Below are 125,557 nucleotides of genomic sequence, written 5' to 3'. Positions count from 1 at the left end.
GACAGCATCCAAGTAGGCATGTCAGACAGTCCTTACATGTACTGGCAGGAAAAAGAGGCAATTTGGAGGCCCCTGTACAAACTGGCTCTATTTTACCTGAGTTGCCCCCCCTCCAGTGTGTACTCCAAAAGAGTGTTTAGTGCAGCCGGGAATCTTGTCAGCAAAAGGCATAGGAGGTTGCTTCCACAAAATGTGGAGAAGATGATGTTCATAAAAATGAATTATCAACTCTTCCAGGGAGACCAGCCTCCAGAACGTACAGAGGGACCTGTGGGTGTGGAATCCAGCAGGGACGAATTAATACTCTGTGAGGATGAGGATGTACACAACACTGAAGAGGGTGAGGAATCGGTGGATGAGGAGGATGAGGATGACATCTTGCCTCCGTAGAGCCAGTTTGTGCAGGGACAGATTAATTGCCAGCTTGTTTTGTGGGGGCCCAAACGAACCAATCATTTCAGCCACAGTCGTGTGGCAGACCCTAGCGCTGAAATGATTGGTTTGTTAAAGTGTGCATGTCCTATTTATACAACATAAGGGTGGGTGGGAGGGCCCAAGGACAATTCCATCTTGCACCTCTTTTTTTTCTTTGCATTATGTACAGTTTGGGGCCTAGTTTTTCAAACTGCCATCCTGTCTGCCACTGCAGTATCACGCCTAGATGGGTCACGTGTTTGTGCCGCCCACTCGTGTCGCTTAGCATAGTCATCCAGCTACCTCGGTGCAACCTTTTGGACATAAAAACACTATTGTGAGGTGTGAGGTGTTCAGAATAGACTGGAAATGAGTAGAAATTAAGGTTATTGAGGTTAATAATAGCATAGGAGCAGAGAAACCAACACATTCTGTGATTTTAGCTGTTTTTATGCTTTTTTAAAAAAAATACAGATCCAAAACACAAAACCCAGAACCCAAAACACGGAAGGGTGGTTTTGGCAAAACCAATCCAGATCCAAAACATGAAGACAGATCCAGATCCAAAACCAAAACACAAAACACGAAAAGTGGCCGGTGCACACCCCTACTAGTAATTACTGTTAATGTTGGTTTTATTTAATGTAATGTATATGTTTCCTTGCTGGTGTCTCATTTGAATGCTAGATTCCTCTAAGCACTGTGTATTTTTACTGTTATACATTTTAAATGCTGGTTCTGTAATGCAATGTATATGAAGGTAATGCTTCTTTAACCCTGTGTAACCCCGGCTGGCAACTTCTGTGGTAATAGCGTGTGGCATATGCATGTGTGTATCCTCTCAGCAAAGGCTGAAGTGTTAGCAAACACTGTGTTTAAACGCTACAATCTGCCGGTGAACTACTGTTTCCAGCATAGCCTATGTGTTTCCTCTATTTTTCTAAGCAAAGGCTGAAGTGTTAGCAAACACTGTGTTTAAACGCTACAATCTGCCGGTGAACTACTGTTTCCAGCATAGCCTATGTGTTTCCTCTATTTTTCTAAGCAAAGGCTGAAGTGTTAGCAAACACTGTGTTTAAACGCTACAATTTGCCGGTGAACTACTGCTTCCAGCATAGCCTATGTGTTTCCTCTATTTTTCTTAGCAAAGGCTGAAGTGTTAGCAAACACTGTGTTTAAACGCTACAATCTGCCGGTGAACTACTGTTTCCAGCATAGCCTATGAGTTTCCTCGATTCCTCGCTTCTTTAGTAACAAAAAGCTTTATGACATCTGTGCTTCCTTTAGTTGACCTCTACTTGCCAGCTGGGGTCACCGGCAGAGGACAGGGAGGTGTAAAGTAAATGCGTTGCTATTACGTTGCTTTTAATATCTGTAATCTGTAAAATTCTATTCTGCCTATTATATACCTTCTATACTAATTGTTGTACCTATTATTAGCTATAATAAAATAGCATTGTACCTTCCTTCCTGAGTGGTCACCGTGTCTGCAAAAGGGGATATCACTTAGGCTTGCCCCTCCGTCCTATCTTAGCTACGGGGAGATCGGCCACAAAGGCACCTGAACCTGAGGATAATGGTGCATCACTATACTAACTCCAGAGCATCACACGTCCATACATCACTATACTAACTCCAGAGCATCACACGTCCATACATCACTATACTAACTCCAGAGCATCACACGTCCATACATCACTATACTAACTCCAGAGCATCACACGTCCATGTATCACTATACTAACTTCAGAGCATCACACGTCCATGTATCACTATACTAACTCCAGAGCATCACACGTCCATACATCACTATACTAACTCCAGAGCATCACACGTCCATACATCACTATACTAACTCCAGAGCATCACACGTCCATGCATCACACGTCCATGTATCACTATACTAACTCCAGAGCATCACACGTTCATGTATCACTATACTAACTCCAGAGCATCACACGTCCATACATCACTATACTAACTCCAGAGCATCACACGTCCATACATCACTATACTAACTCCAGAGCATCACACGTCCATACATCACTATACTAACTCCAGAGCATCACACGTCCATACATCACTATACTAACTCCAGAGCATCACACGTCCATACATCACTATACTAACTCCAGAGCATCACACGTCCATACATCACTATACTAACTCCAGGGCATCACACGTCCATGTATCACTATACTAACTCCAGGGTATCACACGTCCATGTATCACTATACTAACTCCAGGGCATCACACGTCCATGTATCACTATACTAACTCCAGAGCATCACACGTCCATGTATCACTATACTAACTCCAGAGCATCACACGTCCATACATCACTATACTAACTCCAGAGCATCACACGTCCATACATCACTATACTAACTCCAGGGCATCACACGTCCATACATCACTATACTAACTCCAGAGCATCACACGTCCATGTATCACTATACTAACTCCAGAGCATCACACGTCCATGTATCACTATACTAACTCCAGAGCATCACACGTCCATACATCACTATACTAACTCCAGAGCATCACACGTCCATACATCACTATACTAACTCCAGGGCATCACACGTCCATACATCACTATACTAACTCCAGAGCATCACACGTCCATACATCACTATACTAACTCCAGAGCATCACACGTCCATACATCACTATACTAACTCCAGAGCATCACACGTCCATGCATCACTATACTAACTCCAGGGCATCACACGTCCATGTATCTGTGTCTTATTCATTTGTTTTTGTTAGCTGCATGCCCAGCACCAGTGACTCCCTCTGTCGCCCGCTGATGCTTCTGTGAATGGCCCCGCTGCTGCCACTGCCCCACACACCTGTAGTCTGCCCCCCCAGCAGTCTCTCCCTCTGCACCCCAAAAACACCTCCTGTCTGCTGTCTGCTCCTCCGCCTGTGCTAGTGTTGTCCTTCTGCCCTGCAGGTGGCCCGGTTTGCTCGTCAAAACCCTGTATATAGTTTAAGGGCAGTATATAGTGTAAGGACAGTATATAATAAAACAGCAATATATAGTATAAGGACAGCATATAATAAAAGGGCAGTATATAGTGTAAGGACAGTATATAATAAAAGGGCAGTATATAGTGTAAGGGCAGTATATAATAAAAAGGCAGTATATAGTGTAAGGGCAGTATATAGTGTAAGGGCAGAATATAATAAAAGCACAGTATTTAATAAAAGGGCAGTATATAGTGTAAGGGCAGCATATAATAAAAAGGCAGTATATAGTGTAAGGGCAGTATATAATAAAGGGGCAGTATATAATAAAAGGGCAGTATATAGTGTAAGGACAGTATATAATAATAGGGCAGTATATAGTGTAAGGGCAGTATATAATAAAAAGGCAGTATATAGTGTAAGGGCAGTATATAGTGTAAGGGCAGAATATAATAAAAGCACAGTATATAATAAAAGGGCAGTATATAGTGTAAGGGCAGCATATAATAAAAAGGCAGTATATAGTGTAAGGGCAGTATATAATAAAGGGGCAGTATATAATAAAAGGGCAGTATATAGTGTAAGGGAAGTATATAATATAAGGGCAGTATATAGTGTAAAGACAGCATATAATAAAAGGGCAGTATATAGTGTAAGGGCAGTATATAATAAAAGGGCAGTATATAGTGTAAAGACAGCATATAATAAAAGGACAGTATATAATAAAAGGGCAGTATATAGTGTAAGTACAGTATATAATGAAAGAGCAGTATATAGTGTAAGGACAGCAAATTGTACAAGGACAGTATATAATAAAAGGGCAGTATATAGTGTAAGGACAGTATATAATAAAAGGGCAGTATAAAGTGTAAGGACAGTATATAATAAAAGAGCAGTATATAGTGTAAAGACAGCATATAATAAAAAGGCAGTATATAGTGTAAGGGCAGTATATAATAAAAGTGCAGTATATAGTGTAAGGACAGCAAATTGTACAAGGACAGTATATAATAAAAGGGCAGTATATAGTGTAAGGACAGTATATAATAAAAGTGCAGTATATAGTGTAAGGACAATACATAATAAAAGTGCAGTATATAGTGTAAAGACAGCATATAATAAAAAGGCAGTATATAGTGTAAGGGCAGTATATAATAAAGGGGCAGTATATAATAAAAGGGCAGTATATAGTGTAAGGGAAGTATATAATATAAGGGCAGTATATAGTGTAAAGACAGCATATAATAAAAGGGCAGTATATAGTGTAAGGGCAGTATATAATAAAAGGGCAGTATATAGTGTAAAGACAGCATATAATAAAAGGACAGTATATAATAAAAGGGCAGTATATAGTGTAAGGACAGTATATAATGAAAGAGCAGTATATAGTGTAAGGACAGCAAATTGTACAAGGACAGTATATAATAAAAGGGCAGTATATAGTGTAAGGACAGTATATAATAAAAGTGCAGTATATAGTGTAAGGACAATACATAATAAAAGTGCAGTATATAGTGTAAAGACAGCATATAATAAAAGTGCCGTTTATAGTGTAAGGGCAGTATATAATAAAAGGGCAATATATAGTGTAAAGACAGTATATAATAAAAGGGCAGTATATAGTGTAAAGACAGCATATAATAAAAGGACAGCATATAATAAAAAGGCAGTATATAGTGTAAGGGCAGTATATAATAAAAGGACAGTATATAATAAAAGTGCAGTATATAGTGTAAGGACAGTATATAGTGTAAAGACAGCATATAATAAAAGTGCAGTATATAGTGTAAAGACAGCATATAATAAAAGGGCAGTATATAGTGTAAGGACAGCATATAATAAAAGGGCAGTATATAGTGTAAGGACAGTTTATAATAAAAGTGCAGTATACAGTGTAAAGACAGTATATAATAAAAGGGCAGTATATAGTGTAAAGACAGCATATAATAAAAGGACAGCATATAATAAAAGGGCAGTATATAGTGTAAAGACAGCATATAATAAAAGGGCAGTATATAGTGTAAGGGCAGTATATAATAAAAGGGCAGTATATAGTGTAAAGACAGCATATAATAAAAGGGCAGTATATAGTGTAAGGGCAGTATATAATAAAAGGGCAGTATATAGTGTAAGGACAGTATATAATAAAAGGGAAGTATATAGTTTAAGGGCAGTATATAGTGTAAGGACAGTATATAATAAAACAGCAATATATAGTATAAGGACAGCATATAATAAAAGGGCAGTATATAGTGTAAGGACAGTATATAATAAAAGGGCAGTATATAGTGTAAGGGCAGAATATAATAAAAGCACAGTATATAATAAAAGGGCAGTATATAGTGTAAGGGCAGCATATAATAAAAAGGCAGTATATAGTGTAAGGGCAGTATATAATAAAGGGGCAGTATATAATAAAAGGGCAGTATATAGTGTAAGGGAAGTATATAATATAAGGGCAGTATATAGTGTAAAGACAGCATATAATAAAAGGGCAGTATATAGTGTAAGGGCAGTATATAATAAAAGGGCAGTATATAGTGTAAAGACAGCATATAATAAAAGGACAGTATATAATGAAAGAGCAGTATATAGTGTAAGGACAGCAAATTGTACAAGGACAGTATATAATAAAAGGGCAGTATATAGTGTAAGGACAGTATATAATAAAAGGGCAGTATAAAGTGTAAGGACAGTATATAATAAAAGAGCAGTATATAGTGTAAGGACAGCAAATTGTACAAGGACAGTATATAATAAAAGGGCAGTATATAGTGTAAGGACAGTATATAATAAAAGTGCAGTATATAGTGTAAGGACAATACATAATAAAAGTGCAGTATATAGTGTAAAGAGAGCATATAATAAAAGTGCCGTTTATAGTGTAAGGGCAGTATATAATAAAAGGGCAGTATATAGTGTAAAGACAGCATATAATAAAAGGACAGCATATAATAAAAAGGCAGTATATAGTGTAAGGGCAGTATATAATAAAAGGACAGTATATAATGAAAGTGCAGTATATAGTGTAAGGACAGTATATAGTGTAAAGACAGCATATAATAAAAGTGCAGTATATAGTGTAAAGACAGCATATAATAAAAGGGCAGTATATAGTGTAAGGACAGCATATAATAAAAGGGCAGTATATAGTGTAAGGACAGTTTATAATAAAAGTGCAGTATACAGTGTAAAGACAGTATATAATAAAAGGGCAGTATATAGTGTAAAGACAGCATATAATAAAAGGACAGCATATAATAAAAGGGCAGTATATAGTGTAAAGACAGCATATAATAAAAGGGCAGTATATAGTATAAGGGCAGTATATAATAAAAGGGCAGTATATAGTGTAAAGACAGCATATAATAAAAGGGCAGTATATAGTGTAAGGGCAGTATATAATAAAAGGGCAGTATATAGTGTAAGGACAGTATATAATAAAAGGGAAGTATATAGTGTAAGGGCAGTATATAATAAAAGGACAGTATATAATAAAAGGGGAGTATATAGTGTAAGGGCAGTATATAATCACAGGGCAGTATATAGTGTAAGGGCAGTATATAATAAAAGGGCAGTATATAGTGTAAAGACAGCATATAATAAAAGTGCAGTATATAGTGTAAAGACAGGATATAATAAAAGGGCAGTATATAGTGTAAGGGCAGTATATAATAATGGGGCAGTATATAGTGTAAGGGCAGTATATAATAAAAGGGCAGTATATAGTGTAATGGCAGTATATAATAAAAGGGCAGTATATATTGTAAAAACAGCATATAATAAAAGTGCAGAATATAGTGTAAAGACAGCATATAATAAAGGGGCAGGATATAGTGTAAGGGCAGTATATAATAAAAGGGCAGTATATAGTGTATGGGCAGTATATAATAAAAGTGCAGTATATAGTGTAAAGACAGCATATAATAAAAGTGCAGTATATAGTGTAAAGACAGCATATAATAAAAGGGCAGCATATAATAAAGGGGCAGTATATAGTGTAAAGACAGCATATAATAAAAGGGCAGCATATAATAAAGGGGCAGTATATAGTGTAAGGGCAGTATATAATAAAAGGGCAGTATATAGTGTAAAGACAGCATATAATAAAAGGGCATTATATAGTGTAAGGGCAGTATATAATAAGAGGACAGCATATAATAAAAGGACAATCTATAGTGTAAGGGCAGTATATAATAAAACGGCAGTATGTAGTGTAAGGGCAGTATATAATAAAAGGGCAGTATATAGTGTAAGGGCAGTATATAATAAAAGGGCAGTATATAGTGTAAGGACAGTATATAATAAAAGGGAAGTATATAGTGTAAGGGCAGTATATAATAAAAGGACAGTATATAATAAAAGGGGAGTATATAGTGTAAGGGCAGTATATAATCACAGGGCAGTATATAGTGTAAGGACAGTATATAATAAAAGGGCAGTATATAGTGTAAAGACAGCATATAATAAAAGTGCAGTATATAGTGTAAAGACAGGATATAATAAAAGGGCAGTATATAGTGTAAGGGCAGTATATAATAATGGGGCAGTATATAGTGTAAGGGCAGTATATAATAAAAGGGCAGTATATAGTGTAATGGCAGTATATAATAAAAGGGCAGTATATAGTGTAAAGACAGCATATAATAAAAGGACAGCATATAATAAAAGTGCAGTATATAGTGTAAAGACAGCATATAATAAAAGTGCAGTATATAGTGTAAGGGCAGTATATAATAAAAGGGCAGTATATAGTGTAATGGCAGTATATAATAAAAGGGCAGTATATAGTGTAAAGACAGCATATAATAAAAGGACAGCATATAATAAAAGTGCAGTATATAGTGTAAAGACAGCATATAATAAAAGGGCAGCATATATTGTAAAAACAGCATATAATAAAAGTGCAGAATATAGTGTAAAGACAGCATATAATAAAGGGGCAGTATATAGTGTAAGGGCAGTATATAATAAAAGGGCAGTATATAGTGTATGGGCAGTATATAATAAAAGGGCAGTATATAGTGTAAAGACAGCATATAATATAAGGACAGCATATAATAAAAGTGCAGTATATAGTGTAAAGACAGCATATAATAAAAGTGCAGTATATAGTGTAAAGACAGCATATAATAAAAGGGCAGCATATAATAAAGGGGCAGTATATAGTGTAAAGACAGCATATAATAAAAGGGCAGCATATAATAAAGGGGCAGTATATAGTGTAAGGGCAGTATATAATAAAAGGGCAGTATATAGTGTAAAGACAGCATATAATAAAAGGGCATTATATAGTGTAAGGGCAGTATATAATAAGAGGACAGCATATAATAAAACGACAATCTATAGTGTAAGGGCAGTATATAATAAAACGGCAGTATGTAGTGTAAGGGCAGTATATAGTGTAAGGGCAGTATATAATAAAAGGGCAGTATATAGTGTAAAGACAGCATGTAATAAAAGGACAGCATATAATAAAGGGGCAGTATATAGTGTAAGGGCAGTATATAATAAAAGGGCAGTATATAGTGTAAGGGCAGTATATAATAAAAGGGCAGTATGTAGTGTAAGTGCAGTATGTAATCAAAGGGCAGTATATAGTGTAAGGGCAGTATATAATAAAGGGGCAGTATATAGTGTAAAGACAGCATATAATAAAAGGGCAGCATATAATAAAGGGGCAGTATATAGTGTAAGGGCAGTATATAATAAAGGGCAGTATATAGTGTAAAGACAGCATATAATAAAAGGGCATTATATAGTGTAAGGGCAGTATATAATAAGAGGACAGCATATAATAAAAGGACAATCTATAGTGTAAGGGCAGTATATAATAAAACGGCAGTATGTAGTGTAAGGGCAGTATATAATAAAAGGGCAGTATATAGTGTAAGGGCAGTATATAATAAAAGGGCAGTATATAGTGTAAAGACAGCATATAATAAAAGGACAGCATATAATAAAGGGGCAGTATATAGTGTAAGGGCAGTATATAATAAAAGGGCAGTATATAGTGTAAGGGCAGTATATAATAAAAGGGCAGTATGTAGTGTAAGTGCAGTATGTAATCAAAGGGCAGTATATAGTGTAAGGGCAGTATATAATAAAAGGGCAGTATATAGTGTAAAGACAGCATATAATAAAAGGGCAGTATATAGTGTAAGGGCAGTATATAATAAAAGGGCAGTATATAGTGTAAGGGCAGTATATAATAAAAGGGCAGTATATAGTGTAAAGACAGCATATAATAAAAGGGCAGTATATAGTGTAAGGGCAGTATATAATAAAAGGGCAGTATATAGTGTAAGGGCAGTATATAATAAAAGGGCAGTATATAATAAAAGGGCAGTTTTTAGTGTAAGGCCAGTATATAATAAAAGGGCAGTATATAGTGTAAGCGCAGTATATAATAAAAGGGCACTGTATAGTGTAAGGGCAGTATATAATAAAAGGGCATTATATAGTGTAAGGGCAGTATATAATAAAAGGGCAGTATATAGTGTAAAGACAGCATATAATAAAAGGGCAGTATATAGTGTAAGGGCAGTATATAATAAAAGGGCAGTATATAGTGTAAAGACAGCATATAATAAAAGGGCAGTATATAGTGTAAGGGCAGTATATAATAAAAGGGCAGTTTATAGTGTAAGGGCAGTATATAATAAAAGGGCAGTATATAGTGTAAGGACAGTATATAATAAAAGGGCAGTATATAGTGTAAGGGCAGTATATAATAAAAGGGCAGTATATAGTGTAAAGACAGCATATAATAAAAGGGCAGTATATAGTGTAAGGGCAGTATATAATAAAAGGGCACTGTATAGTGTAAGGGCAGTATATAATAAAAGGGCAGTTTATAGTGTAAGGGCAGTATATAATAAAAGGGCACTGTATAGTGTAAGGGCAGTATATAATAAAAGGGCAGTATATAGTGTAAGGACAGTATATAATAAAAGGGCAGTATATAGTGTAAGGGCACTGTATAGTGTAAGGGCAGCACATAATAAAAGGGCAGTATATATAGTATAATGGCAGTATATAATAAAAGGGCAGTATATAGTGTAAGGACAGTATATAATAAAAGGGCAGTATATAGTGTAAGGGCACTGTATAGTGTAAGGGCAGCACATAATAAAAGGGCAGTATATATAGTATAATGGCAGTATATAATAAAAGGGCAGTATATAGTGTAAGGGCACTGTATAGTGTAAGGGCAGCACATAATAAAAGGGCAGTATATATAGTATAATGGCAGTATATAATAAAAGGGCAGTATATAGTGTAAGGGCACTGTATAGTGTAAATATAGTAGCTATCTAGTATGATGCTGTTGAAATGTCAATTCCCCCGGCAGCCGGCAGGTGGCAGCGTTATCACCAGTCTCTCCTGTCTGGCTGATGACACGATCACACCGCACAGGCCGCCGGGAGTTGTAGTTCTCAGACAGGCAGAGTCAGCAACGACGGAAGCCAATAAACTACAATTCCCGTCTTTCCTCTCGGTCATTCTGTAATTGCTCCTAGAACTACATTTCCCGGCATGCCACAGATTCCACGCATGCGCATATGGGAGTGGGTGGTCCGTGAGCCTGCACCTACAGATCAGATGAAGATGGTGGCCGGGAGCTGCTGAGGGACAGGTGAGACTCCGACTTTTTCTTATCGCCGTGAGCCTGAGCTGTGGGGTGGGGGCATGTTATTGGGGTGACTTACCTGTCATGTGGTCGCTGCCCTGTGTGGTGGCATGTTACTTGGGTGGGGGTCACCTATCAGTGTATGTATTATATGGGGGGGTCACCTATCAGTGTGTGTGTTATATGGGGGGGTCACCTATCAGTGTGTGTGTTATATGGGGGGGGGGTCACCTATCAGTTTGTGTATTATATGGGGGGTGTCACCTATCAGTTTGTGTATTATATGGGGGGGGGGGTCACCTATCAGTGTGTGTATTATATGGGGGGGGGGGGTCACCTATCAGTGTGTGTATTATATGGGGCGGTCACCTATCAGTGTGTGTATATCAGTGTATGTATTATATGGGGGGGGCGGTCACCTATCAGTGTGTGTATTATATGGGGCGGTCACCTATCAGTGTATGTATTATATGGGGGGGGTCACTTATCAGTGTATGTATTATATGGGGGGGTCACCTATCAGTGTGTGTATTATATGGGGAGGGTCACCTATCAGTGTATGTATTATATGGGGGGGTCACCTATCAGTGTGTGTATTATATGGGGGGGTCACCTATCAGTGTGTGTGTTATATGGGGGGGGGGGGCCACCTATCAGTGTGTGTATTATATGGGGGATTGTCACCTTTCAATGTGTGTATTATATGGGGGGGGTCACCTATCAGTGTATGTATTATATGGGGGGGTCACCTATCAGTGTGTGTATTATATGGGGGGGTCACCTTTCAATGTGTGTATTATATGGGGCGGTCACCTATCAGTGTATGTATTATATGGGGGGGTCACCTATCAGTGTGTGTATTATATGGGGGGGTCACCTTTCAATGTGTGTATTATATGGGGGGGGTCACCTATCAGTGTGTGTATTATATGGGTAGGGCTACCTATCAGTGTGTGTATTATATGGGGGGTGTCACCTATCAGTGTATGTATTATATGGGGGCGGTCACCTATCAGTTTGTGTATTATATGGGGGGGGTCACCTATCAGTGTGTGTATTATATGGGGAGGGTCACCTATCAGTGTGTGTATTATATGGGGGAGGGTCACCTATCAGTGTGTGTATTATATGGGGGGCGGTCACCTATCAGTGTGTGTATTATATGGGGGGTGTCACCTATCAGTGTATGTATTATATGGGGGGGTCACCTATCAGTGTGTGTATTATATGGAGGGGCGTCACCTATCAGTGTGTGTATATCAGTGTGTGTATTATATGGGGGGGTCACCTATCAGTGTGTGTATATCAGTGTGTGTATTATATGGGGGGGTCACCTATCAGTGTGTGTATTATATGGGGGGTGTCACCTATCAGTGTATGTATTATATGGGGGAGGGTCACCTATCAGTGTATGTTTTATATGGGGGGGGGTCACCTATCAGTGTGTGTATTATATGGGTAGGGCCACCTATCAGTGTGTGTATTATATGGGGGGTGTCACCTATCAGTGTATGTATTATATGGGGGCGGTCACCTATCAGTGTGTGTGTTATATGGGGGGGGGTCACCTATCAGTGTATGTTTTATATGGGGGGGTCACCTATCAGTGTGTGTATTATATGGGGGGGTCACCTATCAGTGTGTGTATTATATGGGGGGGTCACCTATCAGTGTGTGTATTATATGGAGGGGCGTCACCTATCAGTGTGTGTATATCAGTGTGTGTATTATATAGGGGAGGGTCACTTATCAGTGTGTGTATTATATGGGGGGGTCACCTATCAGTGTGTGTATATCAGTGTGTATATTATATGGGGGGTGTCACCTATCAGTGTGTGTATTATATGGGGGGGGTCACCTATCAGTGTGTGTATTATATGGGGGGGGTCACCTATCAGTGTATGTATTATATGGGGGGGTCACCTATCAGTGTGTGTATTATATTGGGGGGGGTCACCTATCAGTGTGTGTATTATATTGGGGGGGTCACCTATCAGTGTTTCAGGTGGTGGTAATTATTCCTGAGGATAGCTGGAAAACACGTACTGTTTGGGTTCCATGAGGAGCGAGCTGATCTAGGAGACATCCGAGGTGGCTGTCATGGAGCTGTGGTATTTCCAGACACGCGCTTAATGCCCCCATACACGGTACGATTCTATAAACGATATGGCAGTTTTCGTCCGATTGGAACAACATATCGTTTAAAAAGTGCCGTGTGCGGGCATGACGCGCTGTCGTTGTGCGCTGTCGTTGATCTCTTGAACATGCAGAAAGATCTCAACCTGTCGTTTACAATATGCCACACATTGTGCTGGTACTTCCAGTTCTCCAACTACCAGTAAGCGGGAGAGGCTTGCTGGGACCTGTAGTTCCACAGCAAAAGATAAAATATTAACTCTTTAATTTGCACTACACTATTACACTATCAACCCGGCACCCACCGCTCCAGGTGAAAGGGTTCCCCTGGCTGTGCCATTACCTCCTGCTAGTAAAAGTTTGGTGCTGGTTATGGAAATGACAGGGGAACCCTGCACTTTGTCCCCTGTATTTGCAGGACCGGATCAGAGCCCAGTGCTGGTTCCGCTTAGTACAGAGGAATCCTACGTTGTTTGTCCCCTGTATTTTGGCAACCAGGGCTGGTTCTGATTAGCCCAGTGGAGGTTGTGCTTAATACACAGAGCCCCTATGTCATTTGTCCCCTGTATTTCTCCTTCATCCACTCGGGGACACTGGAGTCTCAGTACAGTAGGGGTATAGATGTGGGATTACTGGGAGCTGGCACTTTAATAAATTTGAATAGTATCCAGCTACTCCCCCTCTATACCCCCCCTACAGGTCAGTCTTAATTTTGTGCCAAGGGAGTTGGTCACATACAAAGCTCTCTGCAAAAAATTCAGTGGGTCCTTGATCAGCATGAGGATCAGACAGCTCACTGCCCCTGCCTGTCTGCTTCATTGGAGCTGCCAAGAGACCTCACCGATGCTGCTTGCAGCGCGCGCTGGGGTCTTCAGCTACAGAGACGCTGCATGCTGCATTCGTCGCACTCCCCTATTAGCAAGCCCGCCGCGGGCAGCATTTGGCAGCAGAAGGTTAGTGACTCCTGGCAGTCTGAGTAGCAGGGTGACCAGGAGGAAATGACAGGCGGGCATTAAAAGCACTAAGCAGCAGCGCTGAAAGGTGCCAGAACAGAGGGGGCTGAGCCTAACACGCAGTTCTGCTCCTGCCTCCCAGCACCCCCAGCGATTCCAGAAGGAGGCTGGTGGCCATTTTACAAACACAAGGCTGCTGACACATGCAGATAGAGAGAGACCTGTCTGCCCAGATTGTGCCTGCACAGTGGGGATAGACTTGTGAAGACCAGGTCGGACTGTGTTTACAGCATTATATTGTGTTAATAGCGCTGGTCTCTGAAGCAGAGCTGGTTGGGGTTGATAGCATAATCTCCCTCTATGCCCTTATCTCTTCTTCAAACAGTCTCTGTGTGTGTGTTTGATTGTATCACTACTTTTCTCTGTGTGTCTGTGTACAGTGAAGTGGTAGAATGACATCTAAGGGATCTAAAGCTGCACAAAAAACTTTCTCCTGTAAGAATTGTGCAGAGAAGTTTACACAGGGACTATCATCCAGTTCCCTGTTGTGTGAGAAGTGTGTTTCAGAGACACAGACTGCAGCATCTACACAAAATTCATGGACTGATCAAATTACATAGTCATGTCTGAAATGTCTGCAGAGCTGGAAGCTTCTCGCAGGGCAAGAGAGGCTGAAAGATCTCAGAGGTCTGCCTTCTCTGTACCAGACTTGGCGCGGTCTTTAGCCAAGTCTGTAGAAGGGCTCACAAGGGTTATGTCAGCCCAGGTTCCTCCTGTGGCATCCTCTAGTGTCCCTACCAGGAGACTTATACTGAATCCTCTAATGTGGGATGATCCGGAAGAGGACGACATGCCTGATACGGAGGAAGGGGATGTACAGGACCCTATAGAGGATCAGGTGCCAGAGGAGGCAGAGCCTGTATATCAGGGGGTAGAGGCGTTGATTGCAGTGATACGCCAGGTGTTACATGTTGAGGACAGGGATCCTGTAGAGGTTAGGCCGTCTATTTTTAATAAACAGCAAAGACTGGCAGCCTTCTTTCCAGTGTCTGAGGAATTGGACAAGATCCTTACCTCACCGTGGAAACACCCTGATAAAAGGTTTCAGATTTCTAGAAAGCTTTTATCATACTATCCCTTTCCCGCAGTAAGCAGGCGTTTATGCAAAACACCTCCGTCAGTGGACCCTTCAGTGTCACGTCTTTCAAAAAAGACAGTGCTCCCTGTTCCAGGTGCAGTGTCTTTAAAGGAGCCTTCTGACGTGAAGTTAGAAACTACCTTGAAGTCAATGTACACTGTAGCAGGGGTGTCTCTTTTTCGACTCGCATTATTCAGCTGTTGGGTCAACAAGGCGGTGGAAGTATGGGCTACGCAGCTCGCTGAGAGCATTAAGACTGGGGCTCCAGCGGAGGATCTGGTTCCTCTAGCGGAACAAATTGCAGAGTCTGCTGCTTTTCTTGGAGAGGCTTCTAAGGATATTTGTAGTCTTTCCTCTAGATCCTCGGCCTTGGCTGTCTCAGCCCTCAGAGCCCTGTGGCTGCGACAGTGGCAGGCGGATGCGGAATCCAAGAGCGCTTCCATTCACAGGAGAAGCTCTGTTTGGAACGAAACTGGATAAGTGAATATCTCAAGCCACAGGTGGCAAGTCCACTTATCTACCATCTGCTGCTCCTCTCCCCAGGAAGCCCTTTGCCGGACCGTCCTTTCGTATTCCAGAGAGAGTCAGGGACTGTGGCAGAGGCGCTCCCACTGTCTCCCGTGGTTCCAGAGGCAGGGGTAGAGCCACTGCATCCTCCTCCCAGCAGGATAAGGCTTCAGTTAAGCCTCCAGCATGACGTGCTCCCTTCTCTCCTGGGGGACCCCAGGGTGGGAGCTCGCCTTTGCAATTTCAAAGAAGTTTGGATCAAGTCTTGCCTTGACGCGTGTGTCCGGAACATCATTATTCAGGGGTTGAAGCTGGATTTTCAGATCCAACATCCTCCTCGTTTTTTCACAACTGGTTTGCCGGCATCTGCGGACAAACGGCTTGTTATACAGGAGGCAATAGAAAAGCTACTGTCTCCTCGAGTAATAGTGTATGTCCCTATCCACCAGCAGGGTCAGGGTTTTTATTCCAGCTTGTTTGTGGTTCCCAAGCCAGACGGCTCGGTGAGACCCATTCTGAACTTGAAACATCTCAATCCTTATTTGCGGACTTTCAAGTTCAAGATGGAGTCCCTGCAATCTGTCATTTCAGGGCTAGAGAGGGGCGAGTTTCTTGTATCCTTGGACATAAAGGATGCTTATCTCCACATACCCATTTGGCCTCCTCAGGCATTCCTTTGGTTCACAGTGCGGGCCTCTGATTTTCAATTCCAGGCCTTATCTTTCGGTCTTTCATCAGCACCAAGAGTGTTCACGAAGGTCATGGCAGTAATGATGGCCCTTCAGATACAAGGGGTTACTATCGTCCCTTACTTGGATGACCTACTCCTCAAGGCTCCGTCAGTCTCGCAATTACTGCAGGACATCCAGGTAACACAGAGTCTACTGTTGCAACTCTGAATCCTGAATTACCAAAAATTTCATCTGCAGCCTACACATCGTCTGCCTTTCCTAGGGATGATTTTGGACACAGTAGAGCAGAAGGTATTTCTTCCGCAGGAAAAAGTCACCTCCATCCAACACATGGTGTGATTGATACTGCGACATCGCAGGGTGTCAGTGTACCTGTGTATTCGCCTTCTTGGAAAGATGGTTGCGTCCTTCGAGTCCATCCAATACGAGAGGTTCCATGCCCGTCCATTCCAACTGGACCTCCTCTCTCAGTGGTCAGGGTCCCACCTCTTCCTTCACCAGTGAATTTAACTGTCACCCAGGACTCGGACATCTCTCCTTTGGTGGCTGAATTCCTCTCACCTATTGGCAGGCAAGAGGTTTGCATTGTGGGAATGGATTCTCCTCAGCACAGATGCCAGTCTGAGAGGATGGGGGGCAGTGACTCAGGGAAGCCACTTTCAGGGCCGCTGGACTCGGCTGGAGGCAGTACTGCCCATAAACATTCTGCAGCTAAGGGCCGTGTCTACGCTCTTCAGGTGGCACATCCTCCTTTGACGGGCCAGGCCATCAGAGTGCAATCCGACAACACCACGGCTGTGGCGTACATCAACAAACAGGGCGGTACCAAGAGTCTGTCTGCCATGAGGGAGGTAAGCCGCATTCTTCTCTGGGCAGAGGAATATGCGGTAGCGATATCAGCAATTTTCATACCAGGGGTAGAAAATTGGGAGGCCGATTACCTCAGATAACAGGACATTCATCCGGGAGAGTGGATGCTCAATCCACAGGTCTTCCAACAACTGATTCAGCGTCGGCACTGTCATCGCATATGGAAGGCATATGTCTCTTGGTGTGAACACAAGGGTGCGCCACCCTCAGAATTCAACTTAGCCAGGCTGCTTCTTTTTCTACAGGCTGGTTTAGCAGCAGGTCTTCGTCTGGGATCTTTAAGAGTTCAAGTATCGGCTTTGTCAATTTTCTTTCAAAAGCGACTAGCATGATTACCGGATGTCCAGACTTTTCTACAGGGGGTTGTCAGATTACAACCTCCGTTTGTACCTCCTACGGCCCCATGGGATTTGGATTTGGTCCTCTCCTTTCTCCAATCTTCCCTATTTGAACCTTTACAGACAGTGGAATTAAAATTTTTATCATGGAAAGTGGTTCTCCTGTTGGCGCTCGCCTCTGCTAGGCGTGTGTCTGAGCTAGGGGCACTTTCTTGTCGGCCGCCTTACCTCATTTTTCATGAGGATAGGGCTGAGGTACGCACAAAGTTATCCTTTTTCGGTAAGGTAGTATCGGCGTTTCACATCAACCAACCGATCGTGGTTCCGGTGTTTAAAGTGGATTCTTCGGCTTCCAGATCCCTAGACGTTGTCCGGGCTCTTCAGATTTATGTTGATAGGACGGCATCCCTCCGGAAGTCTGATACGCTGTTTGTTCGATATGATATGGCGCGGCCAGGCTGGCGGGCTTCTAAGGCTACTATTTCTAGATAGGCTTGTCTGATTGTCAGACGAATCCATCTGGCTGCATCAAAGCATCACCTACTTCAATCACAGTGCATTCTACGCGCTCGGTGGGTCCTTCATGGACGGCTGCCCGCGGGGTTTCCCTGACCCAGCTTTGTTGGGCGGCCACGTGGTCAGGCCAGCATACTTTTGCAAAGTTTTACCGTTTTGACACGTTTGCGGCATCTGCTCCACAGTATGGCCGTGCTGTTTTGCAGGGTTCTCAGCGCTCTCCCACCCGGAACGGGAGCTCTGGGACGTCCCCACTGTACTGCGGCTCCAGCGTAACCTAGTGGATGAAGGCGAAAACAACAGGATTTTGGTACTTACCGATAAATCCCTTTCTCCGATTCCACAGGGGACACTGGACGCCCACCCGGCGCTGTTCCTCCTGCATTGGTTATTGTTCTGCCAGGTATGGACAGTCAGTTTTTTCTTCAAGGTCTCCTTGATTTGTTTGCATATTTGCTTGTTGTTTATGTATGTTCTAGCTTCTCTTCTCCTCTATTATTCTATTTCCAGCTCTCCTCGGGCACAGTTTATTTAGAGTGACCTTTAGGGGGGTATAGAGGGGGAGGAGCTAGCTTCTATTCAAATGTATTAAAGTGCCAGCTCCCGGTTATCCCACATCTATACCCCACTGTACTGAGACTCCAGTGTCCCCTGTGGAATCGGAGAGAGGGATTTAACGGTAAGTACCAAAATCCTGTTTTAGCACAACCAGTACTGGGGCTCCAAAGCCCGGGGCTGGTTATTCTTTTGGTGGGTGAAGGGGGGGGCACGCCTTTTTTTCTATTTTTAAACAGAGGTTTTCATTGTTTTTAAACACAGAAGCACAGACGGATCTCCTTGATCCGTCCGTGCATCTGTCTCTTTATTTTTATTACAGACAGATGCATATATCGCTGATCTCCCTGATCCGTCCGTGCGTCTCTCTGCTATCGCACACAATCTAATGAATATGTAAATCATTAGATCGTGCACGATAGGTCTGGTGCACAGGAGCTGCCGGGAGAGTTCAAGGGAGATCGCTAACGAGATTGGATCGTTCACTACATCGTACTGTGTGCACCCACCTTTAGGAACAGTGAGTGTTATGAGGTATTGTGTAAGGGGAGACCTCGCTCCTGCACTGTATATCCATTCATACCAATGTTACGCTGGGCTGGGTACCTGTAACCAGATTGAGGTTCAGATACTCCGTGTTTAAACTGCTGACTGGCATGGAATGGGTGCGTGTGTGTATATATAATATATATAATGTGTGTGTGTGTGTGTGTATATAAGTATATATATATATATATATATATATATGTGTGTGTGTGTGTCAAATATAATCCGCACTCAGGGCTGTAGAATTTATTTTAATCAACTTTCAGAAAAGACAAATACATTATTTTTCGACACAATCTTCCTTCAATACACTTTGTCAACAAGCTTTCGTATTCCCTCATTAAAAAATGTTTTACGCGGAGTTGCGAGCCACGAATGCTCCGCTGTCTTCACCTCTTCATCTGTCATGGATTATTGTGTAGGCAGAGCCACGGCCGATTTGCAACATAATCCACTGTCGCTCGTCTATCCAACAGAATCCGTACACGTGCACACTCAGTGTTCTCATCAGTTGTGGACGTGCGTCCGGCTCCTTCTTCGTGGCTGACTCTTGTGCGACTTCACTCTCCATTCATACACGCTTTTTTGCGACAAAACGCTTTCTCCATACTGTGCACAAAGTCTATGATAAATATCGTCACCAGACACCCTCAGACCACAAAACCGAATCCCTGCACGCTGCTCTTCTCTTGTGCAAATCACCAACGTAGCACGTTCACACCTGCGCAGCAATGATTGGGGAGACAGCGACCTAGTACGGAAAGCGTTAATAAAACCGTGCGGCCAGCAGAAGTTTTATATAACTAGTGTGCGGGCACTGCTCAGGGTAAGACCTATTCACATGGGCATATCGCCTTATGGGAGCCAGAGGAAAGGAGATGGCACATTTGGGGAAACGGCTAATACAGACACAGTATGTAAGCATCATGTTACCCTGTATTTGTCATTGCACAGCCTTAGAGACACTATTACGCCTGCTGAGATTTATTTTGTATACACAGAGATATAAACATGCCCTCAGAGTGACCTATAATTTATTAGATTATAATATGTCACCGTATTGCTAATAACTGTGGTGCTTACGTTCTGCTGTGGTGGTGTGTGCTGGTTACTGTGTGGTGTGTGCTGGTTACTGTGTGGTGTGTGCTGGGTTGCTGTGTGGTGTGTGCTGGGTTGCTGTGTGGTGTGTGCTGGGTTACTGTGTGGTGTGTGCTGGGTTGCTGTGTGGTGTGTGCTGGGTTACTGTGTGCTGGTTACTGTGTGGTGTGTGCTGGGTTGCTGTGTGCTGGTTACTGTGTGGTGTGTGCTGGGTTGCTGTGTGGTGTGTGCTGGGTTACTGTGTGCTGGTTACTGTGTGGTGTGTGCTGGGTTGCTGTGTGGTGTGTGCTGGGTTACTGTGTGCTGGGTTGCTGTGTGGTGTGTGCTGGGTTGCTGTGTGGTGTGTGCCGGGTTGCTGTGTGGTGTGTGCCGGGTTGCTGTGTGGTGTGTGCCGGGTTGCTGTGTGGTGTGTGCCGGGTTGCTGTGTGGTGTGTGCCGGGTTGCTGTGTGGTGTGTGCCGGGTTGCTGTGTGGTGTGTGCCGGGTTGCTGTGTGGTGTGTGCCGGGTTACTGTGTGCTGGTTGCTGTGTGGTGTGTGCCGGGTTACTGTGTGCTGGTTACTGTGTGGTGTGTGCCGGGTTACTGTGTGCTGGTTACTGTGTGGTGTGTGCCGGGTTACTGTGTGCTGGTTACTGTGTGGTGTGTGCCGGGTTACTGTGTGCTGTGTGCCGGGTTACTGTGTGCCGGGTTACTGTGTGGTGTGTGCCGGGTTACTGTGTGGTGTGTGCCGGGTTGCTGTGTGGTGTGTGCCGGGTTGCTGTGTGGTGTGTGCCGGGTTGCTGTGTGGTGTGTGCCGGGTTACTGTGTGCTGGTTAGTGTGTGGTGTGTGCCGGGTTACTGTGTGCTGGTTACTGTGTGGTGTGTGCCGGGTTACCGTGTGGTGTGTGCTGGCTTGCTGTGTGCTGGCTTGCTGCTTGCTGTGTGGTGTGTGCCGGGTTACTGTGTGGTGTGTGCCGGGTTACTGTGTGGTGTGTGCCGGGTTACTGTGTGGTGTGTGCCGGGTTACTGTGTGGTGTGTGCCGGGTTACTGTGTGCTGGTTACTGTGTGGTGTGTGCCGGGTTACTGTGTGGTGTGTGCCGGGTTACTGTGTGGTGTGTGCCGGGTTACTGTGTGGTGTGTGCCGGGTTACTGTGTGGTGTGTGCCGGGTTACTGTGTGGTGTGTGCCGGGTTACTGTGTGGTGTGTGCCGGGTTACTGTGTGGTGTGTGCCGGCTTGCTGTGTGGTGTGTGCCGGGTTACTGTGTGGTGTGCCGGGTTACTGTGTGGTGTGTGCCGGGTTACTGTGTGGTGTGTGCCGGGTTACTGTGTGGTGTGTGCCGGGTTACTGTGTGGTGTGTGCCGGGTTACTGTGTGGTGTGTGCCGCGTTACTTTGTGTTGTTAGTGGGACCTGATTTGTGACTATGGGTTATGTGGAGTTCTGTCATGTAACTCTAGCAGAATAGCCGGTGGTTGCAGCTGTCCTCGCCCAGGCCAGACGCTGACGTTCAGATATATAACGTAGGTTGCAACATTCCCGCCCGGTGGTGACAAGCAGCCACTCGCAGCTAGAAATGTCTGTCACACTGTACATCCAGCATACGTTACCATAGGCGGCATGTTCTGACACGCTGACCGTGCGCTTAGCACAATGTAATGTAAATGCCTTCTGTGCTGATATCTGAGCAGTAAGAGAGGATATTATGCCATTGTAACGCTCTACATGACCATAGTCTTCATTCAGGCACCCAGCACCTGTCACAACCCGTCCAGTTCCTCTTTCTCGCATGGGGCGTCACTCTCTGCTCTGGGGCTTCTAGCACACTCTGGTCTGCCTCCTAGGTGTTTGTTGCATCAGCTGAGTGTGCTAGAAGCACCAGAGCAGAGTGTGACGCCCCAGGCAGGAGAGAGGACCTGCGTGGGCTGTGATTGGTGCAGGGTGCTAGAATGAACACCAATCACACCTCTGTATACTTGGTCTCATCACACTTCCGCCCTGAACCAATCCAGTCAGAGAGGGAACAGTGTTATTCCCTGCAGCGCTGTGACAGTAATAACAAGTGATATTAGCCAGTCCCTATGAATGGGGGTCCTCACAGTCCAATAGAAGCACCAGCATTCAGCAATCACTAGGAAGTCAGTAAGTCTTAGCTGATGATTAATGGCAAAGCGCCTGATTCTCTACCGTATGCAACTGCGGTTATGCACGTGTTTTATCGATTGTTTTGCTCTGCGCATGCGTGAACCGTCCGCTGCGTTCTTAGTGACCACGCAGACCCATCACAGAGTGATTGACAGGAAGTGCTTTTTCTGGGTAGTAATGGGGGGGGGGGGGGTCGGCAGAGCGTAAGAGTGCCAGGGCCATGCATAAATTATCCAATGCAGTGCCATAGGCAGCCTGTGGTCTCATAGCGTGCGTGGTTGTTAGCAATTTCTGAGTAAGGTCAGAGCTTGTGCCAGTGTTCGAGGCTGCCATGGTACCGATGTTATCGATGGTTTTGCAGTCTTGCTAAATATTCCGTATGTGTGTTGAGTAAAGTGAGCGTCCTTGTGCAGTGCTGCGACGGAATAGCGCTCACAATGAATTGGCGTACTATCGCAGTTGAACTGTGGGCCTGATTCAGCAAGGATCGCAAAGAAGAGATAGCATGTACTTGGCCGCTGCGAGAATATTCTAATGAATGCATACGCACGGCAATCGCAACACAAGATGCATACCCCCCGCAATACATAAAGTCAGCCCACCTCCCTTTTCTCGTGTTCCCGCGGGGTGCTGAGCCCTGCCCTATTTCTGAAGGGCAGAAAGCACCCTGCCCACCAGTGCGGCGCCCCGCTGAAACAGCCTGTGGGTTCTGTCCTCCACCCGCGGGTGGGAGAACCGGCAGAGCAGCGGTCACCGCCGTTGAATGGACGCCTGGCGCATGCGCCCGGCATCTATTCAGTGACCGCGGCGCTTGGGGGCTGCCCGGCATTTCCGTAAGTACCAGGCACGCCCCCAACAATGGCGAAAAGGGGACGCGTCGTAAAGACACACCCCCTCTTCATCGGTCATGCCCTCTTTTCAGGTGCGCGCGCAGATGTGCCCTAGCTCTAGGTCCGGCGCCCTGCCTGACGCCGGACCTATAGTGAACACTACTTTACTCTATTGCTTGATCAGTACGCAGGCTAGCAAAACATCGGTAACATCGGGATCCATCGAACCCATATGCACAAGTGTGGGAGCCCTAACCAGCGGCAGGATTGTGGCAGCTTCCTGTGTACATCGAGACGCAAATATATGCCGCCGCACAAGCTTAATTATGCACGCCCCTGTAACGCCTGTGTTCATCCGACCACCACCCACAATCGGCACTTCCTGTCAATCAGCATCGGAGGTCTTTCCGTGCTAATTGCATACGCCGTGCGATCCCTTACTTAATCACAATAACTGGTTGGCGCATACGCATTGAGACACATGCGCAGAGACGCAACATCTGCCAACTGCGAGCAAATTCTTCCTTGCTGAATCGGGCCCTGTGTACGTAACCGCAGTTGCATGCGCATTTGTGTACATTAGTGAATCAGGCTCTAAGTCTATGATAAGTTATATGCATGATTTTATTAATTTATGTAAAAAGTTTCCACTGGTACCGAGGATGTCATGTGACATATACAATGACCTGTATAAAAACTACATTTATACCCACAGATGTGAGATATAATCCAGTCCTCTAAGCGCATCTTATGCTGCCCATCCACTAGGCAATTAAACCTAGCGATGGAGCGATAACGATGGTCATTATCGCTCCATCACTTGGTAATCGCCCGCAAATCGGGCAGTAAAAGGTTAAAAACAACAAGCGATGCGCGCGCCCGCTGGTCGTTTTTAACATCGGTCATCGCCCAAACAAGACGATCAACCTGATGACCGCCGTCAGGTTGCCATGTTCGGGTTGATTGATCTGCATACACTGAACGTTTAGGTTACGCAATTCACCCTGCGGCGTCATAATCGTGCTGTCGTCCCCGCATCGTGTAATGGATGGGCAGCATTACAGGAATCCAAAGGCTGCTAAATGGATGGAATAACGCGTTTCGTAACTAAATTAGTTGCATAACAGACACTTCCCGGACGTTTGCCTCCAAGTGAATTTTCATATGTTGCCGAGGTGACCAACTGTACCCGACCACACGCTGCTAGAATGGCCGCTCTGGCACTGAAGGGGTTAACCCTTGTGCAGCAGCGCCATCTTTAAAGGGACAATGTAGATGCAGGTCGCCATGCACGGTACATAAATAGGTTTATAATGTATTTTACCATGTTGTATTTAAAGCGTTGTGCGCAGTTGTGAAATTGGGCAGATGTGTGTGAATGTACTATGCACTTATGGGGAAGGTATTTTGTTTTAAAAGGTATTGAAATGTGGAGACAAATTGCTCTTTAGACATTGTGACCGGACGCCTTTTGTCTAGGCCGGCCCTGGTCACGCGTTAGCGCTTTCGGACTCCCACTCACCATCAGTGACCGCCTGTCAGTGACTCCGCCCACTGTGCTATGGGCATGTAACGATGCTGCCACCACCAAACTCTGCCATCGGCATTTGGAACCGCTTTTTACGTTACCCTTAGGCTCCTGCCACCGACGCCTGGAACTGCTCTGCTGCGTATGTATAGACTAACTGCGGAAACACCTCCTGTTTGGTGTCGGCTGTTCCCACCTGATCCCTCACAATGGACCAGGTCTGCACGGTAGCTGGCAGAGGGCTTGAACTTGGAGACGCGGAGCTCTTACCCAGTACAGCAAGAGAACGGAATAGCGTTTTGCGCAGTTCTGTTGTCGCGGGGTACAGATGTAGCCGAAGTAAAGGCAAAGGTGTTTATTGCTCTCAGTCTTAAAAAAGACCCTCCCTTCGGATTGAAGGGGAATATCAGCATACAAGATGTTACAGGAATTCTTCTCCACACAGGATTTACAAGGATGTACAATATTACCAGGCACAAAGCCTTCTTTTATGCCACTCTAATACACATTTCCACAGGGGGTAAGCCCGCCCTGTAGTTTCCAACCAATCACCATAAGTGCATGACCTGTGCATGTGCTGGCCACATGCACGTATAACATTGTCCCTTATGGACAGTGGGGAGTGGTCACTCCCCTGAGCCTGAGCTAACCTGGGGTTTTGGTCGCCACCCAGGAGTCGGCTCATCTAGGGCCGGGGGAGGTTTCCCTCCAAAACCCTACTTCCAGGAATCTGCTAAGGGACCAAGCTTGCTACCTCTGCCTGAATCTGAGCTCCAGAGGTGGGCAAGCAGGGGTCCCGGGCACGGTGTCCTGACCATGGAAGGGAAGCGATTTGAAGCTCCCTAAACCCACTTAGTTGGCTGCATTAGCCAGCTCCCTATGCACCCCCCATACCACTTCCAGGCATGAGGCTGCATAGGAGGACATTTTGTTTCTCTGGAAGGGGCTGGGGGATCCCCCTGGACCTCCACAGACCACAGGTAAGTGCATTTTTCCTTAAATTATACACTTAAAATTATACCTTAAATATATAAATTTAAAATACATTTATATTTGTTATTTTACTGTGCTCAGCGCTGGGCTCCCTTTTCCCTGCCGCCCTGGAATGCTGGGTTCAGTGCTGGGGCGCTCTCAGCGCTGGGGGTTACCAGGGGTTAAGTCTCCTGAGCTCCGCAGCCACAGGACTCTGGCTGCGAGCGCTCTGTACTGGCCCCACACAGCCCCGCTGCACTGGGAGCTGGCTTCTCTGGTCTCCCAGCGTGTGGCCTCTCCTCTGCACTGGGGTATCAGGAGCTAGCACTCCCGACCCCCAGCGTGTGGCTACCACAGTTCTCCACCGAGGGTTAACTGCCGGCCACGCTGCGGAGCTGGGGCGCCGGGAGCAATGCCCCCAGCGGCACCACACTGTGCCCCCGGTGCCACGCACCGGGGGTTAACCAGCGCCATGCCGGTAGCCGCCTAGCCCAGAGACCCCTGCTTAGCCCTACAGCCCCCGCAGCAGCTACAGCCTGCTGTCCTGTGGAACTGGGGCGCCGGGAGCCAGGCTCCCGGTCCCCAGCGTCGGGCCCTCCTGTCGCTTTGCCGTAGCCGCTGGAGATGATCCGGGGCTGCGGCGCCAACATATAGTCCCCACCCCTAGTGCAGCACGCCGGGGAGGCTTCACTCTGCCAGAGCTCACCTCTGGCAGCATGCGGCGCTTCAGACATACCCCCGCTGCAGTGCATCAGGGGTTAAACCATTGCACTGCCGTGGCCAACAGAGCGGGTCCGACCGCGGCAGCCTAAAACATATATTACCCACCCGGCACCTAGCGCCTATTTGTACATTTAAAAATGGCACCGCAGCACGGGGATTAACCCCATCAGTGCCGCAGCCGCCATTAAACACGTGGGGTCCGGCCACAGACATCCTCACCTAGGAGCTGGTATGGTAATGGGTAACGGGACAAGCCTTCTCTTTGGGCTGCAGAGTAAGGGATCTCCTGTGTGCCTTGGTAGAGTAAGGGATCTCCTGGGTGCCTTGGTAGAGTAAGGGATCTCCTGTGTGCCTTGGCAGAGTAAGGGATCTCCTGTGTGCCTTGGCAGAGTAAGGGATCTCCTGTGTGCCTTGGCAGAGTAAGGGATCTCCTGTGTGCCTTGGCAGAGTAAGGGATCTCCTGTGTGCCTTGGTAGAGTAAGGGATCTCCTGTGTGCCTTGGCAGAGTAAGGGATCTCCTGTGTGCCTTGGCAGAGTAAGGGATCTCCTGTGTGCCTTGGCAGAGTAAGGGATCTCCTGTGTGCCTTGGTAGAGTAAGGGATCTCCTGTGTGCCTTGGCAGAGTAAGGGATCTCCTGTGTGCCTTGGCAGAGTAAGGGATCTCCTGTGTGCCTTGGCAGAGTAAGGGATCTCCTGTGTGCCTTGGCAGAGTAAGGGATCTCCTGTGTGCCTTGGCAGAGTAAGGGATCTCCTGTGTGCCTTGGTAGAGTAAGGGATCTCCTGTGTGCCTTGGTAGAGTAAGGGATCTCCTGTGTGCCTTGGTAGAGTAAGGGATCTCCTGTGTGCCTTGGCAGAGTAAGGGATCTCCTGTGTGCCTTGGCAGAGTAAGGGATCTCCTGTGTGCCTTGGCAGAGTAAGGGATCTCCTGTGTGCCTTGGCAGAGTAAGGGATCTCCTGTGTGCCTTGGCAGAGTAAGGGATCTCCTGTGTGCCTTGGCAGAGTAAGGGATCTCCTGTGTGCCTTGGCAGAGTAAGGGATCTCCTGTGTGCCTTGGCAGAGTAAGGGATCTCCTGTGTGCCTTGGCAGAGTAAGGGATCTCCTGTGTGCCTTGGCAGAGTAAGGGATCTCCTGTGTGCCTTGGCAGAGTAAGGGATCTCCTGTGTGCCTTGGTAGAGTAAGGGATCTCCTGTGTGCCTTGGTAGAGTAAGGGATCTCCTGTGTGCCTTGGTGTAAGACGTCCCAGCAGGTCTGGAGAGAAGACAGTTGTTGTATCTCAGACTCTCACTTTCTAAGGTGTTAAGACTGGAAAAGCCAAACTGGTTTTATTGTTCCTCGTATGTGAAAGGATGAATGCAATTTACCAGTCCCTGTGAAACGTTAGATTTGCATTGTAAGAGACAGTCGTACTGTATGCTAAATCAGTTTGTGTTTTAGGAAGCCAACTGGTTTTGGGTGGTAGATATTAGAAAGGAGGAAACTGGTTAGTGCCTTTTGAAATGTCAAATATTTATTTATATTTTGTGAGATACTTTGGTTAAGAAACACAAGGCGGGTTTACCCCCAGTGGTATTGTGTGTAAGAATGGGATATAAAGAGGGCATGTGAGCCCTGTGTGTGTATATTTTTTAACATCAAGAAGAAATGAACTGCTGTAACATCTGTATGCTGGGATACCCCCTACGCCAAGTGGAAGAGTCTTTTTAAACAATAAACATCTTTGCCTTTACAATGACTACATCTGAATCCTGCGACAACAGAGTTGCGCCAAACGCTATTCCATTCTCCGGCTGTGTTAAATAGAGCCCAGTGTCTCCAAGCTCAAGCCCTCTGCCAGCTACCGTGCAGGGCCTGGTTTGCTGCGAGGGATCAGAGCGTATCAGCCGACACCAATCAGCAATCAGAAGGTGTGGCCGCAGATACGCAGCAGTGGCGGTTTCAGGTGCCAATGGTAGGCGCCAGGGAGAAGTGGTTCCATGTGCCAATGGTAGGAGCCAGGGAGAAGCAGTTCCAATGGCAGGTGCCAATGGTAGGCGCCAGGGAGAAGTGGTTCCAGGTGCCAATGGTAGGACCCAGGGAGAAGCGGTTCCAAGGGCAGGTGCCAATGGTAGGCGCCAGGGAGTAGTGGTTCCAGGTGTCAATGGTAGGAGCCGGGGAGAAGCGGTTCCAGGTGTCAATGGTAGGAGCCGGGGAGAAGCGGTTCCAGGTGCCAATGGTAGGAGCCGGGTAGAAGCGGTTCCATGTGCCAATGGTAGGAGCCGGGGAGAAGCGGTTCCGTGTGCCAATGGTAGGAGCTGGGGAGAAGCGGTGCCAGTGGTAGGAGCCGGGGAGAATCGGTTCTGTGCCAATGGTAGGCGCCAGGGAGAAGTGGTTCCAGGTGCCAGTGGTAGGAGCCAGGGAGAAGTGGTTCCAGGTGCCAGTGGTAGGAGCCAGGGAGAAGCGGTTCCATGTGCCAATGGTAGGAGTCGGGGAGAGGCGGTTCCATGTGCCAATGGTAGGAGCTGGGGAGAAGCGGTGCCAGTGGTGGGAGCCGGGGAGAATCGGTTCCGTGCCAATGGTAGGCGCCAGGGAGAAGTGGTTCCAGGTGCCAGTGTAGAAGCGAAAATAGGAAAAAAAAAAATGTCAGGACATGCAGGAAATTGCGCCTGTACTCCAAAAAATGTCTGACATGCACTATAAAATGGGTGCAAGTATATTTTTGTGTCGTAAAAAGCGCACTTTAAAGAAAAAAAAAAGCACCTGATGCAACCACGTGCAATTTTTAAAACACTTGATGCATCCATATAGACCCCCCCCTAAAAAAAATACCAGACCCAATACGTCAAATCCATTTTCAGCCAAAATTTTTTTTTTTTTCACCCAATATTTTTTGTAAAATTACGCAAATTACAAATACTTTTGAGTTCATTTATCATTAAGGGGGTGTCCAAAGGGTTCTTAAGGAAATCCCCACATTTTTAGTCAAAAATAGGGATTTAGAATTTTTTTATCACCAGGTCTGAGAAGGTGAAAACTTTTCACCTGTTTCTCACTATTCCATTATTGCCGGTGCGATAATCTGCTGTGAAATCGCGGGTGTGATGCTTTTTTCGCGAAAACAGCTCTTATCGCACTTGATTGAATCCGGCCCTAAGTGTTATCAGCTTTGTGTCTCCTTATTCAGCTATCGGATTCATGTTAGGACTGCTTAGTGGACTATATTGTATTTCACATCTTTGGGTATAAAGTAACTTTTATTTGTGTTTGTGTGACACTGACCAGATAGGCTCATTCCCCCACTCTTCCTGGGCAATCTACTCCTGGTGTACGGGATTCCCTCCAGCAACTGCCGGTCACTGTGGTGCGGAGAGAGTGAGTGGACCGTGTGCTGTCAGTGTCTCTGTGGTGTGGGGAGAGTGAGTGGACCGTGCGCTGTCAGTGTCTCTACGGTACTGGGGAGAGTGAGTGTACCATGTGCTGTCAGTGTCTCTGTGGTGTGGGGAGAGTGAGTGGACCGTGTGCTGTCAGTGTCTCTGCGGTGCTGGGGAGAGTGAGAGGACCGTGTGTTGTCAGTGTCTCTGTGGTGCGGGGAGAGTGAGTGGACTGTGTGCTGTCAGTGTCTCTGTGGTGTGGGGAGAGTGAGTGGACTGTGTGCTGTCAGTGTCTCTGTGGTGTGGGGAGAGTGAGTGGACTGTGTGCTGTCAGTGTCTCTGTGGTGTGGGGAGAGTGAGTGGACTGTGTGCTGTCAGTGTCTCTGTGGTGTGGGGAGAGTGAGTGGACCGTGTGCTGTCAGTGTCTCTGTGGTGTGGGGAGAGTGAGTGGACCGTGTGCTGTCAGTGTCTCTGTGGTGTGGGGAGAGTGAGTGGACCGTGTGCTGTCAGTGTCTCTGTGGTGTGGGGAGAGTGAGTGGACCGTGTGCTGTCAGTGTCTCTGTGGTGTGGGGAGAGTGAGTGGACCGTGTGCTGTCAGTGTCTCTGTGGTGTGGGGAGAGTGAGTGGACCGTGTGCTGTCAGTGTCTCTGTGGTGTGGGGAGAGTGAGTGGACCGTGTGCTGTCAGTGTCTCTGTGGTGTGGGGAGAGTGAGTGGACTGTGTGCTGTCAGTGTCTCTGTGGTGTGGGGAGAGTGAGTGGACCGTGTGCTGTCAGTGTCTCTGTGGTGTGGGGAGAGTGAGTGGACCGTGTGCTGTCAGTGTCTCTGTGGTGTGGGGAGAGTGAGTGGACTGTGTGCTGTCAGTGTCTCTGTGGTGTGGGGAGAGTGAGTGGACTGTGTGCTGTCAGTGTCTCTGTGGTGTGGGGAGAGTGAGTGGACCGTGTGCTGTCAGTGTCTCTGTGGTGTGGGGAGAGTGAGTGGACCGTGTGCTGTCAGTGTCTCTGTGGTGTGGGGAGAGTGAGTGGACTGTGTGCTGTCAGTGTCTCTGTGGTGCGGGGAGAGTGAGTGTACTGTCAGTGTAATCCTGAATACTTCCTCCTCAGCGATGTTACATTTACATCATCCTGTTTCTTCTGTACTTGTCTGGTTGTCGGCTGGGAGTTCCCTGCTGCTGCCTCAGGGATGACATTGCCCATGGGAGCCCATACAATGTAGAGTGTATGTGGCAGGGCTGGCAGCAGATGTTGGCATTAGGGTGTGGAATGTTTGCTAGACTGGTTTAACACTTTCCTGTGAGATCAAATCCTCAGCCCCTGGCTACCACCTGCCTGTCCTCAGCCCCTGGCTACCACCTGCCTGTCCTCAGCCCCTGGCTACCCACCTGCCTGTCCTCAGCCCCTGGCTACCACCTGCCTGTCCTCAGCCCCTGGCTACCCACCTGCCTGTCCTCAGCCCCTGGCTACCCACCTGCCTGTCCTCAGCCCCTGGCTACCCACCTGCCTGTCCTCAGCCCCTGGCTACCCACCTGCCTGTCCTCAGCCCCTGGCTACCCACCTGCCTGTCCTCAGCCCCTGGCTACCCACCTGCCTGTCCTCAGCCCCTGGCTTCCCACCTGCCTGTCCTCAGCCCCTGGCTTCCCACCTGCCTGTCCTCAGCCCCTGGCTACCCACCTGCCTGTCCTCAGCCCCTGGCTACCTGCCGATTCAGATGTAATATGTATACCGAGGGGCGTCCGTCTATATAAAGCGCAGGGTGGGATGTGTATACCGAGGGGCGTCCGTCTATATAAAGCGCAGGGTGCGATGTGTATACCGAGGGGCGTCCGTCTATATAAAGCGCAGGGTGCGATGTGTATACCGAGGGGCGTCCGTCTATACAAAGCGCAGGGTGCGATGTGTATACCGAGGGGCGTCCGTCTATATAAAGCGCAGGGTGCGATGTGTATACCGAGGGGCGTCCGTCTATATAAAGCGCAGGATGGGATCATACATACAAGCGCTGCTCACACAATATTTGCCTTTGTGTGTTAAATATACTTTGAGACCTCTGATGTAACAGCGACTTAGAGGCGTAGAAACGCGTCAGTCGCATCTTGTTTTTGTTACAACAGGAACATTTTCTCCACCATATTTATGGAATACCAGCTGTTGCCAACATTTTGTTATTTGAGGTGTTCTAGTTGTATTGCTGTGCATAGGGGCGCTGTCACTGGAGTTGCCCACATGACCCGCAGTGCTATACAGACTGGTGGCAGCAGCGCCCTCACCCACCACTCACATCAATGTCACTGTATGCCGCGTGGCCTCAATTACATGGGCCTCTCACCCAGTGGCCTCCATTATATGGGTCTCTCACCTAGTGGCCTCCATTACATGGGCCTCCCACCCAGTGCCACCTGTCGTGTGATATTTACCCAGTGCCACCCTTATGCCAGCCATTATATGTAACATTTACCCACTGCAGTTATTGTCAGTGATACGTGCTCTTTGGCAGATATTGTATCCTAAGTACAATATTCAGTATAGGGAACACATTGCAGGAAATGAGATAATAAATAAATACTAATGAAATAGAGTAGAATATAAAGCTCTTGCTGGTGTGTAGGGACCGTCTGCCAGGGGCCCGCGGCTTTGTGCTGCTGTGTTAGGGCCACAATGGGTTACACGGAGTCCTGGTATTACAGCTCCCTCTATCTAATAGAACAATCAGTATCTCCATGGAGACGGATAGATTGCCGGCTGAATGTAGAGTTACAGGATGGTAAGTAGTCACACACAGTGTGCAGGTACAGAAGGGTGGAGTGTAATATATTAGGAATGACCGATCCTAGACTAACGCAGATAAAGGTGCTAGGGAATTATGGAGATATATAGCATGGATGTGACAATCACTTCTGTGTATTCTCATATATAAGGTAAATGTACACTTCCAAATACTCACATTGTTCTCTGTATCCGCTGATGTTTACAATGACATGTTCAGCAACAGCCATACCAAGGGGCATATCACAGGTCTAGCCTCTAATGAGGTGTGACGCAGCCATACAAGGGGCATATCACAGGTCTAGCCTCTAATTAGGTGTCACACAGCCATACCAAGGGGCATATCACAGTTCTAGCCTCTAATGACGTGTCACGCAGCCAGGCTATGGGGCCTATCACAGGTCTAGCCTCTAATGACGTGTCACGCAGCCAGGCCATGGGGCATATCTCAGATCTAGCCTCTAATGACGTGTCACGCAGCCAGGCTATGGGGCATATCACAGGTCTAGCCTCTAATGATGTTTCACGCAGCCAGGCTATGGGGCATATCTCAGGTCTAGCCTCTAATGATGTTTCAAGCAGCCAGGCTATGGGGCATATCGCAGGTCTAGCCTCTAATGAGGTGTCACGCAGCCAGGCTATGGGGCATATTTCAGGTCTAGCCTCTAATGATGTTTCACGCAGCCAGGCTATGGGGCATATCTCAGGTCTAGCCTCTAATGATGTTTCACGCAGCCAGGCTATGGGGCATATCGCAGGTCTAGCCTATAATGACGTGTCACGCAGCCAGGCCATGGGGCATTTCTCTGGTCTAGCCTCTAATGACGTGTCACGCTGCCAGGCTATGGGGCATATCTCAGGTCTAGCCTCTAATGACGTTTCACGCAGCTAGGCTATGGGGCGTATCTCAGGTCTAGCCTCTAATGACGTGTCACGCAGCCAGGCTATGGGGCATATCACAGGTCTAGCTTCTAATGACGTGTCACGCTGCCAGGCTATGGGGCATATCTCAGGTCTAGCCTCTAATGACGTGTCACGCTGCCAGGCTATGGGGCCTATCACAGGTCTAGCCTCTAATGACGTGTCACGCAGCCAGGCCATGGGGCATATCTCAGGTCTAGCCTCTAATTACGTGTCACGCAGCCAGGCTATGGGGCATATCACAGGTCTAGCCTCTAATGATGTTTCACGCAGCCAGGCTATGGGGCCTATCTCAGGTCTAGCCTCTAATGATGTTTCACGCTGCCAGGCTATGGGGCATATCTCAGGTCTAGCCTCTAATGACGTGTCACGCAGCCAGGCTATGGGGCATATCACAGGTCTAGTCTATAATGACGTGTCACGCAGCCAGGCCATGGGGCATTTCTCTGGTCTAGCCTCTAATGACGTGTCACGCAGCCAGGCCATGGGGCATATCGCAGGTCTAGCCTCTAGTGACGTGTCACGCAGCCAGACCATGGGGCATATCACAGGTCTAGCCTCTAATGACGTTTCACGCAGCCAGGCTATGGGGCATATCTCAGGTCTAGCCTCTAATGACGTGTCACGCAGCCAGGCTATGGGGCATATCACAGGTCTAGCCTCTAATGACGTGTCACGCAGCCAGGCTATGGGGCATATCACAGGTCTAGCTTCTAATGACGTGTCACGCAGCCAGGCTATGGGGCATATCACAGGTCTAGCCTCTAATGACGTGTCACGCAGCCAGGCTATGGGGCATATCACAGGTCTAGCCTCTAATGACGTGTCACGCAGCCAGGCCATGGGGCATATCTCAGGTCTAGCCTCTAATGACGTGTCACGCAGCCAGGCTATGGGGCCTATCTCAGGTCTAGCCTCTAATGACGTGTCACGCAGCCAGGCCATGGGGCATATCGCAGGTCTAGCCTCTAGTGACGTGTCACGCAGCCAGACCATGGGGCATATCACAGGTCTAGCCTCTAATGACGTTTCACGCAGCCAGGCTATGGGGCATATCTCAGGTCTAGCCTCTAATGACGTGTCACGCAGCCAGGCTATGGGGCATATCACAGGTCTAGCCTCTAATGATGTTTCACACAGCCAGGCTATGGGGCATATCACAGGTCTAGCCTCTAATGACGTGTCACGCAGCCAGGCTATGGGGCATATCACAGGTCTAGCTTCTAATGACGTGTCACGCAGCCAGGCTATGGGGCATATCACAGGTCTAGCCTCTAATAACGTGTCACGCAGCCAGGCTATGGGGCATATCACAGGTCTAGCCTCTAATGACGTGTCACGCAGCCAGGCTATGGGGCCTATCTCAGGTCTAGCCTCTAATGACGTTTCACGCAGCCAGGCTATGGGGCATATCGCAGGTCTAGTCTCTAATGACGTGTCACGCTGCCAGGCCATGGGGCATATCACAGGTCTAGTCTCTAATGACGTGTCACGCTGCCAGGCTATGGGGCATATCACAGGTCTAGCCTCTAATGACGTGTCACGCTGCCAGGCTATGGGGCATATCACAGGTCTAGCCTCTAATGACGTGTCACGCTGCCAGGCTATGGGGCATATCACAGGTCTAGCCTCTAATGACGTGTCACGCTGCCAGGCTATGGGGCATATCACAGGTCTAGCCTCTAATGACGTGTCACGCTGCCAGGCTATGGGGCATATCACAGGTCTAGCCTCTAATGACGTGTCACGCTGCCAGGCTATGGGGCATATCACAGGTCTAGCCTCTAATGACATGTCACGCTGCCAGGCCATGGGGCATATCACAGGTCTAGTCTCAGAGCTAACTAGTTTTATACCCAATGTTGCAGTAGTCACTGACTTACTTGTATTTTAGTATCTTTAATGGCTGTATTGTTATCTTTTAGTTTATTATTTTATGTGCCAGTGAAGTAATGTGATACAGCAATTTTCCAAGTATGAAATAAATCACAGTGGACTTTGAGAGCACTAGAAGTATATAAAAAAACTTTTATTTGTTTGGCGTCACCAAGTGTCTGTATATGTACTGTACATCAATCCCGGTGCTAATAGTAGGGAGTAGGGTGAGCGGGCACAGAGCCCAGGGTGCAGGACGTACAGGTTCGTAGCTTGGGGTGTATGTAGCGGATCCCCCGTCCCCCTGAGGCTCAGTCTAGGGCTAATTCTCGGTATGTAGGACATTCAGCCCGTTCCTTCTCCTCCACGTTATTCGTGTGTGACAGCAGTGTCTCTGGCTATTACAAAGGTCGGGAGTCGGCTGACACACCCCGGCCATAGAGTAATGTGTTTTCCTGGTGATGGGTCAGAGTCCAGCCGCCCTCAGCTTCCTGCACTTCTTACAGTCATAATGATCATACCTCAGGGTCGTCCTAGGGACATTATTCCCAGGATCAGATAACTCACAATACGCCCCATCTGTACTTGTGCCTCACTCACAGCTCGCTCACACTCTTTATTTTTGAGCATATTACTATTTACTATTGCATTATTCCCAATGCGTCTGCAGCGTTCACTGCTATTTTTGATGAAGAATATTTTTTCATTGCCGTAACCCCATAGACCCCTATTTGCATGTCATGGTGTCTGCGCCCCACATGTCCTGGCTCCCTGTGTCTGTGTTTTCTTTTCCCCCGTTATTAGGGCCTGTGCTGGGAAATCACACGCATGTCCCTGCTCCTACTAAGGGCAGCTGTATCCCCTGTCAAAGCCCCAATGCAGCAGGAGTTGGATCACAGACAATGTCTCACCTCCTAGGGATTACTGATGCTCCCTCCCTCAGGGCGGGGCTTGTGTCACAGAAAGGAAGCCTGTGATTGGCCAACAGGCTGCTGTAAGAGCATCATGGATTGATCGGTGGAGGGAGCTTCAGTAGGTCAGTGGAGTTATGACATTCTCTGCTTTTTACACCACTATCGGCTTAATGATCAGTAGTCACACACATAAGGCAACCACAACAATCAGATTGTTCCCCAATAAGCCTGATAATGATTTGTATCTAGCATATAACTTCCCTGTGCATAGCTCTCTATCTGGGCAGAAATGTGATGTGCTGTCAGCCCGTTGCTGGCACATAGCGAGCCCACACATCATTATACCTGTCACCATCTGCTGATAACCAGTAATCCCGACCTAGGACCATGGCAGGTTACTTGTATGTCTACGTCTACCTAATGAGCTTCTGCAGAGACTGTGCTTTTAATTGATTTGTGGTTATTACTTCTCATTCCAGACTCCTGTACCATGGGCTGTACTTGCTCCAATAGGATCTGTGTTTATCGTCCACGCTACATGAATTCTACAACTCATTCTTGTGGTTGCTGTTATTGGGTCATTTGAGCAGCCTAATCTCATCTTCCATTGTCACTCCAGGGTGCAAGGAGACAAAATTTAGCAAGAGTCGCTGCAGACAGGATGAGCTGAACGCTCCTCTTCCCAGGTCCTTTCTTTTACAAGATCTTCGGTCTTCTCGCTCGTCCTCTGATGGGGCCGCTTAGGTTCAACTCCCTGTGCACTCCGTGACTGCATCATTGACACACAAGGATGAGTTGGCTTAGTAAACTGAACCCTCGAGCTTCTGGCAGCAAGGCCGGGCGCAATGTCAGCCTCCAACCTCTGGTAACAGCTGACCCAGAGACCTGCCTGATGGTCTTCAAGAATCATTGGTCCCAGGTGAGCCCGCATTAGCAGTGTAATATCATGTCCAAGATAACTGGGAGCAGTTAGAGTAATATGTCCACGAGAACCGGGAGTAGTTAGTGTAATATCATGTCCAATAGAACTGGGAGCAGTTAGCGTAATATGTCCAAGACAACTGGGAGCAGTTATCGTAATATCATGTCCAAGAGAATCGGGAGCATTTAGCGTAATATTTCCAAAAGAACCAGGAGCAGTTAGCGTAATATCATGTCCAAGAAAACCAGGAGTAGTTAGTGTAATATCATGTCCAAGAGAACCGGGATTAGTTAGTGTAATATCATGTCCAAGAGAAGCAGGAGCAGATAGTGTAATAACATGTCCAAGACAACCAGAAACAGTTATCATGATATTTACAAGAGAACCGGGAGCAGTTCGTATAATATCATGAACTGGGAGCAGTTAGTGTAATATCATGTCAAAGAGAACCGGGAACAGTTAGCGTAATATCATGTCCAAGACAACCGGGAGCAGATAGCGTAATATCATGTCCAAGAGTACCGGGAGCAGATAGCTTAATATGTCCAAGAGTACCGGGAGTAGTTAGCGTAATATCGTGTCCAAGAGTACCGGGAGCAGTTAGCGTAATATCATGTCCAAGACAACTGGGAGCAGTTAGCGTAATATCATGTCCAAGAGAATCGGGATTAGTTAGTGTAATATCATGTCCAAGAGAACCGGGAGTAGTTAGTGTAATATTATGTCCAAGAGAACCGGGAGCAGATAGCATAATATCATGTCCAAGAGAACCGGGTGCAGTTAGCGTAATATCATGTCCAAGAGAACCGGGAGCAGTTAGCGTAGTATCATGTCCAAGAGAATCAGGAGCAGTTAGCATAATATCATGTCCAAGAGAACCAGGGAGCAGTTAGCGTAATATCATGTCCAAGAGAACCGGGAGCAGTTAGCGCAATACTGTATGTCCAAGAGTATCGGGAGCAGTTAGCGTAATATCATGTCCAAGAGAATCGGGAGCAGTTAGCATAATATCATGTCCAAGAGAACCAGGGAGCAGTTCACGTAATTTCATGTCCAAGAGAAGCGGGAGCAGTTAGCTTAATATCATGTCAAAGAGAACCGGGAGCAGTTAGCGCAATATCATGTCCAAGAGAACCGGGAGCAGTTAGCGCAATATCATGTCCAAGACAACTGGGAGTAGTTAGCGTAATATTATGTCCAAGAGAACCGGGAGCAGATAGCATAATATCATGTCCAAGAGAACCAGGGAGCAGTTAGCATAATATGTCCAAGAGAACCGGGAGCAGTTAGCGTAATATCATGCCCAAGACAACTGGGAGTAGTTAGCGTAATATCATGTCCAAGACAACTGGGAGTAGTTAGTGTAATATCATGTCCAAGAGAACCGGGAGCAGATAGCGTAATATCATGTCCAAGACAACCTGGAGCAGTTAGCGTAATATCATGTTCAAGAGAACCAGGAGCAGTTAGCGTAGTATCATGTCCAAGAGAACCAGGAGCAGATAGTGTAATATCATGTCCAAGACAACCTGGAGCAGTTAGCGTAATATCATGTCCAAGAGAATCGGGAGCAGTTAGCATAATATCATGTCCAAGAGAACCAGGAGCAGATAGTGTAATATCATGTCCAAGACAAGTGGGAGTAGTTAGTGTAATATTATGTCCAAGAGAACCGGGAGCAGTTAGCGTAATATTGTGTCCAAGGGAACCGGGAGCAGTTAGTATAATATCATGAACTGGGAGTAGTTGGCGTAATACCATGTCCAAGAGAACTGGGTGCATATATAGGAGGACTTACATTCTGCTGTAGTCTATATGCCGTAAAGGCGACGTTTTTGTGGCCCTGATATTGGTAGAAATACAGACCGTTCATTAGGGGCCAGTGACCTCCGTTCTTGCACCTACTGAATGGATCGGCATCATTCTGATAATGGCTGCCAGCACTGTGAGTCCAGTAGGAGCAGTGGGGTCAGTTCTGTGAATACGGTGGGTGCATACATATAACAGTGATGATTCTTCTTATTGGTGCACGGTGACTCTAGGTAGGAAGAGACAGGTATCACTAGATGTTCATCACATTTAGACTCTGAGAAGAACTGTGTTGGGGTTGGGAGGAGGAGGAGGAGGAGGAGGAGGAGGAGGAGGAGATCGTCACTCACCTATACTCAGTCTCCGTTCACACTAAGTCTGTCCCTGGACAGGTCCTCCGGATACTGGAGCGTCATGGGTCCACGGAAAATGTCACCATGGATGACCTGAGCTGCGTACGTAACAATACCTACCAGATGCTGAGCCTGTTAGCAGAAGAGCGGCCGCGAGACGGAGAAGGGCCTGGGCCGATTCTGGGTTACATGGCATCGGAGGGCATACTGGAGAGGCTGCTCACATGGCACCTTCAGAGGGACTTCACCGAGGAAAAGAAGGTGATTTACAAATTGCTTTATGACCTCATACACCAGACCAATGATGTCACCACATGGGGCATGCTGTACTATACACTGCGTTATAGCTGAGAGGCGCCAGTCTGCGGCCCCTTGTGTAACTACAGCACAATACTGTTATATCTCCAGAGATATCATTATTCCACCAATACATCGCTTGGTATCATTCCCTAACCGAGGGGTTCCCAAACTCGGGCCTAAGGCACCCTAACAGCCCAGGTTGTAAGGATACCCATGCTTGGCCACAGGTGACTTAATTTGTACCTAAGTCAATTTGATTTATCCACCTGTGCTCTATGGAATCAGTATGTAATGCCGGCTGTCGGGATGACTACTGTCACAATACCGACAGCGACATCCCGATGGTTGGAATCACGACAGGGGTCAGGTAAATATACTTACCCTACCCCCTTCTCCCCCTAACCCTACCTTCTGGTAGCCTAACACTGACCCTCCCCGTTAGTGCCTTACCTTGGTTCGGGCAGCTGTCCGTCTGTGATCCGGAGTCAGGATTAAAATAGGCGTCGGTATTTCGATGCCTATCTTAAGTCGCTTGTCAGGATTTCAGTTCCGGTATTGAGACTGGTGGCCGCCGGTCTCATAACTATATATCGTGCTCAACCATGGATATCGCTAAAGCCTGAACCGTTGGGGGGCCCTGAGGACCACATTTGGGAGCCTCTGCCCTAAGCCCACTGAACTGGCATCCCGACTGCTCTTGCATTGAGATCGCTAACCTGTTGTCATCTGCCCTGCACGTAGCCATGGAAATTGTAGGAATGATGTTCCGCATTGTTTATTCATCAGGTGCTGGATAATATCTTACAGATAGATATTGCTAGTTGTGTGGGGGTCGTGGTTGTACTACAATGCCAGTGTTGGGTGAGGCTAGGCTTTCTTCTTATAGTCACCTGAAGACCAGGACTACGTACAAGTCCTGTAATGAGCGGTGAGCGTGTTATCTGGAACCTGGTCCCTGACTCTCCCCCAGGCACCTTGGTAAATGATACCTCAGTGTCCGCTGATTATGACCCTGTACGAGTCACGTGCCACATGTTCCATCTCCTGCTTGTTATATGATAATCTCTGGATCCATGACACATACATGGCAGCACGGAACCACCAAAGAGTGAGGTCCATGTAATTCTCTGTGATTTGTGTGTATACGCATCCTTCCATTATCCAGGTGGAACAGCTGAAGCTGTATGAGATGTTAATCAGTCAGTCCTGCCAGCCTCTCCTGCGCTACCAGCCTGTACTGCGCCCCCTGGTCACCCTCCTGGGCACCTTCTCTCCAGGCCCGGCCTCTCCTGTGCTGGAGAACAACTTGGTTCTGCTGCTGAATCAGCTCTGTGTGTCCTTGGCCCGGGAACCCTCCACCCTGGAACTTTTCTTTCAACACTCTGTTGGGAAGGACGGACCAGCTAACCTCCTCATCTTCTCACTGCTGGTGCCCTTCATCCACCACGAGGGTGTGATAGGGCAGCAGGCCCGGGATGCTCTGCTTCTCATCATGGCAATGTCTTCTGACAATCCTACCATGGCCAGATACATCACAGAGAACTCCTTCTTCTGCCCCGTAAGTGCCCACGTGGTCTCCCACCGGTGCTCTGTATGTCACTGATGTGTGGCCAGTCCATGTGTCCTGCCACTGATGTGTGTCCAGTCCATGTGTCCTGCGTGTGCTCTATATGTCACTGATGTGTGGCCAGTCCATGTGTCCTGCGTGTGCTCTATATGTCAGGGATGTGTGGCCAGTCCATGTGTCCTGCGTGTGCTCTATATGTCACTGATGTGTGGCCAGTCCATGTGTCCTGCGTGTGTCACTGATGTGTGGCCAGTCCATGTGTCCTGCGTGTGCTCTATATGTCAGGGATGTGTGGTCAGTCCATGTGTCCTGCGTGTGCTCTATATGTTAGGGATGTGTGGTCAGTCCATGTGTCCTGCGTGTGCTCTATATGTCAGGGATGTGTGGTCAGTCCATGTGTCCTGCGTGTGCTCTATATGTCAGGGATGTGTGGTCAGTCCATGTGTCCTGCCTGTGCTCTATATGTCAGGGATGTGTGGCCAGTCCATGTGTCCTGCGTGTGCTCTATATGTCACTGATGTGTGGCCAGTCCATGTGTCCTGCGTGTGCTTTATATGACAGGGCTGGACGGCTGTTTGTGCTGTACATGCATTTCTGTGGCGTTATATAATTATATATCAGAATAGTATCTATCTCATATTTATTTATTATTATTACCAGTGATTTATATAGTGCGCACACATTCTGCAGCGCTTTACAGAGCATATCTTACCACTCACATCACTCACTGCCCCAGTGGAGCTTACAATCTATATTTCCCCATCACATGTACATGCACATACATACACACTAGGGTTGTGGTTGTGGTGTGAATCGAACCCATGACCACAGTGCTGTGAGGCAGTAATGCTAACCATTACACCATCTGTGCTGCCCTATCCATCTATGGAAAGAGCTATATAAATAAAATTCTTATATGTATGTATGTGTGTGTATATATATGTCTGTGTGTGCATATATATACAGTCAGGTGCATATATATTGGGACATTGACAGAAGTTTCATATGTTGTCCTCTATTCACCACCACAATGGCTTTGAAATGAAACAAACAAGATGTGATTTACCTGCAGACTTTCAGATTTAATTTGAGGGTAATTACATCCAAATCAGGTGAACGGTGTAGGAATTACAACAGTTTCAATATGTGCCTCCCACTTTTTAAGGGGCCAAAAGTAATGGGACTATCAACTCAAAAGCTATTTCATGGACAGGTGTGGGCTATTCCCTCATTATTTCATTATCAATTAAGCAGGTAAAAGGTCTGGAGTTGATTCTAGGTGTGACATTTGCATTTGGAATCAGTTGCTGTCTACTCTCAATATGAGATCAAAAGAGCTGTCACTATCAGTGAAGCCATCATTAGGCTGAGAAATCATAACAAACCCATCAGAGAGATAGCAAAAACATTAGGTGTGGCCAAATCAACTGTTTGGAACATTCTTAAAAAGAAAGAACGCACCAGAGAGCTCAGCAACACCAAAAGACCCGGAATACCACGGAAAACAACTGTGGTGGATGACAAAATAATTATTTCCCTGGTGAGGAAAAACCCCTTTACAACAGTTGGCCAAATCAAGAACACTATCCAGGAGGTAGGTGTATATGTGTCAAAGTCAACAATCAAGAGAAGACTTCACAAGAGTGAATATAGAGGGTTCACCACAAGATGTAAACCATTGGTGAGCCACAAAAACAGGAAGACCAGATTAGAGTTTGCCAAACAACATCTAAAAAAGCCATTACAGTTCTGGAACAACATCCTATGGACAGATGAGACAAAGGTCAACTTGTACCAGAGTGATGAGAAGAGAAGAGTATGGAGAAGGAAAGGAACTGCTCATGATCCAAAACATACCACCTCATCAGTGAAGCATGGTGGTGGTAGTGTCATGGCGTGGGCATGTATGGCTGCCAATGGAACTGGTTCCCTTGTATTTATTGATGATGTGACTGCTGACAAATGCAGCAGAATGAATTCTGAAGTGTTTTGGGCAATATTATATGCTCATATTCAGTCAAATGCTTCAGAACTCATTGAACGGCGCTTCACAGTGCAGATGGACAATGATCCGAAGCAAACTGCAAAAGCAACCAAAGAGTTTTTTAAGGCTAAAAAGTAGAATGTTATGCAATGGCCAAGTCAATCCCCTGACCTGAATCTGATTGAGCATGCATTTCACTTGATGAAGACAAAACTGAAGGGAAAATGCCCCAAGAACAAGCAGGAACTGAAGACATTTGCAGTAGAGGCCTGGCAGAGCATCACCAGGGATGAAACCCAGCGTCTGGTGATGTCTATGCGTTCCAGACTTCAGGCTGTAATTGCCTGCAAAGGATTTGCAACAAAGTATTAAAAAGTGAAAGTTAGATTTAGGATTGTTTAGTTTGTCCCATTACTTTTGGCCCCTTAAAAAGTGGGAGGCACATATAGAAACGGTTGTAATTCCTACACCGTTCACCTGATTTGGATGTAATTACCCTCACATTAAATCTGAAAGTCTGCAGGTAAATCACATCTTGTTTGTTTCATTTCAAAGCCATTGTGGTGGTGAATAGAGGCCAACATATGAAACTTCTGTCAATGTCCCAATATATATGCACCTGACTGTATATATATGCACACACAGACATATATATACACACACATACATACATATATTTATGCACCTGACTGTATATGTATGTATGTATGTATGTACATATATATAATGTGTGTGTGTATATATTACATTAGAAGAGGATGAGTGCCCTGGCAGAGGCTTGTAGTATAACACGTTTCCCGGACACTCCCTGAGTTTGGAATGCTGCCCCTCCCAATGTGAGTGGTTGCCGACCACGTTCTGGATCTGTGCCCGGAATTTCCCCCTAATGTCGCACACGCCCCTCTGCTACCCTCTAGTGCCCGCCTGGCAGAAACACAAAAACCTATACTCTGCTCTCTTACAGAATCACTGTCAAGACAACATCTGCCACTGGTCATATATTTATCTCTGAGCCCAATGTCACCTCACAGGTTACTGTTACTGCCCCCTAGTGTTGTATGTATGACTGTGCAGTGTGTGTGAGGACACCTGTACTGTTACTGCCCCCTAGTGTTGTATGTATGACTGTGCAGTGTGTGTGAGGACACCTGTACTGTTACTGCCCCCTAGTGTTGTATGTATGACTGTGCAGTGTGTGTGTGAGGACACCTGTACTGTTACTGCCCCCTAGTGTTGTATGTATGACTGTGCAGTGTGTGTGTGAGGACACCTGTACTGTTCTGCCCCCTAGTGTTGTATGTATGACTGTGCAGTCTGTGAAGGCACCTGTACTGTTACTGCCCCCTAGTGTTGTATGTATGACTGTGCAGTGTGTGTGTGAGGACACCGGTACTGTTACTGCCTCCTAGTGTTGTATGTATGACTGTGCAGTGTGTGTGAGGACACCTGTACTGTTACTGCCCCCTAGTGTTGTATGTATGACTGTGCAGTGTGTGTGTGAGGACACCTGTACTGTTACTGCCCCCTAGTGTTGTATGTATGACTGTGCAGTGTGAGTGAGGACACCTGTACTGTTACTGCCCCCTAGTGTTGTATGTATGACTGTGCAGTGTGTGTGAGGACACCTGTACTGTTACTGCCCCCTAGTGTTGTATGTATTACTGTGCAGTGTGTGTGAGGATACCTGTACTGTTACTGCCCCCTAGTGTTGTATGTATGACTGTGCAGTGTGTGTGTGAGGACACCTATATTGTTACTGCCCTCTAGTGTTGTATGTATGACTGTGCAGTGTGTGTGTGAGGACACCTGTACTGTTACTGCCCCCTAGTGTTGTATGTATGACTGTGCAGTGTGTGTGAGGACACCTGTACTGTTACTGCCCCCTAGTGTTGTATGTATGACTGTGCAGTGTGTGTAAGGATACCTGTACTGTTACTGCCCCCTAGTGTTGTGTGTATGACTGTGCAGTGTGTGTGAGGACACCTGTACTGTTACTGCCCCCTAGTGTTGTGTGTATGACTGTGCAGTGTGTGTGAGGACACCTGTGCTGTTACTGCCCCCTAGTGTTGTATCCAGCTCTCTTACCTCAGTCTCCTTATTGTAATCTTGCAGATCCTGGCCACTGGGCTGAGCGCTCTGTACTCCTCTCTGCCACGTAAGATTGAGGTGCGCGGGGATGACTGGCACTTCCTGCGCAGGGAGGATTGGATCGGCGTCTCCTCGCTGGTCCTGTTTATGAATTCGCTGGAGTTCTGCAATGCTGTCACTCAGGTGAGTGGCTGCCGAGGAGGGGATGTGCGGAGCTTGTTCTCTCTCGGGGCCATAACGCTGCGCTTGTCTCTGCACACAGGTGGCTCATCCGCTCGTGCAGAACCAGCTGGTGGAATACATACACAATGGTTTCCTGGTGCCGGTGATGGGACCAGCGCTCCATAAGGTAAGGGGACCTTAGTGGGTGACACCATGACTCGGGGACTGTTCTTCCTGGGCACAATGACTGTACTATGGATATCGCTCCCCGCAGACCTCCATCGAGGAGATGATCGCCAGCACCGCCTACCTGGAGCTATTTGTGCGCAGTATCACTGAGACCGCGCTGCTGAAAACCTTCCTCCGTTTTATCCTTCTGCATCGGCACGACAGCAGCACCATCCTGCAGACCCTCATCAGCCGCATCGCCAGCAACTCACGGGTGAGACACCGCCGGCCCTCCCTACCATCTGCGCCCAATGTCTAACCTGACCCCATAACGCTTGTGGCTATCCTACTCCCGCTACTTCCCTGCGCTTACAGTCCCCGCCCCCAGCACTGACTCCATCTGTACCATATCGCTCAGGGTATGTCCTGTCCTGCAGGGGAAATGTGAGGCTCTGGTCAGTACAGCAATGCTGACTACTGTGGTGCTCAGCTGCCACCATGTATTGTTTGTTGTCTTCTTTATGAACACTTCTGTATGCCTGCGCCCCCCTCCCTGTCTCCCGGCTCTGCCTGCGCCCCCCCTGTCTCCCGGCTCTGCCTGCGCCCCCCCTGTCTCCCATCTCTGCCTGCGCCCCCCCTGTCTCCCATCTCTGCCTGCGCCCCCCCTGTCTCCCGGCTCTGCCTGCGCCCCCCCTGTCTCCCGGCTCTGCCTGCGCCCCCCCTGTCTCCCGGCTCTGCCTGCGCCCCCTCTCTTACCACTGTGCATCTCTTACAGCTCTGCATGGTCTCCTTGACCCTGTTCCGCTCTCTGCTCAACCTGAACTGTGAAGACGTCTTACTTCAGCTGGTGCTCAGGTAAGTGACACTACATCATTACTACAACATAATGTCTTATTTTATACATGTATAAAGTCTGTTCTCAGTAAGTTTAATTACCTTTCGAAAATCTTACATATATGTACCCAATCACACATACATGGACATACATACACACATATGATATGCTTAATGCGACCATCAGTGTGATATCCGTCTGACCTGTTTATAAGGATAACTGTGATATCAGTGTGACCTCTGTATTGTGATATCAGTGTAACGTGTATTGTGATCAGAGTAATAGAAGTGTGACCTGTGTATTGTGATATCAGTGTAACGTGTATTGTGATCAGTGTGACCTGTGTATAGAGATCAGTGTGACCTGTGTATTGTGATCAGTGTGACCTGTGCATAGTGATCAGTGTAATATCAGTGTGACCTGTGTATTGTGATCACTGTGACCTGTGTATAGAGATCAGTGTGACCTGTGTATTGTGATCAGTGTGACCTCTGTAAAGTGATCAGTGTGATATCAGTGTGACCTGTGTATAGTGATCAGTGTAATATCAGTGTGATCTGTGTATAGTGATCAGTGTAATATCACTGTGATCTGTGTATAGAGATCAGTGTAATAGCAGTGTGACCTGTGTATAGTGATCAGTGTAATATCAGTGTGACCTATGTATTTTGATCAGTGTGATAGTGTTACCTGTGTATTGTGATCAGTGTGAGCTGTGTATAAGGATTAGTGTGATATCAATGTGACCTATGTATAGAGATCAGTGTAATATCAGTGTGACCTGTGTATAGTGATCGGTGTGACCTGTGTATTGTGATCAGTGTGACCTGTGTATAGAGGTCAGTGTAATATCAGTGTGACCTGTGTATAGTGATCAGTGTAATATCAGTGTGACCTGTGTATAGTGATCAGTGTAATATCAGTGTGATCTGTGTATAGAGGTCAGTGTAATATCAGTGTGACCTGTGTATTGTGATCAGTGTGACCTGTGTATTTTGATCAGTGTGATATCATTGTTACCAGTGTATAGTGATCAATGTGATATCAGTGTGTCTTGTGTATAGTAATCACTGTGGTATCAATGTGACCTGTGTTTAGTAATCGCTGTGATATCAGTGTGACCTATGTATTGTGATCAGTGTGATATCAGTGTTACCTGTTTATAAGAGGTCAGTGTATTATCAGTGTGACGTCTAGTGATTAGTGCCAGCTGTGTATAGTAACCACTGGGGTATCTGTGTGACCTGTTGTAATGGGAGTTCAGAAAATGGTTGCTGAAAGCCATATGTGTAATATCAGTGTTACCTGTGTATTGTGATCTGTGTAATATCAGTGTGACCTGTGTATAGAGGCCAGTATAATATCAATGTGACCTGTGTATAGTGATCAGTGTAATATCAGTGTAACCTGTGTATTGTGATCTGTGTAATATCAGTGTGACCTGTGTATAGAGATCAGTGTGACCCGTTTATAGTGATCAATGTGATATCAGTGTGACCTGTGTATTGTGATCAGTGTGACCTGTGTATAGAGGCCAGTATAATATCAATGTGACCTGTGTATTGTGATCAGTGTAATATCAGTGTGACCTGTGTATAGAGGCCAGTATAATATCAATGTGACCTGTGTATAGTGATCAGTGTAATATCAGTGTGACCTGTGTATAGAGGTCAGTGTAATATCAGTGTGACCTGTGTATAGAGATCAGTGTGACCCGTTTATAGTGATCAATGTGATATCAGTGTGACCTGTGTATTGTGATCAGTGTGACCTGTGTATAGAGGTGAGTGTAATATCAGTGTGACCTGTGTATAGAGGTGAGTGTAATATCAGTGTGACCTGTGTATAGAGGTCAGTGTAATATCAGTGTGACCTGAGTATAAGGATTAGTGTGATATCAATGTGACCTGTGTATAGAGATCAGGGTAATAGCAGTGAGTCCTATGTATAAGGATTAGTGTGATATCAGTGTGCCCTGTGTGTAGTAATCACTGTGAAATCAATGTGAGCTGTTTATAGTAATACATGCGATATCAGTGTGACCTGTGTATAGTGATCAGTATAATATCAGTGTGACCTGTGTATTGTGATCAATATGATATCAGTGTGACCTGTGTATAGTGATCAGTATGTCCTATGTATTGTGATCACTGTGATGTCAGTGTGACCTGTGTATAGTAAAACATGTGATATCAATGTGAACTGTGTATTGTGATCAGTGAGTCCTGTGTATAGTAATAAATGTGATATTAGTCTATCCTATGTAGAGATAAGTGTGATATCAGTGTGTCCTGTGTATAGTAATTACGATGATATCTGTGTGACCTGTGTATAGAGATTAGTGTGATATCAGTGTGTCCTGTGTATAGTAATCACTGTGATATCAATGTGACCTGTGTATAGTGATAGGTGCAATATCAGTGTGACCTGTGTATTGTGATCAGTGTGACCTGTGTATAGAGGTCAGTGTAATATCAGTGTGATCTGTGGATAGAGATCAGTGTTACCTGTGTATAGTGATCAATGTGATATCAGGGTGACCTGTGTATAAGGATTAGTGTGATATCAGTGTGACCTGTTTAAAGTAATCACTGTGAAATCAGTGTGACCTGTGTTTAGTAATCACTGTGGTATCAATGTGAGTTGTTTATAGTAATACATGAGATATCAGTGTGACCTGTGTATAGTAATCACTGTGGTATCAATGTGACCTGTGTATAGTAATCGCTTTGCTATCAGTGTGAGCTGTGTAATAGAGATCAGTATAATATCATTGTGACCTGTGTCTTGTGATCAGTGTGATATCAGTGTGACCTGTGTATAGTAAAACATGTGATATCAGTGTGACCTGTGTATTGTGATCAGTGAGTACTGTGTATAGTAATCAATGTGATATTAGTCTGTCCTTTGTAGAGATCAGTGTGATATCAGTGTGTCCTGTGTACAGTAATCACGATGATATCTGTGCAACCTGTGTATAGTAATTACTGTGATATCAATGTGACCTGTGTATAGTGATCGGTGCAATATCAGTGTGACCTGTGTTTAGCAGTATATGTGATATCAGTGTGACCTATGTATTGTAATAAGTGAGTCCTGTGTATAGTGATCAATGTGATATTAGTCTGTACTATGTATAGACATCAGTGTGACCTGTGTATAGTGATCCATGTAATATTAGTGTGACCTGTGTATAGTGATCCGTGTAATATCAGTGTGACCTATGTATAGTGATCGGTGGTGTATCAGTGCAACCTGTGTATATTAATCACTGTGATATTTGTGTGACCTGTGTATAGTAATCACTTTGATATCAGTGTGACCTGTATAAAGTAATCACTGTGATATCAGCGTGACCTGTGTATAGTGATCAGGGTGATATCAGTGTGACCTGTGTATAGTAACTACTGTGATATCAGTGTGACCTGTGTATAGTAATCACTGTGATATCAATGTGACCTGTGTATAGCAATCCATGTGATTTCAGTGTAACCTGTGTATAGCAATATATGTGATATGTCGGTGTGACTTGTGTATAGTGAACAGTGCAATATTAGTGTGATGTGTAGTGATTAGTGTGACCTGTGTATAATGATACATGTGATATCAGTGTAACCTTTATATAGTGAACAGTGCAATATCAATGTGGCCTCTATAGTGATCAGTGTGGTATTAGTGTGAAATGTGTATTGCAATACACGTGATATCAGTGTGACCTGTGTATAGTAATACATGTGATTTCACTGTGACCTGTGTATAGTGATCAGTGTAATATCAGTATGACCTGTGTATAGTGATAATTGTGATAATAGTATGACCTGTGTATAGTGATCAGTGTGCCCTGTGTATAGCAATACATCTGATATCAGTATGCCTTTGTATAGTGATCAATGTGATATCAGTGTGACCTGTGTATTGTGATCAGTGTGACCTGTGTATAGAGGCCAGTATAATATCAATGTGACCTGTGTATTGTGATCAGTGTAATATCAGTGTGACCTGTGTATAGAGGCCAGTATAATATCAATGTGACCTGTGTATAGTGATCAGTGTAATATCAGTGTGACCTGTGTATAGAGGTCAGTGTAATATCAGTGTGACCTGTGTATAGAGATCAGTGTGACCCGTTTATAGTGATCAATGTGATATCAGTGTGACCTGTGTATTGTGATCAGTGTGACCTGTGTATAGAGGTGAGTGTAATATCAGTGTGACCTGTGTATAGAGGTGAGTGTAATATCAGTGTGACCTGTGTATAGAGGTCAGTGTAATATCAGTGTGACCTGAGTATAAGGATTAGTGTGATATCAATGTGACCTGTGTATAGAGATCAGGGTAATAGCAGTGAGTCCTATGTATAAGGATTAGTGTGATATCAGTGTGCCCTGTGTGTAGTAATCACTGTGAAATCAATGTGAGCTGTTTATAGTAATACATGCGATATCAGTGTGACCTGTGTATAGTGATCAGTATAATATCAGTGTGACCTGTGTATTGTGATCAATATGATATCAGTGTGACCTGTGTATAGTGATCAGTATGTCCTATGTATTGTGATCACTGTGATGTCAGTGTGACCTGTGTATAGTAAAACATGTGATATCAATGTGAACTGTGTATTGTGATCAGTGAGTCCTGTGTATAGTAATAAATGTGATATTAGTCTATCCTATGTAGAGATAAGTGTGATATCAGTGTGTCCTGTGTATAGTAATTACGATGATATCTGTGTGACCTGTGTATAGAGATTAGTGTGATATCAGTGTGTCCTGTGTATAGTAATCACTGTGATATCAATGTGACCTGTGTATAGTGATAGGTGCAATATCAGTGTGACCTGTGTATTGTGATCAGTGTGACCTGTGTATAGAGGTCAGTGTAATATCAGTGTGATCTGTGGATAGAGATCAGTGTTACCTGTGTATAGTGATCAATGTGATATCAGGGTGACCTGTGTATAAGGATTAGTGTGATATCAGTGTGACCTGTTTAAAGTAATCACTGTGAAATCAGTGTGACCTGTGTTTAGTAATCACTGTGGTATCAATGTGAGTTGTTTATAGTAATACATGAGATATCAGTGTGACCTGTGTATAGTAATCACTGTGGTATCAATGTGACCTGTGTATAGTAATCGCTTTGCTATCAGTGTGAGCTGTGTAATAGAGATCAGTATAATATCATTGTGACCTGTGTCTTGTGATCAGTGTGATATCAGTGTGACCTGTGTATAGTAAAACATGTGATATCAGTGTGACCTGTGTATTGTGATCAGTGAGTACTGTGTATAGTAATCAATGTGATATTAGTCTGTCCTTTGTAGAGATCAGTGTGATATCAGTGTGTCCTGTGTACAGTAATCACGATGATATCTGTGCAACCTGTGTATAGTAATTACTGTGATATCAATGTGACCTGTGTATAGTGATCGGTGCAATATCAGTGTGACCTGTGTTTAGCAGTATATGTGATATCAGTGTGACCTATGTATTGTAATAAGTGAGTCCTGTGTATAGTGATCAATGTGATATTAGTCTGTACTATGTATAGACATCAGTGTGACCTGTGTATAGTGATCCATGTAATATTAGTGTGACCTGTGTATAGTGATCCGTGTAATATCAGTGTGACCTATGTATAGTGATCGGTGGTGTATCAGTGCAACCTGTGTATATTAATCACTGTGATATTTGTGTGACCTGTGTATAGTAATCACTTTGATATCAGTGTGACCTGTATAAAGTAATCACTGTGATATCAGCGTGACCTGTGTATAGTGATCAGGGTGATATCAGTGTGACCTGTGTATAGTAACTACTGTGATATCAGTGTGACCTGTGTATAGTAATCACTGTGATATCAATGTGACCTGTGTATAGCAATCCATGTGATTTCAGTGTAACCTGTGTATAGCAATATATGTGATATGTCGGTGTGACTTGTGTATAGTGAACAGTGCAATATTAGTGTGATGTGTAGTGATTAGTGTGACCTGTGTATAATGATACATGTGATATCAGTGTAACCTTTATATAGTGAACAGTGCAATATCAATGTGGCCTCTATAGTGATCAGTGTGGTATTAGTGTGAAATGTGTATTGCAATACACGTGATATCAGTGTGACCTGTGTATAGTAATACATGTGATTTCACTGTGACCTGTGTATAGTGATCAGTGTAATATCAGTATGACCTGTGTATAGTGATAATTGTGATAATAGTATGACCTGTGTATAGTGATCAGTGTGCCCTGTGTATAGCAATACATCTGATATCAGTATGCCTTTGTATAGTGATCAGTGTAATATCAGTGTGACCTGTGTATGGTAATTAGTGTGATGTAAGTGTGATATTAGCATATCCTGTGTATAGTGATCAGCGTAATATCAGTGTGACCTGTGTATAGTGATCAGTGTAATATCAGTATGACCTGTGTATGGTAATTAGTGTGATGGAAGTGTGATATTAGTATGTCCTGTGTATAGTGATCAGTGTAATATCAGTGTGACCTGTGTATAGTGATCAGTGTAATATCTGTGTGACCTGTGTATAGTGATCAGTGTAATATCTGTGTGACCTGTGTATAGTGATCAGTGTAATATCTGTGTGACCTGTGTATAGTGATCAGTGTAATATCTGTGTGACCTGTGTATAGTGATCAGTGTAATATCTGTGTGACCTGTGTATAGTGATCAGTGTGATATCTGTGTGACCTGTGTATAGTGATCAGTGTGATATCTGTGTAACCTTTGTATAGTGAACAGTACAATATCGGTGTGACCTCTGTATAGTGATCAGTGTGATATTAGTGTGACCTGTGTATAGCAATCCATGTGATTTCAGTGAAACGTGTATAACAAAACTTATGATATCGGTGTGACCTGTGTATAATGATCAGTGTGACCTGCGTATAGCAATATGTATGATCGTATTCCCTGTGAATAGTGATCATTGTGATGTTAGGTTGCCCTGTGTATAGTGATCAGTGGGCTATCAGTGTGATCTGTGTATAGTGATCAGTGTGATGTGTATAGCAATACATGTGATATCAGTATGACCTGTGTATAGTGATCAGTGGGGTTTCAGTGTGACTTGCGTACAGCAATATGTATGATGTTTGTATGACCTGTGTATGGTAATTAGTGTGATGTAAGTGTGATATTAGCATATCCTGTGTATAGTGATCAGCGTAATATCAGTGTGACCTGTGTATAGTGATCAGTGTAATATCAGTATGACCTGTGTATGGTAATTAGTGTGATATTAGTATGTCCTGTGTATAGTGATCAGTGTAATATCAGTGTGACCTGTGTATGGTAATTAGTGTGATGGAAGTGTGATATTAGTATGTCCTGTGTATAGTGATCAGTGTAATATCAGTGTGACCTGTGTATGGTAATTAGTGTGATGGAAGTGTGATATTAGTATGTCCTGTGTATAGTGATCAGTGTAATATCAGTATGACCTGTGTATGGTAATTAGTGTGATGGAAGTGTGATATTAGTACATCCTGTGTATAGTGATCAGTGTAATATCAGTGTGACCTGTGTATGGTAATTAGTGTGATGGAAGTGTGATATTAGTATGTCCTGTGTATAGTGATCAGTGTAATATCAGTGTGACCTGTGTATGGTAATTAGTGTGATGGAAGTGTGATATTAGTATGTCCTGTGTATAGTGATCAGTGTGACCTGTGTATGGTAATTAGTGTGATATTAGTAAATCCTGTGTATAGTGATCAGTGTAATATCAGTGTGACCTGTGTATGGTAATTAGTGTGATATTAGTACATCCTGTGTATAGTGATCAGTGTAATATCAGTATGACCTGTGTATGGTAATTAGTGTGATGTAAGTGTGATATTAGTATGTCCTGTGTATAGTGATCAGTGTAATATCAGTGTGACCTGTGTATGGTAATTAGTGTGATGGAAGTGTGATATTAGTATGTCCTGTGTATAGTGATCAGTGCAATATCAGTGTAACCTGTGTATAGTGATCAGTGTGACCTGTGTATGGTAATTAGTGTGATGTAAGTGTGATATTAGTACATCCTGTGTATAGTGATCAGTGTGACCTGTGTATGGTAATTAGTGTGATGTAAGTGTGATATTAGTATGTTGTGTGTATAGTGATCAGTGTAATATCAGTATGACCTGTGTATGGTAATTAGTGTGATGTAAGTGTGATATTAGTATGACCTGTGTATAGTGATCAGTGTAATATCTGTATGCCCTGTGTATAGTGATCAGTGTAATATCAGTGTGACCTGTGTATATCAGTGTGACCTGTGTATGGTAATTAGTGTGATATTAGTGCATCCTGTGTATAGTGATCAGTGTGACCTGTGTATGGTAATTAGTGTGATATTAGTATGTCCTGTGTATAGTGATCAGTGTAATATCAGTGTGACCTGTGTATGGTAATTAGTGTGATATTAGTATGTCCTGTGTATAGTGATCAGTGTAATATCAGTGTGACCTGTGTATGATAAGTGTGATATTTGTATGTCCTGTGTATAGTGATCATTGTTATATCAGTGTGACCTGTGTATGGTAATTAGTGTGATGTAAGTGTGATATTAGTTTGTCCTGTGTATAGTGATCAGTGTAATATCAGTGTGACCTGTGTATGGTAATTAGTGTGATGTAAGTGTGATATTAGTACATCCTGTGTATAGTGATCAGTGTAATATCAGTGTGACCTGTGTATGGTAATTAGTGTGATGTCAGTGTGATATTAGTATGTCCTGTGTATAGTGATCAGTGTAATATCAGTGTGACCTGTGTATGGTAATTAGTGTGATGGAAGTGTGATATTAGTATGTCCTGTGTATAGTGATCAGTGTGACCTGTGTATGGTAATTAGTGTGATATTAGTAAATCCTGTGTATAGTGATCAGTGTAATATCAGTGTGACCTGTGTATGGTAATTAGTGTGATATTAGTACATCCTGTGTATAGTGATCAGTGTAATATCAGTATGACCTGTGTATGGTAATTAGTGTGATGTAAGTGTGATATTAGTATGTCCTGTGTATAGTGATCAGTGTAATATCAGTGTGACCTGTGTATGGTAATTAGTGTGATGGAAGTGTGATATTAGTATGTCCTGTGTATAGTGATCAGTGCAATATCAGTGTGACCTGTGTATAGTGATCAGTGTGACCTGTGTATGGTAATTAGTGTGATGTAAGTGTGATATTAGTACATCCTGTGTATAGTGATCAGTGTGACCTGTGTATGGTAATTAGTGTGATGTAAGTGTGATATTAGTACATCCTGTGTATAGTGATCAGTGTGACCTGTGTATGGTAATTAGTGTGATGTAAGTGTGATATTAGTATGTCCTGTGTATAGTGATCAGTGTAATATCAGTGTGACCTGTGTATGGTAATCAGTGTGATGTCAGTGTGATATTAGTACATCCTGTGTATACTGATCAGTGTAATATCAGTGTGACCTGTGTTTGGTAATTAGTGTGATATTAGTATGACCTGTGTATAGTGATAAGTGTAATATTAGTATGACCTGTGTATAGTGATCAGTGTAATATCAGTGTGACCTGTGTATGGTAATTAGTGTGATGTAAGTGTGATATTAGTATATCCTGTAAATAGTGATCAGTGTAATATCAGTGTGACCTGTGTAAAGTGATTAGTGTGATGTAAGTGTGATATTAGTATGTCCTGAGTATAGTGATCAGTGTAATATCAGTATGACCTGTGTATGGTAATTAGTGTGATGTAAGTGTGATATTAGTGCATCCTGTGTATAGTGATCAGTGTAATATCAGTATGACCTGTGTATGGTAATTAGTGTGATGCAAGTGTGATATTAGTGCATCCTGTGTATAGTGATCAGTGTAATATCAGTGTGACCTGTGTATGGTAATTAGTGTGATGCAAGTGTGATATTAGTACATCCTGTGTATAGTGATCAGTGTAATATCAGTGTGACCTATGTATGGTAATTAGTGTTGATGCAAGTGTGATTTTAGTGCATCCTGTGTATAGTGATCAGTGTAATATCAGTGTGACCTGTGTATGGTAATTAGTGTGATGTAAGTGTGATATTAGTGCATCCTGTGTATAGTGATCAGTGTAATATCAGTGTGACCTATGTATGGTAATTAGTGTTGATGCAAGTGTGATTTTAGTGCATCCTGTGTATAGTGATCAGTGTAATATCAGTGTGACCTGTGTATAGTGATCAGTGTAATATCTGTGTGACCTGTGTATAGTGATCAGTGTAATATCTGTGTGACCTGTGTATAGTGATCAGTGTAATATCTGTGTGACCTGTGTATAGTGATCAGTGTGATATCTGTGTGACCTGTGTATAGTGATCAGTGTGATATCTGTGTAACCTTTGTATAGTGAACAGTACAATATCGGTGTGACCTCTGTATAGTGATCAGTGTGATATTAGTGTGACCTGTGTATAGCAATCCATGTGATTTCAGTGAAACGTGTATAACAAAACTTATGATATCGGTGTGACCTGTGTATAATGATCAGTGTGACCTGCGTATAGCAATATGTATGATCGTATTCCCTGTGAATAGTGATCATTGTGATGTTAGGTTGCCCTGTGTATAGTGATCAGTGGGCTATCAGTGTGATCTGTGTATAGTGATCAGTGTGATGTGTATAGCAATACATGTGATATCAGTATGACCTGTGTATAGTGATCAGTGGGGTTTCAGTGTGACTTGCGTACAGCAATATGTATGATGTTTGTATGACCTGTGTATGGTAATTAGTGTGATGTAAGTGTGATATTAGCATATCCTGTGTATAGTGATCAGCGTAATATCAGTGTGACCTGTGTATAGTGATCAGTGTAATATCAGTATGACCTGTGTATGATAATTAGTGTGATGTAAGTGTGATATTAGTATGTCCTGTGTATAGTGATCAGTGTAATATCAGTGTGACCTGTGTATGGTAATTAGTGTGATGGAAGTGTGATATTAGTATGTCCTGTGTATAGTGATCAGTGTAATATCAGTGTGACCTGTGTATGGTAATTAGTGTGATGGAAGTGTGATATTAGTATGTCCTGTGTATAGTGATCAGTGTGACCTGTGTATGGTAATTAGTGTGATATTAGTAAATCCTGTGTATAGTGATCAGTGTAATATCAGTGTGACCTGTGTATGGTAATTAGTGTGATATTAGTACATCCTGTGTATAGTGATCAGTGTAATATCAGTATGACCTGTGTATGGTAATTAGTGTGATGTAAGTGTGATATTAGTATGTCCTGTGTATAGTGATCAGTGTAATATCAGTGTGACCTGTGTATGGTAATTAGTGTGATGGAAGTGTGATATTAGTATGTCCTGTGTATAGTGATCAGTGCAATATCAGTGTAACCTGTGTATAGTGATCAGTGTGACCTGTGTATGGTAATTAGTGTGATGTAAGTGTGATATTAGTACATCCTGTGTATAGTGATCAGTGTGACCTGTGTATGGTAATTAGTGTGATGTAAGTGTGATATTAGTATGTTGTGTGTATAGTGATCAGTGTAATATCAGTATGACCTGTGTATGGTAATTAGCGTGATGTAAGTGTGATATTAGTATGTCCTGTGTATAGTGATCAGTGTAATATCAGTGTGACCTGTGAATGGTAATTAGTGTGATATTAGTACATCCTGTAAATAGTGATCAGTGTAATATCAGTGTGACCTGTGTATGGTAATTAGTGTGATGTAAGTGTGATATTAGTATGACCTGTGTATAGTGATCAGTGTAATATCTGTATGCCCTGTGTATAGTGATCAGTGTAATATCAGTGTGACCTGTGTATATCAGTGTGACCTGTGTATGGTAATTAGTGTGATATTAGTGCATCCTGTGTATAGTGATCAGTGTGACCTGTGTATGGTAATTAGTGTGATATTAGTATGTCCTATGTATAGTGATCAGTGTAATATCAGTGTGACCTGTGTATGGTAATTAGTGTGATATTAGTATGTCCTGTGTATAGTGATCAGTGTAATATCAGTGTGACCTGTGTATGATAAGTGTGATATTTGTATGTCCTGTGTATAGTGATCATTGTTATATCAGTGTGACCTGTGTATGGTAATTAGTGTGATGGAAGTGTGATATTAGTATGTCCTGTGTATAGTGATCAGTGTAATATATTGATGTGTCCTGTGTATGGTAATTAGTGTGATGTAAGTGTGATATTAGTATCACCTGTGTATTGTGATCAGTGTGACCTGTGTATGGTAATTAGTGTGATTGTATATCCTGTGTATAGTTATCAGTGTAATATCAGTGTGACCTGTGTATGGTAATTAGTGTGATGTAAGTGTGATATTAGTATCTCCTGTATATAGTGATCAGTGTAATATCTGTATGCCCTGTGTATAGTGATCAGTGTAATATCAGTGTGACCTGTGTATGGTAATTAGTGTGATGTCAGTGTGATATTAGTATCTCCTGTGTATAGTGATCAGTGTAATATCTGTGTGACCTGTGTATAGTGATCAGTGTAATATCTGTGTGACCTGTGTATAGTGATCAGTGTAATATCAGTGTGACCTGTGTATGGTAATTAATGTGATGTAAGTTTTATATTAGTACATCCTGTGTATAGTGATCAGTGTAATATCAGTATGACCTGTGTATGGTATTTAGTGTGATGTAAGTGTGATATTAGTATGTCCTGTGTATAGTGATCAGTGCAATATCAGTGTGACCTGTGTATAGTGATCAGTGTAATGTCAGTGTGACCTGTGTATGGTAATTAGTGTGATGTAAGTGTGATATTAGTACATCCTGTGTATAGTGATCAGTGTAATATCAGTATGACCTGTGTATGGTAATTAGTGTGATGTAAGTGTGATATTAGTACATCCTGTGTATAGTGATCAGTGTAATATCAGTATGACCTGTGTATGGTAATTAGTGTGATGTAAGTGTGATATTAGTATGTCCTGTGTATAGTGATCAATGCAATATCAGTGTGACCTGTGTATAGTGATCAGTGTAATGTCAGTGTGACCTGTGTATGGTAATTAGTGTGATGTAAGTGTGATATTAGTACATCCTGTGTATAGTGATCAGTGTAATGTCAGTGTGACCTGTGTATGGTAATTAGTGTGATGGAAGTGTGATATTAGTATGACCTGTGTATAGTGATCAGTGTAATATTAGTGTGACCTGTGTATAGTGATCAGTGTAATATCAGTGTGACCTGTGTATATCAGTGTGACCTGTGTATGGTAATTAGTGTGATATTAGTGCATCCTGTGTATAGTGATCAGTGTGACCTGTGTATGGTAATTAGTGTGATATTAGTATGTCCTGTGTATAGTGATCAGTGTAATATCAGTGTGACCTGTGTATGGTAATTAATGTGATATTAGTATGTCCTGTGTATAGTGATCATTGTTATATCAGTGTGACCTGTGTATGGTAATTAGTGTGATGTAAGTGTGATATTAGTTTGTCCTGTGTATAGTGATCAGTGTAATATCAGTGTGACCTGTGTATGGTAATTAGTGTGATGTAAGTGTGATATTAGTACATCCTGTGTATAGTGATCAGTGTAATATCAGTGTGACCTGTGTATGGTAATTAGTGTGATGTCAGTGTGATATTAGTATGTCCTGTGTATAGTGATCAGTGTAATATCAGTGTGACCTGTGTATGGTAATTAGTGTGATGTAAGTGTGATATTAGTATGCCCTGTGTATAGTGATTAGTGTAATATCAGTGTCACCTGTGTATGGTAATTAGTGTGATAGAAGTGTGATATTAGTATGTCCTGTGTATAGTGATCAGTGTGACCTGTGTATGGTAATTAGTGTGATGGAAGTGTGATATTAGTATGTCCTGTGTATAGTGATCAGTGTGACCTGTGTATGGTAATTAGTGTGATATTAGTAAATCCTGTGTATAGTGATCAGTGTAATATCAGTGTGACCTGTGTATGGTAATTAGTGTGATATTAGTACATCCTGTGTATAGTGATCAGTGTAATATCAGTATGACCTGTGTATGGTAATTAGTGTGATGTAAGTGTGATATTAGTATGTCCTGTGTATAGTGATCAGTGTAATATCAGTGTGACCTGTGTATGGTAATTAGTGTGATGGAAGTGTGATATTAGTATGTCCTGTGTATAGTGATCAGTGCAATATCAGTGTGACCTGTGTATAGTGATCAGTGTGACCTGTGTATGGTAATTAGTGTGATGTAAGTGTGATATTAGTACATCCTGTGTATAATGATCAGTGTGACCTGTGTATGGTAATTAGTGTGATATTAGTACATCCTGTGTATAGTGATCAGTGTGACCTGTGTATGGTAATTAGTGTGATGTAAGTGTGATATTAGTATGTCCTGTGTATAGTGATCAGTGTAATATCAGTGTGACCTGTGTATAGTGATCAGTGTAATATCAGTGTGACCTGTGTATGGTAATCAGTGTGATGTCAGTGTGATATTAGTACATCCTGTGTATAGTGATCAGTGTAATATCAGTGTGACCTGTGTTTGGTAATTAGTGTGATATTAGTATGACCTGTGTATAGTGATAAGTGTAATATTAGTATGACCTGTGTATAGTGATCAGTGTAATATCAGTGTGACCTGTGTATGGTAATTAGTGTGATGTAAGTGTGATATTAGTATATCCTGTAAATAGTGATCAGTGTAATATCAGTGTGACCTGTGTAAAGTGATTAGTGTGATGTAAGTGTGATATTAGTATGTCCTGTGTATAGTGATCAGTGTAATATCAGTATGACCTGTGTATGGTAATTAGTGTGATGTAAGTGTGATATTAGTGCATCCTGTGTATAGTGATCAGTGTAATATCAGTATGACCTGTGTATGGTAATTAGTGTGATGCAAGTGTGATATTAGTGCATCCTGTGTATAGTGATCAGTGTAATATCAGTGTGACCTATGTATGGTAATTAGTGTTGATGCAAGTGTGATTTTAGTGCATCCTGTGTATAGTGATCAGTGTAATATCAGTGTGACCTGTGTATGGTAATTAGTGTGATGTAAGTGTGATATTAGTGCATCCTGTGTATAGTGATCAGTGTAATATCAGTGTGACCTGTGTATGGTAATTAGTGTTGATGCAAGTGTGATTTTAGTGCATCCTGTGTATAGTGATCAGTGTAATATCAGTGTGACCTGTGTATGGTAATTAGTGTGATGTAAGTGTGATATTAGTATGTCCTGTGTATAGTGATCAGTGTAATATCAGTATGTCCTGTGTATGGTAATTAGTGTGATGCAAGTGTGATATTATTATGTCCTGTGTATAGTGATCAGTGTAATATCAGTATGACCTGTGTATGGTAATTAATGTGATGGAAGTGTGATATTAGTATGTCCTGTGTATAGTGATCAGTGTAATATCAGTGTGACCTGTGTATGGTAATTGGTGTGATGTAAGTGTGATATTAGTATCACCTGTGTATAGTGATCAGTGTAATATCAGTATGACCTGTGTATGGTAATTAGTGTGATATTAGTATATCCTGTAAATAGTGATCAGTGTAATATCAGTGTGACCTGTGTATGGTAATTAGTGTGATGGAAGTGTGATATTAGTATGTCCTGTGTATAGTGATCAGTGTAATATATTGATGTGTCCTGTGTATGGTAATTAGTGTGATGTAAGTGTGATATTAGTATGTCCTGTGTATAGTTATCAGTGTAATATCAGTGTGACCTGTGTATGGTAATTAGTGTGATGTAAGTGTGATATTAGTATCTCCTGTATATAGTGATCAGTGTAATATCTGTATGCCCTTTGTATAGTGATCAGTGTAATATCAGTGTGACCTGTGTATGGTAATTAGTGTGATGTCAGTGTGATATTAGTATCTCCTGTGTATAGTGATCAGTGTAATATCTGTGTGACCTGTGTATAGTGATCAGTGTAATATCTGTGTGACCTGTGTATAGTGATCAGTGTAATGTCAGTGTGACCTGTGTATAGTGATCAGTGTAATGTCAGTGTGACCTGTGTATGGTAATTAGTGTGATGTAAGTGTGATATTAGTACATCCTGTGTATAGTGATCAGTGTAATGTCAGTGTGACCTGTGTATGGTAATTAGTGTGATGGAAGTGTGATATTAGTATGACCTGTGTATAGTGATCAGTGTAATATCAGTATGACCTGTGTATGGTAATTAGTGTGATGCAAGTGTGATATTAGTATATCCTGTAAATAGTGATCAGTGTAATATCAGTGTGACCTGTGTATGGTAATTAGTGTGATGTCAGTGTGATATTAGTATGTCCTGTAAATAGTGATCAGTGTAATATCAGTGTGACCTGTGTATGGTAATTAGTGTGATGTAAGTGTGATATTAGTATGCCCTGTGTATAGTGATCAGTGTAATATCAGTGTGACCTGTGTATGGTAATTAGTGTGATGTCAGTGTGATATTAGTATCTCCTGTGTATAGTGATCAGTGTAATATCTGTGTGACCTGTGTATAGTGATCAGTGTAATATCTGTGTGACCTGTGTATAGTGATCAGTGTAATATCAGTGTGACCTGTGTATGGTAATTAATGTGATGTAAGTTTTATATTAGTACATCCTGTGTATAGTGATCAGTGTAATATCAGTATGACCTGTGTATGGTAATTAGTGTGATGTAAGTGTGATATTAGTATGTCCTGTGTATAGTGATCAGTGTAATATCAGTATGACCTGTGTATGGTAATTAGTGTGATGTAAGTGTGATATTAGTATGTCCTGTGTATAGTGATCAGTGCAATATCAGTGTGACCTGTGTATAGTGATCAGTGTAATATCAGTATGACCTGTGTATGGTAATTAGTGTGATGTAAGTGGGATATTAGTACATCCTGTGTATAGTGATCAGTGTAATATCAGTGTGACCTGTGTATGGTAATTAGTGTGATGGAAGTGTGATATTAGTATGACCTGTGTATAGTGATCAGTGTAATATCAGTATGACCTGTGTATGGTAATTAGTGTGATGTGTGATATTAGTATGTCCTGTGTATAGTGATCAGTGTAATATCAGTGTGACCTGTGTATGGTAATTAGTGTGATGTAAGTGTGATATTAGTATGTCCTGTGTATAGTGATCAGTGTAATATCTGTGTGACCTGTGTATAGTGATCAGTGTAATATCTGTGTGACCTGTGTATAGTGATCAGTGTAATATCAGTATGACCTGTGTATGGTAATTAATGTGATGTAAGTTTTATATTAGTACATCCTGTGTATAGTGATCAGTGTAATATCAGTGTAATTTGCATAGTGATCAGTGTGACCTGTGTATAGCAATACGTATGATATTAGTATGACCTGTGTATAATGATCAGTGTGATAGAAGTGTGACCTATGTATAGTGACTATTGTGATGTCAGTGTGAGTTTTGTTTAGCAATTAGTGTGGTATCAGGGTGATCTGTGTAAGTTGATCAGGGTGATATCAGTGTATAGTGATCAGTGAGTCATGTGTATAGTGATCAGTTTGATATCAGTGAGACTTGTGTATAGTAATCAGTGTGACAGTGTCACCTGTGTTAGTAGGTGTGTGTGTATAAAGATACAATGGGCAGAATGTGTAAGTGTCTGTGTGTGTGTATAAAGGTACAATGGGCAGAATGTGTAAGTGTATAAAGAAAGATTTCCCGTTTCAGGTACTTGATCCCCTGCAATCACGTCATGTTGAGTCAGAGACGGGCCGTGAAGGATGTGGATTTATACTCAAAGACGACTGACAAGTTGCTCTCTCTTATCCCACAATGTTGTTTGAAAGACAATCTGGTCACCCAGGAGAGAGAAGAGGAGCATGCTACCTGGTCTAAAGGTGAGGGGGGAACAAGGGCTGGAATCCTGGTCTAAAGGTAGAGGTCTTATATATAATAATGAAGCATAGGCCCTGCTTTAAAGGTTAGTGGGTGCTCTGTTTGATCCAAATATAAGACTGAGAACACATGGTGTAGAGGTGAGGGGAGGTCTGTCTGATCCAAGTATGGGGCTGAGAACTCACAGTGTAAAGGTGAGGGGAGGTTTGTCTGATACAAGGATGAGGCCAAGAACTCATGGTGTAGAGGTGAGGGGAGGTTTGCCTGATCCAAGGATGAGGCCAAGAACTCATGGTGTAGAGGTGAAGGGAGGTTTGTCTGATCCAAGGATGAGGAAGAGAACTCATGGTGTAAAGGTGAGGGGAGGTTTGTCTGATCCAAGGATGAGGAAGATAACTCATGGTGTAAAGGTGAGGGAAGGTCTGCCTGTTTCAAGGATGAGGTGAGACTGGTCTAAAGCAGAAGAAAGTTCTGTTTGATCCAAGGAGAAGGCTGATGCCCTAGTCTAAAGGTGAGGATTGTCTTTCTGATCCGCGGATGAGGCCTAGAACTTATAGTGTAAAGGTGAGGGGGAGGTCTGTCTGACCCAAGGATGAGGCACAGAATTCATGGCGTAGAGGTGAGGGGAGGTTTGACTGATCCAAGGATGAGGCCAAGAACTCATGGTGTAGAGGTGAGGGGAGGTTTGTCTGATACAAGGATGAGGCCAAGAACTCATGGTGTAGAGGTGAGGGGAGGTTTGCCTGATCCAAGGATGAGGCCAAGAACTCATGGTGTAGAGGTGAAGGGAGGTTTGTCTGATCTAAGGATGAGGCCAATAACTCATGGGGTAGAGGTGAGGGGAGGTCTGTCTGATCCAAGGATGAGGCCAAGAACTCATGGTGTAAAGGTGAGGGGACGTCTGTCTGATCCAAGGATGAGGTAAGACTGGTGTAAAGCAGAAGAAAGTTCTGTCTGATCCAAGGAGAAGACTGACGACCTAGTCAAAAGGTGGGGATTGACTCCTTGATCTAAGGAGGAGTCTAAAAACATGTTCTTAAATTGAGGAATGTCTTTCGGATTTAAGGAGCCTGAGTCCTTTTGTCTATAGATGATTGGAGGTCCGTCTGATTTAAGAAGGTGTAGATCCTAAGGCTGAGGTGAGAACTATCTGGCGAATGAAAAGCATGCAATGTGGATCTTCTTGGGAGAAGAGAGACCACCAGATGAGTGACCAGGGATTGGCTAGTAATAAGTGTGGAGAAATCAGGTGGCGCAGCTTCGGAGATAGTTTTGGTACTTTAGTGTTAGAAGTTTGCATTTTGTCTATATGGTGCTGGGATTATAGAGAGCAGAGGGTGAAGAAGTTTGGGTGGTTTACATAAATCTGCGTCAGCACTTTGGATAGACTGAAGGGGCATAGATGGTAAGTAGAAGGTCAATATGAAGGCGTTTACACTGGTCTAGGCAGCAAAGGATAAGGAACTATAGATTTATGTTAGAAAGAAGCATCTTCTGGCAGTATGTTTAGATCCATTAGTCTGGGTCTGATGTGTGGGGGAGCAGGGAGGACAATATATGTCTGACATATCGGGAACAGTGCTAAGTGATGGGAACATTGTCCTGATGTTTCTTCCTGCAGCCCACGGAAGTCCAAGCATCGATACTTCATCAGTCAACACTGTTCCGAAACCCTCCACCCCTTCCCGGATGGCGTTCTTCATGCGTCAGTCTAATACTACACCTGAGAGTCCATCACAGCGCTCGCCCAGCTTTTCTTCACCAGACGTGGTTGTGGGAAGCCCACGCCATGGCTCTCTTTCTTGGGATGAAGTAGCCGAGTTGGATGGGAATTATTTAGAATACCTACAGGAGGCCCGGGCAGGGATAGACCGGTGCACGCGCGCCAGTCATGTCTGGTCTGCCCCTTATGATGGGGAGGAACCCAGCCCTCGCAGTATGTCACCGCCCACTCCAGAAGAAGTCACTGTGTCACCAGATTATTTCTCCCCTCCTTTCTCGTCCACAAGGAGTCAGACCAGCACGGAGAGGGAGGCACGACGGCACAGCGTTACCCCTCGGACTAAGAAACGCAGCTTACAGGAGGAAGGCCAGGGGAGGGTGGGAGATAGGGGACACACAGAAACATCTCATGATGGCAGTCCTGTCCCAGGTCTAATGAATGGAGCACTAACAGAGGAACAGGCCTATTTGGGGTGCACACAAAGAGCAGCTCAACATCCCGGGCGCACTGATGATATTGAAGTTAAAAAAGTAAAGAGGGAGCCGGTGGAAGGCAAAAGTGGGGTCCTGAGGGCAGAGGGGGAAGAGGTAATAGCGGCAGCAGTGAATGGAACAGAAGAGAAGCCCCTGGCTCAGAGGGAAAAGCAGCATTGGGCATCATCACAGTGGGAGACAGCAGAGTCTGTTGATAGTCTGATAGATGAGCTCCTGGACCGGGCCCCAGCTGAGACCAATGGGACACACTTGAATATTGAGAAACTTGGAGAGGAGCTGAGGGAGATGGAGGACAGTATGCGAGTGGTGGCCGTACAGGAGGAGCCAATAGAAAGAGACATGAGGATCCCATCTGAGGAGGAAGAGTACGGAGATGTTATTAGGGAATCGGAGGAGATGAAGAACCGAGCGGACTCTCTGACACTCCTGCTGAACAGCCCCCTGAGAGCCCAGAATGGTAGCCAGCCCTATACAGGTGAGCCCCACAAGCAGGATCATCAAATCTAACTATAGGCAGTGTATAATAGCCACAAATATACACCTAACACCAACCGATGCCCCAGTACACACATTCCTAATGCCATGCTGAGCCCCAACATGCGCACACCCAGGGCCAGCCAGTGCCCCAACATGCACACACCCAGGGCCAGCCAGTGCCCCAACATGCGCACACCTAGGGCCAGCCAGTGCCCCAACATGCGCACACCTAGGGCCAGCCAGTGCCCCAACATGCACACACCCAGGGCCAGCCAGTGCCCCAACATGCGCACACCCAGTGCCAGCCAGTGCCCCAACATGCTCATACCCAATGCCAACCGGCCCACACCCAATGCCCCACAATGCGCACACCCAGTGCCCCAACATGCGTACACCCAGTGCCCCAACATGCACACACCCAATGCCAACATGCACACACCCAGTAACAGCTAGTGCCCCATCATGCGCACACCCATGGCCAGCCAGTGCCCTAACATGCACACACCCAATGCCAACATGCACATACCCAATGCAGCCAGTGCCCCAACATGCGCACACCCAATGCCAGCCACTGCCCTAACATGCATACACCCAGGGAGAGCCAGTGCTCCAACATGCGCACAGCCAATGCCAGCCAGTGCCCCAACATGCGCACAGCCAATGCCAGCCAGTGCCCCAACATGCGCACAGCCAATGCCAGCCAGTGCCCCAACATGCGCACACTCATTGCCAGCCAGTGCCCCAACATGCACACACCCAATGCCAGCCAGTGCCCCAACATGCGCACACCCAATGCCAGCCAGTGCCCCAACATGCGCACACCCAATGCCAGCCAGTGCCCCAACATGCACACCCTCAATGCCAACAGGCACTCACCCAGTGCCAGCCAGTGCCCCAACAGGCACACACCTAATGCCAGCCAGTGCCCCAACAGGCACACACCCAATGCCAGCCAGTGCCCCAACAGGCACACACCCAATGCCAGCCAGTGCCCAACATGCGCACACCCAATGCCAGCCAGTGCCCCAACATACGCACACCCAATGCCAGCCAGTGCTCCAACATGCACACACCTAAAAACAGCCCGTACCTTATACTCACACCTAATGCCAGCCTGAGCTCTATCATGCTCACACCTAATGCCAGCCTAAGCTCTATCATGCTCCCACCTAATGCCAGCCTAAGCTCTGTCATGCGCACACCTAATGCCAGCCTAAGCTCTGTCATGCGCACACCTAATGCCAGCCTAAGCTCTGTCATGCGCACACCTAATGCCAGCCTAAGCTCTGTCATGCGCACACCTAATGCCAGCCTAAGCTCTGTCATGCGCACACCTAATGCCAGCCTAAGCTCTGTCATGCGCACACCTAATGCCAGCCTAAGCTCTGTCATGCGCACACCTAATGCCAGCCTAAGCTCTATCATGCGCACACCTAATGCCAGCCTAAGCTCTGTCACGCGCACACCTAATGCCAGCCTAAGCTCTGTCACGCTCACACCTAATGCCAGCCTAAGCTCTGTCACGCGCACACCTAATGCCAGCCTAAGCTCTACCATGCGCACACCTAATGCCAGCCTAAACTCTGTCATGCGCACACCTAATGCCAGCCTAAGCTCTGTCATGCGCACACCTAATGCCAGCCTAAGCTCTGTCATGCACACTACCAGCCTGTGCCCCATCAAATGTGCCCTTAATACCAGCCTGTGCACCAACATGAGAGCCTCTAATGCTGAGCCTCTTATAGAGAGACTGCCATCTGTGCCATTTAGATTAGAGATAATCTTGTGTCTTTCAGTCAGTGACCTGTCTCATGGTCTGTATAATTTCCGAGTATATAACCCCCTGATTCTGCTGTATCTGCGGCAGGTCCCTTTGTCGCTGTCCTCTTCGCCAAACTGGAGAACATGGTAACAAATTCGTTATATGTGAACTTCCTGCTGACTGGCATCGTGGCCCAGCTGGCATGTCACCCACAGCCTCTGCTCCGCTCCTTCCTCCTAAACACCAACATGGTATTCCAGCCCTGCGTCAAGTCCCTGGTGCAGGTGAGTCCGCTGCCGCGCAGGGCCGTATTCTCTTTCAGCAGAACTGGCGTCTGTCTTCTTCCTAGTCACACCAAATAGCGGAACTGCTCCACATGTAACACAGACAACAAATGTACCGTCACATGTAACACAGACCACAAATGTACCGTCACATGTAACACAGACAACAAATGTACCGTCACATGTAACACAGACCACAAATGTACCGTCACATGTAAACAGACAACAAATGTACCGTCACATGTAACACAGATAACAAATGTACCGTCACATGTAACACAGATAACAAATGTACCGTCACATGTAACACAGATAACAAATGTACCGTCACATGTAAACAGACAACAAATGTACCGTCACATGTAACACAGACAACAAATGTACCGTCACATGTAACACAGACAACAAATGTACCGTCACATGTAACACAGATAACAAATGTACCGTCACATGTAACACAGACCACAAATGTACAGTCACATGTAACACAGACCACAAATGTACCGTCACATGTAAACAGACAACAAATGTACCGTCACATGTAACACAGATAACAAATGTACCGTCACATGTAACACAGATAACAAATGTACCGTCACATGTAACACAGATAACAAATGTACCGTCACATGTAAACAGACAACAAATGTACCGTCACATGTAACACAGACAACAAATGTACCGTCACATGTAACACAGACAACAAATGTACCGTCACATGTAACACAGATAACAAATGTACCGTCACATGTAACACAGATAACAAATGTACCGTCACATGTAACACAGACAACAAATGTACCGTCACATGTAACACAGACCACAAATGTACCGTCACATGTAACACAGATGTACCGTCACATGTAACACAGACCACAAATGTACCGTCACATGTAACAAATGACAACAAATGTACTGTCACATGTAACACAGACAACAAATGTACTGTCACATGTAACAAATGACAACAAATGTACTGACACATGTAACACAGACAACAAATGTACTGACACATGTAACACAGACAACAAATGTACTGTCACATGAAAGTTGTGTTACTCATTTGTGAAGTTAAAATCTGTTATTTTTATTCTTCTAATATCAATTTTCAGCGATAATGTCCTATATAACCATTTCATAAATCTGAAGCTACTTATCATATTACTCTTTGACCACATTATATCCATAGACTCCCTATAACAACCTCTCTCCCCATAAAAATATCAAAAGAAAACTCCACAATATGCAGTAATTCCCAGGTACTTTCCGGGCGACCACTTAGCACTACATCCCCCATCATCTCAGTGCTGGCATTCATTAATTTCTTTATTTCAATGTGTCTATTCAATAAATATTTATTTGTGATGCCCCGAACATCATACATTATGTTGAGGACTGTATCTATGGAGCAGAGTAAGGGCATTTTATTGTGTACTCGTGCAGGCCTCAAAGAATAGGGACATTTACAGGGACAAACCTATATTAACTAGATCAATCCCTGTCAGTTCTGCGCCCGGAGAGAGATAAACAGCCTGTGTGCATCCTGTGCCCGGACAGAGAGAGAGTGAGCCGGACAGAGAGTGAGCCTGTGTGTCCTGTGCTCGGACAGAGAGAAAGAAAGAGAGCCTGTGTGTCCTGTGCCCAGAGGGAGAGAGAGAGCCTGTGTGTCCTGTGTCCAGATAGAGAGAGAGAGAGAGAGCCTGTGTGTCCTGTGCTCGAACAGAGAGAGAGAGAGCCTGTGTGTCCTGTGCCCGGACAGAGAGAGAGAGCCTGTGTGTGCTGTGCCCAGAGGGAGAGAGAGAGCGCCTGTGTGTCCTGTGTCCGGACAGAGAGAGGGAGAGCCTGTGTGTCCTGTTCCCAGACAGCGAGAGAGAGAGCCTGTGTGTCCTGTGCCCGGAAAGAGCAAGAGCCTGTGTGTCCTGTGCCCGGAAAGAGCGAGAGCCTGTGCCCAGACAGAGAGAGGGAGAGCCTGTGTGTCCTGTGCCCAGACAGTGAGAGCCTGTGTGTCCTGTGCCCGGACAGAGAGAAGGAGAGCCTGTGTGTCCTGTGCCCGGATAGCGAGAGAGAGCCTGTGTGTCCTGTGCCCGGACATGGAGAGAGAGAGCCTGTGTGTCCTGTGCCCAGATAGCGAGAGAGAGAGCCTGTGTGTCCTGTGCCTGGATAGAGAGAGCCTGTGTGTCCTGTGCCCGGATAGCGAAAGAGAGAGCCTGTGTGTCCTGTGCCTGGATAGAGAGAGAGAGAGAGCCTGTGTCCCCTGTGCTCGGACAGAGAGAACCTGTGTGTCCTGTGCCCGGACATGCGCAGCCCCGGAGGTAGTGCATGCTAACACGCAGGGCTCGCTCTGCACATGCGCAGCCCTGGAGGTAGTGTATGCTAACACGCAGGGCTCGCTCTGCACATGCGCAGCCCCGAACGTGTATGTAAGCCATCGGGTGTACGGACATCTCTGAATCAGGCCGTGTGTCGGGAACTACTATGAGGACAAAGATGAAATTTGCTAACTGATAACACAACATGTTGGCTTGGCCTGACCAGGACCATATGTTGGCTTGGCCTGACCAGGACCATATGTTGGCTTGGCCTGACCAGGACCATATGTTGGCTTGGCCTGACCAGGACCATATGTTGGCTTGGCCTGACCAGGACCATATGTTGACTTGGCCTGACCAGGACCATATGTTGACTTGGCCTGACCAGGACCATAGGTTGGCTTGGCCTGACCAGGACCATATGTTGACTTGGCCTGACCAGAACCATATGTTGACTTGGCCTGACCAGGACCGTATGTTGGCTTGGCCTGACCAGGACCGTATGTTGGCTTGGCCTGACCAGGACCATAAGTTGGCTTGGCCTGACCAGGACCATATGTTGGCTTGGCATGACCAGGCCCATAGTCTGCACTGGGGCTGAGCACCAATGTTTTATGCATCCCGTGATGCTACTAATAGATGTATTCTGGTGTTGCACATTCCATCTTACAGTACACTGCCCATTACTAATGCCCTGGGGACCTCCACCCAACCAAATGCCAGTTCTGAGATTTTTCCTTTCTTCTTTAGGGTCCATAGGGCTCCACAAGGAGACCTTGGAGTGTAGGTGGTGGTTGAGGACCGGGCACCACGCAGTTAAAGCTTTAGCTCCCAGGATGCATCGGCCCATCCCCCTATACCCCACCCCCGAGCCAGAGGCACCTCAGTTACGTTGGTGCCCGGCCGGAGGCGGGTCACCTTTATGCAGTGAGCTGCTTAGGCAACCCAAATAGCTTTTATTTTTCTGATTTACTTATTTATATTTTTGTATAATGAGCGCACAGCAGACTGTCCACAGTACGTATGCGCTGCCGCTCCGACACCTCTCCGGGCGCTGCAACACCAGCTTCAGCTGGGGATTTCGGCGGGCATCCCGGGGTCCTCGCTAGCCGGCCCTGCGGACGGACCCAGGCTGCAACCCGGGCGTTAAGGGGACAGGTAAGGCGGGTCATCGCTCGCGGTGACCCGCGATTTGGCAGTCATACCTCCGGTCTCGGGACAGACCGGAGGCGCTGAGTGTGGACACAGGCTCCATTCAGTGTGATCCACTAGACCACCAGGGTACATATGGAGCGGGAATCCAGTGTCCCGATGGTTAATAATCAGCATGGGGAGGTCAGCTTTCCCCATTAAAGTGGCCCCTCAGCTCAGGGCACCATTCCTCTGAGGTCTCGCTTCCCTGAGCTGCTCTCCTCTGACCACGCCCCCTCAGAGGTCTACGGCGGCCATTTTCTCCAGGCTCAGCCACAGCTCTCTCAGGGAAACGCAGGGTCCGGTCCCCCTACTTACCTCTCCCTGGAGTCTTTGTATGTAGCGCTATAACCTACCAGTCTATGTAGCTGATTGTAGTGCCATATTGCAGTTATATGTTATATTTCTGCATTGTATGTGACTTATACTAGCGCTGCCTGTCTGTTTATCTCTCTATACTGTCAGTATATATCTTTCCCTTTTTCTCTGACTTTGCCCTAACACAGAGGTGAATTCAGGGTTTTTCCTGTATCTCACACATATAGAACTAAGGCCTTGATTCAGAGCTGGACGCTCTGACAGAGCGCTCGCTGTGAATCAAGGTCTTTTTTTTTTTTTTTAATAGAGCAACCCACAGCTAATGCGAGCGGCCAGGATGATGGTCGCGATGGTCAAGACCATCGGGCTTGCGACGAGACCCTTGTGGCAGGGTCTCGTGGCCGCAAGCCCCAGAGAGCTTTCGGCTCAAACAGAGCTGAAAGCTCTCCCATTGACATCACTTGTGATGTCAGTGGGGCCGCCCCTAAACGGTAGGCATTCTCATGGGAACGCTTCCAGCTGGGCAGCCACCCCCCCGGCCCACCCAACAAAGGTGGGCCTTTGGTGCGAGACCCGGAGCGACGGATTGCCCGTCTCTATCCGGGCCTCGCACATGCGCACGACGGAGCCGGCTCCGTCGTGCGCATGCGCCCTGGGCCACCATCGACCCCGTTGCGAGCGCTCAGTGCTTCTGACCGGGTCTGAATCAGGCCCTAAGTATTTCTGAGGTTGGTCACATACAGTTGGTTATTGTACTGTGCCATATTTGTGCTATGTGCTTCTGCAGCTTGCCCAAGTATAAGACAGGGCCAGTATATTGCATTCCTACTAGTATCCTACATACACAGTGGTTGCATTATACCCTGTGCCATATTGTGTGCTATACTCCTCTACAGCTATGTCTAGCAAAGGCAAGGGTAACAAACCAGCATCTGCCCCCATACTGCTATCATGCAAATTATGTGCTGCAGGCTTAAGTGAGGAGGATTTTATACAAGATGGCTTTTGTAGTAAGTGTTAAGGGGGTATCCACTAGACGATTAAGTTGAACGATAACGATAAAATTGTTCGATAATCGTTTGAACATCGTTTGAAAATTTGGTTCTTTAGACATCTTTTAGACATCTATCATCGTTCAAACATGCTGGTCAACCTGACGATATCGTCAGGTTCAGCATGTTTGCAGATGATTGATTGTGCCTGCACTGAACGACATATCGTTCAGTGTGGGCACCCTGCAGTGTAGTGAGCGATCACGATATCGTTATCATTCAGTCTTTTCACTGTCGGGTAGTGGATACCCGCCTTTATACTCCACCAGGCCCATCAGACCCCCCCAGCGCCTGTACAAGAGCCCCCCTGGGCTTCTTTTTCTCAGGTGCTGGCTACTATTGCAAACGGTTCCGGCTGTAGTTTCCCCTATGAGGTTACCACAACAGCTTCAGGTTATAAAGGTACCTCCTGTACCCCCCCCCCCACCATAGGTAGATGTTCTCTCTAACTCAGTGCAGAGTCTGGTGGCAACCTCTACTGCCTTTCAAACTATGTTGCAAGGTGAGAAGCCCCTACACAGTAAGCCTTTTAAGCGTCCTGTGTTATATTCACAGTCCACGCAACTCTCAGAATCTGAAGTATCATCTGAGGAGGCAGAAGATGCTGATCTCTAACCATGACTCTCCTCTGGGGGAGGATGACAGTCGGTCCAAAATTAATATTCCTGCCTTGGTGCGAGCTTTCAGATCCATCTTATTAATAGAAGAGGACGAGCCAGCCCCTAAATCAAAGCACCCTCTGTTTAAACGACAGAAAGTGGTTTCAGCAGAATTCCCTCTATCGGATCAACTAGCTGAACACATGGCTGCAGCCTGGTAAGAGGTTTCAGTCCCAGAAACGTCTGACCTCCTGTTACCTATTCCCTGTGGCTCATTGTTCAAAATGGGAAAACCCCCTTGTGGTGGACTCCCATGGTACACGTTTACTTAAAAGCGCTATGTTACCTATCCCTGCAGTAACCTCTTTGAAGGATCCTCGAATAGAAAGGCGGAATCTTGTCTGAAATCGATATACTCTCTTTCAGGAGCTGTTGCCCGTCCGACCATGGCTATTGCATGGGTGGCCAAGGTAATAGAGAGCTGGGCTGACGCACTTGAAGACTCTTTTCCCTCAGATGCTTCTAGGGCTCAGATGTCTTTTGTTGCTCACATACGAGATGCAGCGTCTTATATTGAAGGAACAACAGTGGATACCAGTCTCCTAACCTCCAGAGTCTCGGCTGCGGCAGTGTCTGCCCGCTGTACCCTGTGGCTACGCACTTGGAAGGCAGATGCGGATTCCAAAAAAGGCCTAGAAGTGTTACCCTACAATGGGGAGATCTTGTTTGGGCCAGACCTTGACAAGATTGTAACCACGTTGGCAGCATCAAAAACTGCATCTCTGCCTTCAGCAACTACTACTACAAGGCCTCGGACTACTTCCTTTAAGTCCTCTCGTCCTCAAGGAAAGCCTAAAGGTCAGTCCTTTCCTAGGCAGTCGGCTAGGGCCGCGAAACCCAGGACCAAGCAGGCCTGGAACACCAGACGACCTGCTTCAAAACCCGAGGATAAACCCTCGGCCTGACAGGATAGGCCTCCCTCTGGGGATCCTAGAGTGGGAGGCCAACTTCTTCAGTTCGCCCAGTGCTGGTGTGAAACCACCACGAATGCTTGGGTAAGAGAAGTGGTCTCTCACGGGTACGCCCTCTCATTTCTTCAACGGCCACCCCACCAGTTTTTCTACACAGGCCCTCCTTCAGACCCGAACAAGGCCTTACATTTCCAGAAAGCCATACAGTCCTTTCTGCAAGCAGGGGTGATTGTCCCAGTCCCGCAATCTCAGTGAGTGACTGGTTATTATTCTACACTTTCTGGTCCAGAAGCCAAATGGGTCTCATCGGCCTATCCTCAACCTTAAATCCCTGAATAAATTCCTCAGTCTACCCAGGTTCAGGATGGAAACCTTACGCTCCATCATCCTAGCTATGGAGCCTGGGGACTCCATGGTATTACTGGATGTTCAGGACGTGTACCTACATGTACCTATAGCGCCCTCACATCAGTGATATCTCCGGTTTGCTATACTACAGCAACACTTCTAATTTCAGGCTCTGCCCTTTGGACTATCCACAGTTCCACGGGTTTACCATAATTATGACTATCATGGCGGCCCACCTACGTGGTCAGGGTGTCCAACTGTTACCATATCTGGATGACCAACTGCTCCTAGCAGGATCCCCAGAAGTGCTTCACCACCATCTGCAGCTAACCATTGCTTTCCTGCACAAGCACGAATGGTTAATCAACTGGAATAAGTACTCCCTGAATCCCTCACAGAGAATGATTCATCTGGTAGCCCTGCTGGATTCTCCGGATCAGAGAATCTTCCTGACATCAGACAAGATCTTCACACTTCAACTACAAGTGCGCCGATGTCACCACAGTCGCCGAGTGTCGATCCACTCAACAACGAAGGTCCTGGGATCAATGGTGTCCACCTTCGACATGGTGGAATATGCTCTGTTCCATTCCTGGCCTTTGCAAAGACTGAATCTTCTCCAGGTGGAACGGGTTACCCCATCGGATCAAAGCTTAGATGATGGTGCTGTCTGCAGAGGTGTGTCTGTCTCTATCTTGGTGGCTACATACATCTCATCTAACCAAGGGTCGACCCATTTGGGTCCCGGACTGGGTAATCCTATCAACTGATGCCAGTCTTACTTCACAGAAAGCCTGTACAGGTTCATTCCGACAATGCCATAACAATGGCTTACATCAACCATCAAGGAGGCACTCGAAGTCGGGCAGCTATGGCAGAAGTGTCACGCATTCTGACATGGGCAGTGGGTCACCTCCCGGCCATCTCTGCAGTGTTCATTCCGGGAGTTCTCAATTGGGAAGCAGATTTCCTCATCCGTCACGACGTGCATCCCGGGGAATGGTCTCTTCACCAGAGGTGGACCTCATGGCCTCCCGACACAATCACAAACTGCCAGTGTACTGGTTATCAGTCTTTATCAGTGAAGTGGACCTTCCAGTTTGCATAACTCTTCCCTCCAGTCTCCCTTATTCCTCGAGTTCTTTGGAAGTTCAAACAAGACGGAGGCATTGTCCTGCCGGTGGCTCCAGCTTGGCCCAGACATCATTGGCACTCAGATCTTCGGAGTCTCTCCATCGTCACTCCGTTCCTGCTGCCTCAACGATGAGACCTGTTGTCTCGGGGTCCTTGCCTTTACCCGGACCTGGGTTGTCTGTCTTTGATGGAGTGGCTCTTGAGACATCCCTCCTGAGGTCCAAAGAATTCTCTAGCTCTGTAGTCAAAACTATGCTCAGAGCGTGTAAGCCAGCCTCTGCTCGGATCTACCACAGAGTGTGGCATACATATTTCCAATGGTGTCGTCCTGGCCTTCCTTCAAACTGGATTGGACCTTGGACTCCGCCTGGCCTCACTGAAAGTGCAATCTCTGCTCTGTCCATTTGGTTCCAGCGTAGACTTGCTCCGATACCGGATATCCACACCTTCCACCAGGGTGTCCCCCGGATTCAACCTCCCTTTGTCCCTCCAGTTGCTCTGTGGGATTTATCAGTAGTTCTTCGTGCCCTCCAGGGTCCTCCATTTGAACCCCTGGATTCTGTAGAACTCAAGTGGCTAACAGCAAAGACACTCTTTCTTCTGGCTATAGCCTCCGCCAGAAGAGTGTCAGAATTAGGGGCGCTCTCCTGTCGCTCCCCATTTCTAAAACTCCACCAGGACAGGGCTGTGCTGCGGACTCGCATTAATGAGGAAAATGTAGTCCCGTCCTTTCAATCACCAGACCTCTCGGCAGGTGAGGCCTCCTTGGATGTGGTCCGTGCACTCAGGATATATGTGGAACGTACCAGTTCCCTTCGGAAATCAGATTCCTTATTTGTGCTCTATGAATTTCACAAGAAGGGATGGCCAGCCAACAAACAGACACTGGCTAGATGGCTTCGCATGACTATCTCACAGGCTTACACGCAGGCAGGCCTTCCTGCACCGGCTACTGTTACTGCTCACTCTACTTGCTCTGTGAGTCCTTCGTGGGTAGCTTGCAGTGGCACCTCAGCTGAACTGCATTGTAAGGTGGCTACATGGTCCTCTGTAAATACCTTTCTGAGGTTTTATGCCTAGGATACCTTCGCTTCCTTTGGGCACCGGATTCTCCCAGGAGCATCCCCACCCTTAAAGGGCTGCACTGGGACATCCCCAAGGTCTCCCTGTGGAGCCCTATGGACCCTGAAGAAGAAAATGAGAGTTATGGTAAACCTTACCTTTTGTTAACTCTCTTTTTTCGAAGTCCATAGGGTCCACAGAGCACCTGCCCTGACGCACCTGGCTTCATATGGGCTATGTTTCTGGTCACCAGTTTCCCATCTCCTCCGTGAGAGTGTGATTCTATGTGTATCAGTCTTCCTTCTCTCTTCCCCTTCTCCGGCCTTTGGCTTGTCGCGAACTGAGGTGCCTCTGGCTCGGGAGCGGGGTATAGAGGGATGGACATATGCATCCTGGAAGTTAAAGCTTTATCCACGTGGTGCCCGGTCTTCAACCACCGCCTACACCCCAAGATCTCCCTGCGGACCCTATGGACTTAGAAGAAAAAGAGTTAACAAAGGTAAGTTTTACCATAACTCTCATTTTATTTCTTACACTGCTTGATGTGTTTGACTAACTGCTGGTGTCCTCAGCCAGGTTGTTCCATTATCAGGGAGAGTTGTTGGTGTCCGCCGCTGTGCTCTCTGCAACAAGAAATAAGCACCTCTTACTGATGATAGAGATAAATAGCTGAAAAGCACTGATGTAATCCGAAAAGCAAGCAAAGTCTTAAGAAAATGTTGCAGAAGGCATGTACAAGCCCGTGTTAGGGGAGGATGTCAATGTACATCGGCAATCTCTGCGTGACGGCCATGGTTGGGCCAAAGCCATCAATGACTATGGGGTATATTTACTAAAATGCGGGTTTTTAGAAGTGGAGATGTTGCTCATAGCAACCAATCAGATTCTACTCAACATTTATCTAGCGCCTTCTAGAAGATAATAGCTAGAATCTGATTGGTTGCTGTGGGCAACATCTCTTCTAAACACTCTGACTTTAGTAATTATACCCCTATGTGTCCGGACTCTCCCACAGGTACTTGGCTCTGTGAAGAATAAGATTGAAGCGTTTGCCGCCTCTCAGGAGGATTTCCCCACCCTGCTCTTCAAGGCCAAGAAGTTCCTGATCGCCCGGGGGAAGCTGGACTGGTGCGAGGGTCAGGCGTCCATTCCTGCCCTGCGGCGCTCGGACACCTTGGGTAAGATGCGAAGGAAAGCCGGCTTGTGACGTAACCCATTTAATGTCTGCTGAGTATCTACGCAGGAGACCAAATGTAGTAATGAGGGAGTGGTTACATCTAGCTGTAAGCCCGGGCTGGACCCACCAGAGCCCCAAGATGTCCATGGCCTGTGCGGATCTGCATTAGTCATCTTGTGAACGGTCGGCCAGTAGTCTGTGACCCAGCCATAACTAGTAGCTGTTGGCTAGTGCTGCTATTGCCCTTTACATTAACCTGTTCCATTTGTCTTCCACAGTGAAGAGCCGAAAGCCGTCCATAGGAGAACTGATTCTGCGTCACACCAACAGCCCTACGCGGGCCAGGCAAGCGGCGCAGATGGCGTTTCAACACGTACGAGACGGACAAGTCCTCCATGCACTCTCTGGTACTTCCCTCTTCAAGAGCTCTGCAGACAAACAGAACGAGGCACTGCGAGTAAAAAACGCTGTCTACTGTGCCGTTATATTCACAGAGTTCATGAAAGAACTGGCGGCCATAACGCAGGAACACGCTGTGGCGTCTCCCTACCTGACGGCAGATACCGAGGAGTAAGTAAAGTCTGTCTGGTCATGGAGGGACTCCCGTGTCACCTGCTGGGCTGCAGAGGAAGTGGTAGACTAAAGTCCTTAGTAAAGGCAACGTCAGAGATGTCTCCTCTCTCTTCTGAGGCCCGGAAGCACCTTCATTCTGTGGAACTCAATGACCTGTCTCCGTTTTGTAAGCTTTAGGGAAGTGGAAAGACTATTGCCCCGTAGGCGTTTGGCCGTCCCTCTTTTCCTGGACTCAGCTGGTCTGTAGACGTAAGTGATTGTGAAGATAGCAAATCCTCTCATCAGCACCAGGACAACACTCATTTAGGGAAAACCTTGGTCAGCTGTACTCCATGCTATGTACGTAGGCACCAGGACAACACTCGTTTGGGGAAACCCTTGGTCAGCTGTACTCCACACTATGTACATAGGCAACAGGACAACATTCGTTTGGGGAAACCCTTGGTCAGCTGTATTCCACGCTATGTACATAGGCACCAGGACAACACTCGTTTGGGAAACCCTTGGTCAGCTGTACTCCATGCTATGTACGTAGCCACCAGGACAACACTCGTTTGGGAAACCCTTGGTCAGCTGTACTCCATGCTATGTACGTAGGTACCAGGAAAACACTCGTGTGGGGAAACCCTTGGTCAGCTGTACTCCATGCTATGTACGTAGCCATCAGGACAACACTCGTTTGGGAAAACCTTGGTCAGCTGTACTCCATGCTATGTACGTAGCCATCAGGACAACACTCGTTTGGGAAAACCTTGGTCAGCTGTACTCCATGCTATGTACGTAGCCACCAGGACAACACTCGTTTGGGAAACCCTTGGTCAGCTGTACTCCATGCTATGTATGTAGCCACCAGCCTTGGGGCTCCGCATTCGGTGCACTCCTATCTCCCTCAACTGTCATCCAACATTCATGACTATGTTTCATTTATTTTTAACTTATTTAAGTGGCAGTGTGCTCTTTCTCTTCAGGACAGATCCGTGCCTGTGTATGTATATATCTGTATGTACATGTGTATATATATATATATATATGTATACATCTATATTTATATATACACTCACGCATATACTGCACCGTAGACTTCACCTGGGCATTGTGTACATATGTCACGGCTCTGCCCGCTGGAATTCTGGGAGATCCTTATTTTTAATCTTCTGTGGTCCATGGGGTCTGTGTCAGACTGATCACAGCCACACCACGGCTCTCGCCCACAACAGCCCCAGCGGGCAGCATCCAGTTTTGGCTGCTTGTTTCTATTTGAGTGTAATTTAGAGAATATTGATGCCCGGAGCTCTAGCGATGGCTGTGTCCTACAGCGTCACCTGCAAGACTCAGACCATGCACTATGTCGTTAGATTATGTGGGGTCAGGTGATACAGTAATTTGTCTTGTTGTGTTTTTGTTAGAGATTGTCCCTGCCTAGACCCCTAGTACGACACTCGCAGGAGATTCCTGCCATGCCAAATTATGGAGAGAGGCACTGCCCTCTACTGGACAAGCAGCAGAAGTGCATGCACACTAACGCGTTTTCTCCTGAGGATGTCATGTTACATGGGTGTCACATTTCATCAACATTACGTTTAACACCTTGGTGGAAAGAGGGGTCTTGAGGTGTGCACATCTCTGTACGGGAGCTCGGTACACACAGCGGACGCAGCGAATTGCGCTGAGGGTGCGGCCTATCTATTCACTGAGAACCAGGTGTCATTGGGGCAGCGCCTTATTGGCGACACTGGTTCCTCCGTGTCTAGGTGATCAGTCCATTCTCATATAGGCGCTAGTTCATTGTGTCTTGTTGAACGCTGTGTATGATATTAAGTGTAATGCACATTTTCCTCTTCACCTTAGTCTGATGTAGGAAATGTTTCCCTCGTCATTCAGATGTTCTAAGCAAAGTCCCACTGTCAGGGAGACGCCATACAGTTATGTTACACGTATCGCACACAGGCGACGCCTAACGCCATCCTCCACCTATCCATAAATCTATACACTGCGCTGAGGACAAGCGGCCGGTGTGATGTATAGCTGTATAACTGCACTGCTGATTATATATTACAGCTATACGTCACTGTATAGTAAGCATGGCGGGGAGAGATCCCTGTGTACAGTGCAGCCATATTGCTCTGTATACAGGGTAAGGAGGAGGAGCGGGCGTCTGTTATACTGTACATCACTGTATAATAAGCATGGCGGGGAGAGATCCCTTTGTACAGTGCAGCCATATTGCTTTGTATACTGGGTAAGGAGGAGGAGCGGGTGTCTGTTATACTGTACATCACTGTATAATAAGCATGGCGGGGAGAGATCCCTTTGTACAGTGCAGCCATATTGCTTTGTATACTGGGTAAGGAGGAGGAGCGGGTGTCTGTTATACTGTACATCACTGTATAATAAGCATGGCGGGGAGAGATCCCTGTGTACAGTGCAGCCATATTGCTCTGTATACTGGGTAAGGAGGAGGAGCGGGCGTCTGTTATACTGTACATCACTGTATAATAAGCATGGTGGGGAGAGATCCCTGTGTACAGTGCAGCCATATTGCTCTGTATACTGGGTAAGGAGGAGGAGCGGGCGTCTGTTATACTGGACATCACTGTATAATAAGCATGGCGGGGAGAGATCCCTGTGCACAGTGCAGCCATATTGCTCTGTATACTGGGTAAGGAGGAGGAGCGGGCGTCTGTTATACTGTACATCACTGTATAATAAGCATGGCGGGGAGAGATCCCTGTGTACAGTGCAGCCATATTGCTCTGTATACTGGGTAAGGAGGAGGAGCGGGCGTCTGTTATACTGGACATCACTGTATAATAAGCATGGCGGGGAGAGATCCCTGTGCACAGTGCAGCCATATTGCTCTGTATACTGGGTAAGGAGGAGGAGCGGGTGTCTGTTATACTGTACATCACTGTATAATAAGCATGGCGGGGAGAGATCCCTGTGTACAGTGCAGCCATATTGCTCTGTATACAGGGTAAGGAGGAGGAGCGGGCGTCTGTTATACTGTACATCACTGTATAATAAGCATGGTGGGGAGAGATCCCTGTGTACAGTGCAGCCATATTGCTCTGTATACTGGGTAAGGAGGAGGAGCGGGCGTCTGTTATACTGGACATCACTGTATAATAAGCATGGCGGGGAGAGATCCCTGTGCACAGTGCAGCCATATTGCTCTGTATACTGGGTAAGGAGGAGGAGCGGGCGTCTGTTATACTGTACATCACTGTATAATAAGCATGGCGGGGAGAGATCCCTGTGTACAGTGCAGCCATATTGCTCTGTATACTGGGTAAGGAGGAGGAGCGGGCGTCTGTTATACTGGACATCACTGTATAATAAGCATGGCGGGGAGAGATCCCTGTGCACAGTGCAGCCATATTGCTCTGTATACTGGGTAAGGAGGAGGAGCGGGTGTCTGTTATACTGTACATCACTGTATAATAAGCATGGCGGGGAGAGATCCCTGTGTACAGTGCAGCCATATTGCTCTGTATACTGGGTAAGGAGGAGCGGGCGTCTGTTATACAGTACACATGGCGGACGAGAGACATCACCCTGTATAGTAAGGCTGAAGAGAGAGTTGTGTGCTGTAGATAATTTGTCTTTCTCTGGGTGTAAAACAAATCATTCATCAGTGACTGGCATCGGGGCTGGGGGCTCAGCAGTTCATGGTGACAGCCCCTCTGTTACCTATAATCAGACAATGCCCCTTCTGTCACTCACACCAATACTCCGCTACCCAATCATTACGGTAGAAACGTTTAATATGTATGATTTGTCATTGTATCGGCTTGCCGTTTCTGCTTTGTACACTATGTAGACAAAAGTGATTGGACACCCCAGCGAAAGCGAAATGCATACTATTACACACCATTACATACCATTACACACCATTACACACCAGTTCCGAATGGCCACTAATGTGACGGTTGCGACAAGAACACTTGGTAGGGGGCCCATGCACTTGGTAGGGGGCCCATGCACTTGGTAGGGGGCCCATGCTCTTGGTAGGGGGCCCATGCACTTGTATTTCTACGGAAAGAACAAATGTATTTATCAGGACGACAATGCCACCTGTCATGTTACCAGGGCGAGGCTGGACTGGTATACAGAGAATTAGATAACCCGAATGTACTGGCCAGCTCAGAGTCCAGATCTTATCCCCACTGAGAACCTCTGGGAGGAATTGGGGCGACAGGTGCGTTCTAGGCGACTCGCCCTTCCTCAGTGTCACAGTTGGTCGCTGTACGTAAGGCAAAATGGCAGAACATAGCGCCTGCTGCTTCCCAGGGACTTGTGGCCAGTTTGCCAAGTAGGGTGTCTGCAGTAATCACTGTACGTGGTGACCTACACAGTACTGACATCACTATAACATCTCACTGCACGTGGTGACCTACACAGTACTGACCTCACTAACATCTCACTGCACGTGGTGATCTACACTGTACTGACCTCACTATAACATCTCACTGCACATGGTGACCTACACAGTACTGACCTCACTAACATCTCACTGCACGTGGTGACCTACACAGTACTGACCTCACTATAACATCTCACTGCACGTGGTGACCTACACAGTACTGACCTCACTATAACATCTCACTGCACGTGGTGACCTACACAGTACTGACATCACTATAACATCTCACTGCACGTGGTGACCTACACAGTACTGACCTCACTATAACATCTCACTGCACGTGGTGACCTACACAGTACTGACGTCACTATAACATCTCACTGCACGTGGTGACCTACACAGCACCGACGTCACTATAACATCTCACTGCACGTGGTGACCTACACAGTACTGACCTCACTAATATCTCACTGCACGTGGTGACCTACACAGTACTGATGTCACTAACATCTCACTGCACGTGGTGACCTACACAGTACTGACGTCACTATAACATCTCACTGCACGTGGTGACCTACACAGTACTGACGTCACTATAACATCTCACTGCACGTGGTGACCTACACAGCACCGACGTCACTATAACATCTCACTGCACGTGGTGACCTACACAGTACTGACCTCACTAATATCTCACTGCACGTGGTGACCTACACAGTACTGACCTCACTATAACATCTCACTGCACGTGGTGACCTACACAGTACTGACCTCACTATAACATCTCACTGCACGTGGTGACCTACACAGTACTGACATCACTATAACATCTCACTGCACGTGGTGACCTACACAGTACTGACATCACTATAACATCTCACTGCACATGGTGACCTACACAGTACTGACCTCACTATAACATCTCACTGCACGTGGTGACCTACACAGCACTGACATCACTATAACATCTCACTGCACGTGGTGACCTACACAGTACTGACGTCACTAACATCTCACTGCACGTGGTGACCTACACAGTACTGATGTCACTAACATCTCACTGCACGTGGTGACCTACACAGTACTGACATCACTATAACATCTCACTGCACGTGGTGACCTACACAGTACTGACGTCACTATAACATCTCACTGCACGTGGTGACCTACACAGCACTGACATCACTATAACATCTCACTGCACGTGGTGACCTACACAGCACTGACGTCACTAACATCTCACTGCACGTGGTGACCTACACAGTACTGATGTCACTAACATCTCACTGCACGTGGTGACCTACACAGTACTGACCTCACTATAACATCTCACTGCACGTGGTGACCTACACAGTACTGACGTCACTATAACATCTCACTGCACGTGGTGACCTACACAGTACTGACGTCACTATAACATCTCACTGCACGTGGTGACCTACACAGCACTGACATCACTATAACATCTCACTGCACGTGGTGACCTACACAGCACTGACATCACTATAACATCTCACTGCACGTGGTGACCTACACAGTACTGACGTCACTAACATCTCACTGCACGTGGTGACCTACACAGTACTGATGTCACTAACATCTCACTGCACGTGGTGACCTACACAGTACTGACATCACTATAACATCTCACTGCACGTGGTGACCTACACAGTACTGACGTCACTATAACATCTCACTGCACGTGGTGACCTACACAGTACTGACGTCACTATAACATCTCACTGCACGTGGTGACCTACACTGTACTGACCTCACTATAACATCTCACTGCACGTGGTGACCTACACAGCACTGACATCACTATAACATCTCACTGCACGTGGTGACCTACACAGTACTGACGTCACTAACATCTCACTGCACGTGGTGACCTACACAGTACTGACCTCACTATAACATCTCACTGCACGTGGTGACCTACACAGTACTGACATCACTATAACATCTCACTGCACGTGGTGACCTACACAGTACTGACATCACTATAACATCTCACTGCACGTGGTGACCTACACAGCACTGACATCACTATAACATCTCACTGCACGTGGTGACCTACACAGTACTGACGTCACTAACATCTCACTGCACGTGGTGACCTACACAGTACTGATGTCACTAACATCTCACTGCACGTGGTGACCTACACAGTACTGACATCACTATAACATCTCACTGCACGTGGTGACCTACACAGTACTGACGTCACTATAACATCTCACTGCACGTGGTGACCTACACAGCACTGACGTCACTATAACATCTCACTGCACGTGGTGACCTACACAGTACTGACCTCACTATAACATCTCACTGCACGTGGTGACCTACACAGTACTGACATCACTATAACATCTCACTGCACGTGGTGACCTACACAGTACTGATGTCACTATAACATCTCACTGCACGTGGTGACCTACACAGTACTGACATCACTATAACATCTCACTGCACGTGGTGACCTACACAGTACTGACATCACTATAACATCTCACTGCACGTGGTGACCTACACAGTACTGACGTCACTATAACATCTCACTGCACGTGGTGACCTACACAGCACTGACGTCACTATAACATCTCACTGCACGTGGTGACCTACACAGTACTGACATCACTATAACATCTCACTGCACGTGGTGACCTACACAGTACTGACATCACTATAACATCTCACTACACGTGGTGACCTACACAGTACTGACATCACTATAACATCTCACTACACGTGGTGACCTACACAGTACTGACATCACTATAACATCTCACTACACGTGGTGACCTACACAGTACTGACGTCACTATAACATCTCACTGCACGTGGTGACCTACACAGTACTGACATCACTATAACATCTCACTACACGTGGTGACCTACACAGTACTGACGTCACTATAACATCTCACTGCACGTGGTGACCTACACAGCACTGACCTCACTAACATCTCACTGATCTATCTGCTGTCAGTGTCCAATCACTTTTGTCTACATCAGGGATGGGGAACCTCAGGCCTGGGGGCCATATAAACCCCGGAAACATTTGGTCTGGCCCTCGGAGCCTCATTTGGCTAGCAGGGTGCACAAATAATGTTATATGTTTCAAAACGGCCCTCGGCTGAATAAAGGTTCCCCACCCCCCTGGTCTACATTGTGTACATGTTCCTATTTTATTAGCTGCTGTTTGTGTGAAAGCCATATCCTGGGCATCGTGTTATATGCGGGAAGTTTATACTGTCATTTATATTTCAGCAGATCTCTGTCTCAGTCAGCGATAAGTCTCAGACAGCGTCAGTGTCCACTACAACCTCTGCGCCAAAAGCTCTCCCGTCACGGCTTCAGGGGAGATTGATGCAAATTTTTTATATTTAGTTGAAAATGTTGATTTATGTTGAATGTTTGAATCCGTGTCTTTCGTATGATCATACCGTGTAGGGGGTCCACGGCACGCCCTGACCCCTTGCACCGTCGTTTTGCACATCTGTAATTCTGTATTTCTTGTGTTGCCAAATAGAGTACCGAGCGTGGTCTGAAGCTGAAAGCTGCTTTGTTGTGTGAGAAATCCGCCAATCAGACCCCATTTTGTGTGTCAGGGCTGCTGAATGGCGGCCATTTTGTGTGTCAGGGCTGCTGAATGGCGGCCATTTTGGAGCTCTGCTCCCTATTTGCACGCCTGTTGATTTTAATAATTTTTACTGTGATTGTCAAAAAGGGAATTTATTATCCTGTCAGTCTGTGTTGACGCAATCAGAGGGAGACTCCCCCCCCCCCCCCCCCCCCCCCATACTGATTGGCGGTGACCGCCATGCTCCAGCCACAAACCGCCCGGGGGAGGCTCCATGTCTGCTCTGGGGTGGGGGGGGGCCGTATCTTCATTGTGCGCAATGTGTGCTATACTGAGACAATACTGTGTAGTAATAGAAGGTAGGCCTGAGCCTAAAATGGTGGCCCGTGTATATTTGTCATGCCGCCTCGCTGCCAAATCATTGTGAGGCCCCTGACATCTAATAAAATGTGTCAATGAAATTTGCTTTGTGTCTCCTTCCTGTTGTGTGTTCTCTGTGGAGACCTCTAACCTCTGCTGTCTTCTGTGTATCTCCTGATCTATCCGATTAACACCCTCATCAGCCAGTAACCCTCTATGCCGCCATCTTGTATCATATGCCGCTATCTTGTAATGACAGTTGCCCTATTTTACCTCAGGTAGATGGCAGTGATTTGGAATAACACCTCTTATCAAATGAGTCTTACAGCATGGACAAGGCAGATATATTAATATATAGTATATATCGCAGGTCACCTATGTCACAGAGGTACATACCAGTGTGTATGTATATATATGTATATACCCAGTGTAAGGAAACCTTTTGGTGTACGTTTACACCTGTTCCCAGGTGAGCATTCAACTAAGGGGGGGATACATTGGTCTATGTGTGTACCCTTATGTAAGCAGAGGTCTATCTAACTAGAGAGGAAATAAAGAAACCTTTATGTGTATACATCTCACCGCTGGTAGGTGGGTTTATACAGGGACATTGATATACGAAAAATAGAAATAACGACATATGAACTTAATGGATTATTTTGTTCTTTCCTTCTGAGACATTAGAAGAGTTAAAACAATCAAGGATAAGGACTTTTGCACTTTTTGGACCACTCATAAATTGGAGAATAGCTGTCAGGTAGTTTAACACTAGCCTATGTTGTACCAATTACTTTTTATATGCCTGTAGCTCCTTACCCGTATACCTGAAAGTGTCATCATACATCTCTGTGATGTTGTCTATTAATTTAGCCAGGTCTTGGATATATCTAAAATTTAAAGTTCCCTGAGTGATCATGGTGGGATCTAATGCTACCAAAGTTTGGAAGCCAGTTTCACTAATCAACTGTGGTTATATGTTCTTCACCAGGGATCATATTTCTTTTGTCACGATGTTCATACTGCATGTGTATGTATGGAGGTGGTGCGGTTTTATGGATACCAATCATTTCATCATGTGTAAGGGTCATGATTTCTGATACCACCATTCCAAGATAACATAAACCTTCAGAGTTCAGAGAGAGACACTTGTATGCTCTCTTTCCACATATAAAATACACATCATCTGGGAGAACGTAAGGAACAGAATGCATCATTATCATTGAACACATTATTCTGACAAAGGATCCTGCCCCCCTTTCCCCCATTTGACTGGTACACGTTTCTGGTTGTATAACATCTGCACAGTACCCTAATGATACTCTGCCAACCATTACTTTGTCGTAACTACGAGTGTACCTATACCGGAAGTATCTCCCATTTGCAATAATTCTGAGTACAAGTTCAGAATTGATAGGCTCATTATCAGCTCTGTGTGAATAGGTCATTGTCTGATTGTTCCAGATCACCTCGCAATTTCCTGGTTTTCTGAAATTTGTGATATTTAAGCATACCAGGGATCTATCTACATGGAACTGGTGGAGCTTAAGACTAGGGGGTCTAGATAAATTATATCTCTTGTCCACCGGTCTTCCCCCATGTAATTCAAGTACCTCTGCTAACTTTAATGGGTATGGCACTAATCCAGAATTACTCTGTCCTTGAGGTACTTGTGAGCACACCCAACATTCAGTTTGGTTTAAGACCTTACCCACTAAAGAATGGTAATCCTCTAAAGGATGCCCGCCCATATATAGGTTACTCTTGGACTGGCATCGTTGGATGCATTTCTCATCAACTAGGGATCCACAGTGCTCACAAATACAATATTCCTCAGACAATAGTCCCTCACACTGTCTCCGAGTTACATGGCTAACATCTCTTAACAATCCCTAAACTGAGTTTGACCATAGGTTGCCCTGATCGTTTTATTGCTCTCTCCTCCGACTCCACTCCATCGACATCACTATCGGCCTCCCCGAAACAGATCGCCACTCCATTGCTGGAATAGTAATCTGCTCGCGTCTCTGGCTCAGGTGTTTTCACTGCAGTCTTTAGTTCTCCCGGAACAGGCTCGCAATCGACATGTCCACGTTGTCTGTCTCGACTTTGCCTTGTACCTCCTTCGGGTGGTTAACCTTTCTGCAGTGAGTGGAATGGACCCAGGTATCTCTTTCTGCTACCTTCAAAGATGTGGTACTTGGCATCAACACCTGGTAAGGACCTTCCCACCAGTCTGTCAAACAGCCTGAGAGTAAGAGATTCCGGATCATAACATATTCTCCAGGTTCAACATCATGACAGTTTGTTTCTGGCATATCAGGTAACAACATTTTCAGTTTCTGTTGCTGTTGTTTCAGCTTTCTACTCATTTTTATAAGATATCGCACAGTAACCTCATTATTACTCTTCAAATCATCCTGTGGACTTATAATCAAATGAGGTTTCTCCCCAACATTATCTCAAAGGGGGACAGATTAATAGGAGATCTGGGAGTGGTTCTGATGCTATGGAGGACGAGTGGTAAGGCTTCTGGCCATCCTAATCCAGTTTCAGCCATGAACTTACTCAGTTTATTCTTAATGGTACTGTTCACTCTCTCCACCTTCGCACTAGCTTGCGGTCGGTAGGAGGTGTGAAGTCTACTATTAATACCTATCAACTTACACATGTTCTGGAAGACATCACCAGTGAAATGAGTACCCCTATCACTTTCTATGATCCGAGGGATACCGTATCTGCATACAAACTCCTGAACAATCTTCTTAATAGTAAAAACAGCAGTATTAGTGGAAGCTGGATATGCCTCTGCCCAAGTAGAAAATACATCAGTACAAACTAATACATACTTGAGATTCCTGCAAGGTGGTAATTGGATGAAGTCAATTTGTATTACCTGAAAAGGCCTGTCTGTGGGAGGGATATGGGATGGCTCGGTGGGTATTGTCTTCCCGACATTTTTCCTCAAATAAGTCAGTTAGGACATTGCTCTTTATCCAGCTTGAGAAGAAAAGCCTGGTGCACGCCAATATGCTCTGACCAACTTGCACATACCTTCTTTTCCCAGGTGAGTCAGACCATTAGCTGCCTCAGCCAAGCTTGGGTAGTATGCCTTGGGAGCAACAGGCCTACCTTGTCCATCTCTCTAGAGTCCAGAGCACTCCCGACCACATCCCTTCGATCTCCAGACCGCCTTTTCCTGTAAACAACACAAATCTTGCATTTCAATTAATTTCTGTGTCTCTATTGTCTGGAAGAACATCACTTTGTTAGTTGTTATGTTTATGCATAACCCTGCTGCCCATTTGGCAGCTTCATCTGCCCTGTTATTGGCCATTGACACCGGGTCTTCTTCGCATGTGTGGGCTTTGCATTTGATGATGGTTACTGCCTTTGGTAGCTAGATTGCTGTCAGAAGTCCTTTTATGTGTTGTGAATGTGCTACTGGTGTGCCTGCTGCTGTCATAAAGTTCCTAAGACGCCAAAGAGACCCAAAATCATGTACTACCCCAAAGACGTACTTAGAGTCAGTGTATATAATAGCTGATTTACCTTCTGCCAACTCACAAGCTCTCCTTAATGCCACCAGTTCAGCCACCTGGGCTGAGTGAGGTGGACCAAGTTGTTCAACTTCTACAACATCCTCGTCATTTACAACAGCATAACATGTGCATAATTCTCCTGTGGCTGTCTATGACAACTCCCATCCGTGTAAAATGTCAAATCTACATCTTCTAATGGTGTGTCACATATGTCTGGTCTTACAGTAAAGGTCTTATTCAAATATTCCATACAATCATGTGTGTCAGTATACCTGCAAAACTCACCTTCAACCAGAGACTCGCCATCCTCCACCCTTTGTGCATCTCGAGGCACATATGGTAAGTACGTTGCTGGATTTAACGTATTGCACCGTTTAATGGTAATATTTGCAGGTGCCATTAGAGCTAGTTCCCATATCGTGAACCTTGCTGATGAGACATGTCTGGTTTGGGTAGAATTTAACAAAGCAGATACTGCATGCGGTGTATAGACAGTTGTATCATGCCCTAATACTACGTCCTTGCTTTTATTTACCAGAAGAGCAGTTGCAGCTAAACACGTTGGGCGTGATATTGCTACATTGTCCAATTGTGCACTGTAGTATGCTACAAGTCTGCTAGCGTCACCATGTTTCTGTGTGAGGACACCTGCCGCGCAGCCATCAGCTTCCATACAATTTAACTCAAAGGGTTTTTCATAATCTGGTATACCCAAGGCAGGTGCTCTAGTCAGACTATCCTTAAGGTTAAGGAAAGCCTGCTCTGTCTCCTCAGTGTGTGTGACATGGTGGGGTTTTGAGGAGGAAACGAAGTCCTGCAATGGTAATGCCAAAATAGAAAAACCTGGGATCCACGTCCTGCAGTATCCACACATGCCCAAGAAGGTACAGATTTGCTGCTGGTTTTGCGGCAGTGTCATGGACTGTATGGCCTGAATTCTGTCTGTTGTCAAGTGTCTTAGCCCCTGGGTTAGACAGTGTCCCAAGTATTTAACCTTAGTCTGGCATGGCTGTAATTTGTCATTTGCAACCTTGTGCCCTGTTTGTGAGAGATGAAGCAACAACAGATTAGTATAATTTAAACATGACATAAACGAATCGGAGCACAACAACAAATCATCTACATATTGAATGAGGACAGACCCATTGCTTGGTTGAAAAGATTGCAAACAGTCGTGTAAAGCCTGAGAGAAAATGCTGGGGCTATCTATGAAACCCTGGGGAAATCGTGTCCATGTATATTGTACCTCTCTGTAGGAGAATGCAAATAGATATTGACAGTCAGGGTGAAGAGGAACAGAGAAGAAAGCAGAACATAGATCAATGACAGTGAAGTGGGTTGCAGACTGTGTAATCTGCGTGAGAATGACAACTTGATTAGGCACTATGGGGAATTGGCTGTCAACAACTTTGTTAACCCCCCTAAGATCCTGTACTAATCTATAGCCCCTCCCGCCAGCCTTCTACACTGGAAAAATTGGACTATTGGCTGGACTAGCTGTACGAATTAAAATCCTCTGTTGCAGTAACCTCTCAATTATTGGTTACACCCCTAGCTCCACCTCTGGCTTTAATGGATACTGAGGGATTTTTGGAGCTTGCCTACCACTCTTCAAGTTAACCATTACAGGAGATACGTTTGCCATCAATCCAGTGTCCTGTCCATCTTTGGCCCAGAGGGAACCCGGTATTTGCAATAACATTTCTTTTACCTGAGATGGACTTTGTTCTAGAATGGCAGAGTGCAACATTAACCTTTGTGGTGTATCCAATATATCCTGTACCTCATACACAACCTCCGGTATATCTAGGTATATACCATCAGGGGTACAGTATATGACACACCCCATTTTACACAGCAAATCCCTTCCCAGCAAGTTAGTAGGAGCTGCCGCTGCCAGGAGAAAGGAATGATTGGTTTGCAGTGGCCCGATAGTAACCTCTGCAGATCTGGTTAGAAGGTAATGCTGTACCCTCCCTGTTACTCCCATTGCTGCTATGGTTTTGTTGGTAACCTGTAAATTAAATGGAGAAGTTATCACGGATCTGGTCGCCCCTGTATCTACAAGAAAAGTGTGTTTAGTACCAGATATATCAACTGTCATTGTAGGTTCTTCCCTAGTATTCTCAGTTAACCTGACTGGCTGTAGACTACAGGTATTACCTGACCCCTAGAGCTGACTATCATCCTCCAGCAGAGCATTTGCTGTCACTATGTGGGCGAGTAACTGTTGGAAATGTCCTGAATCTTGTGAGTGCCCTCTCCGTCTGTATCTGGGTGTTCCCTTTTCAGGAGGCCCCCGATTTCTCAATATGCAATCCCTCTTTATTGCAATTAAAACACCTTACTGTATAACTCCGTTGCTGGTATGTGTTGTAAGGTTGTGGCTGTATGTATGATCCCTCTAAAGCCTGAATGCTCACTGCCATTAATTTCTCACTCTGTGCCTCTTTCTTCCTGCAAATGTTCTGGTCATATTCTATGGCCGATTCTCTAAGTGCATCTACAGTAATTCCTCTACAGTTAGGTACAGAGGTTTGCACCCTGGGTTTTAGATTATCTTTGAGACCATCCATTAGTACCGTAAAAGCTACTTCCCTGTGGTGTACATCATCTTTTATATCTGCTATCCCTGTATACTGGGTTATCGCTAGCAGCGCTCGGGCAAAATAATCTGTTGCAGATTCACTTTTTTTTTTGTTTAATAGTGAAAATTTTACTCCAGTTCACTATCACGGGAAAGTATATAGCCAAATGGGTGTTTATTCGCTTTATATTCACCTGGTTATCCTCATCTGTTAAGGATTCATCCTCCTCCAATACACAATCCTTAATAAACTTTTGTACATCAGTATTGGAGGGGAGACAGGCCCTTAGCACCACTCACCAATCTTTATTAGTTGGCTCATGAGCATTACCTAAATCTGTAACACATTTCTGGCATTTGGCTAACTCTTTCCTGGGGTCTGGGAAGTCTGACATAATTGAATGTAATTCTGCTCTCGTCCATGGACAATGCATTGTTACATTCCTTATGGGAACTACAGTATACCATCTTTGTCCGGTTTCCCACTGGGAGCTGCAAATGTACGTACAGGATGTATAGCTTCCACATCACTATGTTCAGGATTAATAATGGACTTATTGCTTTGGTATTATGGGTGTTACCTCTCCTATTACGGTCTCCACTACTCTCAGCAATTTCAGCTGCTGCCCCTGCTGGTTGGATCGCTCCCTTTCCTCTCTGAGGAACATCTAGTATATTAACAGCTTGGGCAATGGCTGAAATTACAGTGGGTTCATCACATACTTACCTACCCTCCCTATTTGGTTGGGAGCCTCCCGAAAATTGGGTGCCGCTCCCGGCCCCCCGGAAAAGTAGGTAGGTCTCCCGGTCCCCTCGCAAATACAGTATTATCCCCATCAGCGGGGGGCCCGATGACGCGATTCGCGTCATCATGGCCCCGCCCCCTGCTTCACACTGCCATTTATCTTGGCATTGTGAAGAGGGGGGCGGGGCCGCGATGACACGATCGCGTTGTCACGCCCATGACCCGCCCCCATTGACTAGTCATAGTGTGGGTCACGGCCCCTTCTGATGGGACACGTCCCCCTGCTGAGGATGGCCGACGGCTCCCTCCCGGAAGGAGGGAGCTACAAGTCGGCAAGTCTGGTTCATCATCTTCCACAATAACATTTTCCTTGAGGTGACTTAAAACGGTATAAGTTACTTGTTACGATTTTTTTTTTTTTTTTGGTATTGGCTGTGCTTTCACCTGCGGCCGCATATGGTGACGGAGGTGCGCATGCGCTCTCTTATTTATGCGCGGTAACGCTACCTTGCAGCGTGGGTACGCTACCTGGCGGCGTGCTGCTTTGCGGCATGAGTACGCTGTTTTGAGGCATGCTACTTTGCCACGTGTGTGCGCTATTTTGCGGCGTGAATTCGCTACTTTGCGGCGTGGGCACGCTGCTTTGCGACGTGCGTTCACCTTGCCACGTGTCCTCGTGCTCCCATAACTTTAAACAATCATTATACTTTACTCTTTTCTTCAAAGATTTGACTAAACTTATGTTGTCTCTAACATTACTTAGTACCTCCGAATCGAAACTGCCAACTTTGGGAAAGGGTCTCACACATCCTTTGCTCATCTTGACCCATATGTCGCAGTACGCTGTAGCATATGCACCATACTTCACATTCATTATATACCTGCCGAACCAGTCGCCCTTTCCATAAGCAGCATCTCCTCGTCCATCCCTAGCGACTGCTTAGCCCCCATCTGGGACAACGCTTTTGCTACTTTCGCTAGAGATTTCGACCGGTGGACAAATTTACAAGCTGCGTCCCCTCACTTCCTCCCACTGTGCAAAACTGACCGCTAAGCTTTTTTTTTTTATATATCAGTTTTACACAATGAGGAGCAGAAAATAGCCTATGCAATTATTCTGCTTCCGGAAAAACTTACAAGATATGTCCGACAGCGTCTTACTGTGAGCAAGCTTCAACTGGTAGAATTTAAGTGTTCCAATAACACTTACCCTTGCCAGCGATTCACTCCCACACAACACCAATCACAGTTTTATACGCAACAATGCGGTGTGTACGCAACCGTGCGGTCCAATCGCATTGCCTATAGATACTAACTACCAATAAGCTTTGTGATTACTATTGGGTGTGTCTGCTGAAAACCCCTCTGGTTTTCGCCGATAACAGAAATCCCTGTTCTCGCTGCCAGTATACCTGCTGTGTATACCTACTCGGTAGTCGTTGTGCCTCGTCAGACACCTACCGGGTCTCTCCTGTCTCGTTCCAACAGTGAAGATAAAACTTTTTCCGTTTTTCTTTTTCCTTATCACATCACAAGCATACGTTCACATTCACATCCCACCTTTGTCTTCTGGCCAGAAAAATGCTTTCCCTCGTGGCAATACCTATTCAGAGGTTTTAACAAGTGATACAAAACTATCTATCAAAACGATTGCTTAAACATCTGGCAGTAATACAGGTAAGACGCATACGCTATATGAGAATCGCCTATTGCAGCGCAAAAAATGACAATAAAAGAAACACTTTAGTACTCCATGTTGTGAAACCGAATGTCCGTGACAAGAGAGAATAAACAGGTTTTAAACACATTGCGTTCTTACCCATATATGATGCGTCCATTCTTTGTTGAGGAACTGAAATCCGGTTGCTTTGGTCAGTTTGTGGTAGCGTGATTTCAGCTGCGAGCCCCCATCTATTGATTCCTATCTGTCGCTATTTAGCGCTGCAAGTCGCTTAAGAAAGAATTGCTGTCCAGTCCAATCGTGTGGTTCCAAAGCACAAAAAGATATTTATGTAAAAAAAAAAGTAACACGATATAATATTTAATAATTAGAGTAAAAAGCAATGAAAATAGTACAGCCCGATACATACGCGTGCGCACTGGTCCCAGTATACAGTCATCAATCCAGAAGTCTGCGGTCGCTAGAAGATGTGTGTACACTGAGGACAGGACACAGCCTATATACCTTACAGGTTACAGAGTTAGCAAAGGGACAAATTGACAGGTTCTCATTGGTTCTTGCTTCTGGTCATTGGTCAGTTCATACGGTGTCATCAGGGGTATGGCTCAGTCTTCCAACAGTCCCATTGTGTAACTTCCCGCCGAAGAACTGGTTAATACTGGCTACAACACTGCATACAAATAATAACATTCTACTCAATAACTCCCTATCATCCATAACTAGCTGACGCATGATGCGACTTCTTTGCCGATAGATACGGATGTCTGCAAATAAACAGGGATTTAGTATGATACCAAACATGACACTGTATTCTGAACCTCAGATCTCCTTTAAGTACATATTACATCATAATTATTAGCTAACAAATACCTTTAATAACTCTGATTATTATCTATAATGTGTGGGAACCATTTTATATGCATGCGTTCGCATATGTGCGTCTGTGTATTGAAATAGCAAATGTGCGTATGTATGTATGTGTATATATGTATGTATATGTATATATATATATATATATATATATATATATATATATATATATATATATAATGTGCGTCAGTATATGTGTGTTGTGGATTCGCATTTGTGCACATTGGATTGCGCGATGCAAAGTAGCATCCTCATAACACGTCATCCGACCATAGACGACTATATCGTCAGATAATATTTGTAAGCAATCATATCCAATTGTGTGACTTTGACAATGCAGCCCATGAAGGTGTACAAATGGTCATTATACAATGCAAAGTATCAGATACCGGTGAGTGACGTCTTCAGGTGGACCCAACCCATTATGGAACCACCACCAGCTTGCACGGTGTCTAGTTGACAACTGGGGTCTATGGCCTCACGCGGTCTGTTCCTCACCCCAACCTACCAACATCCCGAAACAACTGGAGCCGTGACCCATTACACCACACCACGCGTTGCCAGTTCTCCAGGGTCCAATTAGCGACATCACGAGCCCAGGTGAGACGCGGTGTCCGTTGTCGTAATGTTATCAGGGCCACTCTGGTGGGTCTTCTGCTCCCACATGTTGAGCCAGTGTTGCTTACCTGTTACCATGTACAATTCTGGCATGACACCACTGGTCACGATCGTTAAGCACCTGTGGTCGGCCACTGCATCGTCCACGGTAGGTGGTAATGCCTTCCATGAAGAATTCCAAGTACACACATGACACTGTAGATCAAGGAATGTAGAATGTCCACACAACTTCAGAAATGGAATTCATGTCGCCTTGCCATGAGCGGCCTAGTCAGTGTTCAAACTCACTCACTGATGCAGGCCTGGGCATTTCCAAGATGTCACATACTGCTATCCCATGACTTTTTGCACTTCTGTGTATATAATGCTTTTCTAATACTTATTATTGCTTATCTATCATATCCGTCTTCTGCTCTAATATCACACTGTCCCCATGTTCTGGATATCCTCTTATTTATACAGTATATATTCCTTCTGTCTAGCACAGGTAAGATGAGCACACCTTGTGTCACTGTCCCCCTCTGTCTTGCACAGGTAACATGAGCACACCTTGTGTCACTGTCCCCCTCTGTCTAGCACAGGTAACATGAGCACACCTTGTGTCACTGTCCCCCTCTGTCTTGCACAGGTAACATGAGCACACCTTGTGTCACTGTCCCCCCTCTGTCTTGCACAGGTAACATGAGCACACCTTGTGTCACTGTCCCCCTGTCTTGCACAGGTAACATGAGCACACCTTGTGTCACTGTCCCCCTCTGTCTAGCACAGGTAACATGAGCACACCTTGTGTCACTGTCCCCCTCTGTCTAGCACAGGTAACATGAGCACACCTTGTGTCACTGTCCCCCTCTGTCTTGCACAGGTAACATGAGCACACCTTGTGTCACTGTCCTCCCTCTGTCTTGCACAGGTAACATGAGCACACCTTGTGTCACTGTCCCCCTCTGTCTTGCACAGGTAACATGAGCACACCTTGTGTCACTGTCCCCCTCTGTCTTGCACAGGTAACATGAGCACACCTTGTGTCACTGTCCCCCCTCTGTCTTGCACAGGTAACATGAGCACACCTTGTGTCACTGTCCCCCTGTCTTGCACAGGTAACATGAGCACACCTTGTGTCACTGTCCCCCTCTGTCTAGCACAGGTAACATGAGCACACCTTGTGTCACTGTCCCCCTCTGTCTAGCACAGGTAACATGAGCACACCTTGTGTCACTGTCCCCCTCTGTCTTGCACAGGTAACATGAGCACACCTTGTGTCACTGTCCTCCCTCTGTCTTGCACAGGTAACATGAGCACACCTTGTGTCACTGTCCCCCTCTGTCTTGCACAGGTAACATGAGCACACCTGGTGTCACTGCCCCCCTCTGTCTTGCACAGGTAACATGAGCACACCTTGTGTCACTGCCCCCCTCTGTCTTGCACAGGTAACATGAGCACACCTTGTGTCCCTGTCCCCCTCTGTCTTGCACAGGTAACATGAGCACACCTTGTGTCCCTGTCCCCGTCTGTCTTGCACAGGTAACATGAGCACACCTTGTGTCCCTGTCCCCCTCTGTCTTGCACAGGTAACATGAGCACACCTTGTGTCACTGTCCTCCCTCTGTCTTGCACAGGTAACATGAGCACACCTTGTGTCCCTGTCCCCCTCTGTCTTGCACAGGTAACATGAGCACACCTTGTGTCACTGTCCTCCCTCTGTCTTGCACAGGTAACATGAGCACACCTTGTGTCACTGTCCTCCCTCTGTCTTGCACAGGTAACATGAGCACACCTTGTGTCACTGTCCCCCTCTGTCTTGCACAGGTAACATGAGCACACCTTGTGTCACTGTCCTCCCTCTGTCTAGCACAGGTAACATGAGCACACCTTGTGTCACTGTCCCCCTCTGTCTTGCACAGGTAACATGAGCACACCTTGTGTCACTGTCCTCCCTCTGTCTAGCAAAGGTAACATGAGCACACCTTGTGTCACTGTCCCCCTCTGTCTAGCACAGGTAACATGAGCACACCTTGTGTCACTATACCCCCTCTGTCTAGCACAGGTAACATGAGCACACCTTGTGTCACTGTCCCCCTCTGTCTAGCACAGGTAACATGAGCACACCTTGTGTCACTGTCCCCCTCTGTCTAGCACAGGTAACATGAGCACACCTTGTGTCACTGTCTCCCCTCTGTCTAGCACAGGTAACATGAGCACACCTTGTGTCACTGTCCCCCTCTGTCTAGCACAGGTAACATGAGCACACCTTGAGTCACTGTCCCCCCTCTGTCTAGCACAGGTAACATGAGCACACCTTGTGTCACTGTCCTCCCTCTGTCTTGCACAGGTAACATGAGCACACCTTGTGTCACTGTCACCCCTCTGTCTTGCACAGGTAACATGAGCACACCTTGTGTCACTGTCCCCCTCTGTCTTGCACAGGTAACATGAGCACACCTTGTGTCACTGTCCTCCTCTGTCTTGCACAGGTAACATGAGCACACCTTGTGTCACTGTCCCCCCTCTGTCTTGCACAGGTAACATGAGCACACCTTGTGTCACTGTCCCCCTCTGTCTTGCACAGGTAACATGAGCACACCTTGTGTCACTGTCCCCCTCTGTCTAGCACAGGTAACATGAGCACACCTTGTGTCACTGTCCCCCTCTGTCTTGCACAGGTAACATGAGCACACCTTGTGTCACTGTCCCCCTCTTTCATGATTAGGTAACATGGGCATACTTTGTGTCACTGCCCCCCTCTGTCTTGCACAGGTAACATGAGCACACCTTGTGTCCCTGTCCCCCTCTTTATGCTCAGGTAACATGAGCACACCATGTGTCACTGTCCCCCTCTGTCTTGCACAGGTAACATGAGCACACCTTGTGTCACTGTCCCCCTCTATCTTGCACAGGTAACATGAGCACACCTTGTGTCACTGTCCCCCTCTGTCTTGCACAGGTAAAATGAGCACACCTTGTGTCACTGTCCCCCTCTGTCTTGCACAGGTAACATGAGCACACCTTGTGTCACTGTCCCCCTGTCTTGCACAGGTAACATGAGCACACCTTGTGTCACTGTCCCCCCTCTGTCTTGCACAGGTAACATGAGCACACCTTGTGTCACTGTCCCCCTCTGTCTTGCACAGGTAACATGAGCACACCTTGTGTCACTGTCCTCCTCTGTCTAGCACAGGTAACATGAGCACTCCTTGTGTCACTGTCCCTCTCTTTCATGATTACGTAACATGAGCACACCTTGTGTCACTGTTCCCCTCTGTCTAGCACAGGTAACATGAGCACACCTTGTGTCACTGTCCCCCTCTGTCTTGCACAGGTAACATGAGCACACCTTGTGTCACTGTCCTCCCTCTGTCTTGCACAGGTAACATGAGCACACCTTGTGTCACTGTCCCCCTCTGTCTTGCACAGGTAACATGAGCACACCTGGTGTCACTGCCCCCCTCTGTCTTGCACAGGTAACATGAGCACACCTTGTGTCACTGCCCCCCTCTGTCTTGCACAGGTAACATGAGCACACCTTGTGTCCCTGTCCCCCTCTGTCTTGCACAGGTAACATGAGCACACCTTGTGTCCCTGTCCCCGTCTGTCTTGCACAGGTAACATGAGCACACCTTGTGTCCCTGTCCCCCTCTGTCTTGCACAGGTAACATGAGCACACCTTGTGTCACTGTCCTCCCTCTGTCTTGCACAGGTAACATGAGCACACCTTGTGTCCCTGTCCCCCTCTGTCTTGCACAGGTAACATGAGCACACCTTGTGTCACTGTCCTCCCTCTGTCTTGCACAGGTAACATGAGCACACCTTGTGTCACTGTCCTCCCTCTGTCTTGCACAGGTAACATGAGCACACCTTGTGTCACTGTCCCAGTCTGTCTTGCACAGGTAACATGAGCACACCTTGTGTCACTGTCCTCCCTCTGTCTAGCACAGGTAACATGAGCACACCTTGTGTCACTGTCCCCCTCTGTCTTGCACAGGTAACATGAGCACACCTTGTGTCACTGTCCTCCCTCTGTCTAGCACAGGTAACATGAGCACACCTTGTGTCACTGTCCCCCTCTGTCTAGCACAGGTAACATGAGCACACCTTGTGTCACTATACCCCCTCTGTCTAGCACAGGTAACATGAGCACACCTTGTGTCACTGTCCCCCTCTGTCTAGCACAGGTAACATGAGCACACCTTGTGTCACTGTCTCCCCTCTGTCTAGCACAGGTAACATGAGCACACCTTGTGTCACTGTCCCCCTCTGTCTAGCACAGGTAACATGAGCACACCTTGAGTCACTGTCCCCCCTCTGTCTAGCACAGGTAACATGAGCACACCTTGTGTCACTGTCACCCCTCTGTCTTGCACAGGTAACATGAGCACACCTTGTGTCACTGTCCCCCTCTGTCTTACACAGGTAACATGAGCACACCTTGTGTCACTGTCCTCCTCTGTCTTGCACAGGTAACATGAGCACACCTTGTGTCACTGTCCCCCCTCTGTCTTGCACAGGTAACATGAGCACACCTTGTGTCACTGTCCCCCTCTGTCTTGCACAGGTAACATGAGCACACCTTGTGTCACTGTCCCCCTCTGTCTAGCACAGGTAACATGAGCACACCTTGTGTCACTGTCCCCCTCTGTCTTGCACAGGTAACATGAGCACACCTTGTGTCACTGTCCCCCTCTTTCATGATTAGGTAACATGGGCATACTTTGTGTCACTGCCCCCCTCTGTCTTGCACAGGTAACATGAGCACACCTTGTGTCCCTGTCCCCCTCTTTATGCTCAGGTAACATGAGCACACCATGTGTCACTGTCCCCCTCTGTCTTGCACAGGTAACATGAGCACACCTTGTGTCACTGTCCCCCTCTATCTTGCACAGGTAACATGAGCACACCTTGTGTCACTGTCCCCCTCTGTCTTGCACAGGTAAAATGAGCACACCTTGTGTCACTGTCCCCCTGTATTGCACAGGTAACATGAGCACACCTTGTGTCACTCTCCCTCCTCTGTCTTGCACAGGTAACATGAGCACACCTTGTGTCACTGTCCCCCTCTGTCTAGCACAGGTAACATGAGCACACCTTGTGTCACTGTCCCCCTCTGTCTTGCACAGGTAACATGAGCACACCTTGTGTCACTGTCCCCCTGTCTTGCACAGGTAACATGAGCACACCTTGTGTCACTGTCCCCCCTCTGTCTTGCACAGGTAACATGAGCACACCTTGTGTCACTGTCCCCCTCTGTCTTGCACAGGTAACATGAGCACACCTTGTGTCACTGTCCTCCTCTGTCTAGCACAGGTAACATGAGCACTCCTTGTGTCACTGTCCCTCTCTTTCATGATTACGTAACATGAGCACACCTTGTGTCACTGTTCCCCTCTGTCTAGCACAGGTAACATGAGCACACCTTGTGTCACTGTCCCCCTCTGTCTTGCACAGGTAACATGAGCACACCTTGTGTCACTGTCCTCCCTCTGTCTTGCACAGGTAACATGAGCACACCTTGTGTCACTGTCCCCCTCTGTCTTGCACAGGTAACATGAGCACACCTGGTGTCACTGCCCCCCTCTGTCTTGCACAGGTAACATGAGCACACCTTGTGTCACTGCCCCCCTCTGTCTTGCACAGGTAACATGAGCACACCTTGTGTCCCTGTCCCCCTCTGTCTTGCACAGGTAACATGAGCACACCTTGTGTCCCTGTCCCCGTCTGTCTTGCACAGGTAACATGAGCACACCTTGTGTCCCTGTCCCCCTCTGTCTTGCACAGGTAACATGAGCACACCTTGTGTCACTGTCCTCCCTCTGTCTTGCACAGGTAACATGAGCACACCTTGTGTCCCTGTCCCCCTCTGTCTTGAACAGGTAACATGAGCACACCTTGTGTCACTGTCCTCCCTCTGTCTTGCACAGGTAACATGAGCACACCTTGTGTCACTGTCCTCCCTCTGTCTTGCACAGGTAACATGAGCACACCTTGTGTCACTGTCCCCCTCTGTCTTGCACAGGTAACATGAGCACACCTTGTGTCACTGTCCTCCCTCTGTCTAGCACAGGTTACATGAGCACACCTTGTGTCACTGTCCCCCTCTGTCTTGCACAGGTAACATGAGCACACCTTGTGTCACTGTCCTCCCTCTGTCTAGCACAGGTAACATGAGCACACCTTGTGTCACTGTCCCCCTCTGTCTAGCACAGGTAACATGAGCACACCTTGTGTCACTATACCCCCTCTGTCTAGCACAGGTAACATGAGCACACCTTGTGTCACTGTCCCCCTCTGTCTAGCACAGGTAACATGAGCACACCTTGTGTCACTGTCTCCCCTCTGTCTTGCACAGGTAAGATGAGCACACCTTGTGTCACTGTCCCCCTCTGTTTAGCACAGGTAACATGAGCACACCTTGTGTCACTGTCCCCCTCTGTCTGGCACAGGTAACTTGAGCACTCTTGCACAGGTAACTTGAGCACACCTTGTGTCACTGTCCCCCCTCTGTCTTGCACAGGTAACTTGAGCACACCTTGTGTCACTGTCCCCCCTCTGTCTTGCACAGGTAACATGAGCACACCTTGTGTCACTGTCCCCCTCTGTCTGGCACAGGTAACATGAGCACACCTTGTGTCACTGTCCCCCTCTGTCTTGCACAGGTAACATGAGCACACCTGTTGTCACTGTCCCCCTCTGTCTTGCACAGGTAACATGAGCACACCTTGTGTCACTGTCCCCCTCTGTCTTGCACAGGTAACATGAGCACCTCTTGTGTCACTGTCCCCCCTCTGTCTTGCACAGGTAACATGAGCACACCTTGTGTCACTGTCCCCCTCTGTCTTGCACAGGTAACATGAGCACACCTTGTGTCACTGTCCCACCTCTGTCTTGCACAGGTAAGATGAGCACACCTTGTGTCACTGTCCCCCTCTGTCTAGCACAGGTAACATGAGCACACCTTGTGTCACTGTCCCCCTCTGTCTAGCACAGGTAACATGAGCACACCTTGTGTCACTGTCCCCCTCTGTCTAGCACAGGTAACATGAGCACACCTTGTGTCACTGTCACCCCTCTGTCTTGCACAGGTTACATGAGCACACCTTGTGTCACTGTCTCCCTCTGTCTATCACAGGTAACATGAGCACACCTTGTGTCACTGTCCCCCTTTGTCTTGCACAGGTAACATGAGCACACCTTGTTTCACTGTCCCCCCTCTGTCTAGCACAGGTAACATGAGCACACCTTGTGTCACTGCCCCCCTCTGTCTTGCACAGGTAACATGAGCACACCTAGTGTCACTGCCCCCCTCTGTCTTGCACTATTAACATGAGCACACCTTGTGTTACTGTCCCCCTCTGTCTATCACAGGTAACATGAGCACACCTTGTGTCACTGTCCCCCTCTTTCATGATTAGGTAACATGAGCACACCTTGTGTCACTGTCCCCCTCTGTCTTGCACAGGTAACATGAGCACACCTTGTGTCACTGTCCCCCTCTTTCATGATTAGGTAACATGAGCACACCTGTTGTCACTGTCCCCCTCTGTCTTGCACAGGTAACATGAGCACACCTTGTGTCACTGTCCCCCTCTGTCTGGCACAGGTAACATGAGCACACCTTGTGTCACTGTCCCCCTCTGTCTTGCACAGGTAACATGAGCACACCTTGTGTCACTGTCCCCCTCTGTCTGGCACAGGTAACATGAGCACACCTTGTGTCACTGTCCCCCTCTGTCTTGCACAGGTAACATGAGCACACCTGTTGTCACTGTCCCCCTCTGTCTTGCACAGGTAACATGAGCACACCTTGTGTCACTGTCCCCCTCTGTCTTGCACAGGTAACATGAGCACACCTTGTGTCACTGTCCCCCTCTGTCTTGCACAGGTAACATGAGCACACCTTGTGTCACTGTCCCCCTCTGTCTGGCACAGGTAACATGAGCACACCTTGTGTCACTGTCCCCCTCTGTCTTGCACAGGTAACATGAGCACACCTGTTGTCACTGTCCCCCTCTGTCTTGCACAGGTAACATGAGCACACCTTGTGTCACTGTCCCCCTCTGTCTTGCACAGGTAACATGAGCACCTCTTGTGTCACTGTCCCCCCTCTGTCTTGCACAGGTAACATGAGCACACCTTGTGTCACTGTCCCCCTCTGTCTTGCACAGGTAACATGAGCACACCTTGTGTCACTGTCCCCCTCTGTCTTGCACAGGTAACATGAGCACACCTTGTGTCACTGTCCCCCTCTGTCTTGCACAGGTAACATGAGCACACCTGTTGTCACTGTCCCCCTCTGTCTTGCACAGGTAACATGAGCACACCTTGTGTCACTGTCCCCCTCTGTCTGGCACAGGTAACATGAGCACACCTTGTGTCACTGTCCCCCTCTGTCTTGCACAGGTAACATGAGCACACCTTGTGTCACTGTCCCCCTCTGTCTTGCACAGGTAACATGAGCACACCTTGTGTCACTGTCCCCCTCTGTCTTGCACAGGTAACATGAGCACACCTTGTGTCACTGTCCCCCTCTGTCTGGCACAGGTAACATGAGCACACCTTGTGTCACTGTCCCCCTCTGTCTTGCACAGGTAACATGAGCACACCTGTTGTCACTGTCCCCCTCTGTCTTGCACAGGTAACATGAGCACACCTTGTGTCACTGTCCCCCTCTGTCTTGCACAGGTAACATGAGCACCTCTTGTGTCACTGTCCCCCCTCTGTCTTGCACAGGTAACATGAGCACACCTTGTGTCACTGTCCCCCTCTGTCTTGCACAGGTAACATGAGCACACCTTGTGTCACTGTCCCCCTCTGTCTTGCACAGGTAACATGAGCACACCTTGTGTCACTGTCCCCCTCTGTCTTGCACAGGTAACATGAGCACACCTGTTGTCACTGTCCCCCTCTGTCTTGCACAGGTAACATGAGCACACCTTGTGTCACTGTCCCCCTCTGTCTGGCACAGGTAACATGAGCACACCTTGTGTCACTGTCCCCCTCTGTCTTGCACAGGTAACATGAGCACACCTTGTGTCACTGTCCCCCTCTGTCTGGCACAGGTAACATGAGCACACCTTGTGTCACTGCCCCCCTCTGTCTTGCACAATTAACATGAGCACACCTTGTGTTACTGTCCCCCTCTGTCTTGCACAGGTAACATGAGCACACCTGTTGTCACTGTCCCCCTCTGTCTTGCACAGGTAACATGACCACACCTTGTGTCACTGTCCCCCTCTGTCTTGCACAGGTAACATGAGCACACCTTGTGTCACTGTCCCCCTCTGTCTTGCACAGGTAACATGAGCACGCCTGTTGTCACTGTCCCCCTCTGTCTTGCACAGGTAACATGAGCACACCTTGTGTCACTGTCCCCCTCTGTCTTGCACAGGTAACATGAGCACACCTTGTGTCACTGTCCCCCTCTGTCTGGCACAGGTAACATGAGCACACCTTGTGTCACTGTCCCCCTCTGTCTTGCACAGGTAACATGAGCACACCTTGTGTCACTGTCCCCCTCTGTCTGGCACAGGTAACATGAGCACACCTTGTGTCACTGCCCCCCTCTGTCTTGCACAATTAACATGAGCACACCTTGTGTTACTGTCCCCCCTCTGTCTTGCACAGGTAACATGAGCACACCTTGTGTCACTGTCCCCCTCTCTCTAGCACAGGTAACATGAGCACACCTTGTGTCCCTGTCCCCCTCTTTATGCTCAGGTAACATGAGCACACCTTGTGTCACTGTCCCCCTCTGTCTGGCACAGGTAACATGAGCACACCTTGTGTCACTGTCCCCCTCTGTCTTGCACAGGTAACATGAGCACACCTTGTGTCACTGTCCCCCTCTGTCTGGCACAGGTAACATGAGCACACCTTGTGTCACTGTCCCCCTCTGTCTTGCACAGGTAACATGAGCACACCTTGTGTCACTGTCCCCCTCTGTCTTGCACAGGTAACATGAGCACACCTTGTGTCACTGTCCCCAGCTATCCACCTGTCTCCTTCCCATCTGCTGGTAGATACATTTCCTAGCTGTGGCTGTGAGCCGGAGACCGGATCTGTTGGTTGTTGTTAGTAACCAGATCTCTATGTAGGTGAAGAGACCGACTGCAAGGGAAATCTGTCATGTCCTCAGGTGTATGTACAGGTGAGTAAAAGGAGGGCTGGGGGATTACACTGTGTGTTTATATGTTCTGAGGTGTATTTATGTGTGTGACTGGGGGGCTGGAGAGTTACACTGGGTGTCTATATGTTCTCGGGTGTATCTATAGGTCAGTGACGGGGCTGGAGGATTATACTGGGGTCACTACATGTTTACAAGTGGATAGGTTAGTGACAGAAAGGTTAGGTAGTACACTGCAATGTCTTTATGTTCTCTGGTGTATATATAGGTGAGATACAGGAGAGCTGGGGATTACACAGAGATGACTATATGTTCCCAGTTGTATACACAGGTGAGTGACAGGAGGGAAGGGGGATTACACTGTGATCTTACATGTTATTAGGTATATGTACAGGTGAGTGACAGGAGAGAAGGGGGATTACACTGAGATCTCTACATGTTCTCAGGTATATACACAGGTGAGTGACAGGAGGGAAGGGGGATTACACTGTGATCTTACTTGTTATCAGGTATATTCACAGGTGAGTGACAGGAGGGATGGGGGATTACACTGTGGTTCTTACATGTTATCAGGTGTATGCACAGGTGAGTGACAGGAGGGAAGGGGGATTACACTGTGATCTTACATGTTATCAGGTATATGTACAGGTGAGTGACAGGAGAGAAGGGGGATTACACTGTGATCTTACATGTTATTAGGTATATGTACAGGTGAGTGACAGGAGGGAAGGGGGATTACACTGTGGTTCTTGCATGTTATCAGGTATATTCACAGGTGAGGGACAGGAGGGAAGGGGGATTACACTGTGATCTTACATGTTATTAGGTATATGTACAGGTGAGTGACAGGAGGGAAGGAGGATTACACTGTGATCTTACATGTTATCAGGTATATGCACAGGTGAGTGACAGGAGGGATGGGGGATTACACTGTGGTTCTTACATGTTATCAGGTGTATGCACAGGTGAGTGACAGGAGGGATGGGGGATTACACTGTGGTTCTTACATGTTATCAGGTATATGTACAGGTGAGTGACAGGAGGGAAGGGGGATTACACTGAGATCTCTACATGTTCTTATTCTCAGGTGTATGCACAGGTGAGTGACAGGAGGGAAGGGGGATTACACTGTGGTTCTTACATGTTATCAGGTGTATGCACAGGTGAGTGACAGGAGGGAAGGGGGATTACACTGAGATCTCTACATGTTCTTATTCTCAGGTGTATGCACAGGTGAGTGACAGGAGGGAAGGGGGATTACACTGTGGTTCTTACATGTTATCAGGTGTATGCACAGGTGAGTGACAGGAGGGAAGGGGGATTACACTGAGATCTCTACATGTTCTTATTCTCAGGTGTATGCACAGGTGAGTGACAGGAGGGAAGGGGGATTACACTGTGGTTCTTACATGTTCTCAGGTATATGTACAGGTGAGAGACAGGAGGGAAGGGGGATTACACTGAGATCTCTACATGTTCTTATTCTCAGGTATATGTACAGGTGAGTGACAGGAGGGAAGGAGGATTACACTGTGATCTTACATGTTATTAGGTATATGTACAGGTGAGTGACAGGAGAGAAGGGGGATTACACTGAGATCTCTACATGTTCTCAGGTATATGTACAGGTGAGTGACAGGAGGGAAGGGGGATTACATTGTGCTTCTTACATGTTATCAGGTATATGTACAGGTGAGTGACAGGAGGGAAGGGGGATTACACTGTGATCTTACATGTTATTAGGTATATGTACAGGTGAGTGACAGGAGGGAAGGAGGATTACACTGTGATCTTACATGTTATCAGGTGTATGCACAGGTGAGTGACAGGAGGGAAGGGGGATTACACTGTGGTTCTTACATGTTCTCAGGTATATGTACAGGTGAGAGACAGGAGGGAAGGGGGATTACACTGAGATCTCTACATGTTCTTATTCTCAGGTATATGTACAGGTGAGTGACAGGAGAGAAGGGGGATTACACTGTGATTTTACATGTTATCAGGTATATGTACAGGTGAGTGACAGGAGGGAAGGGGGATTACACTGTGATCTTACATGTTATCAGGTATATGTACAGGTGAGTGACAGGAGGGAAGGGGGATTACACTGAGATCTCTACATGTTCTCAGGTATATGTACAGGTGAGTGACAGGAGGGAAGGGGGATTACACTGAGATCTCTACATGTTCTTATTCTCAGGTATATGTACAGGTGAGTGACAGGAGGGAAGAGAGATACCGTACAGTGAGATCTCTACATGTTCTCAGGTATATGTACAGGTGAGTGAGAGGAGGGAAGGGGGGTTACAATGAGATCTCTACATGATATCAGGTATATGTACAGGAGAGTGAAAGGAGGGTGAGTCAGCCTAGAATGCACCCATCGCTCCAATTCATCCCAGAGGTTCTCAGTGGTGTTAAGATCTGGACTCTGAGCTGCCAGTCTGTCTGAGTTACCAAATTTTCTGTAAACCAGTCCAGCGTCACCCTGGAAACATGACAGGTGGTATTGTAGCCCTAAAAACATTCATTGTTTCAGTAGACCTGCGAGTCCATGGGCTTCCCTACCAAGTGCACGGGCCCCCCTACCAAGTGCACGGGCCCCCCTACCAAGTGCACCTACAAAGTGCACGGGCCCCCCTGCCAAGTGCACGGGCCCCCCTACCAAGTGCACGGGCCTCTCTGCTAAGTGAACCACCACATTAGTGGCTATTTGGAACTCGTGTGCTATTATATGCATGGGACCATTTCTCTTTTGCGGGGGTGTCCAATCACTTGTGCCTACATAATGTATTGGGAGCAGGGGGGGAGTATTATGAATATATTATGTATTTATAGAACGCCACCATATTGCTCATCACCTCACACAGTCTGTAGTCTCTATCACACATTCCACAGAACATTAATATTAGTGCCCAATAGCTGACACTTCATGTGTTCTAGACATCTCACCCCCTCTAAGTTCTGTAGCAGAGTTATACCCCTGCTCAGTCCCTGGTACTGCAGTGGAAGGAGCCATACATCTCACTGAGGGTAAGAGGCAGAATGCCATGATATATGCCGCTTACTTCCCTGCTCTGTAACAAGATTATCTTGCGGTAACAGCGATAACTAGTTCCAGCGATGCTGTCACCTCAGGGTTTCTGACCCGGCAGCTGAAATGTGCACCCATTGCTAAGGGACCTCTGACATAGACGAAGCCTTTGGATCCCTCTTCGGTGAATTCTGTGGAAAGTGACCCATTGGCTGCAACAACCAACGCACCTAATAATGGTGTTTGCCATTGGACACAAGCTCCTGAAAGTCATTCTTGCAGCCGTATTGCAGCACCATAGGCGTGAGACCCTACTAATACCCGGGGATACTATTTATCTCTCTGATCAGCACAAGAAAACACCCGATTTTAGGATCCCACCTGGAGTGCCCCCAAGCAGGCTGGGAACGTTTCCTGCAATTCCCAGAATGGGGATCATAGAGTTACATTTATGTTTTCATCCAGTTTGTGTAAAATACGTCACATAAGAATTTTCCTATTTAATGTAGGGAAACCGATATGACTGTACATAGATTGGAATATGTGCTGTTACGTGTTTGTCTGTATTTAATGGTAAATGCAACTTTTGCATTTATCTATTAATAATATTGTCCAGACACTTTATTACTGCATTACGTTGGGTAACTTATCTTTGCTGCTATCACTCTGTGGTTATATTGCTGGTACACGTGATACTATTGCAGAGCTGGACGCAGTTTGAGATGTACGTGGAATTGCATCTATGTGTAATGTATTAGATGGGGCCGCAGTGAGATAAGTGATGTAGTGTGACGTAAGGTCCGTGTGCAGTGAGATAAGTGATGTAGTGGGACGTAAGGTCCGTGTGTAGTGAGATAAGCGGCGTAGTGTGACGTAAGGTCCATGTGCAGTAAGATAAGTGATGTAGTGTGACGTAAGGTCCGTGTGCAGTGAGATAAGCGGCGTAGTGTGACGTAAGGTCCGTGTGCAGTGAGATAAGCGGCGTAGTGTGACGTAAGGTCCGTGTGTAGTGAGATAAGTGATGTAGTGTTACGTAAGGTGCGTGTGCAGTGAGATAAGCGGTGTAGTGTTACGTAAGGTGCGTGTGTAGTGAGATAAGCGGCGTAGTGTGACGTAAGGTCCGTGTGCAGTGAGATAAGTGATGTAGTGTGACGTAAGGTCCGTGTGCAGTGAGATAAGCGGTGTAGTGTTACGTAAGGTGCGTGTGCAGTGAGATAAGCGGCGTAGTGTTACGTAAGGTCCGAGTGCAGTGAGATATGCGGCGTAGTGTGACATAAGGTCTGTGTGCAGTAAGATAAGTGATGTAGTGTGACGTAAGGTCCGTGTGCAGTGAGATAAGCAGCGTAGTGTGACGAAAGGTCCGTGTGCAGTGAGATAAGTGATGTAGTGTGACATAAGGTCCGTGTGCAGTGAGATAAGCGGCGTAGTGTTACGTAAGGTCCGTGTGTAGTGAGATAAGCGGCGTAGTGTGACGTAAGGTCTGTGTGCAGTAAGATAAGTGATGTAGTGTGACGTAAGGTCCGTGTGTAGTGAGATAAGCAGCGTAGTGTGAAGTAAGGTCCGTGTGCAGTGAGATATGCGGCGTAGTGTGACGTAAGGTCCGTGTGTAGTGAGATAAGCGGAGTAGTGTGACGTAAGGTCCGTGTGTAGTGAGATAAGTGGCATAGTGTGACGTAAGGTCCGTGTGGAGTGAGATAAGCGGCGTAGTGTGATGTACGGTCCGTGTGCAGTGAGATAAGCGGCGTAGAGTGATGTAAGGTCCGTGTGTAGTGAGATAAGAGGCATAGTGTGACGTAAGGTCCGTGTGCAGTGAGGTAAGCGGCGTAGTGTGACATAAGGTCCGTGTGCAGTGAGATAACTGGCGTAGTGTGACGTAAGGTCCGTGTGCAGTGAGATAACTGGCTTAGTGTGACGTAAGGTCCGTGTGCAGTGAGATAAGAGGCGTAGAGTGACGAAAGGTCCGTTTGCAGTGAGATAAGCGGCGTAGTGTGACGTGAGGTCCGTGTGCAGTGAGATAAGCGGCGTAGTGTGACGTAAGGTCCGAGTGTAGTGAGATAAGTGATGTAGTGTGACGTAAGGTCCGTGTGCAGTGAGAAAGTGGGACGTAACGTCCGTGTGCAGTGAGATAGTGGGACGTAACGTCAGTGTGCAGTGAGATAGTGGGACGTAACGTCCGTGTGCAGTGAGATAGTGGGACGTAACGTCCGTGTGCAGTGAGATAGTGGGACGTAACGTCCGTGTGCAGTGAGAAAGTGGGACGTAACATCCGTGTGCAGTGAGATAGTGGGACGTAAGTTCCGTGTGCAGTGAGATAGTGGGACGTAAGGTCCGTGTGCAGTGAGAAAGTGGGACGTAAGGTCCGTGTGCAGTGAGAAAGTGGGACGTAAGGTCCGTGTGCAGTGAGAAAGTGGGACATAACGTCCGTGTGCAGTGAGATATTGGGACGTAAGGTCCGTGTGCAGTGAGATAGTGTGACGTAAGGTCCGTGTGCAGTGAGGTAAGCGGCGTAGTGTGACGTAAGGTCCGTGTGCAGTGAGATAACTGGCTTAGTGTGACGTAAGGTCCGTGTGCAGTAAAATAAGTGATGTAGTGTGACGTAAGGTCCGTGTGTAGTGAGATAAGCAGCGTAGTGTGACGTGAGGTCCGTGTGCAGTGAGATAAGCGATGTAGTGTGAAGTAAGGTCCGTGTGCAGTGAGATAAGCGGCGTAGTGTGACGTAAGGTCCGAGTGTAGTGAGATAAGTGATGTAGTGTGACGTAAGGTCCGTGTGCAGTGAGAAAGTGGGACGTAACGTCCGTGTGCAGTGAGAAAGTGGGACGTAACGTCAGTGTGCAGTGAGATAGTGGGACGTAACGTCCGTGTGCAGTGAGATAGTGGGACGTAACGTCCGTGTGCAGTGAGATAGTGGGACGTAAGGTCCGTGTGCAGTGAGAAAGTGGGACGTAACATCCGTGTGCAGTGAGAAAGTGTGACATAAGGTCCGTGTGCAGTGAGAAAGTGGGACGTAAGGTCAGTGTGCAGTGAGAAAGTGGGACGTAAGGTCCGTGTGCAGTGAAAAAGTGGGACGTAACGTCCGTGCGCAGGGAGAAGGTGTGACGTAACGTCCGTGTGCAGTGAGATAAGTGATGTAGTGTGGCGTAAGGTCCGTGTGTAGTGAGATAAGCGGCATAGTGGGACGTAAGGTCCGTGTGCAGTGAGAAAGTGGGACGTAAGGTTCGTGTGCAGTGAGAAAGTGGGACGTAACGTCCGTGTACAGTGAGAAAGTGGGACGTAACGTCCGTGTGCAGTGAGATAAGCAGCGTAGTGTGACGTAATGTCCGTGTGCAGTGAGATAAGCAGCGTAGTGTGACGTAAGGTCCGTGTGTAGTGAGATAAGTGATGTAGTGTGACGTAAGGTCTGTGTGTAGTGAGATAAGTGATGTAGTGTGACGTAAGGTCTGTGTGCAGTGAGATAATCGGTGTTGTGTGACGTAAGCTCCGTGTGCAGTGAGATAAGTGATGTAGTGTGACGTAAGGTCCGTGTGCAGTGAGATAAGTGGCGTAGTTTGACGTAAGGTCCGTGTGCAGTGAGATAAGTGATGTAGTGTGACGTAAGGTCCGTGTGCAGTAAAATAAGTGATGTAGTGTGACGTAAGGTCCGTGTGTAGTGAGATAAGCAGCGTAGTGTGACGTAAGGTCCGAGTGTAGTGAGATAAGCGGCGTAGTGTGACATAAGGTCCGTGTGCAGTGAGATAAGCGATGTAGTGTGAAGTAAGGTCCGTGTGCAGTGAGATAAGCGGCGCAGTGTGACGTAAGGTCCGAGTGTAGTGAGATAAGTGATGTAGTGTGACGTAAGGTCCGTGTGCAGTGAGAAAGTGGGACGTAACGTCCGTGTGCAGTGAGATAGTGGGACGTAACGTCAGTGTGCAGTGAGATAGTGGGACGTAACGTCCGTGTGCAGTGAGATAGTGGGACGTAACGTCCGTGTGCAGTGAGATAGTGGGACGTAACGTCCGTGTGCAGTGAGAAAGTGGGACATAAGGTCCGTGTGCAGTGAGAAAGTGGGACGTAAGGTCAGTGTGCAGTGAGAAAGTGGGACATAAGGTCAGTGTGCAGTGAGAAAGTGGGACGTAAGGTCAGTGTGCAGTGAGAAAGTGGGACGTAAGGTCCGTGTGCAGTGAGAAAGTGGGACGTAAGGTCCGTGTGCAGTGAGAAAGTGGGACGTAAGGTCCGTGTGCAGTGAGAAAGTGGGACGTAAGGTCCGTGTGCAGTGAGATAGTGGGACGTAACGTCCGTGTGCAGTGAGATAGTGGGACGTAAGGTCCGTGTGCAGTGAGAAAGTGGGACGTAAGGTCCGTGTGCAGTGAGAAAGTGGGACGTAAGGTCCGTGTGCAGTGAGAAAGTGGGACGTAAGGTCCGTGTGCAGTGAGAAAGTGGGACGTAAGGTCCGTGTGCAGTGAGAAAGTGGGACGTAACGTCCGTGTGCAGTGAGAAAGTGGGACGTAAGGTCCGTGTGCAGTGAGATAAGCAGCGTAGTGTGACGTAAGGTCCGTGTGCAGTGAGATAAGCAGCGTAGTGTGACGTAAGGTCCGTGTGTAGTGAGGTAAGTGATGTAGTGTGACTTAAGGTCCGTGTGTAGTGAGATAAGTGGTGTAGTGTGACGTAAGGTCTGTGTGTAGTGAGATAAGTGATGTAGTGCGACGTAAGGTCCGTGTTCAGTGAGATAAGCGGCGTAGTGTGAAGTAAGGTCCGTGTGCAGTCAAATAAGTGATGTAGTGTGACGTAAGGTCCATGTGTAGTGAGATAAGCGGCGTAGTGGGACGTAAGGTCCGTGTGCAGTGAGATAATCGGTGTTGTGTGACGTAAGCTCCGTGTGCAGTGAGATAAGTGATGTAGTGTGACGTAAGGTCCGTGTGCAGTGAGATAAGTGGCGTAGTGTGACGTAAGGTCCGTGTGCAGTGAGATAAGTGATGTAGTGTGACGTAATGTCCGTGTGCAGTGAGATAAGCAGCGTAGTGTGACGTAAGGTCCGTGTGCAGTAAAATAAGTGATGTAGTGTGATGTAAGGTCTGTGTGCAATGAGATAAGTGGCGTAGTGTGACGTAAGGTCCGTGTGTAGTGAGATAAGCAGCGTAGTGTGACGTAAGGTCCGTGTGTAGTGAGATAAGCAGCGTAGTGTGACGTAAGGTCCGAGTGTAGTGAGATAAGTGATGTAGTGTGACGTAAGGTCCGTGTGCAGTGAGATAAGTGATGTAGTTTGACGTAAGGTCTGTGTGCAGTGAGATAAGCGGCGCAGTGTGACGTAAGGTCCGTGTAGTGAGATAAGCGGCGTAGTGTGACGTAAGGTCCGTGTGCAGTAAAATAAGTGATGTAGTGTGATGTAAGGTCCGTATGTAGTGAGATAAGCGGCGTAGTGGGACGTAAGGTCCGTGTGTAGTGAGATAAGCGGCGTAGTGTGACGTAAGCTCCGTGTGCAGTGAGATAAGCGGCGTAGTGTGACGTAAGCTCCGTGTGCAGTGAGATAGTGGGACGTAACGTCCGTGTGCAGTGAGATAGTGGGACGTAACGTCCGTGTGCAGTGAGATAGTGGGACGTAACGTCCGTGTGCAGTGAGATAGTGGGACGTAAGGTCCGTGTGCAGTGAGAAAGTGGGACGTAAGCTCCGTGTGCAGTGAGATAGTGGGACGTAAGCTCCGTGTGCAGTGAGATAGTGGGACGTAACGTCCGTGTGCAGTGAGATAGTGGGACGTAACGTCCGTGTGCAGTGAGATAGTGGGACGTAAGGTCCGTGTGCAGTGAGAAAGTGGGACGTAACGTCCGTGTGCAGTAAGATTTACCTGTGGCAGCGCTGAAATCTCTTTACATAGTGGAACAGGATGATCTATTTTAGTATTGCAGTGCCAGAGACAAATAAAAGCAAAGACGCTGAGATTGGCGCAGGTTGTGACGTCAGCACTTCTGTGATCATCTCAGTGATAGCTCCTTCTTTTTCTCATGTATAATAAATCACCCTACAGGATCCTCTTACACCCGTCCTGCTGTCACTGTTCTATAGACCAGGATGATGAGCGGTTCCCCCACATGTTGTTATTTGGTAAAAACAGGAGACGCTACTAAAACACACTGCACATTACGCTCTATAACACTGCGCTCTGCAACACTGCATCACTATTACACTCCACAGCACTGTGCCGTATGACACTGCACCTCTATTATACTGCACTCTGTGCCCTATTACACTGACTCTATAACACTACACCTCTATTACACTGCACTCTGTGCCCTATAACACTGCATCTATTACACTGCACTCTGTGCCCTATAACACTGCATCTATAACACTGCACTCTGCCCTATAACACTGCATCTATAACACTGCACTCTGCCCTATGACACTGCATCTATAACACTACGCTCTGCCCTATGACACTGCATCTATAACACTGCACTCTGCCCTATGACACTGCATCTATAACACTGCACTCTGCCCTATGACACTGCATCTATAACACTACGCTCTATAACACTGCACTTCTATTACACTGCACTCTGTGCCCTATGACACTGCATCTATAACACTACGCTCTATAACACTGCACTTCTATTACACTGCACTCTGTGCCCTATGACACTGCATCTATAACACTGCACTCTGCCCTATGACACTGCATCTATAACACTGCACTCTGTGCCCTATGACACTGCATCTATAACACTACGCTCTATAACACTGCACTTCTATTACACTGCACTCTGTGCACTATGACACTGCATCTATAACACTGCACTCTGTGCCCTATGACACTCTATAACACTGCATCTAGAACACTGCACTCTGTGCCCTATGACACTGCATCTAGAACACTGCACTCTGTGCCCTATGACACTGCATCTATAACACTGCACTCTGTGCCCTATAACACTGCATCTATAACACTGCACTCTGTGCCCTATGACACTGCATCTATAACACTACGCTCTATAAAACTGCACCCTATAATAATCTACCTCTATGACACACTATCTATAACACTGCACTCTGTGCCCTATGACACTGCATCTATAACACTGAACTCTGTGCCCTATGACACTGCATCTATAACACTGAACTCTGTGCCCTATGACATTGCATCTATAACACTGCACTCTATAAAACTGCACCCTATAATAATCTACCTCTATGACACACTATAACACTGCACTCTGTGCCCTATGACACTGCATCTATAACACTGCACTCTGTGCCCTATGACACTGCATCTATAACACTGAACTCTGTGCCCTATGACATTGCATCTATAACACTACGCTTTATAACACTACACCTCTATTACACTCCACTCTTTGCCCTATAACACTACGCTGAGGGCCTGATTCAGAGATAGACGCTCTGAAAGAGCGCTCGCTCTGAATCAGGGCATATTTTGTTGTGGGTGAGCACCCACAGCTATTGCGAGCGGCCAGGATGATGGTCGCGATGGTCAAGACCATCGCGACCATCGGGGCTTGCGACGAGACCCTTGTGGTAGGGTCTCATCTGCCGCAAGCCCCAGATAGCTTCCGGCTCTAATAGTGCCAGAAGCTCTCCCACTGACATCACTGGTGATGTCAGTGGGGCCGCCCACAAATTGCAGGTGTTCGCTTGGGAACGCCTCTGTTTGTGATGCCACCCCCCTGCTACCGCCTACAAAACGGGGCGAGCTGTCGATCAACATCCGCCCCTTTTGTAGTCAGCCACGGAGCGAGAGAATTTCTCTCTTGCTCCGGGGCTTGTGCACGCGCAGTGCGGCCGCTGCGCATGCCATCGGAGGTCTACAGCCAATTGCTTGGACTTCATGATTGGTTTGTGCTCTGACATGCACTGTCAAGTGTGGGACCTTATATAGACAGGTGTTTGCCTTTCAAAATCATGTCCAATCAACTGAATTTACCACAGGTGGACTCCAATTAAGCTGTAGGAACATCTCAAGGATGATCAGTGGAAACAGGATGCACCTGAGCTAAATTTTGAGCTTCATGGCAAAGGCTGTGAATACTTATTTACATGTGATTTCTCTCTGTTTTTTTTTTTTTTTATTAAATTTGCAAAAATCGCAAAAAAACTTCTTACACATTGTCATTATGGGGTATTGTGTGTACAATTTTGTGGACAAAAATGAATTTATTCCATTTTGGAATAAGGCTGTAACATAACAAAATGTGGAAAAATTGAAGCGTTGTGAATACTTTCCGGATGCACTGTACATCACATTCTAGAGCATGTCTCACACTGTATAATACATCAAATTCTAGAACATGTCTCACACTGTAGAATACATCACATTCTAGAGCATGTCTCACACTGTAGAATACATCACATTCTAGAACATGTCTCACACTGTATAATACATCACATTCTAGAACATGTCTCACACTGTATAATACATCACATTCTAGAACATGTCTCACACTGTATAATACATCACATTCTAGAACATGTCTCACACTGTAGAATACATCACATTCTAGAACATGTCTCACACTGTAGAATACATCACATTCTAGAACATGTCTCACACTGTATAATACATCACATTCTAGAACATGCCTCACACTGTAGAATACATCACATTCTAGAACATGTCTCACACTGTATAATAAATCACATTCTAGAGCATGTCTCACACTGTATAATACATCACATTCTAGAGCATGCCTCACACTGTAGAATACATCACATTCTAGAACATGTCTCACACTGTAGAATACATCACATTCTAGAACATGTCTCACACTGTATAATACATCACATTCTAGAACATGCCTCACACTGTAGAATACATCACATTCTAGAACATGTCTCACACTGTATAATACATCACATTCTAGAGCATGTCTCACACTGTATAATACATCACATTCTAGAGCATGCCTCACACTGTATAATACATCACATTCTAGAGCATGCCTCACACTGTATAATACATCACATTCTAGAGCATGCCTCACACTGTAGAATACATCACATTCTAGAACATGTCTCACACTGTATAATACATCACATTCTAGAACGTCTCACACTGTATAATACATCACATTCTAGAGCATGCCTCACACTGTAGAATACATCACATTCTAGAACATGTCTCACACTGTAGAATACATCACATTCTAGAGCATGTCTCACACTGTATAATACATCACATTCTAGAGCATGTCTCACACTGTATAATACATCACATTCTAGAGCATGTCTCACACTGTATAATACATCACATTCTAGAACATATCTCACACAGTATAATACATCACATTCTAGAACATATCTCACACTGTCTAATACATCACATTCTAGAGCATGCCTCACACTGTATAATACACATTCTAGAGCATGCCTTATGCTGTATAATACATCACATACTAGAGCATGCCTCACACTAGAGAATACATCACTTTCTAGAACATCTCACACTTTACTCTATAATCCATAAATATTACAGTGCGATTTAACTGTCCTCATTTGATGTGAAATGACTGTGGTCTTGCTGAAAAGTGTGTGGTTCTGGCAGAACATGAAGCATTTCTCTAGTCTCACTATACCACCTAAGGAAGCTGGAAACTGAGGCCAAGTAATAAATGTATTTCCCTAACGATAGTTGTTTCTTTTTGTTTATAGTCTCTCACCTCACTAAGAAGACCTACAGTAGATGGAGTTCTTCCAGTGAATGAAGATGAGTGACTTTACCATTCTGCTTAACAACCTTGCTCGAACTTGCCAGGAACTGGAGCAGATTAAAGCTGAACAGACAAAAGACCATGAGAGAGTATCCAAATCATTTGAGGAGACCTTACTTTCCATCCTTAAACAGGAAGAGACCATCCTCACCCATGTGGAAGAGGAACACAGAAGGCTACGAGATCTGTTGTCCTCCATCCAGCAGGACAATGACTTAGCCCTTCAAAGTGGCGTGCATAAAATTAACAATATGGTACATGAGATCTCTGTGGTTTCTTCTCAGCTCAAGCAGGCTTTGGGGACATCTAATGACAGCGAAACTGTAATGAGGGAAATTCAGCTCAGGTTATCTAACATTTTTGCAGGAAAGAGTAGTATCAATATCAGTTTAAGAAAGGTGCATTTCCTCCCTCAGCCTCTCCTGACCACTACACTTGGGGAGATACAGTGTAAGGAGCAATCTCTTGGCTTCTCAGTCCCTTGTCTGAACAGCAGAGCAAACTGCACCTGGGGCAGAAACACAAGCAACCCAACTCTTCTGAGTGAGGAAAGACCACCATGGGAGGACAAAGCACACGACCCGGGTGATCTTGGATTTCTTGGAGTAAAAATCCTACTGGAGACTGACAGTGACCAGTGTTCCAGCTCCAGCTCAAAGTCATCATCTATGGAAAAAAAGAAAGAAAACATTGCTGCTCAGGCCTTGGGCGTCTCTCCCATAGATCAAGCCGTTATGGAAGCTGACAATGCAGCTCTAAGTCCTCGAACAGCCACCAAAATTTGGATCTCTGATATTAAACATAATCCAACTAGGCAGGGTAAGCAGCGTAGTACAGGACCTATGGTGCAGACTGAAGAAGGCGATAAGTCACCTAACCAATGTCATCTACTCAGCAGGCAACTTCCTAAAGAGTCACCACCAGTGACCAAATCTCCCTACCTGCACGTAAACACCACAACAGCCAGAAGGAGCCAAGAATCAAGAAGAAACTTGATGAGAGAAACGAGAGAGACAATCCGGGAATGTGACTCACTCATAAAGCATCATTCCCATGTTGACAAGAAGAGCTTAAAAAATGAAAACATGGAACTACTAAAGTCAAAAAACCAGAGCACAAGAAAAGGGCCAAAAGCAAACAGTCCTACAAGTGAGAAGAAGAAGACCGTAAAGGGCGATCAGACACACCTTAGCAATGATGAAGCCCCCACCACCTTATCTGAGCACAATACGCTGTTTAGAGCAACGGCAGCGTACGTATGTGAAGGCGATTCTGAGACTTCAGAAAGCACTTTGGAAGAAGTAGAGACAGATGGTGTAAGGGATCCAAAGGCGTGTCGACAAGTGGCTATCAGAGACAGCCGGGTCCCATCTGCTAAGAAATACAATGTTGGAGACCAGATGACTAGCTGGATGTCATTGGAGTCCCAAAACCAAATCAATTGTTCTAGCAACCTTTTAACATCTTACTTAAACAGGCAAAACTTGGAAAGTGGTTCACCACAATTAACACATGAAATGCCACTTGGTGTTGATTATATGCGAATGTCTGATGATAGATCGGACACTCTAAGTAAGGACATTTTGAACATTCCTCTAAGATCAGTTTCTCCCAGCGAAAGTGTGAATTCGTCCTACACCTTTATAATAGAGTCTCCAAAAAATAAGGATCTCAACGTCAAGTCAGGAACATTTTCTCGCTCACCTCATTTGCCCACGAAAGAATCCAGAAAAAGACATCCAGTTATTACTGGGGCAGCTGGGAAATCTGAAATAAAGTCAAAACAACAAATGCAAACTCTGGCGAGTGAAAAGCATAGACTTGTATCTAAAAATAGAAATCAGAGGTTGCAACACACTTCACCCTGGAAACCCGTACCACGGTCATCTTCAATGCCTTACATTGAGAGGATTGCAAGGCCACACCCTGCTCCTCCTAGGCCGATCAGGCCATCATCCGCAAAGGAGAGAAGGGCTTCTGTGTCCAGCACATCAAGCTCTAGGTCCAACTCCAGGAGTGTGCCCACCTCTACACCATCCAGTACCTTTCGTGAAATTAGAAGTCGCATTAAGCCCACCCAGTGCTACAGGAAGACTTCAAAGTCATCTCAACAAGTTTCACCTCCCAAGTATTTAAGGAAGAGCGAGTCTAACCTCACTGACTGCCCTCTAGAAAATGGTGATGGGGTCACCAAGCTTGTTAAGCAATTTGGCAAATTTGGATCTGGCCGAGCAGAGTTAAATCTGCCTCATGGCATACATGCCACAAACACTGGTTCTGTTTATGTAGTGGATTATGGAAACAGGAGGCTCCAAGTGATGGATGTAGGAGGTAAAATCCTCCAACAGTTTGCACTTGAAGCAAAGAATTACTTTGATGTTGCTGTGAGCAATCGGGGACTGGTCGCATTGACCAACTCCACTGATCGCACGGTGGATGTGTACAGCAAGCATGGGCGCCTCCTGCAAGTAATTTCCAGAAACTGGGGCACTCCACGTGGCATTACTGCCAACCACAGAGATGAGTTCATAGTAGCTGATATGAAACTGGGAGCCATCTGCGCACTTACACTGGACACCAGCACTGGACGTCAGAAGGAGAGCACACTGGTAACCGGATTCAACAAGCCCTACCTCGTTAGCTCCAACAGCCAAGGGCTCCTGGCTGTCTCAGAGAGAGGTCTAGACGGCGGTTGCTGTGTAAAGGTGCTAAGGGAGGACTTACAGCTACTCAAGGTTCTGGGGCTGAAGGATACACCTGGGCCTACACTCTTTAATCCATGGGGAGTTTGTGTTGATAATGAAGGAGGGGTCCTGGTGGCAGACTGGGGACAGAAACATTCCATTATCTACTACCCAGCCAAGAAACCCGCCCGATGTATAGTAACAGAGGGGCTCAGTAGCCCCAGGGGTCTGGCGTCGTGGCAAGACTACCTTGTACTGGTCGCCGACAGCATGCATAACTGTATTAAGGTATTTCGGTATCAAGAAAATGAAGCATGAACTTCAGAATACCACTGACACTGTCAAATAATAATGCACTGTCCACGCGCAAACACAAATAATGTTATATAGCTGCAAAGTGTGGAAAAATAAAGAGTTTTATTTATGGTAACAGCTAGTAGCATTTAATAGCTATTTAATACAAGTGTGTGGCTTAGAACCTGGCATGGGGGTGTGAGTCAGCAGCCCAGGTACCGTGGAGAATACATACTGTATATACCAGTATGTGTCCCCTAATGTTTATTATCTTGCCTGGATTATGTTCTAGTCCTGTTTGAGAACAACAATATTATCATGATATAGATTAAAAAAACAAAATAATTACATGATACTGATTTTATATATGTATAATCCCCCAAAACTCCGTCACTCTCCAATACACAGATCCACTGACTGCATGCACATGTGAAATCATGCAAAACGCCAAAGCGGTCAGGAAAATCTAGTCCCCACACGGCACTGCAATCTCTTAGTAAGTTATATTAAGGCCTGTATTCAATTAGAGGCGAAAAGTTTTCGCCAATGCGCGGTTTTCGCCTGTATTCAGAGTGTCGCCCTATTCAATTCCAGGATGTTTTCGCCTACACAAAGACTAAATAGGGCAAAACAGGCGAAAAAGTTTCTCCACCCAAAGGCAGGAAAAAAGAAGTGCAAAATCCATATTTTTGGGTGCAAATGTGGGGTCTTGGTTCAGTACCCTACTGACTAATTAGGCAAAAAAAAAATATTTGAATTCACCCCAAAAAAGACATGTAATTTTTGGGATGAAAATACAAAAAGTTTTAAAATTGTGTTAAAGTACTGGGATGGGTATTTTGGGGGGCACTATGGATGGGATGGGTATATTGGGGGGCTCTATGGATGGGATGGGTATTTTGGGGGGCACTATGGATGGGATGGGTATTTTGGGGGGCACTATAGATGGGATGGGTATAATGGGGGGCTCTATGGATGGGATGGGTATTTGTGGGGCTCTGTGGATAGGATGGGTATTTGTGGGGCTCTATGGATGGGATGGGTATTTGGGGGGCTCTATGGATGAGATGGGTATTTGGGGGGCTCTATGGATGGGATGGGTATTTGTGGGGCTCTATGGATGGGATGGGTATTTGGAGGGCTCTATGGATGGGATGGGTATTTGGAGGGCTCTATGGTTGGGATGGGTATTTGTGGGGCTCTATGGATGGGATGGGTATTTGGAGGGCTCTAAGGATGGGATGGGTGTTTGGGGGGCTCTATGGATGGGATGGGTATTTGTGGGGCTCTATGGATGGGTGGGGATTTGGAGGGCTCTATGGATGGGATGGGTATTTGGGGTCTCTATGGATGGGAGGGGTATTTGTGGGGCTCTATGGATGGGATGGGTATTTGGGGGGCTCTATGGATGGGATGGGTATTTGGGGGGCTCTATGGATGGGATGGGTATTTGGGGGGCTCTATGGATGGGATGGGTATTTGGGGGGCTCTCTGGATGGGATGGGTATTTTGGGGGGCTCTA

The 125,557-nt window shown here is 46.1% G+C and overlaps 2 protein-coding genes across 3 annotated transcripts; both read left to right on the top strand.

Moving 5' to 3' along the window:
* Positions 1-10,946: 10,946 nt before the first annotated feature.
* Positions 10,947-108,224, top strand: FHIP1B (FHF complex subunit HOOK interacting protein 1B). Of its 2 annotated transcripts, XM_088454933.1 has the most exons (13): positions 10,947-11,029; positions 36,841-37,280; positions 39,485-39,706; positions 40,911-41,303; positions 45,409-45,567; positions 45,647-45,733; positions 45,821-45,988; positions 46,490-46,569; positions 64,223-64,392; positions 66,012-67,082; positions 68,952-69,130; positions 79,130-79,292; positions 79,570-86,119. In XM_088454933.1, exons 2-13 carry the CDS (start codon positions 37,152-37,154, stop codon positions 79,863-79,865), a joined length of 3,117 nt encoding a protein of 1,038 aa, XP_088311059.1. In that variant the 5' UTR covers positions 10,947-11,029; positions 36,841-37,151; the 3' UTR covers positions 79,866-86,119. The 2 variants fall into 2 exon arrangements, with proteins under 2 accessions (XP_088311059.1, XP_088311061.1); XM_088454935.1 differs by lacking the exons at positions 79,130-79,292; positions 79,570-86,119 and adding an exon at positions 108,160-108,224.
* Positions 108,225-108,824: 600 nt separating this feature from the next.
* Positions 108,825-124,147, top strand: LOC148479133 (uncharacterized). Its single transcript, XM_088454922.1, has 2 exons — positions 108,825-108,851; positions 120,999-124,147. Exon 2 carries the CDS (start codon positions 121,048-121,050, stop codon positions 124,057-124,059), a length of 3,012 nt encoding a protein of 1,003 aa, XP_088311048.1. The 5' UTR covers positions 108,825-108,851; positions 120,999-121,047; the 3' UTR covers positions 124,060-124,147.
* Positions 124,148-125,557: the final 1,410 nt, after the last annotated feature.

The sequence above is a fragment of the Taudactylus pleione genome, unplaced genomic scaffold (assembly GCF_031769625.1).
Source record: "Taudactylus pleione unplaced genomic scaffold, aTauple2 ptg000635l, whole genome shotgun sequence".
Lineage (NCBI taxonomy): Eukaryota > Metazoa > Chordata > Amphibia > Anura > Myobatrachidae > Taudactylus > Taudactylus pleione.
This window is presented reverse-complemented; position numbering and strand designations above follow the sequence as displayed.

Bases quoted from the DNA above. Each gene is read 5' to 3' on its own strand.
- FHIP1B (XM_088454933.1), top strand. From the start codon at position 37,152: ATGAGTTGGCTTAGTAAACTGAACCCTCGAGCTTCTGGCAGCAAGGCC. The intron at 39,707-40,910 runs GTGATTTACAAA...TCCATTATCCAG, and splicing joins ACTTCACCGAGGAAAAGAAG to GTGGAACAGCTGAAGCTGTA. The intron at 69,131-79,129 runs GTGAGTCCGCTG...ACTCTCCCACAG, and splicing joins GCGTCAAGTCCCTGGTGCAG to GTACTTGGCTCTGTGAAGAA.
- LOC148479133 (XM_088454922.1), top strand. From the start codon at position 121,048: ATGAAGATGAGTGACTTTACCATTCTGCTTAACAACCTTGCTCGAACT.